A 133,198-nucleotide genomic window follows, 5' to 3' on the forward strand; every position below is an offset into this window, starting at 1 on the left:
GCCTAAGCTGGCAAGCCGAGGGGAAAAGCGGTCCACACCATAGTGAGGTCTCCCGTCACCTCAGAGCTCAGCTCAGAGCGGAGACTGGCGGCCACTCGCTGTCGCGCTCCCTCAATCCTCTGGGTCAGGCGGCTCGGACCGCAGGTTCCAACTTCCAACCCAACAGAAGTAGTGCCCCCGCCAACCGCCAGCCTCACGCGGCATGCTCCTCTCCTTTTTTACCCGGTCCTCCCCCGGTTCGTGCCGCCGCTGCTGAAGTGCCGAGAGCTAGAAGAAGCTTCTGTCCGCTCTGGGTCTCTGGGAACGTCGTCTCTGGTCTCTGCGACCAGGGCTCCTCCGCTCAGGTCGTTTACGCGTGCAGCTGAATGTAGCGCAGTTCTAGAACGGTACGGTAAGGCGGCATACTGTGTGCTTGATGGACTGAGGCTACGAGGAAGCGTGTAAGCACGGTCGGTAGCCGGTTTTGGGAAGATGTCCAGTGTCTTTTTTTCTGAAGGAAGGAAGATGTTCAGTGTCCCTGCCAAGATCATCTGCTGATTAGCATTTTATTTTATTTTATTTCTGTCGCAGCGGAAGGAGCTCGCTTACTTATGATGAAATTTAAAACAGGAAGGGTAACGACCGCCAAGAAATCAGATATGGTGCCTCATGGAGCCATGAGCACCCCTGCAAACTACATGGAACTTTTTGCACGAGTATGGGCTGCCAGCCTGCCATAATAAACTTGCTGATGTGCCACATAATTTTGTCCAGTGTGGAATGACTCCATCAAAAGGCAAAATAGACCATATTGTTCTCTCTGAGTGTCAACTTCATCCCTCAACTTTCAAATTGGCCAATATAATCCCTCAACTTTTATTTTTATTTAAACTTGTCCTAATGTTAATATTATACTCTATAATAACATAATTATACTTCATAATAATATGAGATTTATGAAAAAGTTCTCTTTATCTTTAGCTCCTTCTCCTTTAAATTCTTCAACAGTTTATTTTTACTAAAAAAATATTTAACCAATGCAAGTCACATAGTGTGGTGGCATATATGCATTTCGAAGCTGAACATTACAAGTGTTTAATTTGGAACATAGAAGTTTACTTACCCATGCATCGTATTTTATTGCAGACGCATATCTACTATTATCACTAAAGCAATCAGTGATTCCTTAGTCCGTCAATCAGAATACTAATTGGAACCTGGACAGATCAATCGGAATCCTAATCTTCTACTATTTCTAAAGCAAGCAATGATTTCTTAGTCCGTCAATCGAAATCATAATCAGAACCCGAACAAATCAATCGGAATACAGATAATTCAATTGGAATTCCAATCGGAATCCGAACAATCAATACCTTATGTAGGTCCAGGTAAAATTCATATTATCCATAGCAACGCACGGGCACCGTGCTAGTAGAGAGTAAAATTAGACCTATTTGTTTGCATAACTGTACCAGCATATAAAATATTTTTTCATGCATCGTATTGTATTGCGGACATATAAACCTACTTGTTGCATAATTGTACCATCACATAAAATATTGTGGAATGTTGAGCTAACGTGGTACAAATATTGGAAAATGAGGAGGGGGAGAATGAGCCAAGGGTAAAATAGACCTTTTATATTTATCTCATGTTATTGTGGAGTATAATATCAGTACAAGGACGAGTACAAGGATAAGTTTGATCTAAAACGCAAGTTGAGGGACTATATTGGCCAATTTCAATTTAAAGTTGAGGGACGAAGTTGACCCTCAGATCAAAGTTGAGGACCAAAATGCCTGTTTTACCAAGTACAAAATGATGATCAAGAATGCCCTCTTATTTTTTTTCATACGAAAATAATGATGTCTTGTACTATATATTTTATTTTCCACACGTTTCATCACATATATACACTGGCCTGTTGATATGGTGATCCTTCTCAGCCTTCCCAATCGAATTCGAGTACTATGGTCGATCTAGGTGCACGCCGATCTCCTGTGATTGCCAGAGGTCTTGGCTAATCTTTACAAGAAATAAACTCACGCGTGTATCTGCGGTGTTGCGGCTATGGAGATGGTGGCATTCAGATAAGCAATGCACTCGGTCGGCAGGCCGAGAAATGTGTTCATGAAGAGGTCATCGATTGGGTCGACGACGGCCACCCCAACCAGCTTGCATCTCCCTTCATCGTCCATTCTTTCTCCAGTGCCGGATCTTATGGCTCCCCTTGACTCCTCGGAGGTCAGCGTTGTGTCGACAAACAAAGGCGGCGCTTTGTAGATGCTCCCGACCGAGAAACAGAACCTCGACCTGAACTTGAGGTCAACCTGCAAAAGGAAGATGAGTACAGTGCTCGTGAACACCGTTTTTTTTTTCTCGGAGAACATTTCTGCGCGTCATATCCCAAGCATCTAAAGAAATTAGCCATAGCTGACTTCTGATCTTGTTCATCACATATTCTGATTACCGGAACTAAACAACGGGATTGCTCTTGGAATAGCAGAGAGCTGTCTGCGCTCGAATAACTGACAGAAAACTACAGGTGGGTGGATGCAGAGAACGATGGTGTCTGAAGTGTCGTACCTGACCACTGGCTCGGTCGATGCTTCCGCCCAGGGCCTCTGGCAAGATGTCAATCTTGAGGAACGGCGGCAGCGGCAGCCCGAGGAACCTGGTCGTCGCGCCGGACATGGGCGGGATGTACAGGCTCGCCACGTCGAAGTCGACGAGCACCGTGCCGCCCTCCGCGCTCCCGGCGCCGCGCCCCGCTCCCGCGCCGCGGCCGCCCTGCGCGTCGTACGCAAAGTCCGGGTACCTGGCGATGCCGAGCCGGCACCCCTCCCGCGTCCGGAACTCGACGCTAAGCGCGTCGGTGCCAGGCCGCGCCTGCGCCGCCGCGACGACGGGGGAGGATTGCTGCTCGCCTCCGCGGGCGCATGCTACGGCCACGGCTCCGCGCCTGATCGACGGCAGCCGTTGGAATCTCGGAAGCGCAGCGGAACAGGCGCGTGGTTTTCTGGGACCCGCGAGCTTTTGCAGGGTTGGGAGGTCCGGTGAGGAGGTTTTGACGCTGCCGGGTGCCATTGGGCGCGCGCGCAAGGTGGCAGTGGCACTGCAGCGGCGGTGAAAAGCAGCTGACGATGCTGCTCTCCGTGTATGAGGTAGCAATGGCCTTCGACGGCCATGGCCTTATCTCTTCGAACTGCTGCCACTGCTTTTGCCATCCTATTTCCCAAGGCCTGGAATTTGCCACGAACTGTCAGTTTCAAGCCTTGCTGGCTTCTGTATAACTTCCGGATATCTATAAAGCTTAGATTTAAATTAAATTCAACATTTTCTGAAAAATAGTTCAACATTTAAAAAAAAGCTTCAACATTTTCTAGAAACACAGTGCAACAATTTTTGAAAAAAATGCTACATTCAACATTTTTTACGAGCTATTTCAACATCTTGACGTAATAGATTCAACATTTATTAAAACCTACATCAACATTTTCTAAAAAATGGAGGCACCTTCTTCTCCAACAACCGGGGGCCCGGGGCAGCTGCCGCGGCGGAGCGCGCGGGAGGCACTAGGATCCGGGGGCGGCGGCGGCGGCGCACGCGGGGGGGCATCGTGAGCAGCCGCGGCGGCGGCAGGCACGACAAGGCCGGCAGGGGCTGCGGCGGAGCACGCCCGCGAGGGCAGGTGCACGGGGGCCGGCGGCAATGCGGTGAGACCGCGGGGCCGGTGGTGACGCCGAGAGGCCGCCGTATGGTATAGGTAGGGGAGCCAGGCGAGGTTGTGTTAGGGTTTGGTGGAGATGATCCAACAAATGTAAACTTTCGCACGAATCTTAAACATTCGAAGATGTGGAAGAATTTTTTTTCAAAAGATGTATAGACCGGTATCACAGGGTAATTCAGATGAATATCATTCCCTTAAAAGATTTCTTTCCAAAGAAGGCTTTCAATGTAAATGCGTTTCACGTGGATTTGCCTAATGCATTTTTCTTCGACATGTAGTGGGCCGGGCTTTACTCCTTTGGGGTTCATAGTCGGGCTAGGCCCCATTCGGAAAATGGGCTAGGGCAAATATAAACGTGTTATCTTTTCTTTTAAAACTAATTTACCTAAATGGAATTAGCCAGTTTACGAAAAGGGAAAACAGTTGCTGAATTCCATAATTAAATAAATTTATTTCCCATTCGTGTCCAAAGAAATATAAGTTGCCCAAACCGTTCCAAGCGATCAAATGCGATTACAGCTTAAAGCTATGTAAGCAATGCTATATAAGAAAAAGATGGCACTTAACAAAGTTTGGGAAAAACGAGGTTGAGAGTCTAGTGCTCGACTATTTCTCAATGATAATATAGAACATATCATAGCCTCTATGTTTACAACACTCATGGATGCATATATCCGTAACGCTCGACTATCAAGTGTATCATACATAGCAAATTCTAGTAATCATATTTGGAGAAAAAAAAAAGGATTTATAGCTTCTTGATTGGTCTACTGGTTAATGATTAGCTCGTTATTAGTATATGCTTATGCGCTAGCTAATTGTTCGAACCCATTCTTCTTCTCGAAGTGTCTAGAAGTTGAAGCTGGCTCACTTTCCATTTTTTATTCCTTAATTTATTTATTAGAAATAGAAATGAGAAATGAACCCATCCGGCCGTCCGTCGGCGGCGTCAGCTGCCACCTACGGTCTACGGGCCGCGTGCGGAAAACACAATCAATAGCCGGAGTGGGGCCCTCGTTCCGCCCGCGACCGCGCGAGCTAGACCCGACCCAGCAATCGGGCCACCGCCCCTTTCCTCTCCGATCCGGATCTCCCCACCCGCTCCGGCGAGCCGTCGCCGCGTCGCCTCCACGCGACCGACTACCTCATATATCTATCTAGCCGACTTCCCCGCCGCCGTGCGCGCCCAATCCTAGGCTGCGCCCCCCCACCCCCATTTACCCTGTTTGCTTTACCTGCTCCCGAGCCCAGCAAACCCTAGTCGCCGCCGCTCATGGACATAGAGACCGACGGGCGATTCGGCAACAAGCGCGTGCACAATCGCCTCGGCCCGGGCTCCGGCGGCGCTCCGTCATCTACCACTGGGAAGGTCTGCAACTTCTGGCGCGCTGGGCGGTGCAATCGCTTCCCGTGCCCCTACCTCCACAGCGAGCTCCCCGAGGCGGCGGCGCCGCCCAAGCGCCCCGCCGGACCCGGGGGGAACGTCTGGCGCAACCCCAACTCGGGAGGACGAGGAGGCGGCGGTCACAATAGATGGGGGAGGGGCCCTGGAGGCGGCAGCGGGGCTGCGAGCCACAGGCCGCCGGACAGGCCCTGCAAGTTCTTCCTCGCCGGTACCGATTGCAGCTACGGCGAGAGGTGCCGCTATCCCCACAGCTACTGCATAAGCGATAGTATCACGATGCTCACCCTGCTCAAGGGCCACGAGAAGGTATGCTCAATCCCAGTTGACAATTAGCCTGTCTGGTAAAACATGAGAAGTTACTAACTGAAATGATCTTGATGCGTTCAGGGTGTTACCGGCATTGCACTGCCCACTGGGTCGGACAAGCTGTATTCTGGGAGTAAGGATGGAACTGTTCGCATGTGGGATTGTCAAACCGGGCAGGTAGCTGAGGCATCATTAGATTGAATCTTCGAGAGTTTTGTATGTTCCTTATGAAAAAAAAAAGAATTCAGTACTTCTTTGCTGTTGGTGGTCTGTTAGTGTGCCGGTGTCATCACTATGGGTCGCGAGGTTGGGTGTATGATCAGCGAAGGTCCGTGGTTATTTGTTGGAATACCTGATGCAGTGAAGGTAAGTAATACTTCAACTTTGTGTATTACTCACTGTTTCTGAAGTCCCTCCAAGCCGTACATACGACTTTCATCGAATACGGCTTTCCACAGAATTCTATAGGGATCTATGAGATTTGGGGCCACCTAGCCCATCATATGATAGGCTCTTTGCTTGACTCTCCTGCTTAGCATTTAATTGCCTGTGTAGCTCACATGATCAGTAATTGGACACTAAGCACCACTGCTGCTCTGCTAGCTCTTTTTTTTTATTCTGAAATTTATCACCATTGGTGTTCTGCATGCGTGTGAATACATAGTCTATTCCTTCAGGTTTGGAATATGCAAACAGCAGCGGAAATGAATCTTACTGGACCAACTGGGCAAGTCTATGCACTTGCTGTTGCCAGTGAGTTACTCTTTGCTGCAACACAGGTAAGCTTTCATCTTTTGGGTTATCTTTGTTTTGTCTTGATTGTTTTTTAGAACAGTTTTTGTCTCGAAACTTCTGATTCTTCATTTGCTGAATTCTCTTTTGGTGTGCTTGGTGCAGGATGGGAGGATTTTGGCATGGAGATTTAGCGCCGCAACTAACTGCTTCGAGCCAGCTGCTTCTCTTGATGGCCATAAGCTTGCTGTTGTTTCATTAATAGTAGGAGGCATGAGACTTTATTCGGCTTCAATGGATAAAACGATCAGAGTATGCCAAACTCGTTCACACCTACTGATGCTCATTCTTAAGATAGATTCAGTTTATGTGGGAGTATATGTTGCATTTGAGATTTTAAGTTCTTGTTGATGTTTGACTGTTCCCTGGCTTTATACCATCCTTCACATGATGCCATTCTGTTTCTCGTGTTTGAAGTTTTGGGTGCATGTTCAATTTTATTCCCTTGTACTCTATGCAGTTATGGGTTTCTCTAGTATTTAAGTGGCAGATACTGCCATTTGACTTCTAATAACAATCATATATACAAAGGGTGATGACTACAATCAGCACATGAATGTCTGTTAATATTCAGTTGAATTCGAATTTATTCTCAATGCAATGATTGCATGGCTTGTCAACTGAATCCATTGTTAGTTATAGTTATAAGATGTTATTTTATTGCATCTTACATTTTCCTATCAAGAGAACAAAAGTATCCTTATCTATTTTGTTCACTTCATTTTACAAATAATAATAATAATAACAAAATGTGTGGATTTCAGGTGTGGGATTTGGCAACATTGCAGTGCATACAGACTCTTTCTGATCATACCGATGTTGTTATGTCTGTGCTGTGCTGGGATCAGTTTCTATTATCGTGCTCTTTAGATCAAACAATAAAAGTTAGTTCCTAACTTCCCATCCTTCATTTTGTTGAGTAATTTTGTAAATCCATCTATCCACATTTCAGATGTTGCCCTTCTCAATACTGGTCATGGTTCTAATATTTATTTTGTGCAGGTTTGGGCAGCTACAGAGAGTGGAAACTTAGAAGTAACATATACACACAAAGAGGAGCAGGTACAAGACCCTACACTAGTACAGTCTTAATTGCACCCAGTTTTTTGTTGTGCCATAACCTGTACTGTACCCACCAGTGTTAACCATTGAGATATAGTTATTATCTTGTGGAAACATAATGATGATTGAACCTGTGTAATTGTGGTCTGGCCTGCTATAAAAGGACTAGACCAGCAGTTCGATAATGTTAGCATATAATAGTTTAGTTTTTATTTGTAATTTGTGCTCACTGTTATTTAGCTAACGTATAGATTAGTACCTTATGGCAGAGTAGCTGGATACTGAACAGACAAGCCTAATCTAAATGGTTTCTACTTCGTGATGGTTGTGCGCTAAAAGGATCACAACAGGCCTTTATTCCAGTCACATTTATTGTCACCTGAAAACTACCACCCCTAACAGGTAGAAATGAACCATCAACCTGGCAAAGATATTATAAGACTCCCTACAACTTCCAATACAAGGGGTTTAGCCTGCAGACAGAAGGTTCTTTGAGGTTATATTTCCCATACCCACCAGGCACCAAGCACTTAAAAATCCTTAATCTTTCTAAGGGGTAATGGAGAATAGTATTTTTAATCATCAACACCTCTAAATTGTGCTGTTAAATTCTGGAGTTAGTTAATGTATTGAACCCTAAAAACTAAAAACAACAGAACAACGGCTGTTCTTTTTTCTGAACTTTTGAATTGAGAACTACTACCTCTGTCTGTACTCATTACTGTGCATGAGAATCCGTTCATTTTGTCAGCACTTAACATTTTTTTCAACAGTGTTCATGATTATCCTTCCTATTTTCTTTGAACATGCAATGCTATGTTGTCTGTTCTTATGTTTTACCCTTTTAATGCTAATGGTTTCCTTACATCTTCAGGGTGCACTTGCCCTCAGTGGTATGCCTGATGCACAGTCAAAACCTGTGCTACTGTGTTCGTTAAATGACAATACTGCCCGCCTATATGATCTGCCATCGTAAGCAAGCTGTCATACTAAGATGTTTTCCATGAATTTTATTTTTAATATTAGTATCAGGAGTGACTCTTGCTTGTTTTATAGGTTCAGTGATAGGGGCAGAATATTCTCCAAACAAGAAATTAGGGCAATACAAATGGGTCCTGGTGGTTTATTTTTTACGGGGGATGGAACTGGTGAGCTGAAGGTTTGGCAATGGGTAGAGGCAGCCCAAACCTAATGAACATAGTGTGCTAGATTAGTTTTGCTCATGTGTTTTATGAGGGAGTGCTCACAAATACGCATAATGAGTTGAGGTTGTGGTTGGCGGCCGGTTCTTTTTTTGTGACATGCCCTACATTTATTCGCAAAGGATACAAGATTCAATCGATGTGGCTGGCAGTTCACGTTGGCACAAGCAGTCTGTGTTATGGACTGTAGTTTTGTCCTGGCATGAATTTCAAGACGTGAGAATAATTGCTTGTAATTTGTAAAGCACTGGAACCAGCAAGTATCTGATCATTTGCTTGGAGGTGCTGACAGTTTCAAAAGGATAGCTAATATAAAGGGTTTGTTGAGCTGCATTTGTATACGAGGAACTTGGTTGCTTTTCTCACAGCAGTGTCATTTTTCATTGTTTGAGGACTATGGGCATCTTTCCCTTCTGAGAACTGTTGAGTAATTTGATTCGGCCCACTGAACTAGCATTTTTTGCCAATCGGATCAGCTTCAGTTCTTGTGAGTTGATTTGGCCCAGTGAGTGGCAGCTAGAGCAGCACAAGTATTCGGAAGCTCCAGGCAAAGCTTGTACCAGTATTTGTCTAGATTTATGTTTGGATAGTAGGTGGTTCTCTCTTGATGTTATTGTTTCTATTTGACGCTGAATCATGAGGATAAATGGTGAAAGCAATTGGAAATGTGGACTACGTGGTGCTGTATTGACTTGTTTACATTCTTCTTTGGATCAGAAATGGGAGCAACGGTAAAATCTGTGTGTTTTTCGTTTTTCAGTTCACATTTAATTTTGGAGCATAAAAAGTTACCTTTACTGACCCAGAGCTGGCACGCTACCATATTTCTTTTGATGGCAATATTTGATTCACTTTATTCCATTCACTGACCCGTTGCTGGACTAAAAGTTGCGTTAGACCCTTCGTGCTCGTGCTGTGTTCCTTATATGGCTGTTGCTGGAACCATTGTTGTTTTGAGGTATGTTATTTTGGTCTCGTCAACCGGTCAACATGAACGTAGATAAGCAGATCAGGCGTCTCGGTGACTCTTGGGCCCATTTGGGTCGCTGGAACTAGAAAGAAGGTGAAAACTTTCATGACGTCTATAACGTGTAACGAACCATAACGGCAGCACCGGTTTGTTAATAATGATCGTGAGCCATGACAGATTCTAGAAGGGCCACGGCATGGGCTTCTCGCTGGTTCCTCACCAGTGTTCTCAAATCACAAGTGGAAAGCTTTGCGATGAGAGGTTGGACAGGAACGATACCGAACCGGAGACGAAAAGGCGACGCCTGCCGATCATTGGGCAATGATATCCTGATACGCGCCTGGTCATTCGCGCAGCACCCCCCGCGGCCCCATTGCAGAAATTAGCGGGTCGTGGCAGGCCCCACTGCAGTCCCTAGTACACGAGGGACTGGAAGCGTCACCGCCCAACGCAGATTGATGTGTAGCGTGGATGGGACATGAACGGTGGTGACACTGCTGACTCCTGGGATCCCATCGACCTATTCGTGTTGGAGCCCACATCAACGCTGAGACGATCGATGCTGCCACTATCATTGACGGGGATTTTTGCCGCACGACACTCTGCAATATTGTTTTTTTCATAGGATATCACCCAATCTTATTTTTGCTGCTGGACATCTTTTAAACGTGAAACTTTGCAAATGGACACTGCAGTGAGTATAGTATTCATTTTAAGAAAAATGAACGGAGAAAAGTTCCTAAGTACCCAGAGTACGCCCGTGCCACCCCATCCCCTGCGCGCGGGCGCCCCACCCCACCCCCCCCCCCCCCCCCCCCCCCCCCGGCGGCGGCCAGCAGCTGCCCAGCAGGCAGGCGCACACCCCTGCAGACGCCAGGTCGGTGCCGAAGGGGACCTCCACCCTCTCCTTCACGACGCAGTGAGCCCTGCCGTCCTCGAGCACCATCACTTTACCTGGGGGGCAGCGGCGAGCGCCCTGCTCCTCTTTGCCCGTCGCCGCTTTACCGAACAGCCCCCGCGATGTCCAGCTTGATGCTGTTCATCCCGATCACCGGCTCGTAGCCGGCAGCCTTCATGATGGACACGGCGCCGGCGGCCATGACCGCCGTTTTTGCCATCCACCCGATGAAGGACCCGACTCCCGCTAGCAGACCGCGGTTCGGCGTGCCCGTGTTTCTATCCTCTGTCCTATTCGTTCTTGTACCGTCTTGTGCCGCTCCGACAGGATCCAGTCCGTTATGCAAGCGCTTGGGCTTGGAGACGTACTTCAGAGGGTACAGGTCGTCGAGCACGAAGGAATTGGTGACACGGTTTGAGTAAGGAGGCAGGATGAGGCCATCATCATGCTCGATTTTCTCACCAGCAGCCTCGTGGATTACCTCATGGTCCTGCCCCTTGTATTCTTTGAGCTTGCTAAGCAGGGATCTCTGACTGCGGTCGATCTGGCTCAGTATAGTTTCCCGTTCATATCTTTGCTGGTGCTGGAGGTCCTGGCAGTGGCATTTAAGATGTTAAGATGGTAGTAGGTCCTAATTTAGAAACAATCTATCAAGATGTTAAGATGGGGGGGTGGGGCGGGGCCCGCTGCTGGGGGGGTGGGGGGGGGGGGGAGGGCGGCTGCTGCCGGCGCGGGGGATGGGGTGGCACAGGTTTCGTTAGAGTATCAACAAGGGGTACTTTGGGTATTTACAAATTTTTCTCCCTTCATTTTTCTTAAAATGAATATTATACTCGCTGCAGTGTCTATTTGCAAAGTTGCACGCTTAAAAGGTGTCCAGCAGCAAAGGCAAGATTAAGTGATGTCTTGTGGCAAAAAATGACATTGTAGAGTGTCCTGCGGCAAAAATCCCCTTCATCATTGATGCAGTGCTCCCTCCGTGCCAGTAGGAACGCAACTCTCTCATTTTAAGAAATTAAATAATTTTCAATTTGATCAAATTAATATTTATGTTATAAAATAAGTATTATTAGATTAATTATGTAATATATTTTTATACTAAATTTATTTGGATATATATAAATGTTAGTAATTTTTTATATAAATTTGATCAAACTTAAAATTATTTGATTTCTAGTTGTATTTTTTTTGAGGATGGTGTAGTTGGTTGCGGGGAAATAATGCATCGGGATTCTCAACCGACGTGTGATTGTAACGTAACCATGACGCTGATGAGCGTGCTGATTCTTCTGGTGGCTCCCGCCATCCACACCACGACGACGACCTCGAGACAACGCTCTCTTTCCTTCGTAAAGCTGGCCTGAGGAGAGGGAATATCCGTTGGCACATTCCTTACAGCCCTGTAGAAAGCCAGTGCTGTAATATCTAGGCAGCCGTCTGTTTAGAGTAGGCCAGTATTTGCCCCATGTGCACCGATAGCACGAGAACACGGCTACGTGGAAGTCGCCCGGAGAGGAGCCTCCTGCAGAAAAGAAGGCGACACGGGGAGTTTGGTTTATTAATTCATTATCGTACACCGACAGGTGTTTGAGCATACGTATTGCACCCCACCCCGTGACAAATATATGATACTTTTGACTAAAATCTGGTCAATATTTTTGAGATAGCTTCTAAAATGTTTAGTTTGAAAACATACGAGCAGTTATATCGGTAAATTTGTCTTGAAATTAAAAGACTTTCGTAATCCCGTACCTATTAGACATTGTAACTATATTCTATTAGAAAAGTTATCAAAGTTAAAACTCCAAAGTATCTGGACATAGGATGAGTTTTATTTGTCAACAAAAAAAAATACAATGTGTTCTCCCATATCCATATGGTGGAATAACATGCAATGCTAAGTTTTGGCATAAATTCATTTTGTCAAGTTATTTGGCACAGACATGGGATATGCTGAAAGACAAGACATGATCGATGCGCCACATCCACCACATTAGTTACGGACAAAGTATTGTCTCCTCCAGGACAAAATGTGAAGATAGGCAATGTCACTTGTCTTCTTTGAACCATGGAATGGATGTCCACTTGTCATATGTACAGAACTTGATTGAATAATATTTTACATATAGTGGTGAATTACTTTATGCTTTATTCACCTCATTATCACTAGAGATAACAATGCTTGTTTGGACAAAATAAGCAACAACCATTTTAAAAGTCGTCGATGCGCACTTCACCCTCAGAGTTTTCAATCTGTTGGTGCCAAAAAAATCGTCCGAACTCTCTAAGAATCTTTTCAAATTTTGGTGTCAACACAATCATAGATAGGTATCTATCTTTTGTGCAAATGTAGTAAAATTATAGAACATTTATACCTAATCAAACGTCTGCTACCGTCGTGCTAGTTTATATATCCGCGAAGCACGTACCTGTCATATATATGCCAAAATAACACTACTTTGTACCAACCATTATTCAACTAACACGTGCACGAAAAATTGTTCTTTCTTCTGAAACTTTATGTTAACACAAAGTGGGAAGCACATGTTCATTTGGACTGAACAAAGTTCACGCTTAACTGGCTCTGGCTTATCGAGATCACGCACAATGATTGCATGTATCACTTCCCATCCATAGCAAATGCACTAAAGATATTTCACACGCCATGTCGACCAATAGCTACTGTAGCATGTTCACCACAGCTTTGGAGATTCTCCGACGAAAATCGCCCCAACTTTTTGCTAGAGGATGAGAAGCTAGTGACTGGGATTGAAAAAAAAAAGGGGTGGCTGGCCTCTAGGGACTCGTTCTTATTCTACATCGCCCGGAAGACGACGACGTTTTGGGTAGGTATCTTTGAATATTCTCGGGTTTATTCCCTGAGGAACTGACTGAGTGACCGTCTGCATCTGAACTTTACATCGGTGTTCCATCAGAAAGTGCATAGCACACAAACTGAGCAGATATTGGATTCTGGATGCAGACAACGGCAGTGATGGGGAACAAGCGTGGTCACACGATTCGTGGAGCGGCCTCCGATCCTCCGTTGGCCTTTGCATTCAGGAGAATTTAAAATTGATCTTAATTTATCTCATTAATCAGATTGAAACGCGGCCTGTTAAGAAGATTTGCTACGTTAGATACTTAATACTCATGGATGTGTTAGCCGACATTTTTCAGGTCCCATATCATACCACAGAGCCCTTACAACTACAAGTCTTCGATTGAAGGAAAAAAAAAGCTCTTCATTTATCTTCTTTGCATGGATAGACCACCTTTTGCTTGAGTGTAGTATTGGGACCAACGATGGACCGTTTCCGGTCGTCCCGCACGATTGCTACTTGCTGGTGCACTTATCATTTTTTGAAAAAAAAAAGTTCACTTATCATTAGTATAGTGGTTTTACTGGACTCAGTGTCTTATGGATTAATATTAATATACGTGGGCCCTACTTTATGAATCTCACATATTAGTATCTTTTTTATTGTTGAAGGAACATGGTAGATCAAATAAGAAGCATAGAGCCAACTGAGTGTAACTAAGATGTTAAGGTTTCTTGTGGTGAAACCTGTCCATCTAGGTTCGAATACTCAACTCGGCACGGGTGCTTGCATTTTTCTGAATTTATTCCATGATTTAACCGGCGCTATTTTTTCAGTGGTAGCCGACGCGCCCCACGACAGCGACGAGGCGCCCGTGGTAACTTCCTCAATCTCGAGGATTTGCCGTCCCAGTCTCTCGAAGATGCTCATAGGGGTGAGTGTGCCTGCGTATGTGAGTGTCTGCATCTGTACTATGTGTTAAAAAAAATACAAAGACTAGGTATAACAAATCATTAATCTCATAGCAATTAAATGGTGACCTTACACATGCATAAGTTAGTTTTTTGGGTCCTTAAAACTTTTCTAGATTATAACCTAGTTCCATAACCTATGGAGGTAAGCATTTGGGTCCTCAAACTCTTCAAGTGGTTCCACTAGGTTCAGTTATGGACATGAATCCTTATTTTGGATGAACTACTTAAAAGTTTAATGACTTAGATGCTCGTCTTGAGAGTACATAGATCTATATAAGAATCTAAAAAGAATCCTTAAAAAGTTCTCTTGACGTACTTTACTCTTTTATCATTTACGAGCACGATGCACATATGCACTTCACTTTGTCCTTACTTTTAACCTTACGGTCAGTAACCACATTAATAAATTACCGATAAACTAAGATCCGACACATTTAACTACTTGCACTCATAGAGGCATGATAAATAAAACCATCTTTATGCCAATTCTGAGCACCAAGATTTGAGACCTGGTAATGTTGTTTTCTTGAAAGGGATAATTAAGTGATTTTCAGGTGAGACACCCGGTAGACGCTAGTACGTTTTGCGGTGCGGTTTCATTGAACAGTAAGCTAATTGCGCCCGACTCCACCAAAGCCTCGCCCAAACCCAACCCCAACCATCTGGATGGATCCATCGGGAAGGGGAGGAGCAAGGGAACAAGAGCAGAGGTAGCGGGTGGCGAGGCATTTTCGGCCACAGCCACGGCGCTTCCAAAAGGCGTCGTCCCGATCGAATTCGCCACGTCCGCATCGGCGACCCGACAGCGATACGGCCCCGCAGGCAGAGCGCTGTCTCTCCGCCACAACCCCGGCGAGGCGAGACGGCCGCGCACCTCCGTCCCCGCGCGTCGCCGCTATAAATACCTTCCCCGGCCTCCACCTTCCCCTCCCACGCACCTCCCGTGCCAGACGCATACTGACAGCCAAACCCATTGCGTTCGTCCGCCATTGCAGCGAAGCCCCTCGCTCGGATTGATTCCTCGCCGCGGCGCCCGTCCTGCTGGATCGATCGATCGATCGGTCCCCATGGGCGCATGAATTCGGTTCTTCCTCCTGGCTCTGTTGCCTCCCCTAGGGCTCGCGCTCTCTCTGCTTTATTGATCTGATGGTGCCCAGCTGGAGCGGATAATAAGCTGCTCCCATCTGCCGGTTCTGCGCGCGCGCGATCGAGCTTTGTTGATGGTCATCTAGCCACAAGCGAGAGAGGATCGATCGCTCCGCGAGATCGCTGAACCAAAGAACGCGCCCCACGGTGAGCCATCAGTTATGTTCTGTTATTCCCGTGTTTAAACCTGAAATAAGATTTTTGCGTTAAAACAAAAACCTGAAATAAGATTTATCTTCTCGTCATGTTGCATGTACGGAATATCTCGCATTTTTGTCTGTAACTCTGAACATTTTGCCCATTTTGTTTGTTGCGCTTGGAACGTATATGTTGTTCATTTTTTTCTTCTTTTTCCAATGGTGGTCCTCCTATATGTTAGCTTTTCATCGCTCTAGCTATCTAAACAAAAAGTGATGGCGAATGAACAGAGAGAGAGAGGTACCAAAACATTACATGTCTTGTTTTAGGCAATCGTTGCGCATTCCTGCCCTTTTTGTTGCGCAACCATCGAAGGATCACACTGATGCAAAGTTCAGAGGCTGCACCAGTTTGTATGTTCTGATGAAGCAAAACATCTTCACTTGAAAATCATTTCTTCATGGGATAATGACATAATTTACCTTGGATATGTGTTCTCAAGAGACAGACATGGTGAATTTGGCCCCCTAGCGCATCCTTATTTCTTCAGAATAAACATCATCAGCTTAATAGCTCCTTTCTTGACCAATTCTCTGCTTGCATAACGATTTGCTAGTAGTCTAGTACCAACTACATGCCAAACCTGACAAAAGTGTTTATTTCTTTTTTTTTAATAAAAAACATAGCATGCATTGCATTTCTCTTTCCAGGCCCAGTAAGGCTTCAGTATCTGATATGCTCAACCCTTCGCACGGGTAGCATGTGCAAGAAGAGCGTAATGATGTCGTCATAAGATGCTGCTTAGCTCTTGGGAGCCCCTAGAGCCGTTTGTGTTAGTGTTACTGCATATCCTGGACAGTGATGGAGCATCATAAATTGGCTTCATCCGACAGTGTCACTAGATGATTCTGTGTCACGTTGCTTGCCACGTGCCCTGCGCTTTTGGATCTATCTGGATTTTTTTTGCTTTAGCCAGAAATGTTAATGTTATCTTAGGTTCACGATAAAGTGTCTTTTTGTCCGTCTACCACTGACACGTCGGGCTTTCAGAAAACATTGCCTTTATTCTTGATGGAATTGGCCTGCACTTAACAATTACGATGTGTCTTATGTCAACAGTATCAATTTTCCTTGTCTCAGTACGTGAGACTAGACTGAAAAATGCTCTTCAGTAAGAACAGTAGAATAGCCGACCAGTGAACTTTCTAACTGGTATTGTAAACTGATCTACACCTACACTGAGTGGTGATTTTCTGCAGTGTTAAGCTAACTAACTATTCTTTTCAGTTACAGTTTCAGGTACTGAAACGCCAAAATGGTTAATTTCGGTAAGAGATTGATGGCAGACCAATTGGAGGAGTGGAGAGAGTAAGTTTCTTTGCTACTCTGTAAGTTAAGCAGGGTGCCATTGATCAGAATAGTTAGATCTTCAATCCAGTCGGCTATGAGCTTCTTATTTGTGGTAAAATAAAACAGGCAAAACATGTAATTATTATTCTTTTGTTTTGTCATTGCCAGATACTATATTAACTACAAGATGATGAAGAAAAAGGTAAAACAGTATGTCCAGCAGACCCAAACTGGTGGAAAAAACCGCGAACAAGTTCTGAAGGAGTTTTCAAGGGTGCTCGATGACCAGGTACAAATAAACTATATATTATTTTCTGATTGGTTCCTTTTAGCTTGAATTGTCGAAGCCTAAATGTCCATTCTTCAGTGCAAGTTGACACCTTACCAAAAACCTTCATTTAAGCTTCTTTCTTGCAGATTGAAAAGATTGTTCTCTTTCTTCTGCAACAACAAGGTCATCTTGCTAGCAGGATCGAGAATTTGGGAGAACAGCATGCCGCGCTTATGGAACAGTCTGATTTATCCCAGATTTGTCAGCTACGAGAGGCTTACAGGGAAGTTGGATATGATCTTGTGAAGCTCCTTAGGTTTCTTGATATCAATGCTACTGGCATCCGGAAGATACTTAAGAAGTTTGATAAGCGCTTTGGCTATAAGTTTACGGATTATTACGTCTCTACTCGGGCAAATCATCCTTATTCTCAGCTTCAGCAGATCTTCAAGCAAGTGGTAAATTCTCACGCTTATACCTCCTTTTTATCGGATAAGGATCAAATTTCCTCCTATGATGCATTGGCGAATGCAGGGCGTCGTGGCCGTAGTTGGCGCTTTGTCACGCAACCTTGCATATCTGCAGGATAATCGAGAAAGTTTTCCATCCATCTATGATCATCCATCAATAACTATCAAGGTATCTAATTATTTTTTTCTGTTCTAACCACATTGATGCATTCCCATATGGTCTGAATTTTAATATGGAACATGTGCACCTTTTAATCTCATATGCAGGACCCCGTCATAGAACAAATAAATCATTCAGTACAGAAACTCACGCACTCCACAAACTTCATGCAATTCTTAGGACAACACGCACTCATCGTTGCGGAGGATATGCATAGTGGCTCCGATCTTGTTGACGACCAAAGCTACCACTTCCTGTCACTACTGCTCAACTTAGTGAATACATTTCTGTATATGGTGAACACATATATCATCGTGCCAACTGCAGATGACTATTCAGTAAGCCTCGGCGCAGCAGCGACTGTCTGTGGTGTCATTATCGGATCGATGGCAGTTGCTCAAATCTTCTCCTCAGTATATTTCAGTGCCTGGTCGAATAAGTCATACTTCAGACCCCTCGTATTCAGCAGCATCATGTTATTTCTGGGGAACCTGCTGTATGCTTTGGCGTATGATCTGAATTCCCTAACTGCTCTTATTGTTGGCCGGCTGCTGTGTGGGTTAGTTACTCCTCTCTTGGTCTATTTATGTCCAAATCAAATTTGATTTTTTTGCTTTTCTTTAAGTTGCTGAATATTACAGTGTTTGTGCTAGTTTAGGTATTGTAATATCAAACTGTTCTTTGATCAAATTGGCAATATCATGTGCAGCTTGGGTTCTGCCAGAGCTGTGAACCGTCGATACATCAGCGACTGCGTACCTCTGAAAACCAGGCTGCAGGCATCTGCAGGGTTTGTCAGTGCTAGCGCTCTTGGAATGGCATGCGGTCCTGCTCTTGCCGGTTTGCTACAGACAAAATTTAGAATCTATGGGCTCACATTCAATCAGAACACCTTACCTGGGTGGGTCATGTGCCTTGCTTGGCTTGCGTATTTGGTCTGGTTGTGGATTTCATTCAAGGAGCCGGGTCACATTGCTACAGAGAATTCTGGCAACACGCAGTCATCTGATTCTGGTAAACTTTTTACTCTGCCTTCTTCATTAAAGAAAAAATAGGGGATAGTTTGGATAGCTAAATAGACAAGTATGCTCATGAGTGTCAACACACAGTCATCTGATACTGGTAAACTATTTCCACTGCGTTCTTCATTAAAGAAAAAGTAGGTGCATAGTTTAGATAGATATAAATAGACAAGCATGGTCATGATCAGAAAGCATATCCTCTGAACATCAGTTAAAGATAACTTGTCAGTCGAATTCTCTGCCAAAATAGCTGGATCGTTTTTGTTTCCCTGAAATGAAAACGCGGGGGATCCCCCTTTCATCTAAAAAAGAAGATAACTTATCAGTCGAATTCTCTGCCAAAATAGCTCATCGAGTAAGTGGAAATTTGGAGGATGGCCTGGGACAGCCTTTGCTCCTGGATGCAAAGGAGAGAAACGATGAAGATGTTGAGGACAATGACGACAACGAAGAAGATCCTGAAGAATCTCATAAGCCCGCAACATCGCTTGCTGCAGCATACAGATTGCTAACGCCATCTGTGAAGGTTTCCATTATCTACCTTCTTCAGACGTTGCACTTGTATTGTCCTTACAATCATGGATGCACAACACCACCCTGTTGGTCGGATTACCAACTTCCCTGCGTTTCTTCTGTATTAGCTTATATTCGATGTTTGCAACTTATCAGGTTCAGTTACTGATCTACTTCATGCTCAAGTTTGCCATGGAAATTCTACTCTCGGAGTCAAGTGTTGTCACCACATTCTACTTCAACTGGACAACTAGTACCGTGGCAATCTTTTTAGCGGTTCTTGGACTGACCGTTCTTCCAGTTAATGTCATCGTGGGAAGCTATGTCACCAACTTGTTTCAGGACAGGTATTTGTTACTCCCCAATCTGGAGAAGCCACTGGCCATTGCGTTGTTATTTCTAGAAAGAGTATTCATGTTTACACTGATAGTTAAGTATTCATGTTTACACTGATAGTTATTCTAATTATTTCCACATATTTTTCCTGCTCAACTACTACTGAAGGCAAATTCTTGTGGCCTCTGAAATCATGGTGTTGATCGGCATAGTCATGAGCTTCAGTTTCACCCCACACTACTCCGTTCCACAATACGTCACGTCGGCTCTCATCACGTTCGTATTCGCTGAGGTGCTCGAAGGTAAGTAGTGACTGCAGCAAGCCAACGCACAATCTAATCTGAGTTCTGAAGCTGCACCATTCCACGCATTTCTGACCTCATGTGAGCAACGCGATGCAGGGGTCAACCTGTCGCTCCTCTCCCGCGTGATGTCGTCGAGGCTCTCCCGCGGGACCTACAACGGCGGGCTGCTCTCGACGGAGGCCGGCACGCTGGCCCGCGTCGCCGCGGACATGACGATCACCGCGGCCGGTAATCTGGGGCAGAGTCGCCTGCTGAATGCCACCCTGCTGCCCTCCTTGGTGATCTGCGTGTCCTCCATCGTCGCGACGTTTTGCACTTACAACTCACTCTACTGATGGCCGATGAACCGCTCTCGTTTTGGTGAGCTGTGGAGCTGCTGGATTGCGTCTTGCAATGACGCTGTAAATTTCAGGCTGCTGCTGCGGTTGCTGCTACTATAAGCTGCAAATGGTCCATGTGCACTGAAGTCTGCAGTGAGCCTGCAGCGTTGCATACTTGCAACAGTTGTAACATGACATGGACTAGTTAAATAAATTGGCCTAACGATCTAATGCTTCTAACACGAGAGATTATATTCGCTGCAAGTTTGGATTAAACGCAGCAAGTTCAGAATTTCTGTCAGAGATGTCCATCTAAAAAAAAATCTGTCAGAGATCTGACGTTCATTTGCCAAATTCCTTGAATGGTATGCAAGTTGCAGGGAAGAAAGATAGCACAATAACAGCATATGTTGATGCGAGACGGGAAGAAAAGGTTGCTGCTGCGTGATGCAACCAAGTGAAAGCCCACTGGTAGTTTTGCCGTTTGGTGGTTGAGGCCTGCCTTTCGTCACACTCATGGCATGCTCACGCGGTCAAGCATGTACAAATCAAAGATTTATTTTGCAGGCCGGCAAAGTAGAGCATGCATCTGTTACTGAAACGCAGTTTTTTCCCCCCCCTTTGCAATCCTGTTGAACTGAACTGATCTGATTGCTATGGTCCAAAGGAATCATATGTTTCTCTGAGTCACCCCTCATTTGCCTAGCAAGTAGCAGACAACTACGGAGCAGAGCCAATTATCTTATCCGAATCTGTCGAACAGTTTCAGGTGACACAAAGGCTGCGGACCAGGGACCACGGCGATCAAAGAGCCCGGTGCGTCAACTCAAACTGCACCAGAACTAACTACCAAACCCATCCAAGAACAGCTTCTTCAGCAACCTCCGACTGCATGCCAGCTGCCAGTATATAAGGGCACCAAACTCTCTGAGTTGCCATCATCAAACTCAAGTGCAACAGCTTCCAGGCGGTCCAATGGCTTCTGACCTGAACTCAGCACAAGCAATGGCCGTCTTCACTGTCGCAAGCTTCTTCGCGCTCCTGTGCATGGCTCAACAAGGTGATTTCTCCTCCTCCTCCTCCTTCTTCTGCTTCTTCTTCTTCTTCTCCTCCTCCTGGAGGTACACGTGGCTGAATCCGAATCTGAATCTTTTTAGCGAAATCAGATGTCAAATTCTGAATCTGTTGTGTACGTTGTGGCTGATTCATGTGATCGTGGGGGTACACGTGTGTGGCAGCACGAGCTGTGAACTACACCTTCATGAGGGAGGCGGTGGACGCGCCGCCGGTGGCCTACTACGACTACATCATCATCGGCGGCGGCACGGCGGGTTGCCCGCTTGCCGCGACGCTGTCGCAGCGCTCGCGCGTGCTCCTCCTGGAGCGCGGCGGCTCGCCCTACGAGGACGGGCGCGTCCTGAGCATGCTCCACTTCTCGGACGTGCTGGCGGACACGTCGGCGTCGTCCCCATCGCAGCGGTTCGTGTCCGAGGACGGCGTGATCAACTCCCGCCCGCGCGTGCTGGGCGGCGGCAGCTGCATCAACGCCGGGTTCTTCACGCGCGCCGGCGCCGGGTACGTCAGGGCCGTCGGGTGGGACCCCAGGGAGGTCCTGGCGGCGTACCGGTGGGTGGAGGACGTCGTGGCGTTCCAGCCGGCGCTGGGCCCGTGGCAGGCCGCCGTGCGGAGGGGCCTCCTGGAGACCGGCGTGCTGCCGGACAGCGGGTTCACGTACGACCACATCCCCGGGACCAAGGTCGGCGGGTCCATCTTCGACGCCGACGGCCGACGCCACACGGCGGCGGATCTGCTCCGGTACTCGAACCCCGACGGGATCGACCTGTTTCTCCGGGCCAGAGTGGCCAGGATCTTGTTCGGCTACAAAGGTGAGTGCGCATCGAGCATAACTGAATGTCGAAGCCGGTAAGCTTGTTATTCTGCAGGAAGAACAATTTGCAGCGAGGCTGGTAGGTGTAACGGTATTACCAGTCGCTTCTTTGTCGGCGTCACGCGCATGGGTCGATTTGGGCGTCACGCTGGAGAACTAGGCGAGGAAATTTGTGGGGTGCCAACGGCGCTGCAATTCTTTTTCTTTGCAGGGACCAAGCCGGTGGCGCGAGGCGTGGTGTTCCGCGACGCGCAGGGCGGCGCTCACGTGGCGTACCTGAACCGCGGCGCGGCCAACGAGGTGATCCTCTCGGCGGGGGCGCTGGGCAGCCCGCAGCAGCTGATGCTCAGCGGCATCGGCCCGGCCGACCACCTCCGGTCGCTCAGCATCGACGTCATCCTGGACCTGCCGGGCGTCGGGCAGGGCATGTCCGACAACCCCATGAATGCCATCTACGTGCCGTCGCCGTCGCCGGTGGAGGTGTCGCTGATCCAGGTGGTCGGCATCACCCGGTTCGGCAGCTACATCGAGGGCGCCAGCGGCGCCAACTGGAACAGCCACCCCTCCGGCACGCAGCCTCCTCCTCGGAACTTCGGCATGTTCTCTCCGCAGGTAACGCGAGTTCTCTTTTCGTGTCTCTACCCATTTACGGACGTGCCCGCGGACGCGTAAGGCTTGCATTGTCGCAGACGGGGCAGCTCGCGACGGTGCCGCCGGCGCAGCGGACGCCGGAGGCCATCGCGCGCGCCGTGGAGGCCATGAGCCAGGTCCCCGACGCGGCGCTCCGGGGCGGGTTCATCCTGGAGAAGGTGCTGGGCCCGCAGTCGACGGGCAGCCTCGCGCTCCGCAACCTGGACCCCGACGACAACCCCTCCGTGCGGTTCAACTACTTCGCGCACCCCGACGACCTCCGGCGCTGCGTCGCCGGCATCTCGGCCATCGAGCGGGTGATCCGGTCCAGGGCCTTCTCCCGGTTCACGTACCCCAACTTCGCGTTCCCGGCCGCGCTCAACGTCACGGCCGACTTCCCCGTGAACACGCTGCACGGCGGCCGGCGCGTCGGCGGCGACCCCAGGGCGCTGGAGCAGTTCTGCAGGGACACCGTGATGACCATCTGGCACTACCACGGCGGCTGCCAGGTCGGCCGCGTCGTGGATCGCGACTACAAGGTGCTCGGCGTCGAGGCCCTCCGCGTCATCGACGGCTCCACGTTCAACGCCTCGCCGGGCACCAACCCGCAGGCCACCGTCATGATGCTCGGCAGGTACAGAAATCACCTCTCACGCCCCCGTTCTTGCCCGCGATTCAGGGGGTCAATCTCGCCGACGTGCGCTCGTGCTCTTTGGTCTGACAGGTACATGGGGGTGAAGCTCCTGAAGGAGAGGATGCTCGTCGAAGGGCCAGGCGCCAGATGATCGCTGCACGTCGTGCCGTTCAGCTGCTAACCTTCCGGGTTCTTTTAGCGATGATGATGATCCTACAAGTTATTGGAGAAACCGATTGTAATAGATGGAAATTCCGTGCCAATTAGTAGGCAATTAAATTGCACGAATTGTGGAAATATATGGCATTTGCAGCGTTCATTTGATGTTTTTCATTAACACTATCTAATGAGTACTAAACATTTCGGGTCCAGTATTATCAGACACGCATTTTTCTAACGAACATTTTTGCAAAAAACGTGGCAGCTTGTCAGTGAGGCTAACACTAACAGGCAGCCTTGTTCTTGAATCTTGAGTGAGAGGCGGAGAAACATGGGCAGCTTCCACAGTACACTTTTTTTTTTGGAAAGCTACAGTTACTCTACTGGTACTGTGTTTATGAGAGACTCGATCTGATCCGTGCTTGTCGGCACGAAGCCATACCAAGTAGCATTCGCTTTCGCAGCTGACGGCGATGGGTCCAAAAGGGTACGAAATTTTTGTACTGCGCTGTATACTATAGGGTAACAGGCAGTGCCCTAATTTCTGTGGTACATCAGCTAATCTGAAAGGCATGTTATGTTGTTGTAGTACTTTGTTTGCTAATGACGGTGCATTAAGATCTCCGGAAGTGCAAGGTAATCCTTCAACTTTCGACACGGTTTCCCTGTCTTTTCTGAACCAGGATTCTAGGTGTCGTGTCGCTTTCTGTCGTTTCGGAGGCCGGCCATGTTTTACGTTCTGGTCCCAAGTTGAAGCTGATGCTTCAGAGGAAGCTATATAGTGCCTGATTGCAGGCCGTTCAGGCTTGGTTAGTAAATCCCTGTGAGCACTTACTCGTGGAACTGTGATATCCTAGCCTTGTTGGCAAACTTAGCATGAAGCACGAGCTCTACTGATGACATCGTTTTCTTCAAAACCCGACCTAATTGTTCGGAGACTTGTAAAGATCGTGGCTCAAGTGTTCCGAGACTCAAGGCGCTTGATCGCAGGGCAGTTGGAAGGCTCCTTCATGCTTCGGATAACACTGACCTGATCAGCAAAGTATTATTAGTGTACAACTTAAGAGTGCAGTCAAGGTCTGCAAAACTATGCGAGCCTGATCTTAAAAAAAAAATATCTAAGGGTCCGTTCGTTTCCCTATCTAATGGGGCGAAACCTCTAAACTTTAGAGGCCCGGAAACGAACGGCCCACTATTTCCGTTGCACAGTAACTTTTAGACCTCCAGAAATTTTAGAGGCCGCGAGGGCTCTAACGCCTCTAATCCGCTCGGCTCGTCTCCCCACGCCCCCCCCCCCCCGCCCGCGTGCTCCTCCCCCCGCCGCCGCCCCCGTGCTCCTCCCGCCGCCGCCCCCTGTGCTCCTCCCGCCGCCGCCCCTGCTCTCCCCGCCGCCGCCCCTGCTCTCCTCCCGCCGCCGCCCCTGCTCCTCCCGCCGCCGCCCCTGCTCTCCTCCCCGCCGCCCCCGTGCTCCTCCCGCCGCCGCCCCTGCTCTCCTCCCCGCCGCCCCCCGTGCTCCTCCCGCCGCCGCCCCTGCTCTCCTCCCCGCCGCCGCCCCGTGCTCCTCCCGCCGCCGCCCCTGCTCTCCTCCCCGCCGCCCCCCGTGCTCTCCCCGCCGCCACCCCGTGCTCCTCCCGCCGCCGCCCCTGCTCTCCTCCCCGCCGCCCCCCGTGCTCCTCCCGCCGCCGCCCCTGCTCTCCTCCCCGCCGCCCCCCGTGCTCCTCCCGCCGCCGCCCCTGCTCTCCCCGCCGCCGCCCCCCGTGCTCCTCCCGCCGCCCCTGCTCTCCCCGCCGCCGCCCCCCGTGCTCCCCCGCCGCCGCGCGCCGCCGCCCCGCCCCCTGCTCCTCCCCCCGCGCGCCGCCGCCGCCGCCCCTGCTCCTCCCCCCGCGCGCCGCCGCCCCGCCCCCTGCTCCTCCCCCCGCGCGCCGCCGCCCCGCCCCCTGCTCCTCCCCGCAAGCCGCGCCGCCGCCCCTGCTCCCGCCCGCGTGCTCCTCCCCCCGCGTGCGCGCGTTAGGCGCTCCGGCCGTGCCGTGGTTTTAGAGGCCGTAACGAACACCCCTCTAATATACCTCTAAAATGTTTATACCTCTAATTTATAGATGTATATTTTAGACCCTCTGATGCGAAACGAACACACCCTAAGAGAACAAGAACATGGCCGAAACACACTGCACGCCGTGTACGTTAACATGCCCGACTACCCACGAACGCCCAAAGATCCGATCGCGCATGTGATGATGAGCGGCGCACATGACTGCGAATGTCTCGCTGTCCTGTGGGTCCGTTGTTCTGCCGGACCCAGTTGCTAGTACAAGGGACCCCAGACCAATCGCCGCCCCGTCTCCGGCCACGAGGGTCACGTGGCCACGCTCGGTTCCCCCCGTTCCCGGGCTTCCAGATAACGCAGATCTTGGAAGTAAACGGGCAAATCCCCACCGCGTCCTCGCTAATTCCGCCCGTTAAACCAAGCACCGCAAGCTCTCTCGCGCTGCCTCGTACCGAGAAGTCTTGCAGCAGCTGAGCAGCTATGAAGCGAAAATTTGAAATTTTGATTTGAATCACTTTGTCAAGGTGTAAGTTCGCAAGTGGCATCGCTCTCTGTCAGAGTTTTGTGTCGTGCAGTGACTGTTCTGCACCTGTCGGTGGGATGCCGTTCTCTTCTGTCCGACTGTCCGAGAGATCATGCGAGCATGAAACACGATCTGCCCCGCGCCAGCCGACGAGGGATCGCGCACGGTGGCGGTGGACCAGGCTGTGCTGCCGCGTCACCCACCGTCGGTGATCGCGTCCCATGCCTCCCACCCAGAGCCCCAATCGCCCCGGGACCGACAGCATCAGCTCACCTCAGTATTAAAATCCCAGTCTCCCTCTGATCCCCCACACCCTGGCCCCCAGCCCGCTCAGCTCAGCTCACCCTCGCTCGCCACCACTCCGCCGCCGCTCCCCTCGCCCGGATCTCGCCATGGGCGTCGCCACCAACGGCTCGGCGGCGGAGCAGGCGCCGGCGCCGGCGCTCAAATTCCTCATCTACGGCCGCACGGGCTGGATCGGGGGCCTGCTGGGCGGCCTCTGTGCGGCGCGCGGGATCCCCTTCGCCTACGGCGCCGGCCGGCTCGAGAACCGCGCGCAGCTGGAGGCCGACATCGACGCCGCGGCGCCCACGCACGTGTTCAACGCCGCGGGCGTCACGGGCCGCCCCAACGTCGACTGGTGCGAGACGCACCGCGCCGAGACCGTCCGCGCCAACGTCGTGGGCACGCTCACGCTGGCCGACGTCTGCCGCGCCCGAGGGCTCGTGCTCATCAACTACGCCACCGGGTGCATCTTCGAGTACGACGACGCGCACCCGCTCGGCTCCGGGGTCGGCTTCAAGGAGGAAGACACGCCCAACTTCGTCGGATCATTCTACTCCAAAACCAAGGCCATGGTATGCATTGCTCCCTCACCTCTTCTAGCTTTATGGTACCTTTACATTCTCAAGCTTCTCTCCAAATGGCGAAGTTACAAATAGATCGGTTCCGTTCTTATCTTAACCAAAATCTGTGATGGTCCTCGTGATGATCATAGTAAGAAGGAAAATGGGGCCGTCACTTGTTGAGTTTTCAGTGTTGGTTGCAGTTCAATTAGTGTGCACTTATGCTTGAGGTTCCTGTCACTTGGATCTGGCGTAGTCTGTACTAGAACATACATTTTTTTTCGAAAAGGGAAATTTTATTAATATCAAGTAGGGTTACATCAAGGTGATACAACAATGCTTGAATAAATTCCCTTCAGCTTTGGTAGTACTAGAACATACATGCATGGTATTGTACATCTTGGTGAGCGTAAGTGAGTGTAATAGCTGACTGTGTTTCCCTTTCAGCTTTGGTTGACTTTAGGAAAACGATAATTCATTTTTGAGTGCAGCCTGCGAATATGTTTGGATCAGTCTGCGAATATGTGCTTTAGCATCCGTTTTGACTTCACAGATCAGTCTGATCCAGTATTCACCATCAATCCTAACTAGCTAAATATTTGGATCCTTCCATGGTGCTCTATATTTGTGTTTGCATACTATCATTGGTGGAGTATATGGCAAAGGAGAAATTTTGTTTCGTTTTCATCAAATAGACTTATGGGGGATTCATTAATTTAAATGATGCTCACCTCAAGATATACTACCATGTTATAATAATTCAAATATTTGTCAGGTTGACCTTGACTCTGGAGGAAAACTCTATAACTTGAATTGAGACAGCAACCAGAAACTGAAAGAGATCTGTATAGGCTGAACAAGTAAGCATCTTAGGTGCAGCATTAGTAATTGACATTTTGTTTGTTCGAAACATCAGTAATTGGAGACATCTTTGCTACATTTTTGTTTGCATTGGACATGGTGCGTTTCTCTGCAAGCTACACCTAGTCTTAATTTAGGATGATTCCTTTTGTTTTTCTCAAACTGTAATTTCTTGCCAAACAGTGGCTTGTCTAATGGTTTGGCACCTGCATCTTGTGCCTAACATCCACGGCTTGCCACTAAGAAGCAGTTTGCTGGGTTTGGAGTGGAGTTTACATGATACAATCTTATCAGTTCCTGCTGAATTTTAGGGACATTCTGGAGACTGTTGATTTTAATAAATTAACTTTCTCAAGCGCGTTTTGAGTGCTGACAACCAAAGCTAATGCAATGTGATAGTATTCTGATAATAATCTTACTGGATAATGGTAGTATATGTCACCCCAAGCAGATAGTTAAAAGTGAAAGTTTGAAATGCTATAGGTTGGAAATTACGATCATAAATAAACACAGTGAATATTTTTGTAGGATGAAATTGTCTAAAATTGTATTAAGAGAAGTACTGATGTGATACTGTGAAACACAAGGATTATTATCCAAAACTTTGTTATTTTACATTTTGCTTCAGACTTAGATGATCAAATAAGCACTGAAGTGTGCTTAATTTTACAAGGGTATGCATTTTGTTGACCAATACATCTGTTTGGTGTCATCTGAACAGTCTAATGCCGTGAGAATCTTGGAAAACAGTTGCTTATTCGCAAAGCAGAAGGTGTCTATGTTAGCTGGGCCCTTGTGTACTATGTTTCTTTATACTTTAGTGTAATAACACATAAAAGTACAAGCATAAGCATTGGAACGTGGAAGTGCAAGTGTTTTTCACTTGATGATAGAACTTTTAGACAGATATAGAATACTGGGTGGTATGTAACTAGTGCTCCCGAAACTTATCCTTGTTCAGCACACTTTACCCATTTGATGTTTTGAGTGAGAAACTAGACCTCTGATTGATTTTGTAATAATGCTAGCATGTTACCATGCTATTTTTACATTATTGTATTTCATGTTAGTTCCTATTTCTGATTAGATTGATAGAGAAGTTATTCCATCCATGGTGAACCTAACATTTATTTTCATAGGTTGAGGAACTGCTCAAGAACTATGAGAATGTATGCACCCTTCGTGTAAGGATGCCTATTTCATCGGATCTCTCCAATCCTCGCAATTTCATTACCAAAATCACCAGATACGAGAAGGTTGTCAACATCCCGAATTCAATGACAATACTGGATGAACTTCTTCCCATCTCGATCGAAATGGCGAAGAGAAACCTGACTGGAATATGGAATTTCACAAATCCTGGTGTGGTGAGCCACAACGAGATACTAGAGATGTACAGAGACTACATCGACCCAAGCTTCTCTTGGAAAAACTTCAATCTGGAAGAGCAAGCAAAGGTCATAGTTGCACCGAGGAGCAACAATGAGCTCGATCAAACTAAGTTGAAGAATGAGTTCCCAGAGCTTCTGTCCATCAAGGAGTCGCTGATCAAATACGTTTTCGAGCCAAATCGGAAGACATCCAAGGCTTGAGAAATGGAGCTATACTCGACTGTATGTTGGTGCTATTTATTCCATCCGAATTGACATTTTTCTCTATGGCGATCATCAATAAGCACGCCCCCTGTTTCGTGTTCATTGTATTTGAAGCGGATAGGTTTCTCATAGGATGCCACGCCATACTCCTTGTTACGGTCAGATCATTATACGGAGAAAGACAAGGTGTAATCTAGCTCAACTTTCCTCCTGGGGTATTATCAATACGATGGGAATGAACCGAGGAGCTTCCTCTGTTGTGCCAAAATGGAGCTTCCTCAATTGCAAAGCCTGCTGGCATGTGCGCGTGAGTTTTTTTTTTTTGAGAGGGTGCATCGTTCGACTGCACAACTGCATTTCCTCATGATCGCTTCTGAGGCATTGGCCCGTTGAGCCGGTCAGAGATTCAGAGGTGTGCTTTCACCTGCAGTTGTTGCAGTGAAGTTTTTTCTAGGGTATCTTGTCAGTTGAAACTGCTGGAGCTCACAGCTTTTTACACTGCTGCGCCGCATGCCTGCAAGCCTCCTCCCATGGACTCTTGAACGACGATGGCCTCGCACTCCATTGAGCTGCAAGCTTGCAAGTTGCAACGAGCCAACGACAGTTGGTCCCCGTCCGCGCCGGGCTCGACCTCGTCGTCACCGGGCAGCTGGCGGGGCAAGGCGGCAAACAGAACAAGGCCGCCGAGCTGGGTACAGCTCCGCGCCGTACGCGGCGGCGATCGGCCTCGTTTTCCCGCCCCCGCGAGGGCCGGATCGCTGCCCAATCATGCCGCGATAACACGGCCAAGCAAGACCGGTGGACCGCTGCGGCTGCCGGCGCGGGGAACGACACGCCGTGCCCTTGCCCCAGCATCCGTAGCACGCGCCCGCCCCGGGGCACCCCGACGGGGACCCCAGCCCTCGGCGGAGGCACGACCCTGCTGCCGCCCGCCTGGCTGCTGCACGCGCTCGGCGCCAGCGGACAGCGGTAGGGGCCGGGCGGAGCAGGGGTGTTCGAGCAGATCACTCCCAGCCTCTCGGTCTCCCATCCCGTCCCACCACAAAAAGTTTTTTTTTCTTTTGCTCGCCGCGGCGCGGAGAGGTCTCGGCAGGCTCTGCCCCCGTCAGCGGCGACTGCATCAGCGTTCGCCGCTCGTCTGGCCAGCCTCACTGCTCCGGCGCAGTGCGCGAACTCAGAGCCGCGCCCAAAGTTTTCGGTGTTTTCTTTTCTGAAAAGATTTACAATAAAAAAGGGACGTCCTTTTATCGGAGGAAAGGAAAGGGGTACAGGCGAGTTTTTTGGTCAGTCTTTCCTCCTCTCGAAGCGGCTCAGTCACGGCATGGCGCCATGGCGGAAATAATTAAGAACGCCGAACGAAACAAAAGGCTGACACCGTGTCAGAAGTCAGAGCGGGAGCCTGATCTTCACGTGATATGGCGAGTAGATCCACGCGGACTTTTTTCCCTCGCAGCATTTTTCACCGGTTTTCCGGTTTTTTCCACATATTCGGAACACTTCCATCAAACATTTATCACTATGTATATATACACTTTTTTAAGCAAATGATTTACTTCCTGGTATAAGTAAGCCCTGCGGTAAAAAAAAATGGCCACACCTTTCGAGCACCTGCACTCCCACGTCGCCGGCGACGGCGGCCATCGCAGACGAGATAAAGCGGCAGTCGAACTCAACCCAACACCGTCCAAAACCACGAAAAGGCCAAAAGATTTCCATGCGTGTCACCTGCAGCTGCCATGCCAGGATGCCACGGCCACCTCCACGCCACCGCGAACAGCACAGCTTTTACTACGACGACCACAGTTGCCGAGCTGGGGACGGGGCCTGAGACAGAAGTTCACCGAGCGACCAGACGCCGGGAGCCGTCACGCATAAATATATCCACCGTTTCACACTTCCTCTGACGCCACCACTGTCGCTTCTTCCATCCTCTCGAGAACCTGCCCGCGCTCCGTCCCCCTCCATATAGTTCGAACCGGAACCGCCGCGGGAGCCGCCGCACCGGAGTCCCCAAATGGCCGACGACAAGGAGACCGACTCAGCGCAGCCGCCGGCCAAGCTGCCCCGCCTCTCCGGCGCCGACACGAGCGCCGGTAAGTACGTGCGGGCCTTGCGTTCTGGCCGGGGTTCGCTGGAGGAGTTGATCACTGGTGCGTCGTTTGCAGGGGAGGTGACCATGGCGGCCTCGTCGCCGCTGGTTCTCGGGCTGGGGCTGGGGCTCGGCGCGGGCGGCGGCGAGCGCGACGCGGAGGCGTCGGCCGCGACGGCGGCGCCCAAGAGGGCGTCGGCGCTGACGTTCATGCAGCAGCAGGAGCTGGAGCACCAGGTGCTCATCTACCGCTACTTCGCTGCGGGCGCGCCCGTGCCGGTGCACCTCGTGCTTCCCATCTGGAAGAGCGTCGTCGCCTCCTCCTTCGGCCCGCAGCGCTTCCCCTCCCGTAAGTGCCGGCGAAGCTTCATCCTCTCTAATCCTTGTCACTGTCGTTATGCCGTGGCTGTTGCGAGCGAAAAATAAAGTAGTCGTTTTGAAATGGCCCGCAGTGATGGGCCTGGGGAGCCTGTGCTTCGACTACCGCAGCAGCATGGAGCCGGAGCCCGGGCGGTGCCGGCGCACGGACGGCAAGAAGTGGCGGTGCTCCCGCGACGTGGTGCCGGGCCACAAGTACTGCGAGCGGCACGTCCACCGCGGCCGCGGCCGTTCAAGAAAGCCTGTGGAAGCCGCCTCCGCAGCCGCCCCGACGACGGCCGCGGCCGCCGTCAGCAGCAGCCGCAGCGGCGCCCCAGTCCACCACCACGGCGGCGCGGGCGTGGCCCCGCACGGGCTCGGCTTCTCCCCCACCAGCGTCCTCCTCGCCCACAGCGCCGCGCGTGCCACGTGAGCGCGCGAGCGAACGCCCCCCACCACGCTCGGTCCCCGTCCCCAACACCGCCACCGTTACGCCCGTGTCTTGGGCCTGGGCCTTGGGCCACCGGATGTCGTCGTGTGTGCTGTAATTTCCCCTTTTTTTTTCTCTCGCAACCTGTCAAACCAGTTTGCACCGTTCGATGCCATGCGTTGCTTCTCGTGTTACGTGTGCTGGTTACTCCCCTTGTGCTGTGCGTGAGCCTGTGGCGTTGCGTGGCCTGTGACACCTGTACCAGGGCAGGGGATCATTTTCTTTTGTTGGGTTGTGAGGAGCGCGCCTCGGTGGTGTGCAGGGGGTGTGGGGCTGGCCGGCTGGGGGGCCTGGCTTGTGGTTCCACCTGGGGACGCGCGGAGGGGGAGGGACGGTGTGCCCTGTGTGCAGTGCGGAGTGCTGGGCGGTCTGACCCTGTCAGAAGGCTCGGGCAGCGTGAGGCGTTGGATGCTGCACTCTGTCTGCGCATGGCGCAGGCGGCGGGCCGTTCGGTGTGGCCCCGCCAGCGCAAACTCTCGTCTGAGAACTGACTCACGTCTCAGGCGTCTCAGCAGCCAGCGCTTCCGCTTGAAGGGGCCTTCACGCGCGGGTATGGCGATTGGCGAGTCAATGGAAGTATGGAACGGATCCCATGCGACCGGTAAACCTGAAGATCGCGGTGCTGCTGGCTTCACACTGTATATTACTTGTCCGCTCTCGTGGCGTCAAGCAAGAAGTTTCCCGTCTGCAGGGCACGGTGCTAGACTGTTCTTTTTTGACACCTCTCATCTGGGCACGGTGCTTGACTGGTTGCGGCATCAGCAGAGGAACTGAGCTTTCAGATTTTTGCTGGCACCGGACTGAGTACGGTGAAAAAGGGCTGCTGCCTGCTGGGCTGCTCCTCACTCCGCTTCTGCTGCGACTCGAACCGTGCGAGAGCCTGGCCCGGCGCAGCACCTGCCGGGTGCGCTTAACCTAATCTTGAGCCCAACTCAGGTGGACATTCAAACGGCTAGAACGGTGTTCATCAGCTCCTGCTAAGGAGCTAGGTAGAGGTGCAAACTGACATCGAATCCCAAACCCTCGTCTCGTGTTTGTCCATGATACACATCCTTTATGATCAGCTGATCGTGTACTTTTTCTTCCTCCTACAGTCCTACTCTGCAAACCGCGCTCGTGGATGCGTGGCAAAAGGATCTTTCGATTTCTAGGCACACTATTCCCATGGGCCAAGGGCTCCTTGACCTGCCAGCCAACATACTGTAGGCCGTAGCCCTGTACGCAATAATGCCGGCATCACGAGATGATTACTACTAGTTCCCGTGGACCGTGGGCAGAGTAATAGCGGCAGCACACTGCCCCGGCCGGCACAGGACTATGCTACCTCACTGCTATGTCTGTGTTGCGAACAGGTTCAATCTATAGGCTAAGCAGGCCTTGGCCTGCCGCCACGCATGTGGACCTCTTTACTTCTTGAGGCCGGATGGCCGACGGGCTCGAGCTTGCCTGCTACTTTCTGCTCCCAATGTTCAAGGTCTTGCAAGGTTCGGTCAACAAAGGATGTGCCCATGGAAAACATAGCATAAATAGTCTCACCCAATATGAATAGAAGGTTTTACAAGGTTTTACCTAGTTGCAAGTCGTATATTTTGGCCTAAGCCAACTAGGCAACTTCTCCTATGTTATGTTTGCTTCTGAATGCTTAGCAGCAGCCGAAAGCCCAAAATGAACAGCAAAATGCATCTACTCCATTGGACCTATGGGTTCCGTTGAAGAATGGTAGCTGGCAGTTTACTTCAGAAATTATAGGTTGGTTCATTCGTTAACTTGAGATGACCGATCGGTAAAACGCCAGGTTGTGTGCCAAATGCACACGGTGCATCACAATTGAATGCCGTGGCACGTATCTTGTTCTGCGACTTGCATTAATACTGTTGGGATTGGATGTCGGATACTGATTACTTAATAGTATCTCATGTTACAAACTGGATGCTAGTGAGTGAGAGTAGGCACCAGAGCCCCTGATTCCTACAAAATCCAATAGTAGATTTGGGGATTTATGATGTGTGGGTTGGCAACTGTAGTGCACATCAGACTACATCACTAGCTACAGAAACTACCATTGAACAAGGCCTAGACCTGGGCACTAGCATAAGCCAAATCCCAACATCAAAGAAAACTATGAGGAAAACATCAAAGTTCAAGCATCCTGAATGGAGAGCCTACCTTATTGATGTTCGTCAGCAAGTTGATCCACACTAGTCATCAGAATGGTTCGCGGTATATTTGCTACATACACACCACCCAACAAACCTGAAAAAGAAAGAACTGTTGAAAAATTGAAACATGCAAAACACAGTATTCTCATCTGCCAGATGATAGCAATCCACCCATAATATGTTAGCACATACCAACAGTGCGACTCCACACAGCATATCCACAAACAGAAGTCATTTAAAATTTTAATCAATACAAATCCTAGTGTAAGTGTCAATATAGGAAAGTATACTTCCAGTAATTCTTGTGTACTTCCTCCGTGTTTTCAAATATGTAGTGTTTAGAACAAGCTAACGAGTCCATTGTTCTAAACGTCATATATTTAAAAATCTTTTCTGCAAGCATTAAACAATAGAATAACAAACTTCTTGCAGCAACTGACGACTAATAGAGTTCTATAATAATATCACCATGTGCTTGGCATCTATATTCTATTTTTGAAACCTAAAATGAGTTTTGCCTGTAATTGGCATAAAGCATGAACAAACATTTTTCTTCCTGACAGGTTAGTAAGACACTTGCAGCATCATACTATCCCAGACTCCTAGTATGACTAGGTCACATTACCACAAGACAGTATAAACAATCTGCACATCTTGGCACTTTAAACCTTTCGCAAAGCTATTTAAAGAACCTCCAAAGTCACCTCAAACAGAAGTTATGAATGAAAAGTTACTTTCTGGATACACAGAATCAATTGGGCAAATTTGCGGATAAAGTTCACAATATATACTTACAATGAAGTCTCAGTTCCAAAATGAGAGAGATCAATAATCTTGGGATCATGGGACAGCAGGGAGTATTAATTGACTGGGTACTCCAGTGTTGCACCTTGATTCTGATCTTCGGTAGTCTGTACCCAGGTTGAAAAATGAAGAAAATGTTGAATGCATATAGCATTCAAGAAACCAAATGCTAATTACAATCTTATTTCTCGTCGCAAGCGTGCATATTTCTCCTGCATCCTCAAGAGCTTCCTTGAAAGCTCTTGATTCCCAGTCAGCATTAATCCATTCAGTACACGATTGAACATAAACCTTCTAGGCAGGTAGCCTCTATCAACCATATCCACCACCATCGTCGCAGCCACTGCCATGTCCTCTGCCCTCTTACGCACAAACATTGCACTTATTATAATATTATATGTATCTTGGTTGGGCAAGCACTCCATACCCTTGCTCATTCTCTCAAACAAATCCAAAGCCTTCTCGATTTCCCCGTCCTCAAACGAATACCCTATAAGGACATTATATGTCTGAACATTAGGCTCGCAACCTTCGCTCTTCATCCTCTCCAAAAGCTTTATAGCTCGATCAATCTTCCCGGCATGGCAGAGGCCTCGGATCAAGACGGTGTATGTAACCACATTTGGAACATAACCTTTTCCAATCATATCATCAAAGACTGCCACAGCATCCTCCACATTGCCCTTCTTACAGATTACCTGAATTAAAGCATTATAAGTCGCCGTTGAAGGTAAGCATCCTTCTTTAGACATTTCGTCGAACACTTTGCGAGCTTTGTCCAGCTGCCCGGATACACCCAACCCATGGAGTACGGTGGTGTACGACACGACGTCAGGCTTACAGTTCTCGTCGGTGATGCCTCTCTTCTTCATCTGGAGGAAGAAGTCCCATGCATGCTGCAATTGTCCAGAACGGAAGAAGCCTTTGAGGATAATGTTATATGTGGCTTTCGTTGGGGCAATCCCTGACTCAACCATCAGCCGCAGAATGTCGAGCGCACGGGAGGTGTCCTTGACGCGGCACCATCCGTCGGCGAGGATGTTGTACGTGACCGCGTCAGGGGGGAACCGCCGCTCGAGGGCACGGACGAGGGAGGCGGCCTTGCCGGCGTGCCGCGACTTTACGAGAGCGTCGAGGAGGGAGTTGAACAGCGGAAGGTCCTGCGCGACGCCGTGGGAGCGGTGGAGCGAGAGGAAGAGCCGGACGGCGAGGTCGGGGCGGCGCTGCGACAGCGCAAACCGCTCGAACAGGATCGGGAACGTGCGCGGGGTGAAGGCGAGCCCGTGGCGCGGGAAGAGCGCGAGGACGGAGCTGGTGAGCTGGCGCGGGTGGCGCAGGCGCGCGGCGAGGTCGAGCGCGAGGTCGACGGTGCACGGGGAGAGCTCGCGCGCGCCCGGGGGCAGGCGGAGCAGGGCGTGGAAGAAGAGCAGTGCGCGGGGAGCGTGGTGCCACAGGAGCTTGAGCACGGCGTTGGCCACGGGGGCCGGGATCGGGAGCGCGGGCGCGGGCGCGGCGGCGAGGAGGGACGCCGAGAGGGAGCGCGCCGACGCGGCGTTCAGCGTGGAGGACGGGTGGTTCAGGACTAGCGCGGCGATGTGGCGCGGGCACAGGGGTGGTTTGGTTGGGGGTGCTGGCGGGGTGGGTGCGGCGGAGGTTGGGGAAGGCGGCGGTGGCGGCGGCATCGGGCAATTTCGCGGGGAGGAGGTTTTTTTTTTACGTTTTCTTCTGTGATGATGGAAATGGAGTTGCTGATTTTACATGTGAGTATGGGCCGTTGGCCACTTCCATACACAGTTATCGATGTCGGACCTTGGGCTGATGACGGCCCAGTAGTGAGTGGATCTTGCTTCCAACTGGCCCAGACAAAACTAGACAGCTCAAAATGCCGCCTTCACTTCACAATCTCAACATAACAAGGCTGCCAGTTTCAACCCCCCCACCCCCCCCCCCCCCAAAAAAAAATACATGACAAAGCTGCCACACAAAGGCGAGAACTTGACTGCTGAAGTACTGAGCGATACCGCATCTTCTCCCGACGGGCTACGGCGCCGCAGCGGCAGCGAACAGCGAGTACGTGTGGTCCGAAACAATGACGCAAAACGCCATGCCCGTGATGGGTCAAGTGATGGACGACTATTCCATCCATAGTTCCACACCCAACACATGAGCACAATGACACCCCTAGGGACGGAGAAACGGACATTCGGACAATGTGCAGTGTAGGTCATTGGGTTGTTCGGAGTCGAGAGTGGTGAGGACGGATGCAGAGGATCATGATCTTAATACTTTTTTTATAATTTAATTTAACTTGATCCTTATATATATTTAGTTGAAAATTAGAATACGGTCCTTAGATTATTTTGATTAAAATTTAGAACCATTTACCATTTACCACCCCTATGTGAGATAGTGAGGCTTATGGGCAGTGCCCAGAGGGTATCTGTGCTTTATCCCTTCAAGTGGCTCTCTCGGACAGGAGCACGGACAACAAATTATACAAAGGTGCCGCCGCCCCCACAGAAAGGACAGAACGTCGGAATCGAGCTCGCATGCTTTAAGCACAAGTATCCCGGCGCCTCATCATGTCGTCACGGAAGGAACAATCGACGCGCGACCAATCGATCCACGACACGGCAGTAACACAGGAGCTCGTACCGGGCACGAGCATCCCGGAAAGGTGATCTAGTACAGTTTTAACAAAAAGAAAAGGGAATTGACGTGATCATGCCGTGATCTGAAAATTAGATGCTAAAAAGAGAATTGACGTGCTAGAGCAACCTCGGAGAAAAAGGACTAGGATGACGAAGCGGCCCAGGGAGTGAGCTCATCGAGGCAGCTATACGCGAGAGAGCGTACTATACTGATACATGTACGGCTTTTAACGCGGTGAAAGTCAGCAGGTATAGATGATCACTGCATGGTCCTCCCCGACTCCTGTAGTACTGTACTGAGCAACTTTTAGCAGGTAGCTCACCATGGCATCACGATTCAGTCTGGATCCAACTGTGCGAGGGACCGAAACCTAATTGGACGCCCGTTTAGCGCCTCTACCATCAGCGTACGCTCAATCCCGGCACCGGCACCCGTTTTCGTTGGCGCCCGCAACCAGGAGTGAGATAGTTACTGGATACAGCTAATCATTGGCCGTACGGTAGCTCGGGGCATTATTGGTACGGATCTGCGGATAGAGAGCATTGCGCGCCATCATAGTCTAGTGCTAACAACGCAATGAGAACGGTCAATCTAGTAATATAATAGTAGTCACTCAGAATGGTGCTTTTCAAATTTGTCATTTCATAGTTCACATAGCATTAATATCAAAACTACTCCAAAATTAATATTACCATAGGATGCTCTTTTCCAAATAAATTATCATATAATCTCTCCAATATGGCCAGATCTCTCTCTCCTTTTCTCTTGGTTCTCATGGGCGAGGTGGTTTATTGCATTAAAAATGGCTTTATTTTCTCTCATTCTTAACTCTACTACCACATCATCACTTTATTTATATGGCGATATGTCATTCTTATTAATGCTATAAGACCATTCAAAACGCGATATTTCCTCTATTTTGTTTGTCATAGCGTACAGTAGCACAGAAGGGTGACTTTAGGACCTAATAAATTCCTAGTAAGAATTAGTGGGAAACATAAAATAAACCTTAAAACTTGCCTACATAAATCTTTCTATCCCAAGCATCCATTAATCAGTTAATAAAATTCCTCCCATCCCAATAAAAAAAATAATTCCTGTCTTCTCTTTGCTTGTCTCTTAATGACGTAGATTCTTGAAGAAGCCCTAGTCGCCGGCAGGAAGGCAGCTGCCTTTCGCAACACCACCAGCGTCATTAAGTATCATAATCCTACGGCCCCTCTCCCTTAACCTAGCATTCTTGGGTTTAATTAAGCTAAACTATAGTCTACTAAGATGGAGTCAAAAGCTCAAGCCGGACGGAAACAAGCAGCGGCTGATCCAACGAGGCATGAGGCGGACAGGGGAAGGAATAAACCGCTGTCTGTTTTATATAAACATGCAGTTAAAACGAACCAGCCAGCGTCCAGCGAGGCTTTAGCCCTGCGAAACAACACACAGCACAGCACGCCGCCGCCGCTCGCCGCCCACTTCTCTCCTACCTCCCCTCCCCTCTTTGCTTCTCGCGTAGGGGTTGGAATCCCATGGCGCTGTCGTCCGAGATCCGCTTCGGCCACCAGATCCCTCTCCCCCACTCCAGCACCGACTGCTACGAGGAGGAGGAGGAGGAGGAGGAGGAAGAGGAAGAGGAAGAGGAAGAGGAGTTCGAGGGGGAGGAGGAGATGGATGACGTGACGTTCTCGTCGCCGCTGATGCTGCCGGCGACGGCGGCGAGGGGAGGGGTGTCCGTGGTGGAGATGGTGGCGGGGGCGCTGCGGAGGTCGCTCATGCTGTGCAGCAGCAGCGGCACCGGCGTGCGCGAGGCGGCGCCGGAGGAGGACGGGCCGGCGGCCGCGGGGATGCAGATAGGGGGACCAACGGACGTGCGCCACGTCTCGCACGTCACCTTCGACCGCTTCGTCGGCTTCCTCGGCCTCCCCGCCGACCTCGAGCCCGACGTGCCCCGCCCCGTGCCGAGCGCCAGGTCAGTGTTCCGACTCCGCACTTCCCCTTCAGTTGATCTGGTTCTGTACGTAGTTTCGTGCCCCTGGATTTGCAGACGATTTTGTGGGTAAACCTTGCAACTGCGATTCCGCCCCGGAAATTTGGAATTTGGCGCTTGGCCAAACTGAATTTTGCGTTGTTCTGACGTTATGCTCAGTTGTACAACAATGCCACCTAACTGCAGACATGTGACGGGTAGTAGGTATTAGTCTGTTGAGCTTTCGGGTTTACATAGGCTGAGCCAATAGGTCTGTTTGCTTTGTGTTTGTGATCTCATTTCCAGAACAGCTGCGGCTTCCATGGCTGACATAATCAAGTTCAACTACTCAGGAGTCAGGAATCTCCTAAAGTGCTTTTTCCTGTGGGCAATAGGTCTGTTTGTACTTGCCAGGGAGTGGGATATTGTGATGCCCTGTTCTTTTCAGTTTTCTATTCATTTCCAGAGAGGCAAAGATACTTCGAGTTTATTATTCGTTTTGTTTGGTTAGAGCAGTTACCTGTTCAGTTGTCCTGGTATTCTTGTATCTCATCCATAGTCTTTCAGTTGCACGAACACTGTAACTTAGTCTCATTGTTGAAGTCTAATGTCATTTATGTTTACCAAATTGTCTATTTCTGCATTCAGTGTAAGTGTATTTGGAGTTTCTCCAACTTCCATGCAATGCTCGTATGATAGAAGAGGAAACAGCGTGCCAACAATACTTTTGACCATGCAAAGGAAGTTATATTCACTTGGGGGTCTTCAGGTAAGGAATGGTAAAATTTTGTAATCAGAGTGGCAGCGCCCATGGTTCTGAAATTATTTTTTGCTTATTCTACTAGGCTGAAGGGATATTCAGGATAAATGCAGACAATAGCCAGGAACTATATGTGAGGGATCAACTAAACAGGGGAGTTGTTCCAGATGGTATTGACATGCACTGCCTTGCCGGACTGATAAAGGTGTGTTCAATTGCTTTCCCTTTTTCTTTTATTTTGAATTGCCTTTGTTTTGTTAACATGGCAAACTCTTGTGTACATAGGCTAGCACTGTCATTTTTTGTAATTTTAATATGTACAGAGCCTTTAAATGCTCTATATCAGACATACCCAAGAATCAATACACCCAACAATATGCTGCACGTACTATAGCTCAGTAAATTAATATTCCTTTTCATTTAGCTTATCTTCTACATCAGCTATGATTAATGTTGGGTGCTAATTATAGGCATGGTTTCGGGAACTTCCAAGTGGAGTTCTGGACTCGTTAACTCCAGAACAAGTGATGCACTGCAACACTGAAGAAGAATGTGGCCACCTTGTGAGTACACTACCTCCTGTGGAAGCAGCACTACTTGAATGGGCCATCAATCTGATGGCAGATGTTGTGGAAAATGAAAGGTTCAACAAGATGAATGCTCGCAACATCGCTATGGTTTTTGCACCAAATATGACCAAGGTTACTGGCAAGCATATTTAGTGGTCTCTACCTACAGATATTCAAATTTTCGAGTCTAACCGCAGGACATTGGTTTCTTTCAGATGGCGGACCCCTTGACGGCTTTGATACATGCAGTCCAAGTGATGAATTTCCTGAAGACATTGATCTTGAAGACTGTAAATGAAAGGGAGGAGGCAGCCACAGTAGCCAGGGCATTCCCGTCTAGCTCTGGTTCCCCAAGTGACAAAGATGAACCTCAAACTTTAGAGCATTTGGACATGCCCTCCATCTGTTCAAGCCAGCGAAATGCTGATTCCCCTATAATTGATGCAGCTAAGCTTGATCAGTTCCTTTTTAGAGTGGAAGAAGCTCTTCATCATGAGACGCAAGATAGCACAGGTGGAGCCAAGAATCATGGTGGTAGTAGGGGCAATGACAAAAGCAATGGTGAAATGTCTCCCTTGGACACTGATTTGAGCAGCCAAAACGAGTTCAATAACAACAATGAGGAAGGTCTCTTTGACAGATTTAAATTTAGGAAAGGAGTAGGGAGGCTCTGCAGACACCCTGTATTTCAGTTCAGTAGGTCCATGAAAAAGGCCGATGAAGCAGAGCAAGCTTGTGTATGATATGTAGAGTGTGCCTGTGTAGTTGATAACGCCGCTATTTTCCGCAGCTTGTTTACTGTGTAGATCGTCAGCTATTCTCGTAGATGGTGTGCCAAGAAGCTATTAGCCCATTTATTAGTACTGATGTGGAGCTCTTTGGGTGTATATGTCAGTTGTTCACTTCTCACCGTCCTAATTGTATTAAGCCATAGTGCCCTGTGGTTCTACTCTAAATCTAGTGGTTATTGATTTGCCAGATATAATCCTTGTAAGATTTTGGTTTTGAGGGTTTTACCACGATTAACTACTTAGTACTCGATGCTCCCAAATGACTAGGCACGTTAAACAATCTGTGACCTTGTTTTGTGGTGTTCAGCAAGGATCCTCAGGATGATGAAATTAGGGATTCCAGGTTACCAGGCTGACTGCATCCGTGCAATCTGCAGCTTCTATTCATCTCCTGCTAATACCAGCACTAAGCTAACTATCTAGACAGCTAGCACCAGGGGGTGGCAACGCTGCTACTGTACTTAATCTGACAAGGGAGCAACGTGCTTTAGGCTCACTGGGAAGTGGGAACCGTTAAGAACGGAACCAGCAAGTTGCTATTGTGCTGCCATTTTCCTTCTAGAAGAAATCAGTTGGCCAATGTTGACCGCCCCTGATTTCCCCGGAATATTTTCCCGCTGGTGTTTTCCTTTTTATCCCCTCAAGCCAACGTCGAAGGCAAGCTAAACGCCTGTCGATTATCACATCACAGCGGTGTTGCAGCGGATATCATGCGTGCTTTGGCGGGAACTGCCCATGGCTATGGGCTGCCGCGGCTCTCCCTGTCCGTTCATCAGACACTGCATCGTTTCAGAGTGTAAGGCACACGAATTTCTAACCCTTCACCATCACAAAGAAATATTCGAATAAGGTAACAGTTCCGGACGCGTAAACATAAAAAAAAATTTGCAAAAGAATCTTACCAATTTGAAGTACTAAATAAAGTCTATTTACAAAACTTTTTGCATAGATGGGTTGTAAATCGCGAGACGAATCTAATGATGCTAATTAATCCATGGTTAAGCAATAATTAGCGGATGGTTACTGTAGCATCACTGTTGCAAATCATGGATTAAGTAGGCTCATTAGATTCGTCTCGCGATTTACACCCTATCCATACAAAAAGTTTTATAAATAGACTTCATTTAGTACTTCAAATTAGTAAAATTCTTTTAAAAATTTTGCGTTTACGGTTTTTTTGCGTGCCCAAGACTCACGCCGGCGTGTAGCTCCATTGGACGAGAGGCTTCATGATCTTCCATATGACAATATGCAAATATAATATACTGCCGCGTGCCGAATTTGATTACCTTTGTGACCAAAAAAGAAAGAAACAAAAACAAGAATGACCGGATGCACGGAATGTATGCTGTACCGCGGATTCGTGGAAGAGTGCAGCCGAGGCGCGAGTATACATACATAGGCGTGCAGGGAGGCCGGAGCCGTGCAGGTGCAGCGCGGGTCTCCGCCATGGAGCCTGCCGCCGCCGAGCCCCGCAAGCTGCCGCCTCCGACGACGACGACCCCAAAGAACGTGGAGACGACGGGAGCCCCAACCGCGGCCGCGAAGAGGCCGCCCCCCGCCGCGGCGGCGGTGACCACGATCAGCTTGCTGGCCGCCGCGGCGGGGCTCGGCGGGGCGGCGCTGCTGGCGTGGTGGGCGGTCTCGTTCCGCCGCGCCGGCTTGATGCTCTGGATGGTGCCCGCGGGGCTCGTCCTCGTCGGCACCCCGCTCCTCGCGTGGCTCTCCGTTGTCGCCTCCGGCCCGGAGCCGCAGCAGCCGCCGCCGCCGCCCTGCTGATTCGAGGCGCGGCGCTTTTAGCTAGCTTTAGCTTAGCTGCACAGCTGCGCTAACTTACAGCACGGTTGGGCTTGTCTGCTAACCATGGCGCACGATGGATCCTGGACTTCGCGGGTGTTCAACTCGTTGATTTCATTTTCTCCGTCCATAGCTCAAACTCCCATTAAATTACTCGGCTGTGTGACGTGGAGCATGGCCAGACTCCAGATGAATATGAAGAAGCCTTGTCGTTGTCGGCCCAAATCCAAATTGCCTCGTCCGGGTCGTGTGTGTAGCCGGGTGGTGCCTCACGCGGCTGGGCCGTGCACGTCCAGCGGCGCGGCGCTAGCCGGGCTGGAATGCTTTGGGCCTCTACTGTTTGTATCGAAATCTTGGTTGCAAATTGCAATACCCCCCTCGCTCGTCGCTCCTTCGTCCTTCCTGCCTTCCTGGTCCTACCCATGGTCCCACCGACCTAAACATTCCATGATGAGCCTGCTGGAGTGAACATCAAACTTCAGCTCTCCCGTCGCTCGCCGTATGTACGTATCCGTATAGGTCGAGCTGAGCTCTCACGATCAATACAGTATTTCAGGGGGGCAGAATCCAGCTGTCCCGTATGATTGTCCGCACGGACAGTACAGGGCCACACGGGACACGGCCAGAGCATGCTTCCGCCCTGGCGCCCTGCCCAACGCTGATCTAACCTCCCGAGCTGCACGCTCCCGCTACCCCCGACCCCGAGCGAGGTTGTCCGCGCGCCTCCGGTACGGTCTATGGTCGCCCAGACCGTTCACCGCCGTCGGAAATACGACCACGGAGTCCACGTGGCTCGACTACAGGACTGCGAGCTTCCATCCACCGTGTCATGAGAGCTGTCGAGCTGAGTCAGTTGGTGTGTGTAACCTTTTTTTTTAATCGTGGTCAGTTGATGTGTTGGAACAGTAGATACCTAGAATTTCAGGGACGTAATTAAATCGTAGACAGCGATACTGACTGAACAATAATACTACGTATCTCAATCCAAAGAGCCAATGAACTGAGCCATTACACAAAAAGTCATGGCATGTGCGTTGTGGGGAGACGATTCGGACCTCTCCCCGGCACCGGTAGCATCCGCTTTGCGTCCATCGCCTGACGTGACCGGCTCGGCTTGTAACGACCCCCAGTGCGAGAACCGCCCAATTTAACACCATTTTAGACGAGTCGCCGGTCGTTATAATTAAGAGGAGAGCTAACACGTGCTCGCGCTTCGGCGTGCCACGTGTTAACCCACATCTAAATCGCGACGACCAACACGACGTTCACCCAAAATGAGGCTAAATCCGGTAGTCCCAGTATGTGCTCCACCATATGCCCAAGATCATGCATATACACATACCGTTCACAATCTAGTATTTCGCCATTGTACCACAAAGAGCAATTTTAAGCAGCAAGTTCAAATTGAAATTACGGTTCAACACGAGTTACAAGCCTTGGGCTCACAATCCAAAATAAAAGGGACATAGATCATGAAGTTTAGTGTGACAAGATAATTTCCCAAAAGACGAGTACGCAGCGGAAAAATAAAACGCGCAACGAGACGGAGTCTTGCTCAAGGACGCCGTCGACACCACAAGGACCTACTCCTCGCCCGCACCGGGATCGGCGGGGTAGAAGTGGCCAAAAACAATTTCCGGCTCACCTGCAACTTAGTTAAGAAATATAGCAACATGAGTACAAAGGTACTCGCAAGACTTACGCGAATAAATAAACAAGGAGTATGCAAATGAGGGCTCACAAGAAAGCTTTAGGGTTAAGTTGTTAGCATAAGCATGATCTTCCTAACCAAAACCTATTCTAGCAATCCTAGCATTTTTATTATCTTGCCCAACCCACCATAAAATTTTAGTTAAACATTGACCAACCATAAGAGGTGACATAAGCATCATAAACCACATGCGACCAAGATCGATACAACTACGAAGAATTCGTCGAAACTTGAGCTTGCTCATAACCGAGAGCGCGGCAATTCGAATTGATTCATTAACCTTGCAAGGGTGTACAACTTTACCCACACGACACAAGGACCATGCGACTTGCCCAACCGATCACGTTGGGTGAGGGGGTACTCGCATCAACCATTCCCGACGAGTTATAACCGTTGAACATCACGCCTAACTTGCGCGGAGAGTAACCTAGGTCCACCGGGGACACCCCTAAGCCTCTCTACAAAGCCCCACGGCCACGCATCTAGGACCGTGCATCAACGATTAGAACTAGAGAGTATTCGGCTTATCCACCCCATGAATGGATATGTGGTAGTACGATAAGTGCTCAATTTCCAAGGTCATCCACGGACGGTCCTTAATCGGTTCGAGCGGACTAAGCCTCCGAGACTCCTTTCTCTAGGCCCTACCTTCCGCTCGAACCCAAAACCACACTTCCCACTAGACCGATCCGACCCAACATTCCGACACCGGACAACACGTTTAAGATAACACAAAGTGGGTGAAACAAGTGATCCTATTCCAATTTTTCCTACAAGATATCTACCAACCCTAGACACGACTAAGCATTTAGTTAAATGAGTTGCAAGTGACTACGTGTGCCAAGGGTATGGATAAACAAATCAAGAGCGGGCATTGCATGAAAATAGGGATAACAATGCATTAGATAAATATTTAACATAAGCATAGATACCCAAGTGAAATAACTAAATTTAAGCAAATTGAAATAGGTCAAGGAATCATGCTTAGCTGCTTGCCTTGGTTCTCTTCTTCCTCAACCACACACTCAGCTCCCGGCTCGGTCTCAACAAACTCGGCGGGCTCAACGGGTGCGTCCTCCGGCGTCTCGGTCACTAAAATGCATGAATGAAATGTATGCATTAGGATGATGCCAATGATGTGAAAATGAGATGATATGCAATGATATAATAATAGAAGAGAAAAGTCACATCAACGCGAAAGTAATACCATCATGGCACTACAAGCTCGATTACTAAATTAAATTTTTAAGCCCGACGGCAAACTTGCTCATGCAACAAAATAGCAAGAATAAATCATGATTTAATTTCTGCACCCAGAGGATCTCAAAATAAACTCATGAAAGTTGAGTTTGCATCAAAAACATATTTGTAGAATTACTTATGATATTTACAATTTTCAGTAGCTAAACTCAAAATAAATCTTACAAACCATGCAAAACATTTTCAAAAATCCTAATAAAATTACCAGAGGTACGAGACATGATAAAAAGGATAACAGAAGTGGTTTTACCATTTTATCAATTTTCTATCAAAAGATATTCATTTTATAAGGTTGCAGGCAGCAAAACTAAAAACACATTAACAACCTATCAAACAGTACTGGAACATGTACGCCACTTGCACTATGAGAAAAAGCATTTGACAGGGAATATAATAAACTTTAGTTTGACATTTTTAGAGCTCCACAAAATAAGATTAATGATTAACTTGGTTTAACAAGAATAAATTACAACTTAAAATACAGGACTCTAACATGCATGAACTTAATTTATCTAAGCAGATCTACTATAGAGGATTCAAACAAAACAAACTTCACAATTTTTGGAGGCCTACAACATTTCCTATGCATTTCCTATGCTCCTGGGCACCGACGGGTGGGCCCAGGCTGCCAGCCCCCGGGCCGGGCGGAGTCAAGGCCGGGGAGCGGCCTTGACTCGCCACGGCGCGGCCGGGGCGCGCCCACGGCGCAGCCCGCGCGCGAACGCACGCGCGCGCGGCGTGGCGTCGCGGCGGCCGACCGGCGGCAACGCGGCAGGGGCACGAATGGGGGTGGGGCGCACGCGCACCAGCCGCGCGGCACGGCAAGGATGCTTGGCCGCGGCACGGGCGAGCGGGACGGGGCGGCAGGCGACGGCGCGGCGGAGGGCGGTGGCGGCGGGAGGGGGCGAGCGCCGGGGGAAGGCTACGGCCGGAGAGAGAGGCGGCGGGCGGCCGAAATCAAACAAGGGGGAGGAGAAGAAGGTGTGGGCGCGGGCAATCGGGGCGGAGCTCACCGACGACGGCAGGTGGCGGCGAGCGGCGGAAAGGGGAAGCGGCAGCGGCGGGAGGGAGAGGAAGAGACAGGGGCGGCGGGTTCAAATGGGGAGCGGGAGAGCAAGGCGAAGAGGCGGGGAAGGGAGACGAGCGGGCGGCACGGGAGACGAGGGGGCGGCGTCACGCTGGACGGGCCAATGGCCGCCGGCGTGCGCCGCCACGCGGGCGTCCAATGGACGGGCGCGGAGGGCCGGGGAACGCGGAGGGGGAGGCTGACGCGCGGGCCCGGGCGCGCGGGAGAGAGAGGAGGCCGACAGGTGGGGCCGGAAGGAGGGGAAAAAAGGAAAAGGCAACGGTTCAACTTGCAAATTCAAAAACGTGCACTTTCCGGGCTCCAAAAATCACCAAATTTTTACTGAAGCTAGATTAAATCATCAAGAACACAATGCAACAAAAAGATCATAAAAATCTAATATGGATTGCTCACAAAAAATCAAACAACATTGCAGTTTTCAGATTTTCTAAGAATTTTATGGCTCGGGTTAGGCATCCAAAAATTGCACAAAAATATCTACAAATCATCATTTGAAATCTAGTATTTGATTAAAATATTTGGGGGCACAGACACATAGCAAAATTTAAACTTACTTCACAACTTGCACATAATTCACACAAGAAAATGGATGAGCATTATGTAATTAAGTGCATATGATGCCCCATAATGCTTGGATGATGCTCATGATGATGTTGCTTAATTTTTTTTTAATCTCGTGCTTTTAAATTTTGGGTCGTGACACCCTAAAATCAGCAAAATAAAATGAAGAGCAATCCTCTAAAATTAATCTGAAAAACGGCGCTTCAACAGTTCAGTAATCTATGCGGATTGCACGGTCCTTCAACAGTTGACCGTCGGTAATCTGACTCTTGATTATAAACTAAACAACCAGAAAAGCAACGGCACGATTCCGGCAGGATGCGGCAGCAGCGGGTCGTCGGCGAAGGGACGAAACGTGTCCCCGGGAGGCATCATCGCCCCGTCGTCAACGGCAACGGCGCGCGCGCCACCGAGCATTACGCCCAGCTTGACCGCGCGCGCGGACATCTCCAGCAGCGCCAACAACAAGCCGCAAGCAACCCTGTGGGCCATCTCGGGCCCTGCGGGCGGGGCGTAGCCGCGTAGGACGGCACATGCGCGAGGGCACCTAGTTAACACCGCTACTGCGTACCATCTGCAAATAGTTAAAAACTGTGCGAGCTCATTCATCAGTAGCGCTCTGGGCTGTTCCACTCTCCCAACTTCACAAGGTGGGGAATCATTGGACGGATCGAATCGTTGGGCGCCGTGGAGCCTGTCGGTCCGTTGGATTCGAGATCCGACGGCTGCGAGACGCCCCTCCTCCACGGTCGCGCAAAACGCCGATGCCATAAGCCCAACACCAATGGATGGTTGGCAAGTTGGGTCCGGCGCGCACATTCGCACGGGAGCGCCGGGCTCGTCGCTCCGCCGCTTTTATAAGCCGTTAGTCGCCGAGCCATTCCAGCCTAGCTACGCGAAACCCAGACCCACACCAGTGTCCTCTGTCCAAGGTCTCCTCCTCTCGAGCTACCCGGCCCGCCGGTGAGCTAGAAGCGGCGAGAGCAGGAGGCCATGAAGAGCCCCGCCGTTCCGGCTAAGAGGCGCCACGGCGGCGGCGCGGGGTTCGCGCTCGGGTGCGGCTGCAAGGACGCCAAGAGCGTGTCGGTGACGGTGTCCGCGTCCGCGTCGCCGTCCGCGACGACGGGGACGTCCGCGACCGCGACGGCGGCGACGACGGGTCGCAGGAGCGCCGGGGCGAACCCGTGGGCGTCCACGACGACGGACACCCTGACGACCCTGACGTCCGCGGCGTCGTCGTCGTCCCTCTGGGAGGACGCCGTGGCGGAGCTCGGGTACAAGGACGGCAGCTGCGGGATGCTGCCGGAGAGCACCGTCGCCACGCCGAGCTTCTCCGGCCTGCTGCGCGAGCTCAGCGAGCTGGAGCGGAGCGTCGCGTCGTGGGGCGCGCGGAAGGGCCACCGCCGCGAGGAGAAGCTCTCGCCTCCGCCGCCGCCGCTGCCGTCGCGGCATGAGCAGAGGAAAGCCAAGGGCGACGGCAAGGTGGGCGACCTGAGGGCGGCCAAAGAGGGCCGCTTCGGCGACGCGGACGGCGACGGCGGCAAGGGGCTCGAGGGCAGCGTGGCGGTGGTGAAGCAGTCGGACGACCCGCTCGCCGACTTCCGCCGGTCGATGCTGCAGATGATCGTGGAGAACGGGATCGTCTCCGGCGAGGACCTGCGCGAGATGCTCCGGCGCTTCCTCACCCTCAACGCGCCGCACCACCACGACGCCATCCTCCGGGCCTTCGCCGAGATCTGGGACGACGTGTTCGTCGCCGCCTCCCTCGACTGCGCCACCCCGGGCCGGGCCTCCTCCGTCCCCCGCCGCGAACCGGGCAGGCCGCCCGTGCCCATGACGCCGCCGCGCCACCGCCGCTCGCCACCGGCGTGGCGCGTGTAATGCGTACCTGCCGTATACGTGCACTGTCTTTTGTTACCCCGGCAATGTACGTCACTTGGAGCCAAGATAAGTTCATTCCGTTCCATTTTCCGCGTGAAAAAAAATGCAAGAAAAATCTGCAGTACCTTCTCTCTCTGTAGTATTTGTACGGTGAGCATGCTAGATCGTAAGATCGCAATCATGGCGCTCCTGGTGAAAAAGGGAAAGGACGTGAAAAGGCGTTGCTTTCTTCGTAGTTCTGGGAATCTGGATCGATGACGACGGACGCCGTGGACAGGAACGTAACGGAGGCCGCCGGGCCCGTCCTCGCACGCGCGTGCCCGTGCGCGCATGGAGTTCAGCAGCGGGGCGCGCGGTGGTTGGCGCCAGCCGGTGGCAACAGAGCTAGCGCGGCCGCTGCCACTGCCATGCCGCGCCCGCATCCCGGCCGGGGGCGCGCGACCGGCGCCATGATCAGCACGGCAACGTCAGAGCGTGTCCCTTTCTGCCACCACGGCATTCTTTTCCCCTGTCGCCCCCGCGCTCCCACGGGCCCCTGGCTCCCTCCTCGCTGTGCCAAAAACTTGTGCTGTCGCCGACACTGGCCCAGCTCGTGCGAAGCCACGGTCATACGCGCCGAGCATCGCTAGGCTTCAGATTACATCGCTACCAAAGTACCAACTTGTATTTGCTGTGCTCACAGAAATGACAATAGAATAAACAAGCCCATCGACTGTGCGTCTGTGCCGGATCGGCGAGCCAAATCCGGATCAATCATCGCACCCCTGATGAGCCTGAAGGATGTGAAGTTTCTGGGCCTACTCCGGTCGTCCACCGCGGGCATCGTATCGGCATCGTATCCGGCGCCGAGCGGCGAGCGAAACTGGACGCACTCGACGCAATGATGCAGGGCTGCATACGGTGTATGAATGCGGCAACAGCGAAGGAATCCGGGCCAGCCGGGACAGCTACCAAACATGCCGGCATGTAAGGTGCACCTAATTTCTTCCCGAGGCGGGCACGCAGGCACGGGCACTGGCGCCTCCTTGTTGTTTCGCGCGGACGCGATCGGGGCACGGACGCGGACGCGACAAACCCCGGCGTACGGGCCACGGGAAGAGACGAGAGGGGCGCGCCTCGCGGCCTTGGCTCGCAAGCGCAGCGCTTGTCCTCGCCCCCGCCTCCGGCATCCTCCTTGCGTCAGACAGCGCTGCCGATCGACGCGTGCGCCGGTCGTTCTGATCATCTGATGGTCTCCGAGAAATGCTTCCCCGGCGAGAGAAAGGCAGGCAGTCCCGCAGGCTTGACCGGCACCGGACACCGGTGGTGGGCGTCAGCGTCGCGTCGCATGGAATCCGATTCGTTCCCGTGAGCCATGAGTAGGCAAGAACAGTTTGCTTCTCCAGTGTTCTTTGCTCAGCTTGGTAGAAATAAGAAAATATATGTCAATATATCTGCATAAGATACGGCCATAGGACGGTACGTGCATCTAGGTACTAGGCTTTGGGGGGGTACTTGAGCACCTGCGGCCTTTTTGAATCGGAGCAAGTTGAACGAACTGGCGGCCGGAGCACCGGCAAGATGCAGATGCGGCTGCTGCGTCCTGCAGGCCATCAGTGTACGAGAACGTGTGCTCGTCAGAGGAGAGCCCAAGACCTACGGGGCTAGCGGCGGTGACGACAACTCTACGCCACACTCTTGTCTTACTGATGCGTCCTAGCTTTGGCCCCGCTCGATCACTGCTCACTCGGCTACAGATCCGGCCAGTTTATTTAGAGCTTGACAACAGCGGTGACGACGGCTATACGCCACATTTGTTCTCATTGATGCCCCGTAGCCCTGTCGCTAGGTGCTCACTCGCACACTATATATTAACCAGTTAGTCCAGGTAACACTAGTAAACAATACGTAACAGGTAACACTAGCTTGTCCGTGGCAAGGCGTCTAGGGGTATCAAACTCCTTTGTTTTTTTTGAAAGTAAGGTGTCACACACACAGCGAAAATTACGAAGCAGTAAACGCGGGAGGAGTCACAGGACTGCTTCCTTTTACTGCTTGACTGCAGCCTGCGGGTACTTTTATCAGTGGGCAATGGCCGCTGGGGCGATGGAGGCTACCCACACGGCCACACATGGCCACCGTCCGCCATTGCTTTTTTGCAGGTGTGCGAGGTTCAGGCTTGTTCCCGACGATTGCTGGCAGCCAAGTCCCGGTTACACGGCACGCGAGATCAGCCCAACTGTTGATTTCCTCGACACCCCGGCAGCTCCATCCAGTGATTCAGTACCACGCAATCTGCTAGCCGTTCCTCGAGCAGCCGCTGCACTGACGTCTGATGATTTGATCGGAGATGGGTGCGAGTCTGTCATTAGACACCTACGCGCTCTGGGCTGTTCACCCGCCAGCCAATAGGCCCTGATGGGTCCAGTCCAGCTAGCGATTTTTAGATGCATGGGCCCATTTTGGCCCACCTGTGACAGCGGTACGCTGTGGGTGGGCTAGCTAGCTTTGTAGCCGCGGCAAAATGGGTTCTGTACGTGATGCAGGCCCAATACTAATACTTCATCGAGGTACGGAACGGCCCATACGGCCCCGCGGCCCGCGCCATCATCCCTCCTCGTGCTGCGCACGATTCGTGCAGTGGAAGGAGCCGACGCCCAGAGCCAAGCCGCAAGCAGAGCCTTCAACGCGGCAAAGCTTCCCTGCGAAGCCGCGGTCTTCAGCCGGATCCCAGCTCCGGCATGAGCGCAGCCTCCAGGAAGCCGCCCGTATTTATACCTTGTTATACCTTCCTTTCTTCCCCAGCTCCGAGCAGCGGAATCGAGCAAAGCAACCGTACCCGCACTGCGTCACGCTTCCCCGCTTCATAATACTCGCTCCTCCCGCCCCCGATCCCTCGCCCCAGGTTCAGTCTCTCGGTTTCCGAAGCATCCCCGCCGCTCCGGCCTCCACCTCCCCCGGCTCCAATGGCGCTGCCCTACCTGGAGGCCGTGCTGTGTAAGTCTCCGCGCTCTACTGTCGTGGTGTAGCAGTCGCTCGCTCGATCCTTTTGGTGTCTCGGGTTTGGGTGAGATGAGACGCGGGATCCGCTGTTAAACCCTAGGGTTTGTGGGGGGCGGAGTGGGGGCGCTTCTTCGCGGCTGGATTTGACCGTGCCTGGGAGGCGATTTAGCGCCGCAGACGCCTGATGGGTGCTTTGGTTCCCGTGAATCTAGTGACCGTAACGTGGTGTGGGCGGGATGAGCTCATGAAGCTTGGGAGAGTGATGCGCCTACGATGGTGCTATTAAGTGATTGAATGCTTTCTGGTGTTATCGAGGAGATGATTCAATGTTCTATATGCAGCTTGCCTTTTTTGATTTTGGGTCAGTGTCCATCTTTAGGTACTTGATCTGGGAAATAAACAAGTCAGAACACAAGGCCTGAGAGTCTGAACTTTATTTATTAGTGCAGTGAAGAGCGTCCATAATTTCGATTAGTGTAGCTAGTGAACGGATGCCTATGAGCTTCTAACTTACTATTCGTTGACTAAGATTATTGTAGTCAAGTGACTTTGCAAACTTGTATTTGTGATTCGAAGCTCTGTTCTTCTCTGTCACTATGCAATATCTCAGACTTGATGATGTTTTAATCAGTGTATATGATGGTCCCTAGCAATATAATTTTTGGGTCTTTTCAAAATTCTGTCATTATCATTTTCTGCTACCAAGTATGGGGTTGAGTCAATTTAAAGTTTGTCAGCAGTTAATATGGATGAAACCAACAAATTAGATCTTATTCCTTGGTTAGATGATATGTTTACTTTCATTGTTATTTACTTTGTATGTCTGATGCTTTTCTCAACTTGTATCCCTGTGCAGGCTTTATGATTCTCATGTACATATTTGAGACATATCTTGACATCCGTCAGCATAGAGCCCTCAAGTTGCCAACTTTGCCAAAACCCCTGGTGGGAGTGATTAGTGATGAAAAGTTCAAACGTTCCAGAGATTATAGCCTCGACAAAAGGTTCATACAGTGCTGCTGTACCTTTTCGTAACCTTCATTTTGAAATAATTTCTGACGCCCAAATTCATTAGCTGACTTATCTATCTAGATTGCTGATTCTGAAGTTTCTGTTTCATCTGACAGCTACTTCCATTTTGTTCATGAGGCTGTGACTATATTAATGGATACCACAATACTGTACTATAAAGTTCTTCCCTGGTTTTGGAAGGTAAAAACAAATCCCTTGCTTCCATCAATATCCTTAAGCAAGTATTTTGGCTGATCATTTCATTCTACAGAGATCTGGAGAATTAGTTACAAAGGTTGGTTTAAATGCTGAGAATGAAATAATACACACCCTTGCATTCTTAGCTGGTGCTATGGTTTGGTCACAGGTACTAATAAACCTCCCTAGACATAACCTATGTCAATTCAGTTATGTTTTCCCCCCCTATCTATATTGCACTCTGATTAGCTTTAATAGTCTTTCAGCACTAAAATGGAGTATGTATGAAGTGAGACATTTGCTTTCTTTTGTTGAACCGATAGCTATATTGTGCTCTCACTTCAGATGCTGCCATGCTGGATCATCTATGGGTATGATGTTAATAGTTGTTATGACTTAGGAGTCAGGACTGGCAGGTGGCGCATTGTAAATTGTGGTATCTATAAACCCCTTGTTGCACATGATTCCCTTCTGTGCTCTGGTCCAAAAATGTTCTGTTTATTGAGCTAATATATTTTCTTGTTTTTTTTGGAAATTTTCTGTTTATTGTAAAACTAAAGAAGAAGAAAAAGAAGACGCTATTTGTCTATTATCATATTACTTCCCCATGTCTATTTAACATTTCGCTAAATGCTTAGATTTTGTTTAAAAAGAAGGTGCAAGGTGCATTTATCTACTTTGAATTTGCATGGATCAAGGTTTTGAGTTCTTTTGGGTTCAGTAGTCAGGCTTTTCTGTTGATTGCTTCAGTGACTAACCATTAATTTTGAACCTGGACCTATGTTCATATCTGATAGCTGTGCCCACAATCAGCCCTAACTGTGCCATGTTGTTCTTTTATGGAGAAACAACTTCTGCTTGGAGCACATTGCATTGGTTGTCAAATCCACTACTTGATTTGAAACACTAATGCGTACTTAATGAAATGCAGATTATAGACTTGCCATTCTCTCTTTATTCAACTTTTGTCATAGAGGCTCGTCATGGTTTTAACAAGGTGTGTTCACATTTTCCAAATTTTCCTTTTATTTGTTACTATCTAGGAATATCTGTTTGAAAATTTGCAACTTTCAGTGATTGATTAGTACTCCCTCTGTTCCAAATTGTAGGTCATTTTGGCAAATCTAGATACATAGATTTTAAGTGCATGAGAAAAACTATGTATTTAGATTTGCCAAAACGACCTACAAGTTGGAACGGAGGGAGTGCTAAAGTAAGTTACTGGTCATTTTCCTGATATATTTGATTATCTATACTGAGATTTCTCTTGCTTTGTACCTTGTAGCAAACTATATGGCTCTTCATTAGGGATATGGTCAAAGGAATTTTACTATCCATGATATTGGGGCCACCAATCGTGGCTGCTATCATCTACATAGTACAGGTCACTTCTCTTGTTCTGTTGTTTAAACATTAATTAATGAATTATATGTACAACACATGTTTTTTCCTTTGTCCTGTTTTTGTTCGTTGGTTTTCTAAGGTCCACAGAATCAAAATCACATACTACGTATAGTAGTGTCATCTAAGTGCGTCAACTGATTCATTCAATCTTTCCTGTATTGTTTCAGATTGGAGGACCTTACCTGGCCATATATCTCTGGGGTTTTATGTTTGTATTAGCTCTCCTGATGATGACAATATATCCCATCGTGATAGCTCCTCTGTTCAACAAGTTCACACCTGTGAGTACTGTTTTACTTGTTTCTACTAAATTGGCATGATCTTATCTTATTAGTGCAAAGATATTCTGAGTTGAGCTTGAATTTTGTGGTTGCACTGGCATCAACAGCTTCCTGAAGGAGTACTCAGGGAGAAAATAGAGAAGTTGGCAGCTTCCCTCAAGTTTCCTTTGAAAAAGCTTTTTGTGGTAGATGGGTCTACCAGATCAAGCCACAGTAATGTATGTTAATTACTCTACTTCCAGAGTCGGGGTTCATTTCTATCTAGTAAACGGTAATTTAATGCTGCTATTTAAACTGACAATTCTATTTCAGGCTTACATGTACGGGTTTTTCAAGAACAAACGCATAGTACTGTATGACACGTTAATTCAGCAGGTTCTAATGCATCAGAAAATCTTGCTTTTGCCACTTATTTTGTTTCATAAACAATGATAGCATGTATGCGCAAAGTTACCCTGTTTCTTTTTGTTGGTTTCAGTGCAGTAATGAGGATGAGATAGTTTCTGTTATTGCACATGAACTTGGGCACTGGAAACTCAATCATACTGTCTATTCCTTTATAGCTGTCCAGGTATTCTCTCATTAAAATAACAAATTATGACCTTTTATGTTTTCAATCATCTGGTCCGTACATTAGTTGCTGGAAGAAAATGTGAGTGAAATTTGTGTTGTGAGTGGTCGGTCATACCGTTCTTGAGTGTTGTGAGTGAAATTTGTGCATGATGTACCATAAATCATCTGGTCCGTACATTAGTTGCTGGAAGAAAATGAGAGACTGTTATTTTTCTACCTTTTTTGGCTGTTGAATTTTTTTTTCATTTTCATTCCATCATTGCTTTTTGCGCAGCTGCTTATGTTTCTGCAATTTGGAGGATATACTCTAGTAAGGAACTCCAAAGATCTGTTTGAGAGTTTTGGTTTCGAGGATCAGCCAATAATAATTGGATTGATCATTTTCCAGGTATGTTATGAACGTATTTTCAACAAGCTTTTATTATATTCCTTCTCGAAATTTTTGGTGCCAGCTACCAAATGCTGGCTAACAAGACAAATCTGTTTGAAATGGATCTAATTGTAGGAACTTTTCATTTAAACTAGTCTTGAAAATTGAGATGCATTGTTCTATGAATTTCCAGCATTTTTGTCGTTGTTGCTCAATTGACGCATGTGTCGCTTTGATTGCAGCACACCATAATACCTCTCCAACACCTTCTGAGCTTTTGCCTGAACCTTGTCAGCAGAGCATTTGAATTCCAGGTTCATTCCTCTTATCTGCCTCCCAAGTTTCCTGCTATTGACAGCTTTAAACCTTTTGGTTGCACTCACTTTAATCCAATTTCTAGGCCGACGCCTTTGCCAAGAACCTTGGATATGCCCCTCAGCTCCGAGCGGCCCTTGTTAAACTACAGGTAATTATCTCGATCCATTTTAATTGAATCTGTGTTTCTTTTAGTTGGCAATGGCATTACTGCATTATTTTTGTAAAGGACACCTGAACTGCAAGGTGATCATACACATGGCATGCTTTCACTCCGTCTACAATCGAGCAACTTCATTTTTTACTAGCATCCCTTGTTTTACTCATTAGTTTGTTGGTTAGCATACTGTTAAACTGCCACAATATTTGCATTAAGTAACCTGAAGCATGCTCTAAATTTCAGGAGGAGAACTTGTCTGCAATGAACACCGATCCATGGTATTCTGCATATCACTACTCCCACCCACCTCTTGTGGAAAGGCTGCAGGCTCTGGAAGATGCTGACAGCAAAAAAGAAGACTAATCAGAACCCGTCAGAGCTGATATTGTTCTTGCAGAGCAAAACCCTGATCCGTGCGTGAGGTTTCCATATGGATTTCCGTGCCACGCACAAGGCACCGATTCAGTGTTTGGACGTTGAGGGGCTTGATACAGGAGAGTATGGTCCAAGTTCTGTAAGCATTCAGCACAAGCGTGCTGCGTGCATACAGGGTATCAGGGGCACATAGAGGTGTTGCTGTTCATCAATCGACTTCCTAGATGCAGTGATGTATTAGTGTTTCGAATATTGAGAAATATAAGCAAATCAGCTATTCAAACACTGACCAGCATCTGAAGTTCTTGCATCCGGCTTAGTAATAACACGTCTTTCACCTGGGGACAGCACGCACCTACTAATCCAAGCGAGGATGCGATGAGTTGATGACTCCAGCCTCCGATACGAGAACACGCTGCCGCCGCGCGCCCATCAGGCTGCTGCGATGCTCTCACTCGCGACCCCTTCGTCGCCACAGCTTACGCAGGGCGGCAGCACCGCCTCTTCCGTCGCCCTCCTCCGCGGGGCCGCGGCTCGGCGCGACGCGAAGCTCACCTCCGCGGTCCACGCGGCCCTCCTAAAGTCCGGCGCGCTCCACCCCGCACGGCCCCTCTCCGCGTCAAACTCCCTGCTGCACGCCTACTTCCAATGCGGCCTCCTCTCCCGCGCGCTCCGCCTGCTCGACGAAACGCCCCGCCGCGACGCGGCCACCTACGCCTCCCTCATCTCCGCGCACTGCCGCCGCGGCGCGCCCATGGACGCCCTCCGCGCCTTCCTGGACATGCTGGAATGGGGCGCCGGCGGTGCCGCCGACCAGGCAGAGGACGACGACACCGTCCGCCCCAACGAGTTCACGGCGGCCGCGGTCCTGCAGGCCTGCGGGCTCGCCAGGGACGGGAGACTGGGGAGGATGGTGCACGGCTACCTCGTGGCAGGTGGGTTCTGCGGTGACCCGTTCGTGGTTGGCTCCTTGGTCAACATGTACGCCAAGGTTGGGGATGCGGCGAGCGCGCGGAGGCTGGTCCTTGGGTTGCCTTGCAGAGATGTTGTCTCTTGGACGGCCATCATATCAGGGTGCGTGCTCAATGGTATGCTCGAAGAGGCCCTCGGGGTGTTCGTCATGATGCTGGAAGATGGTGTCCTCCCGAACAATGTCACGATGCTGAGCGTCATTCAGGCATGCTCTTTGATGGGCGCCTCGGAATTGTTCGGGCCGGTGCACGCTCTTGTTGTTCTGTTGGAGCTCGAGGACGATGCCTCAGTGGTGAATTCTCTCATCATGATGTATGCAAAGAATGGATTTGTTGAAGAAGCTATGCGGCTTTTTAATGGTGCGTACCTGAAGAGTGGGAATTTATGTTCTAATGAGGATGTTCTTGCGGCAATCCTGTACGGTTGCACCATTTCAGGATACCAGAAGAATGGAGAGGGAATCCATGCTCACCTGATTAAAATGGATGCTTTCCCGAGCATCGGCATTGAGAACTCCCTCATGGGCATGTATGCTAGATTTGAGCAAGTTGATGCAGTTCATTTGGTGTTCAGTGGCATGGAAGCTAAGGACATTGTCTCATGGAACACCATTATCTCGTGCCTTGCCAAGAGTGATCATGTGAATGAAGCCATGGAGCTTTTCAGCGTTCTTCATGCTGGTGGCGGTGGGCTTGCACCTGACTTTGTCACGATCTTGAGCATTGTGCAGGCTTGCTCCAATGCAGGATTACTGCATCAAGGGCAGATGCTCCACGGATGCATCATGAAATCTGGTTTCATTTATGATGTTTCAATATGCAATGCTCTCATAAGTATGTATGCTAAGTTAGGAAGGATTGATTTTGCCAAGATGATTTTTGAGAGGATGGATACCAAGGACCTTGTTTCCTGGAATTCAATGATCACTGCTTATGGGATGCATGGAGATGGTCGTTCAGCTCTAAGGATTTTCAACCAGCTGAAAGACGCTGGAACTCCTGTGCCAAATGCCATCACGTTTGTGAGTGTGATATCGGCTTGCAGCCATGCTGGTTTGATTTCAGAAGGCTACAAGTGCTTCGAAAGCATGAGAATGGAACATGGCATCGAACCTAGCATGGACCATTATGCCTGTGTAGTTGATCTGCTTGGAAGATCTGGGAGGTTTGCTGAAGCAGAAGAATTCATCAGGGATATGCCTGTACCTCCCAACTCATCCATCTGGGGGCCTCTTCTAGCTGCTTGCCAGCTTCATGGGAATGTTGATCTTGCAGAAAAGGCTGCTAACGAATTGTCAGCCTTGGAGCCTGAGAGTGACATCTGGAGAGTCTCCTTGGCAAATACATACGCCTTGGCTGGGAGATGGAAAGATGCTGCAATGATTAGGACTGAAATGAGGAGAGCCGGTTTGAGAAAGGAGACAGGGTGGAGCTTCGTAGATGTTGGAGGGGTTGAGGGTTTTAAGTTTGTGTCAGCAGATACCAGGCATCAAGAAGCGGAAAAGATATATTCAGTATGGCACACTATGAACAAGCACATGGCAGACCTAGCTGCTGATGTGCATAAACCAGGTCCAATTAGCACAGTTTAGTTGATGTAGAGATGTTTAATAGGCGTGCATATTTGTTTTGGTTTGCTCAGAGTGATGAAACTAACCTTTATACTTTTTTTTATGAAAATCTATACTTTCAATTCATGAACCTAGAATTAAAATTACAATAGGGATATTGTTTCGAATGCTGAATATAGTAATGATAAGAAGTAAATAAATAGAACAAAATTGGAACTGTAGAAAGCTGCAGCGTATCACATTGCCGTTTGCTTTGATCTTATATCTGTTGCCTCCCTTCATGTTGAAACTGACCGTTCATGTTTGTTGTCAGCTTCGAGTTGTATGGCACGTCTAGTGTATTTTATTGTTAGCTCGAGTAATAGTTGTGAATTCATTTTAAATTATATCTGATTTCACTAGCAATTTTATGTGTATCTTGTGAACATTTGACAATTCTGGTTCCATTCTAGATTTCTGGTAAGCAAGGTTAAAGGAATATATTTGATATATATAAACTTTCCTGGATGCTCACTCAGACCTCCGGTTATCAATAATCAATATGAACCTCAATCGCAAGAAACTTCAGCATTAATACATGGTTGGAGCAGGTGGAAAAATCTGTGGAGCAAATAAACGAAACATAATCTAAATGCAGAAAACTTCTGATTGCATTCAGCTTTATTGTTTCTCAAACATGAAGATTCCCAGGTTACACAGGTATAACGTAACAGACTACAATTCAATCCCTGTAATAGGATACAATTCACTACTTGGATACAATTCACTACTTCCAGTTTTCTACTTCCTCATCAGGAGAACTACAGTATGGGCAGCTATGCTCCTGTTTTCCCCTAGACTGTCAACTTTCTCATGCGTCTTGGCCTTGAGATTGACGACAGATGGATCCGCCCCAAGTAGGTCACACAAGTTGGATCGGATTGTCTCCTTGAATGGACTGAGTTTTGGTTTTTGCAAGATCAGTGTAGCATCAAGGTTGCCCAGCTCATAGCCTGCTTCATGCATCAATTTCACCTGAATTTGCATGAGAACCCAAATATGTTAACAGGATAGTCGCATCAGTTTCATCAGCTTCTGTATTACAGACTACGGCGCTTTGATGTATAAAATATAGAACAGTTCTAGTATGAGAAGAGGAAACAATCATGCTCTGATTGGATAACATCATGCTCTAATAAAGTGTTATGCTAAATATTTTTCAACAAAGTAAGCTAAATAATTGGAACTAACCTAAATTCAACGGTCAAGTGGCTTATGTAGAAAAAGATTAGAGGATGATCCAAAATTCTAAGGCATGTGATAATTTCTGTTCAGCGGCGGGTCCAAAAGTACACAGAGCAAATGTGGAGTCAACGTTCTATGCACATGGCGCATGCCTTGTTCTCAAAATCTAAAACGTGGAATACTTTCTGCCTTTGAAGTGTCCAAAGGTCAAAGACCACACTTTGCAGTCAGCAACCCGTGTAAGGACTGCCAACTGCCAAAGCATCTTTTACAACAGGCTGTTGACATAATTAGGACTGCACATCTAATCTAATGGTTCGGGTGCTTAAAATACAGGAAAAATAGTCCAGTGGAACAGTGAAGCATGCAAGGAATAAACTGTGGTGTTTTCAAGGATGGATTTTAGTCTGTTCTCCATTCCAAATACCACAAGACACGCAGGGACCCTTACATTTTGTTCACAAAAAGCTACAAGTCTATAACAAATACGAGTAGAAAAACTAGTTCAGCAACACAGTATGATAGATGAAGTGAAATTACGAATTATGATATATGACACGCTTCATATCAATCGGTAGGGACTATCCAACTGTTTTCTCAAAATCCTACCATGCTTACAGAAACTCTACATTTCTTTACGATGAAGCATTCAACAAGCACTCATCACTAGAAGAAGAGAAACTTACAGCTTCCCTCATGAACACGGAAGAATCAGCACCCTTCCACCGTGGGTCGGAGTCTGGGAAGATCTGCCCGATGTCTGGCAGCCCCAGCGCGCCGAGAATCGCGTCCACGACGCAGTGCAGCAGCACGTCCCCTGCGCAAAAGGCAAAATTCCCCAACACGCGCGGTCACGAAAACCGGGGCACGAAACGGATACCAATCACGGACAGAGCAGCAAGCGTATGTGAAGACTACCGTCGGAGTGGGCCTCGCAGCCACGGTCGTGGGGGATGTTGATGCCGCCGATGATGAGCGGGAGGTTCGGTTCGAGGCGGTGGAGGTCAAACCCGTGTCCGACGCGGAACGGGAGCGCGGGCGGCTTCGGCGCGGCGGCCACGGCGGGCTGGTGCTCGGCCTGGACGGCGGCCGCGACGGCCGGGGACGGCCTCTGCCGGAGGCGCAGGGACGGCCGGGCGGAGGGAGGGCAGGACGCGGCGGGGCCGGTGCGGGTTCGTGGCGCGGTGGAGATGGGGGACGAGGCCAGGAAGAGGGAGGAGGCGGTGGCCATGGCGCCGCTGGTGGCCTGGTGGGCGAGATAGCGCAGTGGCCGAGCTTTTGTTGGGGGGGACTCGGGGAAGGGGAGGAGCGCGAGGAGGAACCGAAGAAATTCGTGTCCCGGAATTATTTGCGGCAAGGCGAGGTGGGCATCTGGCGCTGGAGATGCGATGGTGGCACCGCAGCTTGGAGGCTTTTGTTAAGTAGGCAGGTGCAGGTCGCAACCTTACATTTTGACCAAAATTAGCACGAGTGTTCCAGTCCAGAGGGGTTGCAAATTTAAAGTTTTGAAACCCTTAGCATTTCTCCAGTTGCGTTTGTGATCACGGTCGTTGGGCTCAAACAAGACACACAGGTAGCGCATAATTTAGTGTACTCTATGCGCCCATCAAAACAAATTTTGATTTGTAAATATGTTGATGGAACATTAGTTAAATTATATATTACCTCCTTTATTAAATATGACATCATTGACTACCTCTATTCTCAAATACATGACAAAATTGACTTTTTCTTCAGGTTTTGACCAAAAATTAGTTAAGTGCAGTAAAAAAGTACCACTAGATCTAGCATAAAATATACTGTAGGTTTAACTTGTATGTTTACGTATTTGCGTAATATTCATAGAAAAGATCAAAGTCAAATGAATGAAAAAAAAATCAATGATGTTATATATTTATGAACGGAGGCAGTACATGTTCCGCGCACAAAAGTTACAGCGATAGATTCAGATTCCATTTAATTTTACAAGAATGTTGATTTTGTGGCAATTAACGATATCCGTAATAGAATCCAAAGATCATATTCTACTTCTAAGGAACTTTTCGTTTCAAACTACGCCTTACATTATTTAAGGCTTTACAATTGTTTGGAAATTTTGGAGCTTCTTTTACAATTTTATGAGTAGCATTGCAAAAACAAAAAGTAAAACCAAAGCATTTGAAAAACACCACCTCAAATAATAAAATTAGGGGGTGTTTTGGTTTGAGGAATGGAGTGGTGCATGTACATCATCTTCTTACCTCCCTCTTTTTTGTTTGGTTTGTGGAATGGAATGGGTGGATCTATCATCACATCATTCCTCACAAGCTAATGATTAATATGAGCATGAGGGGTGGAGTCATCCCACCATAATTCATGAACTCATAATGGACCATCTCATCTCTAGAATGAGGTGATTCCTCAAACCAAACACCCTCTTACCCTTGGAAGTAACTCATTGCCGGAGTAACCATGCTGCTGATACAACGACCAAAAATGTGGAAAAGACATGTCGCTGGGTTGCCTTTACACATATAGAATTTAAATGGTAATGCTAGGGCACAAGTCTCCTTTACATTGTGATTTTTTTCCCCTTTTACACACGGGCAACACCTGATGCAAAATACATAATACATAGGAACAAGAAACATTTGAATGGGGAAGGTAAACCGCTTTACAGCACCATAATCACCTCAAGTGAAAGTTACAGACATGCTTGCTCAGGTGGAGATGGCCACAGGCGGCAGAAGCTCCATACCAGATGGCAGCCAGAAAACCAAACTGGTATCAGTAACAGAACTCAACGGAGGGAAAAGGGAGCAACCGGCATACTCAAAATTCCCATTGCTCTTTCCATTACTAAAGCAGCACTAACTGAAGCAGCATTCAGGAACCTATATGGCCGATCTTTTGGGGTAGCAATAGGATAGAAAGGGTACACGCTTCAGGGCAAAAATTATATGTACACATCAGGCCACAGACCAATCTCACCTTTCGGAAGCCTACTGTACACGGGTCATGGGTGCACCCTTACACAATCTTCAGCCGAAGCCCTGAAGCGCAGGCAGCACATAGGTGCAACCGTGCAAGCGCCTTCATTGCTCGTCGGTGCTATGGCAGAGCACCATCCTGACGGTCTGTCAAACTGAAATTATACGCCGAGAGACCTGGCAGCACTATTCGCCTATAATCCTGTAAATATTTGCGAACTTGTCAGTAAATTGTAGGAGAAAAGTGGAGGGGAACAACAAAAAGGTCACACCTTACAGGAAAGGTGTACTCGTCGCTAGAGCTGAACTCCTGGAACTCCCTAGATCAAGTCCATCCGAAGTGCTATATGAGGACAGCAACTTCCTCTGCATTAAAATGCATAGGATACAGCTCAGTTCCTTTTTCCAATTGAGAACAGTAGGAATCGCATCCTGGTTAGTGATGCAACTGTACAATTTGCCATAGTTTAGTAGCAGAGCAAATCGTTTTCCTTTGCAATGGTGCTTCGCTAACCTGATATGCTTAGCACAGATCAGTTCTTTACTGAAGACTAACTTTCTGAAGATTAATCTGTGTTAACCTTGTATGCTTAGCAGAGATTCATATTGTGTCTTCTCACTCATGCAATGTGGGTGCCCAGTGGCGAAGCCAATATGATTTTGACCCTGGTGCACTCTCCATTGCAAACAAGGAAGCTAGTATAATTTATATGGTAAAATTCAGTTAACTACTAGGAAAAATATTTTTCACCATGGTGCATGTGGGACGGCCCATGTAGCTTCGCCCCTGTGGGTGCCAGGGCATCAAAAGTTTGTGATATAGTAAGATAGTGGTCAAAATTTAAGGCCTGCTCTACTGAGTACTGGCAACACAATTGGCAAGCCCTGGTAGAAGCACCAGTTCCGATCATGAACATCAAAGGTCAAGAAGGCAAACTACACAAATCATGCATAGTTTATTTACATACTGACCGAATGGGATTGGCTACCTCTACTGTATATACACATCAAAAGAGGCATGGCATGATGGATGAGATAGTTCTGAACACAAATATCATAAAGAAATGATGCAAACAGCCAAACACTGCAACATGAAGCAGACAACTAAAGAAAACATAATAATTACTAGTAAGTCGAAATACAAAATCATCAACCAGTGGCAAACAATTTAACAGAGGCATCACCTAAAGACATGATGTTGAACTACTTACTTGATCTTCAAAATCAGGACTGGTCAAATTGATGGAGAGATTCCTCATCAACAACAATACCTAATGTGAAATAGACAAATACATCAATCAACAAACACAGGTAGAGAATACCAAACCATAATTTTTTTGGAAATGACGAGTTCAACATGCCACATATTGTTTTCAACAGAGATAACAAAAAATGATGACTATTGGATTTGTCCAATGCTTGAATGAGGAGAGATTAAATAATTGCCAGGCAACAGTAAATAATAAAGACTAGCAGCACAGTTTATCTTGTGTTGTTGTAACTAAGGATTTGACAGAAGGAATTATTTTGGAGGAGAAATGATGCAATACTACTGCAGATGAGTTAGGACTTGGGACATGTTCATGATTATGAAGAGGAAAGGAAAATAAGGCATATCCATGACTGACATACCGTTTCAACATCAATTGGATTCATCTCCTTAAGTTTCTGCAAATGACCACTTGTGCTTGGATCAAAAACACTACCTAAGAAGCTGTAAACTTGCGCAAAATCCGGCATAACTGTATCACATATTCGAAAGACAGTATTGAATTGTCAGCAATGCCAGTATGAATAATATAAGCTAATAATTAATTGAAGACAAAACTTCAATATAGGAAATAAAAAATTATTTGGAAAATAATAGTACAAAAAAATGGATTGCACTGTTTTGTGTTACACCATCTAAATTTGCGTATGCAAAGCATCATCAAGAGATTATTGGAAGTTCAGTTCATTCTAAAGTAGGGGCCAGCTGTTTCAAGATTGAATCTTACAAATTCACAAGAAAGTTACACAGGGAGGATGATCAAAACATGTCTTATAAATAGTAGAGGCGGACAGAATCTGATCAATTATTTTGCGCTGTAAGATAATCAGCAGAAATATCAAGAGGTACTGACGGCGAAGTGATGGAACTTGATTTATTTGATCATTTGCTTCACCAGGTTGGCATGTCCTTGGAGGGCCTTCGGTACTGCTTGAGCAAAAATTGTTTGGACCCAGTGTTCCAGGACCTAAATCTTCTGGGTGAAAGATAAGAATCAGCTGAGGAATATCCCAGCAAAACCTTTTTTTTGTGAGAAAACAAAACCTTTTGACAGAAGAAGCACATTGAAATACAAACCTTTCACCATCGACGAGGCAACGGCTGGTGGGATGGAACTAACAGCCCATGAAGAAACAGTCGCATTCATGCTAGAGTTCCTATGGACGGAAGATGAATCTGTCTTAAGTCCATAGTTTGGTTCTGCGAGTTAGGGGAGGACATTAAAGAACTATTTGATATACAAGGGGTGCTTCTAATTTTGATGCCCCCACAGCGCATGAGAGAGACAGATATGCTTGTTTGTTTAATCTTTCTGAGGATACGAAGTATCACCATTCTTGGAGGCCTTCTGAGGATATGGATGAGCAGCTTTTCGCTTTGGTCGTGGAGGTGGGACATGTTCGCTGGTTCCATTTTTCTGAACCTTCAAAAAGTACTTCTGTGCATGGCTCCTTATCTACAACACCAAACGGAAGTACCAAATGAAAATGGTTCGGCGATAGAGTCAATTGATAATGAACAGATAGGAGCTTATGCAACAATGAGAAAAAGGAGCGTCAGCAAATGAAGAGATCCAAGTCGACTGCATTTTTTTCAATGTTATTACACCGAGAAAAGATCACAACCATGGAAAAACCTTCAGTTATTTGTTAATCAGTATCTGTGTGAATTCATAATATGAATATTTGATGTATTAGTTCAATTGGTTTATTACAGGATAAGCTAAATATTTTGATTACTAAGGTTCTTAAACAGCTAAAGCAACTTCTAGTTCAATTTATAACTGAAGTACCTGAATGACAGTCTTCGAGCCAACAAAAGCCTCTATCTTCTTCCAGTCACGATCAAAGCTGAAAAGGAAAGAAACAAGGTTTACACATGAATATTGCATGCAAGATGCGGTCTTAATTCACTGACAATTCTTTGGACCAAGTATATGGATCAAAGCACAGTAAATGTTGTGCCCTTGGGGCAACCAGGCATGTTATGGACAGAACCATATGCAAAAGGTTGCCTTCATACACATTGAAAAGAATGCCATGCAGAAATAGTGGTAATGTGAAGACATGAGGCTATGGGAGCTGGGAACCAAGAGAATGGCATCATAAACTACAAATTATGATGCTAAAATATGTCCACAGATTCAGGTGTGTCCAATCAGGTCCAAGTCAATGCTTGCAATCAAAATACTATGAAGCAGAGAATAATTTTCTTTTGAAAGATTAGCAGAGAATAATTCTTTTGAAAGATTAGCAGAGAATAAGAGCACTCGGAATACTGTTAAGGACCCATGTTTGTGGGTGCATTTCAGAACGGCTATCTGCAAAGCATGTGCTGATAAAGATGCATGAGGCTTTTTCAGTTGGGCAGAGATGCATGATTTTTGGGTCCTGATTAACTTGTGTCGGTAGTGTAATTGCAAGAACACATGCTTTGCCGGCTTAGAGAATCTAGTGTGTGTGCCCTACGCCCCTACCCAGCCAAAATACACCACCAGTTGAGAGCACTAGAGGCTTCATCAGTTGTATAAGTTCCAACATCTGCAATTTGGATGCTGCCAACTTGTACTGCTTATTCTTTGTGTGAACCAAAGTAGGTCTATACATCTTATTTTCGTATGTTCCACATGAAAAAAAAGCTGATTTTTTTTCAAATACTGAAGTCCTAGGTTGAACCCAAAACAAAGATGTAAAAATAAAGGGAAAAAAAGAACCGCCAATTGTATAACACCAGCACCAGTTGTTTGAGCAGAGAGCACAGGTGCCTTTATCATTTCCAAGTTCCAAAATCTGAAAATGGATTTACATATTCTACATATGAACCACAGCAGCTGAATATACATCATTTTTCGCTATGTTCCACCTAAAAAGGACCGGGCAATCTTCAACCGACAAAGTTCTAGATTGAAATCCTAAACAAAGAAATTGGGTAACAGAAATGAAAGAAAAATCCCAAATAAGTAAGAAAAATTAGCACTACTGTTCCATGTCAAGTTTGTCAGAAAAATGCGCAAACAATAACATTCACCACGACACAATTAACGCATCAGAAAGGGCAGGAAACATCCAAAACTTTAGCCAAGAACAAAACCAACTGCAAAGCCCGACGCTTCAGGCGTGTGAACAGCCACCTACGCGCGCTGCAAAATCAATCAAACCGCGGCCTGCACATAGCTGCAAGTCACGGGTTGCGGTCTGCTTACAGCTGCAGGGCCTCGAGGAACTTGTCGTGCTCCTGCTCCGTCCAGCTCTCCCGCGACTTGGTGATGGTGTACGGCTTCCGCACCTTCTTGCTGGCGTCCTCCCCCGACCCGGCCGCGTCGGACGGCGGCGGCAGCGGCGGCGGCGTGCTGGCGGAGACCATCGCGTCGTGTTCTCGCTCGCGGGGAGGGGGAGGAGGAGAGGAGGAGGGTGGAGGCCCTGGCTGGCTGTGAGCAGCTGCCGCGCGGCTTGCGGTCCGCGTGGTGTGGCGTTGGCGTGGGGGCGTCGTGGCGCTGGGTGGGTGGGGGGCTGGGGCCTCCGGGGCTGTGATGATGTGGGTGGTGGCGCCGCGCCGCGCGCTCGTTTCAGCGCTTGGACGGCCCCGTTCTCCCGTGGTGTGCGCGACTGCGACTCTGCGAGCGCCGGGCGAGGCGAGGCGAGCGCTTGTGGCTGCGCGGGCGGCTGCCACTGCCGCCCACTTGCCCGCCGTCCCTGTCGCGCTCTCGCCTTCGCTCGCCAGGTATAGTTTATAGGCACGGGTTTGTGTGGCTGCGGTGCGCTCGCTCGCAGTCGCCGGACCAAGGGACAGAATTGACTCCGCTGTATCACGACCTGTCCGGCTCCTCCGTCTGATAAACCAGACATCAAATCCATGCACGCTTATAGTAGTATGCGTATGATTCCTAAAAATTAAGCATTATATATGAGCCGAAAAGAGGAGGATGATCATGCATACTGTACATTTTTATACTTTTTTAGGTTGCATACTGTACTTGCATACATGATTTCCAAGAGTTCACAAAAAAGAAAATTGTTTGCTGAGATTACTTGCGCTACATGTCTCTAGGGAAGCAGAGCACGCATCAAACAATCACTGTCAGCGTTTTGCCATTTTCGTTTTAAAAATCACTGTCAACATTCAATGACTAAAAAGTTTAGTGCATACAGTAGTACCTGTATTAGGTAGGCACTGATATCGATGAAAACCCATCAATCACTGTCAACCTTCAATTTACTAACAAGAACGAGTCTCCCTCTCCCATGACGGGCTCACTCGCATTTTTATCTAAGGCAGTACCAGGCCCGTTTGGTTGTTTTAGGGACTAAATTTATTAGTTTAAAGATTAAATTTAAGTTCCATTATGTTTGGTTGTAGAAACTAAAATTATTTAATGTGATTTTGATCATTTAATATGGGTGCGGAAGGAAGAGAAGTTGAGGCAGCAATAAATGAAAGGTATTCTTGTCAAAAGCACATTTTAGCTCTCATAGGCTACAATTTTGAGACTAATGGACCTTTAGTCCCAGTAAATCACCGTATTTGGCACTTTAAGGACTTATTGGAACTAAACTTAAGTCCCTAAATATAAGCAAGTGCAAACCAAACATGCTCTCAGTGCACAGTTTCATAGCACAATTACTAAGTTTTACGGTGATGAAACTCCTCTCACATCCCATAAAACTTTCTCTTTCTCTCTCCTCGCCTATCAGCAAAATTAATGATGTGGCATAGAATGTAATGCCCTAAAACTCTCGATGAAACTTCATTGAGACTGGTCTAATTGCAGAAATCGAGTGTGATGCTAAAGGAATTTGGAGAACTTTTATAGTTCATTTACTAGTATTTTCATTTTCATGTATTTTCATGTTGAATACATTCTACTATGATGTATTTTCACCTTCATAGTAGGTTGGTTTTTCTACCTGGGAGTCCGTGACTGCTTGGGCCGAGCCCTTTGCTGTAGTCATGCGGATGGAGTTGTTGACGAAGCCCCACCACAGCCAACGCCATCGCACGCCGCAACACTGGGCAGAGCTCGTGCCTAAGGTCGTGGGCATGGGAGTGAACCAGGAGCATCGTCGTGACCGAAGGCGGACGCCGGAGCCGCCCGTGTAAACCGTGATGGTTTGACGCCGCGTGGCTAGTCGGATACTCGAAACTCGAAAGGCAGATGTCGCCATCACCGCTAATGTCAGGAGTCACGCGCGCGTGTGGGATCCAACCGGTCGTAGAAGGCCCACCGGCGGCCCGCCGCCGCTACTCGCCGCGCCGCCGAGGCTGCCGAAGTTAGGTTCCGGGGCTGCCGGGGCTACTGTACTGCCGGACCTATAGAGGATCGCGGGTGTATGATCAGGGTATGATCAGGGCATCAGGCGCTGCGCTATGCTAAGGGATAGATGAACACGCACCGCCGCCTCATCCTGGATCAAACTCACGGGCTATCTTGATGCAGAACAGCACCCCGCCTACTTCAATGAGCACGATCCCAACCACGTCAAAGACGTCGACGACTCCGAAAACTACGAGGACGGACAGGCACCACCGTCATTTATGGCGCGCTTGATTTCTCCTTCCCCTGACAACGAACGAAGAGGCCGGAACGGAAGAGGGGGACAGAGAGAACGAGAGAGAGCTCACGGTTTCGCTGCCACCGCGGCGTCGGACGGGACAGCGGGACGCGCAGGTAGCAGGCGTAGCCGACGACCACCACTGCGTCGCCGCGGACCATCGAGAGCCGCCCCCCCTTCTTCAGCGCCGGCACCACCTGCGCCGGCTCGTTCAGGCACCGTGCGCACTCCGCCGCGGTGCGGTTGGCCGTGCACTGGGTCCCCAGCGCCGCGGTCGGCGCGTCGCCGTTGTCGTCGTAGAACCAGCCGCGGAACGCGTCCTCGCGGGCCGTGGGCCGGTTGGTGTCCGCGTACGACAGGAAGCAGCTGACGCGCCAGGCGCCCGCGCGACGGCTGGCGGCGCCGCACCCTGCGGCCACGTCCTCGGCGGCGGCGGACAGGCACGAGCGGCAGTCGTCGTGCGAGGAGGGGCCGTCCGGCGCGCCGAAGCCGAAGCAGACCCCGCGCGCGAAGGCGCGGTCGCGTCCGGCGCCGCCGGACCGCGTGGAGGCGGAGCCCGTGGGCTCGGCCTCGGAGGGGAGCGTGCCGAGGAGCGACAGCACGTTGGCGCGGAACGCGCTGTCGTTCCTGGAGGGCGCCGCCGCGGCCGCGGCCGGGTCGCAGTCGAGCAGAGGCAGGAAGTGTGTGCTCGTGCCGGTGGGCTCCAGCTTCAGGGCGACCCCTGATCCTGCGGCGGCCATCACGAGGACGAGGAGGAGCCCCGTGGGCTTCGGGCACGCCATCGGCGACGCCGCTGCAGCGGTGAGCACAGGAAGTACGCGGAGCAGTTACAGAACAGCTTGATCAAGCGAGCAACCGAGTGGCCGATGAAGCCAGGAACCTTCCTTGTTTTTTCGCATCTTGAAAACTTGGCGACGAAGGCGATCGCGCGTCGATTTGGGAAAAAAAGTTTTTTTAGGGCAAATCAGAGAGCTTTACTGCATCACAACATTACAATCCCTGTTGGCAGCCTCCCTTAACCAGTTTGGAAGATCACCAATCCAGGACAACGTCGGAGAAGACATCGATGGCATGCGCGCGCACAGATGCGCAGCCTCATTGCCTTCCCGGTTAACATGTGAACAAGTAAAAGAAATAAAAGACAAGCTAAGCTCTTTAACTTCATGCCAGATGCCAGCAATAGTGCTACGAAGACCTTCATCTGAGCTCAGGAGGGAGGTCACCGACGCATTATCCGTCTCCAGGATCACCTTCATCATTCCCTGCTCTACTGCTAACAGCACCCCATCCCTCGTCGCCAGCGCTTCCGCCATCAGCACATCTGCAATATTGAAATGAACTCGTGCTGCTGCTGCCAGGACGACGCCCTGGTCATTGCCTATCACCGCTCCGGAAGTCCCGGTTCCTTTATTCTTTGTGAATGCTGCATCAGTGTTGATCTTTGTCCATCCACTCGGCGGCTTTTGCCAGCAGCCGCGCACCCTGACAGAGGCCGGTGACACTCTATTTCCTGACCAAATGAGATCTTCGAGCATTGAGGATATATGTCTAGCCGCAGCTGCAGCATCCCAACTCTGATTGCCATGTTTTCTCGCATTTCTCCCTGACCAAAGTGACCAAGCTCCACAAATGATTAACTCAGCCGACTTTGCAGGGCAATGCTCACCTGTCAGCAGGTCCTTTGCCCATGTCGCTTGGTGTAGCCTTGGAACCTTGGTTCCAGTTAGCTTATTCACCTCGTCCCGAAAGCTTCTTGCCAGCGGGCACTCAAAAACCACATGGAACAGAGATTCTACTTCAGCTCCACAAGTAGAACATGTCGCTTCTCGATCCACGTCTTCGGCATAATTCCATCTTGGTAGGCAGGAAGTTTTGGATAACTCGCCACCAGAATATTCGAATTTTTGGTGGGATCTTCAGTTTCCATAGCTTCCTCCACACCCAGGTGCCATCGGAAGCACCTGCTTCGTTCACTTTACTTGCCTCCTCCTGAGCTTGTTCCGCTTTGAGTAATCGATATGCCGATCGGACAGAGTACATGCCAGATTTCTCATGGTTCCAGGCTAGAACATCCTCCTCCATCCGCACACCAGGTTTGATCTTCAATATGTCGTCTGCATCCAATGATGTAAAGGACTGACGCACAAGTTCCTCATTCCACCGTCTCGTTCCCTGGACAAAAAGCTCACTAACCTGCTGGACTGTTGCATTATCCAGGTGAATTAGCGGCTTCATCAATGTTGTCCCCGGAATCCAATTATCTCTCTAGATGTTAATGGACTCCCCCGGACCGACCCGTTTGATCAAACCTTTTTGGAGAACTTTCCTGCCGTGTAGAATCGCTCGCCAGGTTTCCGACGACCTTTTATTCCTAGTAGCTGAAAGAAATTCTCCATTAGGATAGTATTTCCCTTTAAGAACCCTAGCACATAGAGAGTTCGGCCTTGTGATCAGTCGCCACCCTTGCTTCCCCAACATGGCCTCATTGAACAGAGGGAGATCACGAAAGCCCATTCCACCATCTCCCTCCGGTGCAGTCAATTTAGACCATCTCTGCCAGTGGATCTTGTGATTATCTATGGAGCTACCCCACCAGTAGTTTGCAATGTAGGTTTTCATTCTCTTACACACAGGGGCTGGCGGTTTGAAACAGCTCATCGGGTATGTAGGTTATGAAGGGACCCCCTGGGCATTAGCCTTCAAGAGAACCTCCCGGCCAGCACAACTCAAGTTGTTCGCGCCCCAGCCATGCATAAAGCTCCTAATCCTATCTGCAGAGTAGTCAAAAGTAGCTCAGTAGCCCGGCCCACTGCAGTCGGCAAACCCAGGTACTTCTCCCCCAAAGCTTCCTTCTCAATCATAAGTGATGCCTGACAATCTGCTTCATCTCCATATCAGAGTTAGCACTGAAGAATACAGCAGCTTTTTGCTTGTTTACCATCTGTCCAGAACCGCTATGGTAGTCTTCCAAAATTCCAGCCAGCCTATCGGCGCTTCTTCTGTCAGCTTGCATGAAAATCGTATTATCATCAGCAAACAGCAGATGTGAAATCCATGGTGCATGGATGCCTGCCCGTACGCCTCTTGAGATATGTGCAGGGCCACAAGCCTTGAGCATAGAGGTGAGTCCTTCTGCACACAACAAGAACAAGTACGGCGATATCGGATCACCCTGTCTTAGGGCCTGTTTGGATCCAACGGAAAGAGAAAGAGAAAGTGCAAAATTTTTACTCTTTTGCACTTTTTTTACACTTTTGGATCCAAACACCCCAAAGTGCAAAAGAGCAAATGCTACCGTAATTTTGCTAATTATGGATTAATTAGGCTTAATAGATTCGTCTCGTCATTTAGTCCTCATCTATGTAATTAGTTTTTTAATTAAACTATATTTAATACTTCTAATTAGCGTCCAAACATCTGATGTGACAGGAGCAAAAATTTTGCCATTTGCCTTTTTGCTATTTGGGGGTGGATCCAAACAGGTCCTTATTCCCCGTGTCGGAGTAAAGGATGGGGAATGTGTGCCATTTACTCGTACCGAAAACGAAACTGTAGTAACAAACTTCATGACGAGCTCACACCATCCCACAGGGAAACCCAGGGCCAGCATGATCGCTCGTAAATATTCCCATTCCACCCTATCATAAGCCTTCGCCATATCAAGTGTCACTGCACATACACCTTTTTTGCCCTTCTTATTCCTCAAGTAGTGCACACATTCATAGGCAATGAGAACATTATCAGTGATAAGTCGCCCCGGCACGAACGCACTCCGTTCTTCAGAAATAATATCATCAAGAACTCTCCTCAGTCTGTTCGCCATGACCTTAGAGCAGATCTTGTAAAGCACATTGCATAATGCAACTGGCCGGAACTGTGTTAGCTCCTGTGGGTTCGCCACTTTTGGAATTAGAACTAGCACAGTTTGGTTAACAACATTGCTCATCTCACCACCATTGCGGAAGCCCAGTACGGCAGATGTAACCGAATCCTTCACCAGTGCCTAATGCCGCTGGAAAAAACCGGCAGTGAAACCATCCGGCCCTGGAGCTTTACTCGGTCCCATTTGAAACAGTGCCTTCTCAACATCCTCAGGCAGAAAGGCCTGCTCTAAGATTTCGCACATAGGGTCAGTAACCTTCCTGGGAACGTGTTGACACACTAACTCTGTCTCTAACCCAGCCTGCGCCGAGAATAAATCCTGGTAGAAATTATTTGCCAATTCCTCCAGCTGTTCCTGCTCATAGACTAGCACCCCCTCAGAATTTTTCAGACCCTGAATTCTATTCGAGCGCGCCCGCGCCTTGGCTTTCGCTTGGAAAAAATCCAGTATTCCGGTCTCCTTCCCGCAGCCAATCAACTCGAGATCTTTGGCGCTCCATAATTTCCTCCCGGGACAGGGCCTCCGACAGCTGATTCATCAGTTCTTTCTCACGCGCCGTCGGACCCCGGTACAGAGTACTCGCCCTCTCAGTTTCTATCTCTGCCTTTAACGTGGCAACCTTCTTTTTTACTGAACCAAAAACCTCTCTATCCCATGAGCTAAAAGAAGATTGCATTTTAGAGAGCGACATAGCCACCGAATTTAGGTCACCCGCTCCCCGGCCTGGGTCCCATGTCTCCTGCACAAAGCCTGCATATTCATCGTGGCGTTGCCACATGTTCTCATAACGAAACATTCGCCTCTTCCGCCGCCGCCTCCTGGAAGCCACCCGTTTGTGAAGCTCGATCACTAGCGCACAGTGATCTGATTCAACCAGCGGAACATGATTCGCTGATGAGTCAGGCAAAAGCTCTATGAATTTGTGATCGCCCAGAGCTCTGTCCAAGCGTACTTTCACATTCCTATCGCCCTCCTGTCGATTATCCCATGTCTAAGGCAAGCCATTAAAACCCAGATCAATTAGCCGACAGTCCTGGACCACTTCCTGGAACGCCGCAATCTGCCAGTGTTCCCTTTCGTTCACACCAATGTGTTCATCGGGGGCCAGCACCTCATTGAAGTCGCCCAAGCACAGCCATGGAGCATCAGACTGTGCCCTCAAGAAGCGAAGAAAATACCAGCTGTTCTTATGCAGCTCGCGTCTCGGTTCTCCGTAGAAGCCAGTGAGGCGCCATTCGCGAATTCCCAAATCCGCGCATGAAAGAACAACTTCGATGTGAGACCTCCACCAGGTGACGTATTTCTTGAACCGCCTCGGGTCGCCCACAACCCCGGCAGTTCATGCTTAAGCAATTCATTGTGCCCGGCGGGGGCTGCCGTCCGCAGCCGCCGCCGATCGTGCATCATTTGTAGTGGCCGTGCGCTTTTGTTTCTTGATCATTTCCTCCCGAACAACCTCGTTCCCATCTTGACGTCCCGCAAGCTGGATGACCCGAGAACTGACCAGCCCCGCAGGCACCAGGGCAGCCGCACTCACCGGTGGCATGTTGAGGTCCGGAGTCAGGGAAGAAGGCGTTGGCACTACCTTTGATTTCCTCCTCCTATCTGTCCTCTGCTGATCTCCTTTCTTGGACTGGAAGAGTTGTCGAGGAGCCAAAAAGTTGGGCGGACCCGTATTGCACCGATTTGGCTAGACGTGTGCGCGTGATGATCCCTACTGGAGCAGTTCCCTGCGGGCTACGGCTCACCGGTAACCTAGCCATTCGCGGCAACCGCAGGCGGCCCCTCCTGTAATTTCCCCTTGTCGCTTCATGCGTCTGGCCATGTTCCTTTCGGCGAAGGAGGTCGGCACGCGCTCCTTTCCCCCGTCTCGCGCATTCGGTTTGGGCGCCTCCTCGTGGCGGGCCCGAACGGACCGGCGTTGCGGGTAACGATCGCCGATCAGTTTTGTTCCTGGAGGGCTCCCCTGAAATCACTCTGCATCGTGCCAACTCCCCCTGCCCTGTGAAAAACGGGTTCCGGTCGAACAGAGCACGTGCAACCGCGGTGCCCCACGGGAGCGCGCGTGCTCGGAACGCAAACGAACGGTAGGTAACTGGTGGTTTTGTGCCGAGTTGCAGAGGCACATGGGCCTCAGCTACCTACAACAAGGCCCCACACAGCCCGCGCGCGTAAAACGTGGGCTGCGTCTTCCTTTGTTGGGCCAAACACAAGGATCCGCCCATGTCTGGGCTGCAGGCCCCGGTGCAAGCAGGCTTACTGGGCTCAAGTTCTCGTTTTGCTTCGCCGCCGCCGATGCCCACACCTTTCGTATGGGCTCTCGAGGAAACCCGTCACAATCACGGCCACAGGCCAGCGCAGCGCATGACGCCCTCCTCTCCCAGGCAGGTGTCGGAACTCGGAGCCTCGAGTAGCCGGGCAGGCGAAGCGCTCCACGCTTCCAGTTGCCGCGCGCCTCGGCCGAACCTTCTCGCGCATGCCTCTACAGCTTCCACCTCAGGTCTCGCTCCCCCGCAGCACACAATTTTACGCGATTTCTAGCGCTCGCTGTTAGCCCGCCATTGAGCGTTGGTTCCAGCGCAGCGCCGGGGGGATTTTCTAACTTGCTTCACTCCTAGTATTTCAGTTTGGATGCTGGAATGCAGATGCTGATAGGAGGTCACGCTATTCGGTTGCTTGCATCCGCACGGGACACGACGGGGTTGCGGTTATCTCCGTCGGGCGATCCGGTGAGCCATTTCGTCAAACACCTTGCGATCAAATACGAGCTTGATATGGGTTCATGTGATTCTACTTTGATTCTGAACCCCACCTCCCTCTGAATTGTTCTCTGGTTGTAGATATGTCTCCCTCCATGTTTCAGTGAAGCAATCGTAAGGGGATTGTTTGGAGATATTGTGGGATCACAGAGAACTATCAACGATTTGCACGTTAGGATTATTGGGGGCACAAGTAAATGTTACTATGTTAGCATATGAAGTTGCTGTCCAATTTTGTTAAGGGGTGTTTCTTACACGTATTTTGTTTTCATCCCTAGCTGTACAACCAATTTCGGAGCAGTTTTGAACACAATGGAATGCTCATCCTTGCTAACGGCCTATCATGTCGCTTTAGTGACAAGCTTGGCAACAATGACTCATGAAGGGCTCCGTTGTTAGATGTCAGTGAGTGGTGGCGAGGCACTCTAGGTTTCCGTCCAACTTGTTTCTTCTGTTGTCAGGAGCTTTTTGTATGTTTTTCTTTAATTAACCCTGGAGCTGTAAGTTTTTCAGGTTCAGTTTCCCTTATAAACTGCCTCAACTCTATTCTTCTATAGAAATTGCAGGAATTCCCTGCTCTTTCGTAGGTTCTTTGAAAAAAAAAACAGCCTACCACAAAGCTTTAATGGTGTAGTTTGCCGCATAGTCCAACTTGTTTCAGTGCTTGACTATGTGGAGATATTTATTTAAAGATGGGCATGAAAACATGTTGGAAGTAAGGGTTAATATGTTAGCATTGTGTATTTTAAGGCAATTGTTTAAACAGGCTTCACTTACTTCATTTAGCAGTTTTTTTGTCAGCCATTCACTTACTCTCTGTCAGGGCTTCATCTTTCCTCTTCCTTTTTAGTTTCCGCAGTGTTGTTGTCGCTATGTGTGAGAATTTGCGTTTCATCTGTGACTATCGTTAATTTGACATCGTAAATGCTGGATATCCATGTCAGCGCATGCACTTTTCTCGTAGCTGCCATGTCAAGTTAGATTTGGAAGGGTACAATGTCTAGGAGTGCCGCAATTTTGCGATGGTCATGCCAAGCAGCCACTAAGCACAGTCGCAGAGAGGGATCTCCTGAGCAATGTTCACGTTTTGGTGTTCCCTGGAGATGGTTCAGCTGTGCTGAGCTCACTAAAAGGCCAGGCACTTCCACACCAAACCAGATCAAGTCTGGAGATCAGTACTTCATTGTGCCAAAAAGCAGCACACCGCATAGTACAGCTTACCTAGAGAATTGTTGGTTGTTTACATCGAAGAACCACTACAACCAATCACTGGGATTCTCAGGCGTTCCAAGCCTTCGTCGCATGTGTTCCTCATATACTAGAACTAAACCAGAAGGTGCCCAAAATTCTGTCTCAAAAGTATCTTCTACAGGAACTTCTGAAGTTGGCACCGCAGTTGATGGTGGGAACACCTGGATTGATATGTCAGAAAATGCTCATTGTTCTGCTACCGATGGTAGCACCGCAGGCAAGAACTTGAAGGATCTGAATGATGCAATTACACTTCATGTCCAAGAGTTATTTAGTAATCATGCAGATCTAGAGAAGGTAGTTGTTCCACTTGGTGGTACACTGATTGGTACAGCAATGGCATGGTTTGTAATGCCTATTGTTCTACGGAAGCTCCACAAGTATGCATCAGAAGGTCCTCTCATGACAATCTGGGGAGTCTCTACTAAGAAAGAAATGTCTTATCAAACAAGCTTGTGGAGTGCCATGGAGGACCCTGCAAAATATATCATCACATTTATGGCATTTTCTCAGATGTGAGGACCTATTCACCTTCTGAGATAAACTTATTTTCTTAGTACCTTCTTTTTGTAAAATAGTAGTATTGGCAACATAGTAGATTTTTTAATCTACGTAAATGCTTTTCAGATTCACACCAGATTCCAGATTTTTCATGTTCCTTTCATATATTTCGCATATTTTCTCAAAGGAGACTTCCTATGATGTTCCTCTGCACTATACACATGCTAATTATGCCTATCTATGGTATTTTGCAATGTGCATACTGATGTTGGTAGCATGATATTGTTTTTTTTGAAAAGGATGATATTGTTTTTGTATTAGAAACCATACTACTATGATGCATATCATTTTCTGGTCAGATGTTAAAGAATCTTTCTGAGGTCTCTGGTGTTTCCTTCCTTCCTCAGGGCTGCAGTTATTGCACCAAACATTTCAGATTATCTTCCACAGGCATGGAAGGGGGCATTTGTCGTATCTTTTGTGTGGTTTCTTCACAGATGGAAAACTAACTTCATTGCCAATGCTATGGCCAAACAAGCTGCTATAGCAACTGACCGTGAAAGATTGTCAGCATTTGATAAGGTATCATCGTTAGGACTGATTGCACTTGGAGTTGTAGCTCTTGCTGAAGCCTGTGGTGTACCTGTGCAGTCAATATTAACCGTTGGTGGTGTTGGAGGTAATGTTTTAATATGCAGTGTTCATCTTCGCATGAGCATTTCTTGTACTTCATAAACTCAAGACTTTTTTGTTGTGTGGACTAAGTAGGCAAGCAGCAAGCCTACCTGAATCAGACCTTTATCACGTCAATAACTAATATATGCAATGCAAAAAGATGATCAATAATGTTTCCTTACATCTGACAAGGTAGCCTTTTATGTATGGATTTGTACCGAGAATTCTTTCACAATCCTGTTCTTGTTTATCTTCCCTGTTTCCACAAGAAAGGATATGTAGCTTGCACTAAATTGCTGCTAGTTTGAACTTTGGTTGGTTTCGCAAGTATTGTTTCTGGCTTTCTGCTCAACTTGTATTAGGTTTGATACATATAGGTAATAGTTTGTTTGCTTTCGATATCTTCAGCAATATACGTATGTCCAATAATGTACCTATACTTTCTCATAAGGAAGAGCTGGATCTTTTCTTTTTTCTTAACTAGTAATTACATATATGACTAACATTCTCTTTTGTATGCTGTTACAGGTGTCGCTACTGCATTTGCTGCTAGAGATATCCTTGGTAACATCCTGAGTGGATTCTCTTTACAATTTTCAAGGCCGTTCTCAGTTGGAGATTACATCAAGGTCCCTGGTTATTTATCTAACAAACCTTTTGTTGTGTCCATTTATTTTCTGAAACTACATGTACAATTGATAGGCTATTAGCCTGCTAATAATATGGGTAATTTTATTTATTTTTCATAGATCATAACCTTGCTGAAAAATTTAAATACATTCCCTAAGTTGAAAGTCAACTGTATGAGGATTAACTTACCTCATCAAATTAATAATGCAGCTAAACAATGAAAAATTACTGGACATCAGTGAGTTTCTCAAGTGCTGGATAAGATATGAAAAGAACCATGCTGCATGTAGGTTTAGAAGATGAAGTTCAACAAAGTGCTCTGCCTTCACTAATTCATACTTCCAATCATGCCTCTTTACATTTGATACCTAGCTCGAAATTTTTAATAAGAAGAGCACATTAATACTTGAAAATTTTAAGTCAGGGCTCAGCTTTCTTCCAACTAAAGCATTTCATAGCTTAGATAGCTGAAAATTTTATGTCGGGGCTCAAGTTTCTTCCAACAAAAGCATTTCATGAGGAGATGAAAACATCGAGCGGCTAAAAGTGCTTCCATGTTGCAGGCTGGGTCAATAGAAGGGCAAGTGGTTGAAATTGGACTGACTTCTACTTCGCTGATAAATACAGAAAAGCTCCCTGTTATAGTTCCTAATTCCCTATTCTCCAGCCAAGTAATGTCTAAAATGCTATTCTTTAGCTTATGTTTTAAAGTATTTTGCAAATGAATTGTGGCATATTGGATGTATTACTGTTTCATAGACAACTGCATTGATTTTTAGGATGTTTAATTGATTAAAATCCATGACGCATTAGTTAGAATATTCGTTAAATACTTAAATGTGTAGCTTGAATGCTTGATAGAGAGCAGACTCAGCTGAGTCACACTACCAAGAATGTCATTTGGTCCATATTGTGATTGCTGAACACCATCAGCTATATCTTTTGAAACCCTATCTGGTGCAAAACTAGTTGTTATGGATCACATGGACCTTGTACCATAATTGTTTACTCTGATAACCATGCTTAGCTTGTATGTACCAGCATGGTCACTGATATGAAACACGTAGCTTACCTTATCAACTGCAAAAACCTTTGAAAAGCTATAAACCTGTCAGTCATAATGTTCTAGCATGGTTAGGTTGCCAAAAATAAATTTGAGTTATTGACCTTAATGTCCATCAAACTGCAATCACATTATCAGTATTCCATATTGTATACATTCTTTGCAATACTCAAAGCCCGGTTCACCTTGATCATCTCAGAGCAATGAATTCTGAAGCTGCTTTCTTGTGCATTTAACCATTAGACAGGTCTCAGCTTGCTGATAGATTGATCCTTGTTCCTGTTCCATCTAGCTTGGTTACATAAATTTATGATGCAACAGGCTCACATTTCTAGGTTCTATGATTTAAGTACACAATTGAGATAGATTTGGCTTTTAGTTTTTGTTTCAAGAGATAGTGTTGAGAATTGCTTCCTTGCATTTCTTTATTTCTTTCTGCTGTAAGGTAGTATAATTCCAAGTGGGTTCCCTCAATATGATTCTTCTTCCCCAAAAAATCTGCAGATGATAGTGAACAAATCGAGGGCCCAGCGGCATGTTAGCGTGTCCAAACTTCCTTTAAGAACTGAAGATATTGAAAAGATTCCTACTATAACAGAGGAGATAAAAGAAATGTTGGTGTCCAACCCAAAAATTGATGTTCCTTACTGCTACCTCTCAAGATTAGAAGGTTCACGTGGAGAGCTTACAATTGGCTGCAACATCAAAAGCACGGTATGTTAACTGTGGTCCTCTTAAGAAACTTTTCTTTTCTCATGGTTCTGACATGTTTGAGGTTCCATTACTTTGGAACCACATTGTTAAATGACTGGTATATCATATGCATTTCTCTATTTGTTATGTTAATAAAGTGAGCATATGTTAATTTTATTTTGTGTGCAATTGCATATTTGCACTTTGCTCAAACAAACAGCCAACATACTGCTCTGTAGGGATCAACAAGCTAATTGCAACACGTCATCACTGTGGTAGGAAACAAGAATATATGACTTTGCAAACAACATTATGCTGCCAAAAATCATGCAGTAGTTCTCACACTTGGCATCTTGTGCGTGGATAGATTAGTTTGCAGAGTGCACTTGCATAACTTTGTTGGAGTTTAGCGGATATTGGCAATCTGTGTGATGGTTTTACGTTTATTCTCTGTATGTTGATGGCATTGAGGAAGCAGCTTGGCATCAAAGTTGAGCTGGGTTGAGCTGAGTTTTCAGATTGTTTCTTAACCGTTCTGGTTCAGCACATGTGATTTAGAGTAGCCAGTAACATGGTTGTCATTTCTCACCGTAAAGCACTGCAGGTTTAATATTCCAGAGTCCGATCTCCTGACTGACAATTGTTTTTCTATGACCGCAGAAAACAGAGGAGTGGTCCTCTGTAGAACAAGATATCCTCCTGAAAGCTGCCGGTATCTTGAAGCGACATCAACTCTGGACCGCCGTGTGAATCAACAGCATGTGTGATAGTTTCAGAAGATGAAAAATCTCTGGCAAGATCAGCTCATATGGGATAATGGGAGGGAGGACGTGTGTAAATATTCTTTCTTCTTTCATCTATCTTACCGTTACAGGAATAAGAGACAAAAGTAAGGGATGAATTACCTATACTGTTTGTCTATGTGATAATTACAGTTGGTTGACCTCCCAGTCCTCACATACACCCACGTCTATGGTCATCGTCTTGTTCCTGTCATCTCCTACCCCGGGAGACGACAGCACCCTGCAACAATTCCTCCTCGGAGACTGCAGCAGGTTTATGCAGAAACTAACCCGTCAGCATCGCTACACAAAGTACGTAGATGGTAGAAGTGAAATGTTCAAATCAAGATGATGAGAGCTCGGCGAAGATTACCCGTTCCCACAGTGCGGGGTCGGGCTTCTTGACCACGAGAACGCTGTCGAGAAGCGCGTCCGGGTCGGGGATCTTCCACCGGCACGCGGGGCGCACCTCGTTGCGCCGCCGCCACCGCTGGTACCTTGTCACGGTGGTCTCCCCTCCGCGCGCCACCGCCCGCCGCGCCGCCGCCAGGTAGTACAGCGCCGGCTGCTCGCACGGGTTGCGCGCCAGCGGCCGCGTGTTGAACGCGTGCGACTTGTAGTCGGCGCGCCGGTACCAGTTGAGGAACGTCCGCGCGGGCGTCTCCATCTCCCGCGGCGAGATCACGCCCCGCGCCACCATCACCACGAACCCCCACGCCACGGACACCGTCCACCGCTTGGCTTCGTCGTAGCAGATGGACTGCTGCATCACCCCCGCCGAGTCCAGCATCACGGGCCCCTCGAACAGCCTCCGCACCGCCGCCGGGCGGGACCGTGCGTTCGGGAACAGCGGCCGCACCACGTCGAGGTGGTGCAGCGACACGAGCGGCGCCACGGGGTGCGCGGCGAGGAGGCCCAGGAGGTCACCGTACACGTCGTACTGGTGGAACCCCGGGTGCCTCGTCAGCGGCACGCCCAGCTCCGCCATGCACGCCTGGATGCGGTCGTCGCTGCCGTACAGCGACGGGTACCGCCGGATGCACGCGTCCTGCATCCGCTCCAGCCGCGCCGCCAGCGGCTGGCTGATGGCGAAGCCGCCGCCGCCGAACGCCATGCCGTACGAGAAGTAGATGTTCTGCAGGTGGCTCTCGGAGGGGGAGCCGATGTAGTAGGGCTGCCGGTGGTCGAGCCTGCCGAGCACCGCGAGGAGGTTGTCCGGGAGGAAGACGGTGTCGTCGTCGCCCATGACGAACCACCGCACGTCGGGGAGGCCCAGGCGGAACGTCTCGGAGACGATGCGCGAGATGCGGATGGCGGAGCGGTGGCCGCGGCGGTGCGTGTAAGGGAAGTCGGAGGTGTCCGACGAGACCTTGACGGGTGGCAGGCCCTCCGGCACGCTGGAAGGCCGCACGCCGCGGTCCATCCACACGAACCCGCGCATGCCCCCGCCGGGGCGCCACCAGATCTTAATGTACTCCTTCCGCTTCTCCCACAGGCGCGCCGACGCCGCGATGCCGAACACCACGTGCTGCAGCGTCGTCGCCGCGGGCGCCGCGGGAGGAGGAGGGGGAGACGGCGGCGGTAATGGCATTGACGATTCAAGGCTATTGTTGCTGGTAAGGTGGGAGACGGGCAAGGCGGTGGCCATCATGCCCTTGGCTGTGACGAGGTCATCCGGCGGGCAGGCGGGGGTGGAGGAGAGAATGGCGTGGAGGGTGTAGAAGATGTAGAGGACGGTGAGCGGGAGCAGGAGCAGGAGGACGAAGCGGAGGAGGAAGGCCGCCGGGCTCTCCTTGCCGCCTCCTCCGGCGGCGGCCTTCATTGCCCGCGCCGTCTCCGGCCGTCGCTATGTCCCAACGGTTTCTGTTAAGTTCCTCCTCGCCGTCGGCTTCTTCGTGGACCGGCGGCAAAAGTTTCCGGTGGGAGCGACCAGCCAGATTCGTGCGGGGGGAGAGAGAGAAAGAGTGAGATTTTTACGGAGCGGACGGAGGGGGGGATCGGCGGGCTGCGCATTCTCCTCGCGCGTTGCTGGGAGCGGTTCAGGTTCAGCTCAGCGGCTCCGTTTGCTTCTCGCGCTTTCGGTTTCAGTTCTTCGTCTTGTTGAGTTGTTGTCGCGGGTGAAACGTGAAAGTGCTATGTTGAGTGGTTGTGGGCCCGAAACCCTTTCTATATGCGGGTCGTATAGAGCCCAATCATTAAGAACAAATGGTATTCGCATTGGAAGCCCGTAGTAACCGGGTTAATGGGCTTAAAGTTTCTATACTGTTTGCGCCGGAGGTCCATGGGCCTTTTTCAGCCCAAAGTAAAGCCAAAGGGCCCAGACCGCTAACGCAAACGGGAATCGTCCCGTACCTTGAGATCCTGTTGCCTCTGTCTTCTTCCCCGATGCAAACGGAGAAATCCAACAGTGAAACAGACAGATGTTAACAGGTGCAGAGTGCTGGTGATGTTTCCGTTGCAGCTAGGCAATTTTCTCCGTGCCGTGAGGGCGCAGCACTCTCTCTGAGCGTGTCCCTTTTGCTCACGTCTAATTGGGCGCTACTCTCGAGAGAATTCCTCACAGAGGGGAAGTTAGGCTAATATCCCTATTTCCAAAAATATCACGTCAGTTTGGTGGATGAATGAAACACTATGCCTCAATGGAGAGTTTCATTTCACTATTTTCAAAACTAACTAGTGTAATTAAATGCTAGTTGATCTATTGGCGCACGGGATCCCCCATGAAACAACGGCGGTCACAGTAGTCGTTTCACACTATTTCCAACATCTTGGAAACGAGTTAGCAAAGTGTCGTGGGAATGAAACTGGTTCATTCTCTTTTTTTATTAAATCAGTGCCACATCATCAAAAATGCTAATGTATCATGATAATTAATGTCATGAAATTCATCATGAAACCCCTATTATAATTAGCGTTACTGTTACCATATTGCTGCTCACCATCAGAGCGGTAGGTCATTGTTTACCATGTTGATCCTGTGCTGCTGAAGCGAGTACCAGCAAGGCAGCAATCACAATCGGACGTGCTGTGCTGAACTGGAGTGATGTTAGGAAGAGCTCGTCTCCGTCCTCGAAACAAGGCCTCTAGCCAGAGGATATTCGTCCCTTTCCCTGTGCAGCGAGAGGCACGACGGGGACGGAAATTACAAAACTCGTCAGGCCACCCGTTTTTCCGGCACGTCGGAAGCGTGCTGGGCCAAAAGCCCCACGCCCCCATGCATGGTGGCGCGCCCGTGGCCGTGGGGCCTATGCTCGCTTGTCCTTCTCGTCCATCGCCAATTATGGGTCGCGAGTCCATCCGCTGCAAGGAGCCGGAGACTGCCAGCAACGATCACTTCACTCTTTCGTACTGTACCCGTTGCTGCATGCTCACCGGAGATCTAACCAGGCCCACTTGCCACGTCCGGAACCTGCAAGTAGACAAGTAGTGCCGTCGGTTTTATTTAATCGCCGCAGAAGGTTCCCAGCTACAACGAGCCGGAGCTGAGCGTGCAGGAAGGACGGAGCTAGGTAGCTTCTAGAGCTCACTAGCTCCTCGCTTACTTTAGTGGCCTTGCTAATTACAATGGGGGGGCCAGGTGAATCGTATCGCCCGTGTGTTGCTTTCTCCGTTAACGAAAGGAATGTTCGCCGCAGCTACTTGGGGATGGAGTTACTGCATTAGAATAGTGCCCGCGCGCGCGGCTGCCGCCTGCCGGTAGTCGATCGGTCGCTGTCGAGCGCTACGGGTCGACCCGATCCGGCCGGTTGCGCCTTGCCTCTCGGGCAGGCCAGGTTATGAGGTTATTACGCCACGCCAGGCGGGTCAAGCACTCAGACGTGATCGGATCGTCGGTCAGCTTGTTAATCCCGGTCACTTAGATTGTTGTTAAATTAAGCAAGGTGGGAATCGTAGAGAAAGGACGAAGAATCGGGTTTGCTTTCCTCGTCAGGTTAGAATATTTCGAGTCGGATTTGGCGCCGGATATCTTCTTAGCTGGACACGGGCAAACGGGTGGGGGAAATGATTCGAAATTCGAATGATTTGGGTCGAAGAAGAAACGGCTCGAGTGGAGCGAGAACTGCACGAGATCCAGATTTCAGAGTTCATGTTCAACAAATTTCATTTCATCTGCAAAAAGATTCGCAACTCCACTGGCTTGGAAGACGGAATCGGCCTACTACACAGCAACCTACTTGGTTAATTAATTTCCTAATTTTTTTTCTTTTTTCACTCCTTTTCCTTTCCGGAGCCGCTGTAAAAACCGGGGCGGTCTCCTTTGCCGTTGCTTTCGACTTTCGCCGGCCGACATGCCGAGGCCGGCGAAGACGATGATGGCACGAGGCCAACCGTGCGCTACTGCAGCAGACTTGGGTGGTGGTTGAGCAGCTTTGGCGGCGGTCACCCGTCTGACCGACCGACCGGCCGGTGTGGGCCGCACATGACGACGCGGTTTGCCTCGCCACGGATCCGCGTGACCTGCCAGTCCGCCGGCCGCGCAGCGGCCGCGGCTCACTGGAAGCCGCCCAGGCCGCTGAGCAGCAGCTCGTGCGGCCGCAGCAGCGTCGGGGTGGGCACCATCAGCAGCGGCGTCGACGGCAGGGACGACGGGTAGGACATGTCGTGGTCGGCGGCGTCGGCCCACGGCGCGGCTGCGGCGGCGGCCCAGCTGGGGTCCCCCGCGGCGGCGGCCCCCGGCATGAGCGGCGCGCGGCAGAGCGGGCAGGTGCGCTGGTCGTGCGCCATCCAGCGGTCGAGGCAGCCGCGGTGGAAGGCGTGGCGGCAGTTGCTGAGCCGCCGCACCTCGTCGCCGGCGCCGATGCCGCTCAGGCACACCGCGCAGTCGCCGCCCCCGCACGCCGCGCCCGCCAGCTCCTCGAACCGCACCACGGGGAGCGCCTCCTCGACGAGCACCGCCGGTACGGGCCTGAACTCCGACCGCCGGTGCTGCAGCGTCGCGCTCGCGTCGCGCCCGGTTCGCTCTGCCAGCGCCGCGGAGGGCGGCGCGGGGTAATCGTTGCAGCCGAGGTCGATGAGGTCGCCGAGCCCCACGGCGTGGAAGGCCCAGAGGAGGAAGCGGTGGAGGTGCCCCAGGAGGAGGAGCACCTGCAGCAGCGCGCGCGGGAGCAGCATCTCCGAGTACCCCACGGGGAAGCCCATCGTCGCGTCGATCTTGGAGCCGCCGGTGGGCAGCGGAGCGGAGCTTAGTGGTGGCGGCGGGCGTGGAGGTGCTGGCGCGTTCGTGCTTGTGTGCGTGCGTGGGTGGAGGAGGACTGAGCCGGGGCAGCTCGTTTATAAAGCGGCGAGCGGAGCAGGGCTGCGGGGGCGTGCGGGGAGTAACGCGGAAACATCGGTGACGGCCGCGGGAAGAGAAGTGGTTGGTTGGTTTGCGTGTGCGGGCGCGTTGGTCTCCTCTCTCTTGGGATTGGCCGAGCGGTGGTCTGGTGGACTCGGACTCGTGCTGGCGCTCTGCTCGGCGACCCACTACAGCGGAGGGGGAGTTTTCTTTGGACCACCCGTCTCGACCTGCTATGTGATTTGTTATGTATCCTGTAGTCCTACACTAGTCGTCGGTGTGCTACTACTACTTGCCTGCTATGCAAAGATTATTCTTTTTTTAATAGAAATATAGTGCAAAGATTATTCCGGGGTGGCCCTGTAAGTAGGTACGCACTTGCCTCGACTGTCAGTGTCACCGCGTGATTTCGAGTTTGGATATTTGAAAATAATACCGGCAGAATCTTGTTCAAAATGTCACTTGTTTATGACCAGAGAGAGTAATTACTAGTTTTTCCGAAGGAACTGGTCGAAGTTTCCACGGTAACTCACGTTGTGCAACGCAATTGTTGGAGCTGCCATTTTTGTTGCGAAGCAGCGTTCTAGAATCCGCTCTCATCTCCAGATCGGGAGAGTTCAGGTTCAACTGTTCAAGGCGGCTGTGAGCTGGGGGCTGTCCTGTCGGGGTTTAAAAAGGGGTGGATGCTCGCAGGAAGGTTCTCCGTATTCTTTTGCTGCGCTTTGTTTGGGCGGGGACGGGAGGTTGGTCCCCGGTTTGTCTCGTCTCGTCTCTCGCAGTCGCAGCAGCAGGCTCCCAATCTCGTCGTCTGCTCCAACTTGGGCGGCTACTTCGTCTTGCCATTATTTGACCGGGAGGCGACTGGATCTAGAATTCCTTCCCTAGTTCCACACACACGACGGTTCTACGAGAAACAGAGCATTTGGTTTTGACTCGAATTCCTCTCGTCCAAGCACATCACAGTGAAGGCCGGCCGGTCCATTTTGAGCTTCGATTAGCTAGCTTGTCTGAATTGGAGTCATTCATGTAATCCTCCCGGACCTGTAATTTCTGTGAGTACTAGTAGTACTAACTAATATATGGACGATGAATTTCCTTGGTTGCCGGCGCCGATGACTACGGACTGCCGATACCCATGACCATGACTCCATGCGGTCCTTAACAAAGCGATGCCTAGATTAAACCCCACCAAGCCACTTTCGCAAAGAGACGTTGTTGGGTGCCGGCAGGAGACGACGATGGCATCTTCCCGGCGATCTGCTTGCAGCCCACCTCTTGGACCGGCTAACCAACCTTTGCTAATTTCTTTTGTCGGGCATTTGCAGAGTCCCAGCGTAAGTAGTAGTCCGTACTGCGTAGCAGGTGTGGTGTTTCATCCTCAAAGCCAGTCAAGATCCGTTCCACAAGTAACAGCTCGCACTGCTGATGAGTGATGACTCAACCATATCTGACATGCTTAACAAAACGGTAGTAAACTAGTAATATTTGAACCATGTGTTCGATTGTGCGAAGCCACCACGCAGAACTCCAATATAACAACTAGTAATATCTGACATGAGTGATGGAACGCTTCATTTCCAAAAGAAAGGGAAAAAAAAAAGAAGAGCTCAGCTGAATAGTAGCTAACAAACCTGCGGCAGTGCACGCAGACTTCACGCTAATGCAGATCCTAATCTGACCTGACGAAAAAACACCTTTATTTTGCCGTTCCCTAACGAACGAAAACCTTCTGTTTCTGGGGTGCGTGAGTAGTTTGCTGATCGCATCAACCAGCCCGAGCATCCTGAACAGATCGTCCGAGCAGGACAGGCAAGTAGGCAACGGATTAGTCTGGTGCCTCCGCGCGTACCGAAAGGGACGCCCACGATCAGCCACCCACCAGCAGCGGGCGCTAGTCCATCGACCGGTCGCGCGTGACTTTCCGGGTCTCCAGCTGTTGGCGAGAGACGCCACCGCACTGACGGCTGCCGGCATCACAGTACCCAGTTGCTCACTCGCGATGCGGCTGCAATGCAAAATTGCAAATTAAAGTGAGGATGGTACAATATAATGACGCGAGGGGGCCGGGATTATGTACGAGATTAATTTTGTTAATCTGTGATCGGTAGCGTGTTCTTTAGGTAACTCGCGCGCCAGGACAAAACGTACGAGATTTAACCTGACGGCAGACGATCCATGCTGTTAACATGATCCTTAATTTAAAAGTAATTAATGCAATGTTCATAAGCTCCTTAATTAGCTCGCATGCCACACACCTGTATATGTGAAACAGAATACTTTAGCTCCTTACCCTCAATATAGTTCATCTGGCATGCCAAAGTAGTGGTTCTTTAATCAGCTCATGTTTGTCAGTCAAACAAAAATAAGAACGGAAGCAGAAGCGGACGAACTATGAGGCGATTATAAGGCTGTATCGTCAATAATTAGTCTTCGAGCAGCGAGTGTATTGTTCATGCATGTCATGTGCGCACTATGTTAATCTTTTTTTTCATGATGAAGGCTTATTAATTCTGCTAGTAAACATGCAGTACCAACTAACAAAGTTGTTTATCATAAAAGACACGTATATATATGAGCTAAGGAGATGATTTGCACTTTAGATTTTATCCTTTTCATCACGAGGTCTCCACTTGACCGGCAAAAAGTTTAGCAGTCCTGTTAATGGCGATCCAACTGAGCCATGCCCTTTAGTTTTGCTCTCATCATCATTCTCAGACGATAAATCTAGCATATCCGAACCAAACGCCATGTGATCTTGTTCATTTATCTGATATATACGATACCGTAAAACCGCACGCTAGCGCGATCGCCACGAAAATGACACAAAGTGTAGCGAAAAGGAACGAAACGTAAAGCAAAACCATCGATATGATCTATCGATCAAGCTGGCTTTCCCCGCTCACGGATTGATCACTGATCGTCAGCTCATCATCACTGCCCTAGCAGTAGCTCGTGGTCCTTGCAGCTGCTTGGCGTTTCAGTAACATTTCGCTGTCAGTTTGGCAAGCAATCTGATGGCCTCACGTAACAACCAACCGCGTGGTTTAATACGTTATCAGATCCCGTCGCCTTTCGCCGTGGCGAAACATATCCATCCTTTTTTTTTTCCTACCCGCAGGGCTCGCACGCACGGCGCGTGCCAATCATCATCAGCTGCTTGACGCTCTCTGACGAAGCCAATCATCACGTGTCACTGTGCAGCGGCCAACAACTAAGCATCTGCTGCAGGTTGTAGCCCGGGTGAATTCGGCGGGAGCGGCTGCCTGGAGCTGGCCGGACCGGCCGCCGGGGCAGCAGCTTTGCTTTGCGGCGCCCTTTACGGCGCTTTCGGCTGCTGCTCTGCAGAGATGCGGCAGCGGAGGAGAGGATTTGGCTCGGTTTGGAACTGGGCGAATGGCCTTTCGCCTGCACTTGTTTGCTGTGACGCGACGCGACCCCGTGGAAGTGGCCGGATCTGGGGAAAAGGCAGGCGCAGCTCACTAACCATACCACCGGTCGCTCATTCACGTACGTACGTCCTACCCTACCCGATCTGTGGAATCTGTTGGTAGGTTTCTCGATCTATCGAGTCGATGATGTGGCCCTGTCCTAGATGACGATCGGTCACGCGCGCGCGCGGTGCACCGAACCTGAGCGCGCATGCTTTGCGGCATATTTCCAACGAGGGTTCAACCGTGTGTTCCTGGATGATTGGTTGCAACGTACGGCTGTGACCTGTGGGGGGTGTGCCTCGGGGCGGTCTCGCAGTTCGCGTGCATGCACCAGCGCCAACTCTTCCCACCGTTACAATAATGAGAGCTCGGAGTCAAGCTATATAGCTAGTAGCATAACTAGTCAGGTGAAGTGACTCAGAACCTTAAATTTTGGCCCTTTGTCACTGCCACATAGGAACCGAGGAGAGGAGGAGGTAGGCACGGGGAGAGACAGAGAGGCCCGGGGGGGGGGGGGGGGGGGGGGGGGGGGTGGAGCAAATAATTACTGCTTTGTGGGTTCCTCAAAACCCTCTGTGCTGAAAGTTTGATTGTTAGAAAAGTTGCCTCTTGAAAATTCGTGTTTGGATGGACTGAAATTGGAGGATTAAAAATTAGTCCGATGTAAGATAATTAGCCACTATCTATACAATTAATCTATGTTCAGTCATGATTAGGGCATGCCAAATTCAAGGATTAAAAAATAGTCATGGGATCCAAACAGGATCTAAATAGCGTGGAATGACTTAAAATAACCAACTTAAATTTTTGGGAGTGGTCTTACAATAGGCTATATGGAAAGTGTGTAAAAAAAATTTGTCCTACATAACGTGAGATTTCCTTCTCCACATTTGTAGCCCCACGTGAATAATGTTATCCATTTTTCCTCTCCCTCCATGTGGAAAAAAAGAACTGAAATCGATCTTTTATAGCTAGTTTAGATGGCGTTGCTGGAGGTGGCTAAGCTAATTTCAAACACACTTGAAAAAAAGGAGAAAAATAAAGAATTAAAAATAGACACTTAGGCATACATAGCGCAAACCCGTGCACGCTGACCTTTTCCATGTAACCTCAAAGCAGGCGCTTTTTTAAACAACCGTCACCTATTCGCTTTTCAGACGAAGAAATCTTTACTAATTACTAGGATCCCGTTAATAAGTAAAGCTACCCTCCTCCTCATCGAATCGACAGGGCAACCAAGTGCTAGTACTCCCAGGTGGATCGTGCGTGCGGGGGGCATCATCAACGACGACCGGTGGATATGCCCATCGTTCACAGATGAGGCACGAGGTGCACGAGTCCACGGCGTGTGGCTGTTGACTTGTTGTCATACGCGGCGACAGGATCTGACCGACGATCTGTTTTTCCCAAGTTCCAAGAATAATATTGAGACGTTGCCGTATCATCATCCGCAAGGCAAGATCGACGGGAGCTGGGCCGTCCCTCTCACCAGGGTGCGCTCGCAAGCAGGACTTGTGTGGACTGGATGGAACACCAGCGACGAACGGCGCAGACTCATGGAGCGCAGGCCGCAGATCGACGCGTCATGGATTTATTAACGGACACCGGATACACGTTTTGAGCTAGAGTGCTCTGAGAAATACATTTACGGCCTTTTTCTTTTTTAACAGGAACTCAGCGCTCAGCGCTCAGCGCTGGATGCGTCGTGGCCTAGTTTCTTTGACTGCTGCTGCCTGCTGGCAAAGCAGTGTTCCTTCCGTAAACACACCGCGTGGATGCCTGTACAGCACTGATCTGATCATTTGACCGTGCAGCCGTGATCAAATTCGAACGTCCAGGAGGCTTACGCTTCGGCGCTTCGCTCTTTTTCTGTAGAGGAAGCTTACGCTTCGCTCTTCGGCCTTCTTCACGCTGCTGCAAGTCTGGGCTCCCCAGGCCTGATTCAGCCCAGCTCAACAGACCCAGTAAGCCCACTTTGAGCTTCCTTCACGCTGCTTGCAAGTCCGACATTATTGGCAGGGTCCAGCCCAATATCGTGGGTCACGGATGCCCAATCCTGCCTCTGCCTCTGCCTCTGCCCTCTGGCTGAAGCCAACTACTTTGGGCCCATCATGAACTTCGAAATTAACCTAGCCCAGCTCCTCTCAGTGATTTAGGAGGGTCGAGCTCGCTTCAAATGATGTATCAAAATCTCACAGAATTGAATTTACCCTACTGGTCAGTAACATGGCTTTTGCAGCAATTGGAATCTCGGTTTTTGTTCCAGTGATGAATTGACGAAGGAACTGATCAAATTTGAATGGAGAATCAAGCCAAATCTAGAATAGCTTTTCCAGTACCTACCGTTCCAGAGACGCAGATTTCAAAACAGATGGCGTCAAACGAAGCCGATGATTGCGGTGTCTCCTGCGGAACTTCTCGATGTCGCGAACTTGACCCTTAGAATTTGTCACGGTGCCAGCTCCTCCTTTCACGTTAGCGTGACGCTGACACGGTCACACTCGCATCGCCCTCAACACCAGCACCAACCCAGCGCCGGATCTCTGGGTTTCGAGTTTTGACCGCGGAGCCACACGTGATACGCGTCAACATTTTACCAGAACCACCTGCCTGCCAACTGAAGCGGTAACACACGAGAGTTTCTTGTTCCTGGTTCTCACCAACGGACCAAGGAGACCGCACTTCTCCAGGTCCAGGATCCACGAGTCGACCTGGTAGGTGACAAGAGAGAGACATGGAAAATTTCCCGGGGCCGAGCCAATCTGTCGCTAGTCCAAGCGCGATTTTGAAAAGGAACTAGGCACCACGAGGATTAGTCGTCCACGATTGCGACCGCAGTGGGAGGAATTCCTCGCGCCCCGCCTACAGAAATGAAAAATATCCGCGCGGTCAAGGGCTCCAGCCGGGGAAAGGGTCCCGACGAACGCAAGCCGCCGCCCACGCTTGACGATTCCGCCGCTCGCGACAACAGCCGAGCACACACCCAGGTGACTAGTGCGGCGGCAGCGTCTCCCTCGCCGGCTCGCCGCTCGCGGATATATCAGTCTCCCCCAGCAAAACCAGCGCCAGCTTGCAACTTGCTTTAGCCACCACCACCAACCCGGCCCCGGTTCGCGCGTGCCGCGCCTATCAGCAGCGCGCTAGCCATGGCGAGGCCGCCGCGGCTGCTGCCTGCGCTGCTCCTCTTGCTGTGCCTGTGCGCGCTCCCCGCCCCCGCGCGGTCCCAGAACGCGACCGCGCCCGCGCCGGCGTCCGTCGAGGGGTTCAACTGCTCTGCGAGCCGGGCGTACCCGTGCCCGGCGTACGCGCTCTACCGCGCCGGCTTCGCGGGCGTGCCGCTCGACTTCGCGGCCATCGGCGACCTCTTCAGCGTCAGCCGCTTCATGGTCGCGCACGCCAACAACCTCTCCACCTCGATCGCGCCGGCGAGCGGCCAGCCGCTGCTCGTGCCGCTCCAGTGCGGCTGCCCCTCCCGGTCGCGCAACGCCTACGCGCCGACGCAGTACCAGATCATCCATGGGGACACTTACTGGATCATCTCCACCACCAAGCTGCAGAACCTCACGCAGTACCAGGCGGTGGAGCGCGTGAACCCGACGCTGGTGCCCACCAACCTCCCCGACGGCGTCATGGTCACGTTCCCCGTCTTCTGCCAGTGCCCGGCCGCCGCCGACAACGCCACCGCGCTCGTCACCTACGTCATGCAGCCGGGCGACACCTACGCGTCCGTCGCCGCCGCCTTCGCCGTCGACGCGCAGTCCCTCGTCTCACTCAACGGGCCCGAGTCGAGGGCGGGGCAGTTCGCGGAGATACTAGTGCCGCTCCGCCGGCAGGTGTCTGAAATTTTGCCCCCAATCGTGCGCGTAAACAACGCCTCGGCGACGCCAGCTTCCCCCAACATGACAGTCGTGAGCAAGGACCGGGACGGGGTGGTCACCGGGCTGGCCGTCGGGCTGGGCGTCGTCGGCGCGCTCTGGCTGCTGCAGATGCTGCTGCTGGCCTGCTTGTGTAGACGGCTCAAGGCGAAGGGACGACGAGGGGACGCGGTGGTGAGCGGCGACGGCGTCGAGGGCGGCAGGTTCGCCAAGAGCTCGTCCGGCGGGGGCGGCGGCGCCGGCGCCGGAGAGAGGTTCCTGGTCAGCGACATATCGGAGTGGCTGGACAAGTACAGGGTGTTCAAGGTCGAGGAGCTGGAGCGCGGCACGGGGGGATTCGACGACGCGCACCTCATCAACGGCAGCGTGTACAAGGCCAACATCGATGGCGAGGTGTTCGCCGTGAAGAGGATGAAGTGGGACGCCTGCGAGGAGCTCAAGATCCTGCAGAAGGTGCGGCCTCTTTCTTCCCCCAATTGAATTGCTCGCTCCAGTGCTGTCGAATTAAATTGCTTCTCACTAACAGAATAACCCAAAGTCGCGAAGGCTTGCTGATCTTGATCACTAATTTGGCTATTGGAAATTTCGTTTCTGACTGTGACAGTAAGGTTAATGAACGGTATGGAGTGTATATCTGTTTGTATTAAACAAAAGCACGCACTTCTATAATTCTACCCGTTCCAAATGAAATGATCGCAGTGATTAATTAAGCGGACTAGCAACAGCCAAAGGAACTAGTGGAGGTAGTGATGTAGCAGTATTTTATACTCACTTATGTTTGTGCCCGAGTTCCCTTTTTGCAAGGCCCTGGGGTCATTGGTTTGGAATCTTGCTACTGACATTGACATCAACTAGTGCGGGGCATCTCTATTGGTTGGTTCATCTCTCTTTCGCTTGATTGAAGCCATAAGCCAAATTGTTGATGCTAGTTTTATTTTACGGAGCAAGATGCTAGTGGGTCTATGAACTTCATTTTTAGATCTGTCGCTGTGTGAGACTGCCATCAGATGCCTTGAGACCGTTCAGCAGGGCAGCACTTGGCAGTTGCACCAGCCACCAAGGATGGCACGAGCCTTAGAAAGTAACAAGGATATCCAGCCATGGATCACGCAACCACTTGAGAGAGTACTTGTTTTAATCCCCTCCGCTTCTTATTGAGTGACCCAATTCTTGTGGTTATGAACTTGCCCTGGATCCTAATGAACCTGCGAAACATAGACGTATCGTGTAGGGTATGCCGCGTGAATCGGGATGATGCCGACTGCCAAGAGCGCGCATCTCGATCACCTCGGTGTTGCGAGGACGACGTAGCCAAGGCTACAGATTGCCCATCACCTCATAAAGTCACCAGGCTGGCAGCCACCCGCTAGGCCACTAGTATGACACTGGAATCTTGTGCATGCTAAGGACATGGTACTAGTCAAGTGCATTTCCGCTCGCCTTTGCTTGTTTCCGGCCCGATCACATGTGCAACTAACCGTGAACCGTGTGTTCGTTTTCTACCCTCTAAATTTTAAGCCCATTACATCAAAAAGAATCTTGTCATTTAGAAGTATTAAATAAAGTCTAATTATAAAATTTTTTGCACAGATGGATGCTAATTCACGAGACAAATTTAATAAGCCTAATTAATCCATAATTTACCACAGTGATGCTACAGTAATCATCCGCTAATTATGGACTAATATAACTCATTAGATTCGTCTCGCAAATTAGCCCTGTGGTTCTGCAATTAGTTTTGTAATTAGACTTTATTTAATACTTCTAAATGATAAAATTCTCTTTGATGTGACCTCTCTAAACTTTAGATCCCACGAAACGAACGCACCGTAAATGTTGCCACGTACCTACACGGCAACATCGTCACTGCACGAGTCTTCGCACCATGATGTATGAGGTTGAACTGCTCGCCATTTTTCTTCAAAGCCTGCTGTCCTGAGTCCGGACAGCTGACACGTAGGGAGGGCATTGACTAGGTCGTTGAATTTCTTCGCATCACCATCCCCAGTCAACCTACAACGGCTTGTGGCGAAAGGACGTTTGCGAAAGCATTGTGCGTTAGCTGCAGACAAGGCATGGTTTTGATTTTTGCAGCATTTGTAAATTGTGTACTTGGTGCGGCAGGTGAACCACAGCAACCTGGTGAAGCTGGAGGGGTTCTGCATCAACTCGGCGACGGGCGACTGCTTCCTGGTGTACGAGTACGTGGAGAACGGCTCGCTGGACCTGTGGCTGCTGGACCGCGACCGCGCGCGGCGCCTGGACTGGCGCGCGCGCCTCCACATCGCGCTGGACCTCGCCCACGGCCTGCAGTACATCCACGAGCACACCTGGCCCCGGGTGGTGCACAAGGACATCAAGAGCAGCAACGTCCTCCTGGACGCCCGCATGCGCGCCAAGATCGCCAACTTCGGCCTCGCCAAGACGGGCCACAACGCCGTCACTACCCACATCGTCGGCACGCAGGGGTACATCGCGCCCGAGTACCTCGCCGACGGCCTCGTCACCACCAAGATGGACGTGTTCGCCTACGGCGTGGTCCTGCTCGAGCTGGTGTCCGGGCGCGAGGCCGCGGACGAGACCGGCGAGCCGCTCTGGGCGGACGCCGAGGACAGGGTGTTCCGGGGCCGGGACGAGAGGCTGGAGGCCCGCGTGGCGGCGTGGATGGACCCGGCGCTCGCGGGGCAGACGTGCCCACCGGGGAGCGTGGCGAGCGTGGTCAGCGTCGCGAGGGCGTGCCTGCACAAGGACCCCTCCAAGCGCCCCAGCATGGTGGACGTCGCCTACACGCTGTCCAAGGCGGACGAGCACTTCGCCGACTACTCCGGCGAGAGCGTGTCCGTTGACGGCAGCGGCGAAATCGCCGCCCGGTGAACAAACCATCCTTGGTTTGGTAAGTGCAGAACTCTGTAGTAGTACTAGTTCTTAGCCAGTTCGCGTTGTAAATGTTAAGGTCTAGCGAGCGGATGATAAGTGAGCGCGTCGAGTAATAACGCCTTCATTAATGACGGCTGCGAGGTCCGTGAGATCGATCGGCTTGGGGTGTAAAATCTTGTTAAAGCTGTGCTATTACGCAGATGAGGATCAATCCGTGAGTGGCAAATGAAGTTTCAACTAGCAATTTGTGGCTTGGTGGATGGTCACAGATGATGTTTCTGAAGCGAATATTTTTTTGTTCGTGGGCTGTCTAGCCCATTTTTTTTTAGGGTCTGTCTAGCCCAGTTCGTTCAAAGAAGCTAACCCCACCCAGATCGCACAGCCCAATGAGTCCAGCAATGCGCTCGGCCCGTTAAGAAAGAGCCACGGCCGATGGACGGACATCATCCGGTAATGTTTTTGGTTATCTTTTTTTGGTATGTCACTAATTTGTTTATGTATGATTTTTATATTTCCTGGCATTCAACATCTTAAACGGCTTGATTATTTTGTGGCAAATAAAAGAGAGTTATTTATATATTACTCAGAACAAAATTTACATTCTAGAGCGATAATTTGCTCAACGCAAACTGAAAAATACCGTAAATTCGCATGCTTAGTTGGCTCCACCCGCTGTGCAAACTCGTGAGCGGCATAATTTGGATCTCTTCGTACGTTTGAACGGCTACCAGGCAGGCAAAGGCTAACGCCAGGCGGAGGCGACAGTGACCACGCGCCCCATCCACCCGACCCCGAGCCGGCCGCTCTCCAGCTTCACGTCGAACCCCGGGCTGGCGTGGCCGAGCCGCGCCTTGACGCGGTCGGCGACGCCCTGCCCGATCGCTAGCGGTCGCAGCCCCGCCATACCGAACCGGGCGCGCCACTTGCCGAACACCTCGCACCGCTCCAGCCGGTCAGGCCCCTCCCGCGCCACGGCGTTGGCCGCCTTGCCGGCCAGAGCCGCCTCCGCGCGGGCCCTCTGCGCGCTGTTGCAGGCCAGGGTCGCGTCGAGGGACTCCAGCACCGCGCCGTAGTGCGCGCACGCGTCGGCGAACCGCGCCGCTAGCGGCGCCGTGTTCGTGTTCAGCTCCTGCTCCGCCAGCGCCACCACGCGCGGGCCCAGCGCGCGCACGCGCCGGAGGAGCTCGTCGCGCGGGTTCGCCGGGGACACGCTCTCGTCGGGGACGCGCGCGAGCGCGAACGCGAGGTTCACGGCCACCGCCTCCCCGGGCTCGCACCCGAGCCTCGACGCGTCGACCTCGCCTGGACGGCAGCTAACCGCGTTGAACCGGAACTCCAGCCCGGCTTGCTGGGCGTGCCTCGTGAGCCGCTGGCCGGTGGCCGCGAGCGCCTGTGCCAGAGCCGGCGTGAACGGCGACGTTGGGTCCGCGACGGCCGTGACCTTGAGACAGGTGCCCGCCACGCGGTGGCTGGCGAGGGCGTGGATGAGGGCGATGTGCTGCGCGAGGCTGACGTCGAAGTCGATCAGGTGGATGACGCGCTGGCCGGCCACGGCATCGAGGATGGCGAGGTTGGCGCCGTGGAGGGCGAGGCCGAAGCAGGGGGAGACGTCGTGCAGGAGCTGGCACGCCGCGCGCTGCTCAGCGCCGCAAAGGTCCGCGAGCTGTTGAGACGAGGGTGGGTCGATGCGGGAGGACAGGGCGGCAGCCATCATGGCCACCAGCCTCTGCTCCGCGTCGCCGCGTGGGTTTGCGGCAACCTTCAGGACCGCGAGGTGAGCAGCGGCCGCGGCGCGGTCGCCGTCGGCGATGGCAGCGGCGGCCTCGGACAGCAGCTGCCGCGACGAGGCCGCCGAGGTCGGCGGCGAGCTGGACGCTGTGGACGAAGCCGTGGACGAAGAGGCAGAGTTCGCCGGCGACCTTGATACGGGCAGGGAGTTGTAGTTGCTCGTCGCGCTCGCCATGGGAAGAGACGGCAGCGGTGCTGCGGTGATGGAATTGAGCTCCTTCATCGTGCTTCCCCACGCGGAGCTGGTGACCGTGGAGCCGCACGCGCTCCCCTCCGCCTCCGTCTCGCCGGCGTCGTCGTCGCCCAGCAGCTGCTTCTCCAGCTCCTGCAGCAACACCATCTCCCTCGCCGTCGCGGGCCTCGCAGCCGGTCCCCCAGACACCGCCTGAGCAGCCTGCAGGGGCGCGGGCGGCGCGGGCACCACCTGCCGCTGCAACAGTTGCTGCATCGGCGGCGGCGGCGTAACCATGCGTGACGCGGTGGTGAGCGACGAGAGCGTCGACGACGGCTGCGGCGAGAGCCCGGCAAAGCCCCCCGACGGCGGCCCGGAGAAACCCGAGCCCCGCGAGGCGGCCCTCGCCAGCACGGCCCCGACGTCGATCGGCGGGTGCGCGGCCTGCGCCGCGACGCGCTGCCTCACCGCGCGCAGGTACAGCGCCTGCTGCCACCGCTCCACCTCGGCCAGGCTCCTCTTCAGCACCCCGCCGCTCGCCACGGCCGCCGCGTCCTGCCGCGGCTGCCGCCTCGCCGGCGGCCCCTGCGCGGCCGACCCGACGCCGCAGCCGTAGGCGTACCCCCGGCGAGGGTCGCACCTCGCGGGGTCCATGCCGCCGAGGACGCCCAGAGCACGCAAGAGCAGCAGAGACGCCGCACGGGAGCAGGCAGGCCCGGTGCGAGAGCGAATGACAGGTAGAGGGATGGGACGAGTCCACCACCTTGCAGGAGGAGGTGGAGAAAAAACAAGGAATCCCGTGGCGAGAAACCGGCCGTGCCCATTCAATTCCTTGCTCCGCTAATAAAGCGCCCGCCTTCCGCAGCCCGCCCGCCCGCCCCCGCCCTGACGGTGCGAGCCAGCGCGTAGTTTTTGCTTTGCTTTGCTTGGGATCCGACGCCAACGTCCGGTGCGGCAGCAGTGACGCTGACGGCGTGGCCGTGGCCGCGTGGGGCTGCGCCTGCGGTTGGGGGAATTGACCGATCGGTGGGTGCGGGGCTTTACATTTACCTGGCTGTCTGGGACGAGGAGGATGGATGGGAATGGGAATCCTCGTCGCGTCGAGGGGCCCGTGTCTGGAGCACAAATGTTTTTGGCTGCGAGAAGACGCGAGGGCTGCAGCTGTCGTACGCACGGAGCACGGTATGACCGGACGGTGTCGTGCGGTGATGGCGAGACCGCCGGGTGCAGCTTACGTGTCACGACGAGGTGCGGAGCGGGCAGGTGGTGAAGTGGGCTCGTGGAGGTGACGGCGACGGCCGACGGGGGCCGTGGTGGTGTGAAGGGATGGGAAAGCGGGGAGCGCGAGGGAGACGTCGCGTCGAGCCAGGCATGCTCCTCGCCAGGACGCCACCGTCTCCACGGGGCGCCCGCGCCAACGCCCGCCGGTGCTCCAGACGCGACGCCACCGGCTAAGATTGGTTGGTTACCGCTGTAATCACCTTGCTGCCTTCTTTTAAACGGATCACTTCCACTGCTAGCACGCTCATTGGCGCGGACGAGAAAACCTCGAAAGCCATGTGACGACCACGTGCAAGTGGGCAATGGCGCGCTACTGTACGTGATTAAGGGAGGTGGTAAAAGGATAAATTAGTCAATGCAAAATATAGTATTTTTGGCCGGGGAGGTAGTCTCTCAAGAGTTGCTTGTGCGTGGGATGCAACGAAGTTAGCTAGAAAGAGAACTTTCCACCCAACCACGCCTTTGAGTGTGGATGGATTTATACGACTGCCTCGCTAATTCCTCCCAAGAGTCTCGATTCCTACTGTATCCAGCTAGTTTCAGTATGAAATCACAATCTATCTCCACCTTCTTTCCTGTTGGTTCGTACGATACCACTGCGACTGGGTCCACTACTACTGTCTTGAAATTCCACAAGGCATACATATTTGTTCACTGCTGTGGATTTACAAAATAGCATCATGGCTTTAGGCATTCAGCTAAGATTTAAGCTAGATATCTTGGAGGAGGAGGAGGAGGAGACAGTATACTCGACAAATTGTATTTTCTACCGTCAGGTCATATTCAGAGAGCTCTAAGATATCAATTGATACGTCGTGAATGTCATTGTCCACGTGTTCTTTACGGCGGCGGCTAGTACACGGGCCATTGGATGCTAAGGTTCTCATCCCGGGCCCATGCTTTGGCACGCCACTAGCCCACTAGTGTTTAATATGCGCTAGATTTTTCTATAAAAAAATGGCATGATTCTTGGGTGTTATAACCGACTACTAGGCCACTGCTGCAGACCTCACAGCCAAAGCTACCCATGGAAAACAAAGCAGTTCCGCGAGGCCACAAGGGGCGGCATGTCGTTGCCCCTTTTTCTTCTCAACAGTTGGCCCAACCTTTTTTAGACTTCAGGATGGAAAGCACTACGTTTTGTTTTTTAGGGACAAAACCGCACGATTCGCATAAAAAAGATCCATACGTCCCGAGGCCAAACGACATCATACGAGCTTACGAAACGCCCAATGACACGTGGGCCCAGATGGTGCAGGACCATCGATCGACAGCGGAGTGTATTATACAGGTGAGCGGTCAACGCCTCCTTTTTAGGGGCACCGGCCCCGCTCGGGCCCCACCTGGAGCACTTCTGGGACCCCAGCCGGGTCCCAGCGCCCCCTAGCGGCTGCCGGCTGGCGTTTGTTGCTTGTTCGCTCTTCCCTCGTCGGATCACCGACGTGGCATCCTCTGAGTAAAAGTGCTCGCGCTCACGTGGCATCGATAGATGGCCACGAGTCGCCCGCGGATGGTTCCAACCGCATGCCAGCTCCTAGTTTTGGGCTTTTGGCCTCTCCTGCAAAATTTGAAGATCGCAGCTGCCGGTTTGGGTTTTCGCGGGGCTGCGGCGGCAGCGCTGCTTTCGTTCAGCTTCAGCCGTGGTTCGTCAGAAATTCAGAAGTCTGAAGACGGTGCGCGAACAGAGTGGTCGCCGGCAACGCTTTCTTTTCTACTGCTACCGTTACCGTGCATGTTCTCCACGCGTCGATGGCGATCCAGTCCGTTGGGCTAGTACTAGTCCCGTGAGGTCTGCGCTTGCTGCTGACTTTATGGCTTGCGCAAGACGCTCTTCTTGCAGCTCTTGCTTTGCTTGGGTCTGACGCCAACCGGTTGCCTGCGCGTATAAAGAATGCAACGATCTCCAATCAGTCAACTCGAGCTGGAGACGCAGGGCTTTGGTCCGGGAAATGGTTAGCACTAGTTCCCGATTCATACTGTACAGTGCAAACCTGTTCATTGTCAATGCATGTGAACACATAAAACCAGCAGTAATTGTATGTAATTCCGCGTTAGTACGGTGCTTTCTTGCCAAACCTGAAGGCCTGAGCTGTGCTCTTTTGGGGTCTTTCGGCGAATAACAGAGCAGAGCAGCCTTTTTCTGATCAGCGGACTCAGTTTGCAGCGAGCGTAGCCCTGCACTTTGAGAGACAGCACAGACAGCGTCGCATCCACCGTAAGTTGTTGGAGAAGCGAACAAGGAATCGCCCGCGTGGACCGCTTTAGCAGGGCGCACCCCCAAGGCCCCAAGTGTCGGATGCGAGTGCTCGCCGAGGCAACACACACCGGGTTCCAGCAAAGCGAGAGAATCCGATCTGAGCCAATCCAGATGCTCGTGCTGCTCGATCTGTTGGCTTAGGTGGCCGGGCACAGCTAGTTCGTGCCGGTCCGTCCTGATCTCGCGTTTGCAGGAACCCGTGGTCCAAGTGGCCAGCTCCTCCAAATTAAAACACACAGTCCAAACAGGAACCCGTGGACGATGGCGGATCACGGCGACAACGACAGGAACCGCTGGCGGCGGCCGGCTGGTGGCACGGCGCAGTGCCTAACTGCCTAGCGTGGTGGCATGACATGATCTGGGCGGCTGGGGCCTAGGCGCCGCTTATGATCCACGCCGATATGATGCTGCAGGATGCGCATCGATGTTCAGTGCCAAGGCACGAGTCGATCGCCACCACCCGTTCAGCGCTCTGCTCCCGGGTGCGGGAGTACAAGCCGGCCCGAGTAGCGCCCGAGCGCCGGAGACGGCGGCGGCTGGCACCACGGCGTGCCGGGAATTCAGTGGATTTTCCCCGATGGAGAGGTGGCCATGCATCCACCGGGAGGAAAAATCCTCTTCCGTTAGCCCGCGGGCACAGGTAAAGCGGCAGAAACGAAGGGAAAAGCGGACACGCACGGCGGCGGCGGCGGCGCGCGCGCACGCCGTGGCTTTCGAGTGATGGTGATAGCTGTTCTGTTCAACTTCAACTTGTGCTGCCTCGGCTCGGCGGCCATCGATGAGACCGCAGCCGGCAGCCTGCAGCATACGACGTGCGTGAGGCGTCTGAGTGACGGGCGAACTACGCAGCCACAGGCGAGGTCAAAGCCCGCGTTCATCCGGCTGTCGCTTCCACGGTCTGGTGCTGCTGCTTTGCAGAATCCGGCTCACGTGCCATCTCATAGATTAGGTAGCGTCATCTCTTTAAACGACGAGGCAAGCTGGGGACAGGCAAGACGCCAGAGACCATATCAGGTGGTCGGGATTCGCGATGGTTCAGTAGTGGTCAAACGCAGGCGCGCCATCATCAGCAGAGCTCAGCACGTCACGCAGCTCTACTCCTACTCCCCGACGCCTCACGTCACCCGTGATCCAAGCCTCCGGCGCCGCACGATTATTGCAGCGTCGCGCAGCGTGAGTCGGCGGCGGACCGAGCACCGTACCGCGACCAGGCGTTCGTCGTCCCCGCCGGCGACGCGATTCAGACAACTTCCCGGTTTTGGCCCAAACCCATCAAGCGGAGAAGCACCAGCGAGGCCCACTTTTTGTTCTGTTGGGCCTCGTAGAGCTGTACCCCGCCCGGTGTCCTACTTATTTTTACATTCGATGGTGGATATTTTAGCTCCCAAGGGCTAGCCCAGAACTCGCAACAAAAGCGAGCCCCTCCTCCCTCCTCTCCGATGAGAGAGACGAGCAGCTGCAGTGCTGGGCTCCATGGGCAAACAGGAGCCATGCCAACTCCGGCGAGGCACGACTTTTACTCCCGGAACAGTGCGGTCGACGCGACGCATTTCCTTCCGGCCGGCCACTGTGCTCCTGCAAAAAGGCGAGCGGCCGCGACGCGTGACCCAACAGGCGCCAACTATAGCCGAGGGGAGGGGAGGAGGGCGCGCACATGAGCAGCGATCGACCGCACCGAACTACTACCAACAGTGACGCATATAATTGGGCAGGCCGACGAACCCTCAGGGAAGTGCTGCTAAGAGCCGCCTGCGAAGTCTGCTCGTAACGTGCTAGCTTGTACTATGACGGGCCAGCCCATGGGAGGGCCGTCTGAAAAACAATGTTGCATTGCATGGTGCGTGCGTGCGTGTGTCCATGCTGCGTGTCTCTTGAGGCCACCAGGGCAGCACCAGGCCCAGGCCAATCTCTTGCTTGAGCTGGGGGCAAAATTCGAAAAGGGGAAAGCATGGTCCCGGATAAACAAACGGCCGTGTATGCTGCTGGCGTCTGAACATATATGGTGGGCTGATGAGGTATGCAGCGGGAGGGGGGGAAAAGGGTTGCTGTATGCTGTACGCGACGGAAATGTTCAGTTCTGCTTGTCAAGAATCGGTTACCTTTCTGCGGCACTCTCTCTTCCATCAAGCCATCGAGGAACAGCGAACTACACGCAGCATATCAAAATTGCTAAGAAAATCATCAAAATGCTAAAAAATGGCATGTGTTGTTGCTCAAGGAACATAGGCACGTTTCATTTGAAACGAAACAGGTATAGATTTGGACGGGCGATCGAAAGATTCTGTGTGCCTGCAGTAAATGAGTATGCATATGTTCCCGGTTTCCTGGGGTGGCCATGCCCCTTGCGAAGACCAGACCCACGCCTACGTGAAAGAATTAAACCAGGAAGCGTGTTCCACATACAGGAATACACTGCACAAAATCTAGGAGGGGTTCCGGATTCGGGCAGGAAAAATGGCGTCGCGTGTAGGCTGAAGCCCGTACAAGCATACACACCTACACAAATCGACACGCCTCGTCCCCCTGGACCTGACGTGCACTGCTACTGTACATCATATCTACTAGCAGTAGGTCATATCTATCGCGTATTCGCTGGCTCGCTTTCTTCCCGACCTCTCTCTCTCCATGCTTTATCTCATACCAGCAAGTCAGATCACGAGTAGTGATGGAGAGCGCGTAGCTCTGCTAGCCGGGCGGCAGTGATGTATATTCAACACAACGAAGGGCGTGTGCAAGCTAGGCGTGGTGCCTGCTGATATCTCGTGCCGCCTACTGGCGAGACGTCACAGAGGGTTCAGAAGCTAAGCATGCTATGCTATGCATGCGCGCGCTCGCCTGCCTGCCAGGTCGCGCGAATTCAGCCCAGGAAATGAGGGATTCGGCCCCCCCGTCACGCGCGCTTCTTCTCCTTTGTGGAGTTCCAGCCAGGAGGCACCCAGGCTGCAGGCTATGCCGGTAGAGCAGGAGGGGGACGGGCTTTAACCGATTGCCAGGCACAGATGGATTCCCGGCGGCCGGATCCCCGATTCTCGCTCGATCGCTCGGCAAGACTCCAACGCCTACCGGCCGGCCTCTACCCTGGAAATGGGCAAATGGCATACAGTACACATGCAATTCCTACAAAGTCGACTGTGTAGCAGCAGTAGCCCAGTACCGCTACGTGCGTACTACTAGTGCTTATCGTGTCACATCTTGGAGTTTGTTAGTTCGAAGTTGGATTAATGCATGCTTTACCAAAAGCAAAATGTTGATCGAGGGGCCTATTATTTAGATCAAGGCAGGAGATATTATTTGGAAGTCCCTTCCGTTTTCAGACATGTGACGTTTAGGACAACGTAATTGGCTGTGGGAGTAATAAAAAAAAATACTACCTCATGCCTTTCACACACTGGATCATACTATTTTCTATCTGTATTATCTCACTACCGGAAAAAAGATCTTTGCCGAGTGTCAAATATTTTGCCGAGTGTTTTTTTTCGGGCACTCGGCAAAGAGCTTCTTTGCCGAGTGTCTATAAAAGGCACTCGGCAAAGACCGACACTCGGCAAAGAAGCTCTTTCACACACTGGATCATATTTTGAAGTAGTAAATTAATTCAAATAAAAATATTTTCAACTACAAAGTTGTATAACTCATCAAGATGCACAATTCTTATTTTGGACATTTCTTTATTTGACAAAATAAATATACATTTATTCACAAAACATATATCTCTCTCGTAGTTTATGAAACTAGAAGAGAGATATATAAGATTTGTGAACAATATTAGAATTATCATGTCAGATGAAGAAATGATAAAACAACCAAAATAAACTTTGTAGATCTCAAAAAGTTATGAAAGTTTGTAGTTGACAACTTTTTGATTTGAAATCATTGTGTTATATTAAAATACGTTTGAAGTTTTCAAATTTAAAATTCAAATTTTGTAAACGATCTCGGATGAAAAAACTTCCAAAATAAAATTTGTAGATCTCAAAAAGTTATGAAAGTTTGTAGTTGACAACTTTTTGATTTGAAATCATTGTGTCATATTAAAATACGTTTGAAGTTTTCAAATTTGAAATTCAAATTTTGTAAACGATCTCGGATGAAGAAACTACCAAAATAAAAGTTGTATATCTCGAAAAGTTATGCCACTTTGTAGTTTACAACTTTTTTATTTGAATTTATTTACTATCTCAAACAAACAATTTACACTCGGTTAATTATAATATGTGGAGAATAAAAACGTAATGTTGACACATGTGGTCTAATGGTGCAGTGGTAGAGTGAGTTGTTTGTATGCAGGAGGTTGTGAGTTCGAAACCTATCATCGACAAATTATGAAAAATTGCTGAAAAAAATGTGCAACCCATTAGATGGGTCCCTAGCTGGATGTGCATGCCTCCCCCAATAAATTCTTTTTTTCCTATTTCATTTTTTGGATTTTTTTCGATTTCTTTTTTTCCTATTTCATTTTTTGGATTTTTTTCGATTTACATTTTGCCGAGTGCTTCTCTTTGCCGAGTGTTTTTTTGGCACTCGGCAAAGACGTCTTTGCCGACGAAATCGCTGCCGAGTGCCCTTTGCCGAGTGTTACACTCGGCAAAGGCTTTGCCGAGTGTAATAGTGGCTTTGCCGAGTGTCCCAGACACTCGGCAAAGCCTCTGATTCCGGTAGTGTCTATTATTAATAGCATTGAGCTAAATTTTTCGAACTACTGATTTGTTTCTTGTTGGTTCTATGTTCATTCAGAAAGATATAACAAAATGTTCTGCAAGTCATTTTGAGCCATCGAATACTTTACAGAATTTTACTAAAATTAATGTGTTTTTTTAATATTATTTTTAAAATTACTATCTATCGCAGACAGATCTCCAGGTACTATCTGCAAAGAAAAAAGAAGTCGCACTCCTACTAGAATTCCTTTGTAATTCTACTAGGACTCTATCCTCCAATTCTAGTAGGACTGCTACCTTGTAACCTGCCACTAGGATATATAAAAGGAGGGCGGGTACCTGCATCGGTAGAGTAGCCAACAGGCAACTTAAAACACAAGCGCAAGACATAATATACAATACTTCAAACAAGACGTAGGGTATTACGCTACTCTAGCGGCCCAAACCTGTCTAAATCTGTGTCCGGCGATCCCTTATCAAATAATCTCGTACCTTAGGGTATCCCTAGGTAGGCTGGCGGTAAAAAACCGACAGTTGGCACCCATCATGGGGCAAATCGTCGAGATCATCGGGCGAGCTTGAAGGACCTCTTCATCAAGATCAATCCGCACAACGTGGGGATTGCGACTCCGTACATACAAACATCCTATCGACTCATCGAGTTCGAGACCGAATCTTTGAGCGAACGACTACATCGATCTTGACTACACGGCTCAAATCCAACTCATACCGCATCGACGTTCTCGGCCACTCGGCTCGACTTGAACTTGCGCCGCAACATCGACGAGCTGTCGCTGGCCTCGACTACTCATTTTGACTAGAAACTAGTCGGAATCGATTCCGACTAGTTGGCTTAATTAACAAATCGTCCATAAATCAAGCTAAATAACTTGTATCTTTCTCCAACTTGTTCTCCACAAGATCGGCTATTTATATGTGTACATCTCTTAATGGGCATGAAACCCTCCATAGCTACACTTCGCCGTCTATTTTATGCGCAACACGTGTTCTCCTCGCCGAAGGGTTGAAAACCCTCGCCGACTACTTCAGCCAACGAGCATTCCCTTTGTCGCAACGATGACTACTTTTTTCTGCATCATTGTCTTCTCTTAACGGTCGCTAATCTACTCGGGTAGTATATGCCTTAATCCATGAAACATCAGCTCTTCTGTCACGCCTAACGTCTCTACGCGTACATGGGATAAAGATCTCATACACGCTATGAGCAACGACTAAAATAGGATCAGGTGTTTAAACGTAATAGGCGGACTATTCGGAAGATTTACATAGCCTAAACAAGAGCTCGACACATCAAGTTTACTTTTACACCGAATAAATTTTGATATTTTCGCACTATGCTACATGATGTATGCATTATCTTTTTTTAGATCGAGTTTCGGCAACAACTCTCCAGTTCGCTTGGTACATCTACGATGGCTTCGCTAGCTCCCAGGCTCGGGATCTGGGCACCAATAACTACTCGACGGGGCTTCTACGGCTCACCTAGCTCGTAAGCTTGGGGGCTGATGCCACAAAACCACTCGGATGATGACTTATGTGAAGACTGAAGGCGAAAAAGGTAACCCTAGATTACTGCGTGGTTAAATAACCAGTGGCGGCCTAAGAGTCCTTTAGGATAAGATTTGTTTTGAGCGGTATTTTAACCATCAATTCAGATTCTACAAAATTCTACAACGCCCATGCCATGTTCTTTTGATCCTTTTTCCAAAATCTACAAAATTTAGTCTCATTATCTGTCCTTTTGCTGAACGCTAACCCGTCATGTTGAGTTGCTCCTGTTGTGACCCTCCACACCTTGGTCAGTGGCACCCCCATTGCCTTGATGGTGACGCCCCCATCCATCCATCCTAAATCCCTAGTATGCTAAACAACGTAAATTCCATGACCCTAACCCGCTAGGAAAACCTAGTCTCACCGGAGATGCCGTCGAGATGGACGAGTAGAAAACACGACAGTTATCGACGCAGTCAAAGAGGATGATGAAGGATGAATGAGAAGAAAAAAAAGGTTCGGTGTCAAATGGAGGAGGAATACCGTGGCGCTACAGTTTAGCTTTCCCTTGCTCCCTAGATACATAAAATCTTGGAGAACTCAGAACCCTACGAGGCGCACTTGTGCTGACAGAAAAGTAATAGATGTAGATGCATCTACGCCCAGCAACGCCGTACCCGTCATCAAGTAGCTAGCTTTATTATTTTCGAGTCGACCCAGCTGTACTCGGCGAACGTACAGTACCAGTACGCATACACATCTGGCCATTGGCCGAAGTAGCTTTAGCCGGGCCCACGCTGACCGTGCACGAAAGGAACTGGAGTTAATTTCCGGCGACGCCGTACCCGTGTAACGCAAGCAGGAGAGAGATCAGGAGCGGAGGGGACGATGGCGAGGGGTTGTCGTTGTGGTAGTGGTAGGAAAAGGCACGCACGTCAGGGCCAATCCAACCCAGTCTCCTACCCGCCTAGCTACAGCCACTGCTCCTCTAGTGTCCTGTCCGTAGTTTTAGCCCCCATCAAATCTAAAGTCTTGGCACCCCTCATTGGATTTGGACCCGGGGCGCCGCTTTCTTTTTTCGGGACGCCAGGCAACCCACCCAGAAATGCCAACCCCGTTTCCTCTCCCGGCCGGGCGCATCGCCCCGGCAATGCGCCTCTCGCGACCCCTCCTTTGCTTTGCCGCTGGGTTGCAACAAATCTCTATGCGATCTAGCCTTTCCCCATTTGCTCGGCGCGCGCCCTTTCCTCGGCCTTCGGTGGACGACGAGGACTCCTCGCCGGGCTGGACGCCCCTGCAGCCAATCTTTTGCTTGGATTCGGTCCGCCCATTCAGGGCAGCGCGATTCAAAGCGCGCGGCCCGGCGGCGAGTGGAGATAACTGAAGCTGTGTGAGCGTGCCGCGCCAAGGAATATGGACGCTTTTGGGGGTGCAGGGAGAGGCGGGCGGCATGGGAACGAGCGTGTGGTGGCAACCCAAAGGCAAAGCGGCTGATGGCCTGGCAGGCAGGCGGAGGAGGACGATGCATGGCGCGCCATGCTTGCCACAACCTGTCGCTCTCGCGTTTCCCGTTATGGCCCGGATCGCGCGGAGGGTGTGCTTATTATTACCTTGCCTGTCCCGGCGGCGAGTACGTTGCGTGGAGCGGCGGCACACTGCGGCACTGCCGGTTGTTCGCGATCCGTGTTCGTGTGGCGTCATGCATGCACACAGGTGGGAGCTGCACATGCTGCGTGCTTCACGCCTCGCCCTCACAATTCTGATCATCGATGCGGCACAAGTTGTCTAGTAAAGAAATCAAAGCTCCGGCTCCAGATCAGTGCGTGTACCACGTACCGGCAATATAAACATGGTACAGGGCCTTAGATGCGTTCATGCGTACACACGCAGCTCATTCGATGCAAAGAACATCACTGTATCGGCATATATGCGTACTACGTGATACATTAGGGCACTGTGAGCGTTGTTGGTGCGAAAACGTTCAACGCCATGCATGGCCCGCCATGCCTCAGAGCTGGGGGCGCCGTACCCGGTAAACGCGCGTGTCAGCGAGGGCTAGCAATTGGGGTGGTGGTACCACGGAAGGGACAGCCAAGCCAATGCCGGCCAGCCAGCCGCGCCCGCGCATGCATCATCGATCAGCCTACGCGCTGTGGACATGAGCTCTCCCGTCTCCCGCGCCTAGCGGCAGACTAGCAGTACGAGCTAGCTAGAGCGCGCGGGTGCCAGCGAGAGTTCATGGCCGGAGCCGCGGCCTCGCGTCGGCTCGTCGCTGGCTTGCCGCCGCTCGCCGAGGAAAATCAGCGTTCGGCCGCCCGCGCATCCCGATGCCCGCCCCCCTCTGACAAGGCACGTTCAGGCGGCACCCACGTGCTTGCAATGGCTTTGGCTTGGCCCAGCGGCGGAGACGGTGGTTGGTTCCGGCGCGGTGGAGGCGGGAAGGGTGGCGGATCGGATCGAATCGGGCGAGGACAAGGATGGAAATGGACTGGTTTCATGACCCCCCGTGACAGGACGGCGCGCCAGTCCACAGCCGACACGTAGCGCAGCCTAGGGTGTCTCACCTACGATGTACTCCTACCCTCGCTCTCCTCTGTACTGTTTGATGTGGCCCTCTCTCTCTCTCTCTCTCCTCCCAACTCCCATGGTGTGTGACTACTAGATCCTTGAAGTATCAGAAAAGGTTGCTGTTGTGGCCAGTTTATTCAAACAAAGGAAGAACTTTGCTCACAGCCAGTAGTTTTTTTTTTCTGAAATAAAAGGTAGAAGCCAGTAGTGAACCTTAGAATCTTCACCCGGGGACGAACAAAACAAGGATGGCTACTAGAGTTCTGGGCAGAATAGTTTGGCTTTGGACACCTTGACATTCCCATCAGCAGCCATACCCAAACATGTACTACAAATAGTTGCACGCTTTTCTCCTTGCAAAATGAATAAACAAATATAAAAAGCTGTATACAAAGTGATTTTAAGATCAAATAATAATCGGCAACAAATTAAAAAGGAACAAAAACAATTAGTTCCCTCGAGGATCAAGAGAACTCTGCATGGCTGTTTACCAGATGCCACTAGATCATCTAGTAGTGGTATGAATTGAAATTGCCCATGCACCTTCAGGCTAGCTGTACTATTTTAAGAAGTTATCGCCCTGTTTAGGTGTATTCACCAGATTTTTGCTTGACAATTAATCGATCAATTACCAATTTCAATACTTTACATTTCGTTGACATGACCCAAACATATATATCAGTTGGATTTTCTCTTGCAATGAAACACACACACACACACACATATGACATATTCATTCAGTCTCTCGAGTAAATTATATTCAGTTTTTTCCAGAAATTTTTTGTTCAGAAATTGTCTTTCCTTGTTTGTTGGCTATCCTCTTTGACCTATGCAAGCTATTTTATCCTTATAAATAACATGGCAGGCACTGAATATGGGAAGCGTACATGTGTTGCCCCCATTTCTAAACAGGCGCGGCTTTTTTATACTTAAACTGCATACTATATACATACTTCCACAAGGCTGATTCTTTTACTATACTCGTGTAAGTGGCAGTACAGTTGCTTGTGTGCCGATACAAGGGTCTAAAGCAACCGTGCTGTGTCGTTTTCAGGGGGGAGCTCTTAATTAAGAATGCTTAATTTGGTTGAAGATTGAACTAGCTAGACGATGCAACCAAGAAGCCCAAGTGTACGGTCTTTAGCACTGTTTACTAACAAATCCAGTCCATCAGGAGTCACTAAGCGAGTACTAACTCCTGCCTAAGTTAGCATGCTGTCCTGAGATCAAACTGCCAGAAGTGCATGGACTAAAGCGACATCGAATTCGCTAATAATGCTCCTACGCTACTCATTTCGCTATATATATATATCCAAGTTTCCCATTTCATGTAATAACAATATATAGCAGCACGCATGGATCTCAATCATGTTCATATGGTGGATGCCGTCCCAGGCGTGCCAAAAGAAATTTCCACAGATTAAGCCAGCTAGCCGGAATACACAAGCAGGGAGTACGTTCACAAGTACTAGCATCCACCCAAGGGCCGGGCAAACTGCAGGCAACTGGGACTAGCTTATGGGGTGAAACAGGTCTTCCCACCCGGCTTAAGCCACTCCTCCCTGCCTCTATATTTTCGGGCAGCCTCCGTCCGGTCGGTCTCCGGTGGACGGAGGAGTTGGCCGCCGGGGTGGTGGTGGTGGTGGTCCAACGCCGAGGCCCGCAGGGACCCAGAAGCGGTGGCGACATGCACGGTTCGGGTTAGGCCTAGGAGGCTCTCTCTCCATGGGTAGCCCGCCCCCTCTGGCCGCCCTTCTCGTGTATGCGCGCATGCAGCCATGCACCGGGCCGTGCACATTTGTGGCGCGGGGGGCGCAGCATTGGAGCGCACCCGTTTCGGCACGGGCCTCCCAGTTAGGGTAAACCCCGCCGGCCGGGCAGTGGGGGTAACTGGGCAGGCAGCGCCCCTCCTCCTCCAAAGTTACCCTCCTTTAAAGCTGGGGGAGAGAGGGATGGATGGATGGATGGAGACGCGTGAAAAAGATGCGAGAGGAGAGACCGGCAGCGTGCTACAGGGCAGCCGCACAGTGACCCTGGCTTTTTTCCCGCCGGTCTCCACTAATATTCCGCTCCCGGCCGTCCTCTCCTCCCTCGCCGGCTCCTCATTATATCAGCGCGCACAATGCAGGCTTAGGTAGCCCTTGTTTGTTGGGTGTGGCCTAGCTGATCTGAGCTGGGGCGAGCTGATCGGCAGGCGGCAGAAAGCGAGAGCGAGAGCGAAGCTCGGAGGGGAGGAGGAGAGATCGTCATGGGGAGGGGACGAGTTGAGCTGAAGCGGATCGAGAACAAGATCAACCGTCAGGTGACCTTCTCCAAGCGCCGCAACGGCCTGCTCAAGAAGGCCTACGAGCTCTCGGTGCTCTGCGACGCCGAGGTCGCGCTCATCATCTTCTCCAGCCGCGGCAAGCTCTACGAGTTCGGCAGCGCCGGGTAGGCGATCGATCAAAGACGCGCGCGCGCACGGCCACTAATTTTCAGCCGCTGCAGCAAGCAGATCTGACGCTCTTTTTACTTTTTTTTTCTCCCTTTGCCGAAAAGATCTGGTGCTGATGCTTTGCTTCATTGCTCAACTTTCGTTTCCCTTTTATTTGCTGCTGCTGGCTTTGCTGCGCGTGGGTTTCTTCTCCGTGATTTCTTGCTTTTTCTTTTATGCAGCGAATAGCCGAGAGCTCTACTCCTGTAGTTCCAGTTCCAGACCTCACTGAGAGGCATGTTATTTTATTCCTGCCATCTGCGTGTGTATCTGTGCGCACGGTAGGGGCATGGCGGTGTTCATATAACCCGGGTCGTGGATCCCTAACTGGCATGAGACATCCCTTCGGCAGATCTACGAGACCTACCCCTTTGCCTCTTTCTTCCACCTTCTCCGGGCACTTGAAGTAGTCGCCCACTCACGCACCTCTTTCCTCCATCTTCTCCGGGTACTTGAAGTGGCCATCTTTTCGTGTGTTTTGGGGGCGTGCGTGTGTCAGAGAAACGGTTCGGTTGCTGAGATAACAGGGGATCCTTGGGGGGAAGGGGATGGAGTTAACACGATGAGGTCTGCGAGGGGAAAGGGAGGTATGTTCTTTCCGTTTTGATCCAGCGCCGTCCCTGCGGCTTGTATGAAAAATCCTGCTGCCCGCGCACTTGTCTTGGCACTTGTTTTTGCTCTGGCCACCTCGGCGCACAGCAAACCTCTTCATCTTGCCTGATCTATCGCATGCTGAACTGCTCGCCTTGTTCCTGTTTCTTTTCTCTGTTGCAATTTCATGTCAGTTTGCTCGGCAATGAAAAATTGAATCGATTTTATCACGTTTTTCCCCACACGAGATTTAGATCTATTTGATTTTCAGGAGGTCTCAGAACTTCTTAAGTTGAGAGCTCAAGGCTTGATGATGGTCTTTCTGTTTTGCCCCTTCTCTTTCATCCTATGCACCCTTGTTCCTCATTGTTCATAGTTCTGTTACTTTCATTTCCTAATGGTTTTCGATTTCTACATATAGATATTTTTGGTTTCCTCTTAAGGTATTTTGATCTTGGAAGATATGTGGAAGAATATTTCTTTTTGTTCCTTTTCTTGCTCTCATTTTATGCCTATATATGCATCTCAGTACTACTGAGACATGGATCACGCTTTCGACTTTATTGATCTTTATATGTTCCTTGCACTTCGTTCATGTATCTCACACGGTTTGTCAGTTAAAAAACCAATTTCTTGGTTTCATGTACTTCATTGACCCTGATGCTTGAATATTCTTTTACCTCCTTATTTCTGCTTATGACAGAGATCTAAACTGATATTTCAGTTAAAACAAAGTTATTTATCTGCTGAGTTAAATAAAGTTCATGAGAGGAAGCCTCCTTTTGTCCTTATCTTTGTACGTCAAAGATAATTTTGTCGCTGCACGCATGATCAATTTTTTCTAAGCACTAGTTTTCAGTTCGGTTGCAACTTGGATAATGGAATTATTGCTTTTCTCTGGATATTATAATAGCTAAAGTTCCAATTATACACTGCAGGGTTGTATAGGTTGTTCACAGTTGTAACTTCAACTAAACAATGCATTTTACAAATACTCAGTGACATTTGGGTGAGATCTCTTGTATTATGTGTCTTTGTGTGATGCATGTCGTTCGATCTATTTTATGACCAAAGTGTGAGAATTGTATAGGAAAGTTAGGTTTCCTTGAATTTACACCCTTTGATTTTTTATTTGGTGAAAAATTTTAATTTAAAGAAGAAAGTGCTAAAATAGTTCGCCACTAATTTACTAAAATTTTGTTGCATCCTGGAACTAGCTAATCTGCTTTCTCAAGACTTTTTGCCTTGATTCCATAGAATTGTCAGTTCATGCTGGTGTTCTTGCTCCTTACCCTCACAATATTGTGCCAAGCAATACGTTAATATAATATTAAAATAATGGACTCTATCTGGGGTCTGAAAACTTACATCTTCATGTACCTTTATTTTTTCCCTATATGCATAACTTTATAGATTTGGGTGCTTTCTTCGAGTTCATGATAAAATCTGGATTAATAATCAGATGACATTTGTGAGGCAACGAATTCTTTGTTTAGGCATGTATAGAATTGAATTTTTCAGTGTATACGATTGTTCCTGTAATATGATATGTCATAGGAAATATAAAGATCTGGCTGTGGCACATAAAGAATTCTGGTAGCCATATAATGTAGCAAGACAGCAAGAGACATTTTTAGACATACATTAATTTACATAAAAATTGGTTGTTTTGAAGATGGATGCCCCCAAATAATGTTCGTCAAAGAGTTTATGTGCATCCTTCATGTTTCAAAAAAGCAACCACCTATTAGTGCGATTCACATGCAATCAGGCTTCCATAGACGAGAGAATATACTAATATTAGTAAATAGATACTATCATCAATGGGGGACCGTATGTACACAGTACACATGTGATACTTTTCTTATACAATATAGTATTAGTTTTCAGCTTGCTTTTAATGGCATCTAATTTGTTTTTCTCCAAATAACTTCCTGTGCAGAATAACTAAGACATTAGAAAGGTACCAACATTGCTGCTACAATGCTCAAGATTCCAATGGCGCCCTCTCTGAAACTCAGGTATATATCAATTGTTGCTCGTGATTAACGTCTACTTTAAAGTTCCATATTCGTCCAAAACTTAGATATGTTTTATTTGTCTTTGCTTTGTTTATCTATGTATTTTTTTAAATCCTACCATATATTGAATAAAACAAGAATTGGACCTACAATATTTCATTTGATCCACCATCCAGTTTTAATACCAAGGATAGCTACCATACAAAAATAAACATAAGGAAGGCAATGTACCCACAATCAATTTTGTGGTGGAGATATTAACTCCGATAATAAACATTAAGTTGAACTGCATAAATTGTTCTGGTGGTATCTGCAATGTTTAAATTACTTCCATTTTACAACAGTTTATAATTTATCAACAAAGGAAATTAAACATGGTGAAATGAAATGAATATATTGCATTGTTGTTACAACTACCACAAGTAAAACTAACAGAGAACTAGTTACTACTGTGAGAACTGAATTCATTTTTTCAGATTTAATTACCATACCCCAGTAGTAGCAACCTTCCAATCTAATAATTATTGCATGCCCTGTTCTTAGATTCCGAGGTGTCATTAAGCTGCTAGCCAATAAAGACCACTAAACAATTTTTTATCCGTTATACTAGTACACATAAACTGTGTGATGCATATTGTTTGTCTTTTGACTTGTATATTCAAGTTAGTTATTCTTCATTGCAAAAAACATCCTAATGCGAGCCTAGACATTATTTCTGGAATTTAGTAAATTGATACAACATAGACTTGCTTTTCCACCAGTATTTGACATTGTAAAATGGTTATTCCTGCTGTGTCTTTCAATTATAGCTGTGTGTATAGTGAATATGTCATAAACTCCCAATGAAAGCCCAGAAATTAATTGTAAATTTAGTGAAGTTTCTGCAAGACTTGATCTTTTCATGCGATGTTCTTAAAAGGTCATTCCTGCTGTTTTCCAATGCATTATTAAAACTTGCAGATACGGTTGACTTGGCAAATTAAATTGTCATGTAATTGAACTGATGAGGTTGACTGTGCCTTTTCTGTTTAGAGTTGGTACCAGGAAATGTCAAAACTGAGGGCAAAATTCGAGGCTTTGCAGCGCACTCAAAGGTTAGATTATCATATTTTTACATGTGATAACATAATGCCTCTACAGTGGAATTGTCATGTATGTATTTCCGTAATTTCATCAGGCACTTGCTTGGGGAGGACCTTGGCCCACTCAGCGTCAAGGAACTGCAACAGCTAGAGAAACAGCTTGAATGTGCTTTATCACAGGCGAGGCAGAGAAAGGTTCATATCTCAGTTTCCCCTTATGCTATAGAAAATAAAACGCTTATATATGATTCAGTGTAATCACAGAACGACTCGGGTCAAGGGATGGAATTGCAGTATGGCACCGTAATATAGTGAGCATTAGTAACGTCTTAATCTTGTGTAAGATAACATGTAATTGGGGTATTTGAACATTTATTGGGGCGAAGTTAATAATTGATTTATTGAAGAGCAATGCTTCTTTCACATATTTGAAGGAAACTGCACACAAGGATGATTAAACACTTTGCGTTATAAATGTGGGTCACTAATAATGAGCCATAAACATGATCTTATTTTATTAGCTTTAATGTTATTAGCACATGTAATGAAGTCGTAAAGCAGCATTCTGGTCTGCATCTGTTCTAATTACCAACATTAGCTTTGATAGGAAAATAATAATACAGTAGCCTATATCCACCCTATCCACGATAAAGCACGCAATTTATTTTCTTCATAAATAAATTACCACAGGGCCCACCATTCTGCAGCATCCAGCAGTTTGGTTGCATACATGCCTGTGAATAAATTAATTACCTTAGAAATATGCTCTCACGTGTATTTATCCTTCTACACCCCTTTTCCAGCAAAAAGGCAGTAAAAGAACTGAAAACAGCATAATCTATATCCAATTCATATACAGAAAGAGAAAACTGAAAAGTACTCTTTGGATGAAATTACTGGTGGAACTCTATAGTCCAATGTTGCAATGTATGCATCTAAATTTCAGTTGACATAGATTTGATCTGATACCTTTCGAATGGCAGAGCAAATGTCAGTGTTCCTCCCTCTCTTATATTCCACTCTGAATGCATGGGGCTACCATGCAAACAATCCCTTTTCAATATGAAAAACAAAAATCCCCAAAGAAATCTAACAGAAAAGAATAATTGGACTAACATGGAAACCAGCTTTTGCTGATGTATCAGTTTGTTTATAAATGGAAATGCGCATATTGTACGGCTAATTATTCCTCCAAAATTTTGCCAGACACAACTTATGATGGAGCAAGTGGAGGAGCTTCGCAGGAAGGTATTTTACATCAGACTTGTTTGTTCGCAAAACAAAATATCAGACTTGTTTACAACAGTAATAACTTGAGTAGTACAGTCGCATCGGCTTGTGGCTCCAGAAGTGCAAATATTCTACTACTGCCTATGACTTGCCATAGGTTGATACACTGTAGCCAGCTTGGGTATATCGTATGCACACTAGGGTAGATCCTATGTCCTTCAGTTAGAACAACCATAGAGTATGGGCTGTGCAGCTATAGATTGATGATATGCATAGGTGGCTTCCATATACTTTCTTGTACAAGAGATTCAGCTGCTGTTGGTCCTATGTCTAATTTACCACATCTATTATTTCCGATGGACTTCGCAGGAGCGTCACCTGGGAGAAATGAACAGGCAACTCAAGCACAAGGTCCTTATCTGTTTCCTAGTGGAACACCTATATACATTATTGGAGTTGCACTTACCGTGGACATCATTTCTTTGTTACGATGCTATATATATGTTGTTTGATTTTACAGCTCGAAGCTGAAGGATGCAGCAACTACAGAACCTTGCAGCATGCCGCCGCCTGGCCAGCTCCCGGCGGCACCATCGTGGAGCATGACGGCGCCACATATCATGTGCATCCGCCTGCTCACTCAGCTGCCATGGATTGTGAACCCACTCTGCAGATCGGGTACGATTTCTAGCCGATTATATTGCAATTCAAGAAACAAACATGCAGCTGCTAGTTGGTGATCACAAGGCTGATCATTGCAGTGTGCTAACAAAACAAAGCTATCTCCGTTGCTAGGTATCCTCAGCATCAGTTTCTGCCTTCTGAGGCAGCCAATAATATTCCACGCAGCGCTCCCGGAGGCGAGAACAACTTCATGCTGGGATGGGTTCTTTGAGTTCCACTGCAGATCCATCCATCCATCCATCCATCAGATGAAAATTGCAACAAATAAAAGGCGTATTCGGCGCTATATGTGCATATCCATGCTCAAATGCTGGATCTAACGCCATCTTTTAAATTTGTGTGTAAGAACTAACTAAGAACTTCGCCTTTATTCCATGTGGTTGTGGTGTGGCACCTTCATATTTTCATTCGGACCATGAATCTTGTAAAAATACTTCTATGCTGCCGGTGCATGCACCACCATGCAATCCAAAATTATCTCTACATGCCGGTGCTTATTATATACTGGTGCATGATTCGATCATTGCCATTAATTACTTGTTTGCTGATACCAGCACAAAAAAAAATTACTTGTAGTTTGCTTTGTTTGTCTTTTCTGGCCCAGCTGGTGGCTGTCAAAGCAGACAGATATAATCAAAGCTGCCACAGGCAACCTGGACCGCACAATGCAACATATGCATGTGTAATTTGGATGCTCGGGTGATTTTGATTTTTGTGTTACATCCGCAACTTTCGCCAGAATCTCGATTCAAGTATAAACAGTTTAGTTGTTCAATGATGACAGTGACGTGCCAGAGGCTTAGCAACTGCTGGTTCGTGCAATGCAAGAGTGTATAGGGCTGGTGGGTTCAAATAATTGTCCGGTTTCGAATGATGGGATCTAATCTTTGCCAGAATTGATTGTCAATTAGAATGTCGTATGCACTCATTGGTGGATTTAAATATTTTTCTCTTCGAATTTGTGTAGATCATTGCTGAACTCGTACTGCTAATATTATATTGTCTTTTACAGGAGTGCGGCGTGGCTGGGCAGACATGCATGTCAGCATGCGCTTGCCCATCGTCCGGCCATATCACCAAGATTAGTTGTTGGTGGCTGATGCGCTGGCCACTTTAATTTGTTTGGTCCTCTGCACGACTAATATGGTGGGAACTTGGAGCAAAACACCGCCTGTGGTTTAGTATGCTTGTATTTAACTTGGAAAAAATTATATGTGTTTAACAACTCGTAAGGCATATTTGATCTCAAAATTATGTGGTACTCCACTGGGAATGGGAATGGCCTGATGATTACTCCCTAAGCTAGCAAATTTGGAAATGTATGTGTGATGGGGTCATTTCCTTCACACAGAAAATGATATCTGAATACTGTTGGGGTTGCAGGAAGCCTTTACGGAATCAGTCCATCTTTTTAGATACTTAAACAAAGATGTCTTGACCTTTCCACCTTTTGAGGATATTGTTTTGATGTTAATTTAATGCTGAATATCACAAGCAACTTCAACTTCAGAACCTTCCTCAAGCTAGCTTTAATTTATTGGGAACAGCAATCTGACGAAAGAACGACAAAAGGTCTGATAAAGGTGTTCCCAGCACGTTATGCCGACTCATGTGAGCAAACCGTTCCAACGAGGAGACGATCATCAAGTGTCCAAGTTGCTTGCTCAATCATTCGATTGCCGACCAGTTCCCCCAACTAGATAAGTACTGAGTTATACACAAAACTTGATGAACAAATTAAATAAAATTCGTGAAGTTTATAGTAGAAGGTAGAAAGAGAAGTTCGTGTACAATGAATATGGCTGATGGTATAGCACTATGAATGTACATCCTATAATGAGGATCAGTTGCCGGATAATCCTTCGACAGGTCGATTATCATTTAATATATCAACTGCCAGATGAATCGAGCTAATCAACTGGCAATTAAGCCCCCCATTGATGATTAATGGCTGGCTGATAGCAGAGCCGCCGTTATACCGCCTGGCGGCCTTGTCGCCGTCGCTAACCTGCCCGCGCCGCGCCATTCCGGCGGCTCCACCTAGAGATGGGCTATTGGGCTGCGACGGCGATCGAGGCCCGGCCGTCGAAATGACAAAACTGCCCTCCAAGAGGACCGACCGACGAACCACCCACCCCGCGGACGCGGGCCTCTCACCAAACGCGCGTGAGGAGGCTGGCGAGCCGGCCCAGCCGGGCCCGGGCCCGCGGGCGCGGCAGCAGGTCGGACCGGCACAGCGGGCACGTCGCCCGGCCGAGGTCGATCCACCGGTCGATGCAGCCGCGGTGGAAGGCGTGCGCGCAGTTGCCCAGCCGCCGCACCTCGTCGTCCGCCTCCACCCTCTCCAGGCACACGATGCACGTCGGCGAAGCGGCCTCCTCGCCGCGGGACGCCGCGTGCCCGCCGCCGCCCGGGGACGCCACCACCAGCCGCTCGGCCACGTGCTCCCCGTACTCCATGGCGGGGAGCTGGCTCTTCACCTCCTCGGGCTTCGGCCCGTCTGCCGGGCCGCGCGAGACGTCGTCGTACGGGAAGGGGCAGAGCCCCAGGACGGCGAGCATCAGCAGGAAGGCGTCCCTGATGACGCTGAGCACCTTGCAGAAGACGATGACCGGCTTCGGCACGGCGAGGCAGTAGCTCACCAGCGGGAACCCCATGATGATCAACCGAGCTGGAGCTGGACGGGACCAAAGCAGAGAGCTATGCTCCGAGGCGAAAGCAGGGTGCTCTCTGAAATCTGGGTAGAATTCTGGCGGGACCGGGAGGAACGAACGGCAAGGTTCGCGAGAGGATATGGTGGCCAAGTCAGAGCAAGCAGGAGGGAGTCCCGCTGGTTATATAGGGCGAGCCGGGGCGGCCGGGCGCCGGGGAGGATGGATGGGGGCGCGGCGGCCGCGGTTTGCGGGACGCGGGTTGCTTTCACGCCGTTTCTGGTGGGATGGCGCGGGGGGGCCGTCCGGCCGGTGAGGGAAGGTGCGTGCACCTGCCGCGCCCGCCACCCCTGGGGGGTTTGCCGGTTGGAATGGGTTCCCGCCAGCGCCCGCGGCTTGCGCGGCGTGACGACCTGGCAGGCTCGTTGACGAGGCGAGGCCGCTGGCACCGTACTGCCCCGCCGCGCGCTTGACCCCGGGCGCCGGCCGAGGTGGCGCACGACGCGTCCACGGGCGCGGTGGGAACGTGCGACCTGCAGCCCCGCGTCAGCAGATTGAGGACTCGGAATGTTCGCCGTGGCGGACTCGGCGTCCGCTGCGTCGCCGTCGGCCGGACGTGGCTCGCATTGTTTACCCCACAGCTCGGCCGCGGCGCGTTTTCTGCGTGAGAAACGCCTGGCGAAAGTAACGCCGAGGATGGCGCGCACGTTTTGCTCGGCTCCTAGTGGGGCGACGGCTCAGATAGCTGGAAAAAGGCTCAGGGCTTTGTGTCACGGCCACACACGTGCTGACGACGTTGTCCGTTTGTCGAGAGAGAGCTGCACGTGTTGTGACTTGTGATGTCGCATACCACGAGACGAGATCGTGAGGCCGACGCCGCAAGCCATTCTCCTCTGCTTTCGATTCCTCCTCCTCCGTTCCAAACAGCCTCAGTTTCTGCCAAACGCTCGAACCCCATCCCCACCATGTACGAAAAAATCAGCAATACTTTATCTACTGGATAATAACAATACAGGTCCCATGCCAAAAAGAAAACAAAAATAGTAGCTGGCAGTCGTGCCGCCGGTGATGATCGAGTCGCTCTGATTGTTCCCGGAGGCCCCGCCGCCGGCCGGGCGGCGGGCCACGGCGCACGTGTAGCGCCTGATCTTGGCGCGTACCGAGGGAGAGCCGATGGCCGGTGAGCCATCCGCCGTCGCGATTTTACTGTCTAAATTATCATTTGAAATTTTTTTCTTGTAAACATTAATTTCTACATATTTTTATATCATGTATATACTCTATAAATCTATTTTTATTATTTATCTTTATCTAGCGAGAAATACGGAATTTAGGATAACTATATTTAAATAACCACCGTCTAAATAAACTGTTAGAGGATCAAAATCTCTATTTCTAGCGGAGAGTCTCTTGGTGTTGTTGGCGTTGCTCTTAGGCGTGGCGCGCGCGGGCACATGGCCTCCGTCCGTTAGCTGGGAGGCCCCTGTCGCGGCGGGGGGCAGGCTGCGCGCCGGCGGCGTCAGCGGCAACCCCCTGCAACCAATCAGACCCGGCCGGTGGAACGCGTCATCCCTCATGCCTCGTGCGAGCGCGTGCTGCGTGCACGCTTCGGCTCGGCGGCTGCCTGCTGGCCAGTGCCCATGCCGGGGTTCCGTTTGGGTCTGCTCCGGCACATGGATTCCAGAGGAGTTTGGCAGCCGCGCCGCCCATGGAAGACCCACAGGGTTCAGAGCGTCAAGAGCAGCGATCCGCAATCAATGAGCTGAGAAATGGTGCCGAATCTCCCAGAATTGTAGTGTGGTCAAGCAATCGAGCCCCATGCTTATCCGTGGACGGCCGAAAAGGCAGAAACAAGATGGGAACTGCGACATGGAAAGGTCCCAACTCCCAAGTCGGATGGGAGATGGACGGCAGCTCAGAAAGACGTACTGCGACCCACGAGAACATTCAGGACTTCAGGCTATTCTTTCGTGTATTTTTTTTCTCGAACAAACTGCGGTGCTGCAATGTAAATGGAAGTAAATAGAGGGAATTTTAAGTCTTATAGGGCTAGAGTGCTGTCAGTTTGGCAGAGCCAAAATAGAGTGAATTTAACTCAGCTTGTTGTCTGAAAGTTCGACGGCCCATGGAAACAAGCCACGTTAAAAAATGCGGGAGTTTTCCATATGTAAAAGAATTCCACTGTCCTATGAACTTTCTTGTAAAATTCCACGACAATCTATATTCTGTGTGTGCACTTCTTCCCTTTGGCCGTGGATAAGTTAAGAACGTCTTCTATTTGCTCCCAGAATCCGATCACGTCACTACACTTCAGATCACAGCCTTAAAAGCCTCACAGGGTTTTCAAATTTCTAACAAATAACTTTCAACATCAAATTTCAGCTAGGCTCTTTCCTCAACATTTTTCTTCATAACCCCCTGTTCATTCTTCAACATAATTGGAAGGTATTATCACATACCTGAATAAGAATTAAAAATGCTGATAAACCCGATGAGAATGTGCGAATGGTTTTCTTTTCAAGGCCAACACGATGAGAATGTGCGAATGGTTTTCTAATCCATTTAGGAACCAGTGCGGCAATGCGTCAAAGCTAGCAGCTCTATATTTCTACATCGACAGGAAGTTCAGAGATAAATCCACTAATACATAGCTTTTGTTGAGGTTTAACACAGCGAGTTCATTCCTTGCTGGCCAAATAGGCGGCAGCCAAGAAAAGATACTATTATTTGGTTGCCGTAGCTTAGCAGAATGGCTGCTTCTGGTGTTAATGGCGTATCATATACGTCAAGAGGTCCGCCAACACAATATGCATATAAGCTGATGATTTCGAAAGTCCCATGGCTCCACCGAATCGAGCTTTCATCAGAACAATTCTGCATTATAAGAAGTGGGTTTTCATGTCAAATATATAAACGGATATCAATTAATAAATATATATTGGATATACATTAATAGGAACACCTTTGTTTTAGTGGATTGATAGGAACATTAAGGCAAAGGATAGCTCGAGATAAGTTCTTTAGAACAATAGTCAAAACTTAAACCACATGATCAACTTTCACAACAATGTTCAATCTTATGAAAGTTGATCCTACAATATATATACAGTCATTATTGATACCTGTTTACAGCAGAAAAACAGATTCTAATATCGCTAGCAACAGTTGCTAGTAGCAAAGACTGAGAACAGTATAATAACAGTATTCTGGTGGTAAAGAATTACCATGTAAATGCTACATATAAAAAATCAAAACGTGTTTTGCATCAGAAAATAGCAAGCTAGCCTAGGAACTAGTAAAAAACTGAGAAAAGGGCAAGACGGTTGAATTCTGTAAGAGAATAGATGATTAGTGTCAGTAGCTTTATAATCATAGCCTCAAATGGAAGTCCTTCGGAACAGAAGAATTACAAGCAAAATAGTTATTTTTGAAATTTTTTCACTCCCATCAGTCTCTTTATCATATATATAGTTTGTGTTTTAATGCCTGAATTATGATCTTGAGTAGTGTCGTTTATCTAATATGGTTATGAACAGATCCTGAAATTTCGAGTTAAGACTAACAATATAAATTTTCACCTGATCCTCTACAGTGTTAGGAAAGATGCATAGCATAGTGGCCCAGCTACAGGATGCAATGTAGAACAAGGCAGGTCTCCGCTGAAGCACTTGCACGCTAATTGACATTATGGTTCAGTTGTTGTCTGAACCATTTACCTTTGTTGACTTGAGCTCGTACAATACTAATTGAACTTGTCTTTGTATATAGGTGAACATTTTAAGTTTCAAAAAGTGGGCTCAATGAAACGGTATATTAGTATTGAGAACTGACAATGTAGATTGCTGATTTGTTACTGTCCAGTTGGCTATTCTAAGTTCCAGATGTAACCGTCACATAAAAATGAACTTGCTCCAAATCTTGACATTTTATCACCATACATATTCTAAATACTAGCAATCAGTAGCCAATCATTCACATAAAAAAAGAAGTAGCTCATGGATGATGCATCAGAAATTGCATGGATGCACAGAACAGCGACTTTGAAGCTTTATTAGAACCGATCGAATTAGGCTACTGTCAGTTTCAGATATTATGGTAACATCATTAGAATTAGCTCTGTATGATTCCTATCTATCAGATTGTACAATCCCAAGACCTCACACCAATGTGCACAATTGTCTTCAGTTAAATTTTAAGCACATCGACATAAATGGACAGAAAAAAATAGAAATGGAAATGTCAAACCACATATCACCATTGTACCAACCTTGTCAGACCCTGAGAAGCTGGACCTTGTTCTCAAATGCGATGGCCATCCAGTCTGGGTGGGCGGCCGCCCACTGAAGCTGGTTTATCTCGGCGCCTGCATCGTACACTAGCACAGGATCAATACCCTCTGCAGGCACAGCCGCCGCCGGTGCCGGCGCTGGCGCCGTCTCGGGCAGCTCCCAGATCAGTGCCTGCCCGTCGTCCCCAGCCGAACAGAGATGCCTACTGGCCTGCGGCGCCCACGCGACCGCGTTGGCGCAAGCCCGGTGCCGGTGCAGCTCGGCCACAGGCACCCCGGGCGCGCGTATGTCGAGCACGACGACGGCGTTGCTGTCCATAAGCAGCGCGGCCATGTAGCGGAGGTCAAATCGGTTCCACGCCAGTCTGAGGAGCGGCGTGTCGGGGCGTGGGCTCTCGTAGACGATGGTGGAGTGCTCCTTGTCCCGGAGGTCGAAGACGCGGACGGAGCCGTCGGCCGAAACAGAGGCGAAGACCCCGGCCTCGCCCCAGGCGATGTCGTGCACGGCCTTGTCGTGCGCGATGAGCTGCGTCTCGACGACGCCGCGGTCGATGTCCCAGACGGTGCAGGTGGTGTCGATGGAGGCGGTCCCGATGCGGCGGGGCTCGATCTCATTCCAGTCGAAGGAGGTGAGGGGCGCGGAGAACTCGGAGGAGGCCTTGCGGTTGTCGAGGACGGAGCGGAGCTCGGGCGGCGGTGCGGAGGCGGAGAGGTCGTCGAGCGGGGCGTGCCAGATGCGGAGCGTGTCGGCGGAGGATGCGAGGAGGGAGGGCGCGGCGGCGCGGGGGTTGAACTGGAGCTTGGTGGGCGGGTAGGGGTGGTCGAAGGAGAGGGCGGGGAGCGCGCGGAAGGAGGCGGCGGAGGGGCGGACGGGGTCGAAGGAGAGGAGGGAGACGCGGTTGTGGAGGTCCTCGAGGAAGCTGCCGGAGGCGAGGACGGGCGCGGTGGGGGAGAAGGCGAGCGCGTAGATCGAGTGCGGGAGCTCGCAGGTGAAGGCGTGCGGGTTCGGCGTCTCCGACCCCGCCGACGAGGCGGACGTGGACGGCGGCTTGGGGAGGTCCATGGAGGGGGAGTCGGGTGGATTGATCTGGTGGCGGAGCTGGAAGGGGACGATCGTGCTGGGACTCGGGGAGAGATGATGATAAGCTGGAAGGGGGTGGGGACGCGAACTCCCTCGGGAAGATGATGGTTCAACGCGCGCGTGCGAGCGACAGGTCTACGGCGGCCGGGGACCGGGGTTGAACGAGTACGGGCGGCGCCTGCTCGACGGCGCCACGGCGGGGCTGTGGCTGGTGGGATGGGGAGCCAGGGGCGAGACAGGTCAGCCGTCGTCTGGTCAAAAGTTTGTTGCGATGCTTGATAGGCTGCTTGCTAGCAGTAGCACACGCAGTCCACGGGTCTGCTGGTGGCGGACTGGAGGCACCGGGATGCGATGCGGTCGTCGCGTGCACGTCCGTCCTCTCTGGACGGAGTCGTCTCAACTCTCGAGTCTGCGTCCATGACGCGAGTGGAGCAACACCCTTCTCCACCGGCAGTGGAGGTCCGGGGATCAGCCGGCAGCTGGAAGTCCAAGCAGCTGACGCGCACACAATGTTATCACAATCATCTCTCTTTTTGCCCAAACGGCACCACTTACCACCAGTCATGGCGTCGAACAGACGTAGCCTCACATCGTCCAACAGCCCGAAGCCTACTCCAAGCTGATGATACTACCTAGCATTTCCTCACTCAATACAGCAAACAAGCATATGAAACATGCAGGTCAGAGAAACAAACCACAGGATGGGCATAACTAAACATCTGCGCCACTTGATAGAGCTTGTTCTACTAAAGCAGAAAGGCTTACAAGAACCGTGAGTCTTTAGAGGATTCGCTGCTTGAACAACCAAGCATCAATTGTTATTGTATCCTGGCAAGTCAAAAATCTCAAGGGTACACCGCTCTCACGAGCGATCTTTGAGATCACAATGTGGTCTTAGCGCTGGGAGCTGAACAATGCCCGGCTGACAATACCGGTGGCCTCAATGTAGCGATCAACACAACGTGATATGCAGCTGCTCTCGCTTCCGCTCAAGCTTGATCCTGGCTTGGTCACGCACTTTTCAAAGCACTTGTTCCCCACGGTCTGCAGAGACAATCAACATAACTCCATGAGTTTCAGAGAAGGAATTTAGCACCATGTGAAGCAGGCAATCAATTTCCTATATATCGTCTAGTCTTTTCATGTGTAATCTTTGCTTCCTTCAGTCTGTGGAGCCAGTCAACATCATTCTGAACTTAAGAAAATAGATGTCGCATCATGTGAAATAGACAAGCAATTTCCTAAATACATCGATTTGATCTTTTCTTTGTATCCTTGTTTCATATACAACAAATCAAGATCGGTGGGCACCATGTTTACACGGTTGTGAATGCTTCAAAGCAGAGAAATAGCTTTCAAATTCCTCTAATCAGTTGATGAGCATCAGAACTCATAGCATGACACAATGCGAAAAAAAAATAATAAAATGACACAGCAACAAGGTAGAAACTTCAGGCTTAGATACTTCTTGCCATGTCATCCTTTCAGACCAAAAGTACTGCCTGAATAAAAACTACATATACCCTATTTAAGTCAACAACTCAAAGAACAAGGCTAAAACAAGTTGAGACTATAATGGACAGAGGCAAACAGACTCAGAGATGCCTTTGGCTGCAAGGGTTTCCAAGTATCAGAAGTTGACTTGTGGAGCAATTGGCTACTAAACAAATTTGGGATCTCATAACGCTTGGGCTTCCTTTTGTTTATAGGTTTGCGTGCGCAGTTTGGAAGATGCAGAACAAAATGTCAATTGGAAAGAAAATTTCCTAACAAACCAATTGATGTTTTTTTCTACGGGAATTCGACAAGACAGGTGGAAGAGAACATCATGCCACAGCTACACTGGATGAATGATCTTGTGCCAACTGTGGGTAGATATATCGACTCTCTGAGACTGGAGATCAGTCATTTTAAGGTTAACTAGTTCTGGAAGATGTAGAAAGGTTGGTGGTTGTTAGTTTGTGTGGTTGATGTGAGGCCATCTGGCAAAACACGTCTTTGTTTTATGCTCATGGGGGACCTGTTCCATGTTCTCGTTAAAAATAGGCTGCCACAATGCTCGTAGGTTTGGTTGGTAACCCTGGGTGTAAAAAGAATGCTGTGAAACTCCTTAGTGCCTTTCAGTGTAAGCCGAGAAATTACCGTCTCTTATCTAAAAGATGGAAAACACAGAGACAAAGAAAGTAAGCAGCACATTTATGCAGAGCATGTATAGAAAACAAACAGAATACAGAACATCACCGTAGGCAAGGGAGGACAAGCATATGCGCATGCACATGAATGCAGCACTTGAATGTATGAAGCTCAAATCTGCAATCTAAATTAGTAAGCATATGAATTTCGTCAAGCAAAGCAACCCAGTTTACCGTATATCAATTGAGTGCAGTAATGTGTACTTCAACTCAGGTATATCAACATGTATAATACGGTATTATTTATCAATCCTACATTAGAAGATCGTTCAGCCACATCCTTCATGCATATTTGGACTAGATGCAAATCATATAAATAGATTGTCATCTTTATATGCTATAGAATAAGGTTCAGAACAGCAGTTATGACTGGAAACGTAAAATCCAGATGATGCAGCCCAAGCCAGGTTTTAAGCAGAGCTAAGCAGTTTGTGGGGTGTGCCTAGAGCCTAGATGGCAACTACGTGGACTAGGCAGCCTCCTAGGCGATTTAGATGATAGAAACTTAGACAGGACGGTGAACCCTTCCCTTGGCAGGCTAGGCAGCCATTTTTTAGGTGGCTCTAGGTCTGACCGTGAGTGCTACTTCCAGCTGAAAAATGAGAGGAAGCTGAAAAATCGACAGGGATTCAACCAGGAACCAGCTGCTACCTGTCTGATTACCAGCTCCCATAATAGTTCTGGCTACCAAAGGTGGTCGCTATAGAATAAGATTGCTTTACCATCTCCAGACTAATTTTCAAATCTACAGGTGCCTAAGACAAGGATAAACTGAGTTATATGAAACAAAATTAAGCTGTGTTACCCCATCAACTAGGTGTTCAATTCAATAAAATACAAGGATGAACCTGATTAATCTCTTAACTAGTAAACTTGAATGAGCTGCTGACTGCTCAAAACTTAAAGCTTCTATACTACTTTTTCCGTAACAATATTCAGTTTTCTGCTGCATTCATGACAGAGGCTTAAATGCAAGGATAAACCAACTTATTGGAAACAAAATTAAACTGTTTTGCCCATAAATTAGGTTTTCAATTAAATGAAATAACCCGCAATTAATCTCGTTATTAGTAATGAGCCGCTGACTGCCCAAATCATTTCCAAACCCTTTTTCCTTAACAATCTTCGGTTTTCTGCTTGCATTCATGATAGGACATGGATTCTGCATTTTCTGTGCAACCATTATAGCTAAACCACTCTCAAGGTCAATAATATATCGAATCTAACAACAAAGTCACCAGTCCACTCCTTATCAATTACTACAACAAAAGAGGCCCTAAACAAATATTTGTTCCCCCTCAGGATAATCCAGCAATTAGCAAGCAGAATCAAACCAATCATACATATTAGCTCCAACCATCAGCAAAGGGACAACAAGAGAAGGGAAGATTGCAGGGGATCTGACCTCTAGAAACTCCTGCGCGTATGCCTGGGCGAGCTGCGCCTTGATCTGCTCCATAACGGCCTCCGGGT

The 133,198-nt window shown here is 49.5% G+C and overlaps 23 protein-coding genes and 1 pseudogene across 31 annotated transcripts in view; 12 read left to right on the forward strand and 12 right to left on the reverse strand.

Annotated features, from left to right (window-relative positions):
• Window positions 1-1,801: 1,801 nt before the first annotated feature.
• Window positions 1,802-3,205, reverse strand: LOC112884887. The gene is made up of 2 exons (XM_025950513.1): window positions 2,566-3,205; window positions 1,802-2,309 (listed from the first exon to the last, which is right to left on the reverse strand). Exons 1-2 carry the CDS (start codon window positions 3,064-3,066, stop codon window positions 2,022-2,024), a joined length of 789 nt encoding a protein of 262 aa, XP_025806298.1. The 5' UTR covers window positions 3,067-3,205; the 3' UTR covers window positions 1,802-2,021.
• A 1,504-nt stretch (window positions 3,206-4,709) lies between these two features.
• On the forward strand, window positions 4,710-9,151 carry LOC112884879 (zinc finger CCCH domain-containing protein 17-like). Its single transcript, XM_025950504.1, has 9 exons — window positions 4,710-5,420; window positions 5,502-5,597; window positions 5,697-5,786; window positions 6,098-6,199; window positions 6,318-6,464; window positions 6,977-7,096; window positions 7,215-7,274; window positions 8,149-8,246; window positions 8,331-9,151. Exons 1-9 carry the CDS (start codon window positions 4,983-4,985, stop codon window positions 8,464-8,466), a joined length of 1,287 nt encoding a protein of 428 aa, XP_025806289.1. The 5' UTR covers window positions 4,710-4,982; the 3' UTR covers window positions 8,467-9,151.
• A 957-nt stretch (window positions 9,152-10,108) lies between these two features.
• LOC112898474 lies at window positions 10,109-11,650 on the reverse strand (annotated as a pseudogene).
• A 3,405-nt stretch (window positions 11,651-15,055) lies between these two features.
• LOC112888037 (SPX domain-containing membrane protein Os02g45520) lies at window positions 15,056-20,411 on the forward strand. Of its 3 annotated transcripts, none has more exons than XM_025954374.1 (11): window positions 15,056-15,433; window positions 16,712-16,792; window positions 16,943-17,063; window positions 17,192-17,503; window positions 17,580-17,684; window positions 17,783-18,234; window positions 18,385-18,689; window positions 19,045-19,223; window positions 19,367-19,557; window positions 19,715-19,848; window positions 19,948-20,186. In XM_025954374.1, exons 2-11 carry the CDS (start codon window positions 16,740-16,742, stop codon window positions 20,184-20,186), a joined length of 2,091 nt encoding a protein of 696 aa, XP_025810159.1. In that variant the 5' UTR covers window positions 15,056-15,433; window positions 16,712-16,739. The 3 variants fall into 3 exon arrangements, with proteins under 3 accessions (XP_025810159.1, XP_025810167.1, XP_025810172.1); XM_025954382.1 differs by having other exon boundaries at window positions 16,718-16,792; XM_025954387.1 differs by lacking the exon at window positions 15,056-15,433 and having other exon boundaries at window positions 16,740-16,792; window positions 19,948-20,411.
• Window positions 20,412-20,598: 187 nt separating this feature from the next.
• Window positions 20,599-23,647, forward strand: LOC112888057 (protein HOTHEAD-like). The gene is made up of 5 exons (XM_025954395.1): window positions 20,599-21,231; window positions 21,410-22,057; window positions 22,271-22,671; window positions 22,749-23,323; window positions 23,414-23,647. The coding sequence occupies exons 1-5, from the start codon at window positions 21,147-21,149 to the stop codon at window positions 23,472-23,474; spliced, it is 1,770 nt and encodes a 589-aa protein (XP_025810180.1). The 5' UTR covers window positions 20,599-21,146; the 3' UTR covers window positions 23,475-23,647.
• Window positions 23,648-26,170: 2,523 nt separating this feature from the next.
• Window positions 26,171-29,618, forward strand: LOC112893336 (bifunctional dTDP-4-dehydrorhamnose 3,5-epimerase/dTDP-4-dehydrorhamnose reductase). The gene is made up of 2 exons (XM_025960610.1): window positions 26,171-26,906; window positions 28,895-29,618. The coding sequence occupies exons 1-2, from the start codon at window positions 26,442-26,444 to the stop codon at window positions 29,345-29,347; spliced, it is 918 nt and encodes a 305-aa protein (XP_025816395.1). The 5' UTR covers window positions 26,171-26,441; the 3' UTR covers window positions 29,348-29,618.
• Window positions 29,619-31,270: 1,652 nt separating this feature from the next.
• On the forward strand, window positions 31,271-32,391 carry LOC112893342 (growth-regulating factor 10-like). 2 transcript variants are annotated; one of them, XM_025960631.1, is made up of 3 exons: window positions 31,271-31,443; window positions 31,516-31,788; window positions 31,892-32,391. In XM_025960631.1, the coding sequence occupies exons 1-3, from the start codon at window positions 31,365-31,367 to the stop codon at window positions 32,227-32,229; spliced, it is 690 nt and encodes a 229-aa protein (XP_025816416.1). In that variant the 5' UTR covers window positions 31,271-31,364; the 3' UTR covers window positions 32,230-32,391. The 2 variants fall into 2 exon arrangements, with proteins under 2 accessions (XP_025816416.1, XP_025816407.1); XM_025960622.1 differs by having other exon boundaries at window positions 31,271-31,788.
• Window positions 32,392-33,732: 1,341 nt separating this feature from the next.
• On the reverse strand, window positions 33,733-36,969 carry LOC112893325 (pentatricopeptide repeat-containing protein At1g74900, mitochondrial). 2 transcript variants are annotated; one of them, XM_025960597.1, is made up of 3 exons: window positions 35,241-36,969; window positions 34,453-34,539; window positions 33,733-34,254 (listed from the first exon to the last, which is right to left on the reverse strand). In XM_025960597.1, exon 1 carries the CDS (start codon window positions 36,929-36,931, stop codon window positions 35,423-35,425), a length of 1,509 nt encoding a protein of 502 aa, XP_025816382.1. In that variant the 5' UTR covers window positions 36,932-36,969; the 3' UTR covers window positions 33,733-34,254; window positions 34,453-34,539; window positions 35,241-35,422. The 2 variants fall into 2 exon arrangements, with proteins under 2 accessions (XP_025816382.1, XP_025816376.1); XM_025960591.1 differs by having other exon boundaries at window positions 34,167-34,539.
• A 2,334-nt stretch (window positions 36,970-39,303) lies between these two features.
• Window positions 39,304-42,162, forward strand: LOC112889954 (rho GTPase-activating protein 5-like). Its single transcript, XM_025956799.1, has 5 exons — window positions 39,304-39,864; window positions 40,510-40,630; window positions 40,707-40,826; window positions 41,092-41,322; window positions 41,406-42,162. Exons 1-5 carry the CDS (start codon window positions 39,425-39,427, stop codon window positions 41,931-41,933), a joined length of 1,440 nt encoding a protein of 479 aa, XP_025812584.1. The 5' UTR covers window positions 39,304-39,424; the 3' UTR covers window positions 41,934-42,162.
• A 7,074-nt stretch (window positions 42,163-49,236) lies between these two features.
• Window positions 49,237-50,520, forward strand: LOC112876508 (transcription repressor OFP8-like). The gene is made up of 2 exons (XM_025940640.1): window positions 49,237-50,324; window positions 50,419-50,520. The coding sequence occupies exon 1, from the start codon at window positions 49,391-49,393 to the stop codon at window positions 50,276-50,278; it is 888 nt and encodes a 295-aa protein (XP_025796425.1). The 5' UTR covers window positions 49,237-49,390; the 3' UTR covers window positions 50,279-50,324; window positions 50,419-50,520.
• A 2,397-nt stretch (window positions 50,521-52,917) lies between these two features.
• Window positions 52,918-58,232, forward strand: LOC112878908 (CAAX prenyl protease 1 homolog). The gene is made up of 14 exons (XM_025943172.1): window positions 52,918-53,254; window positions 54,117-54,264; window positions 54,388-54,472; window positions 54,543-54,638; window positions 55,401-55,466; window positions 55,755-55,853; window positions 56,041-56,154; window positions 56,262-56,372; window positions 56,467-56,529; window positions 56,633-56,725; window positions 57,002-57,115; window positions 57,340-57,411; window positions 57,498-57,563; window positions 57,816-58,232. The coding sequence occupies exons 1-14, from the start codon at window positions 53,224-53,226 to the stop codon at window positions 57,933-57,935; spliced, it is 1,278 nt and encodes a 425-aa protein (XP_025798957.1). The 5' UTR covers window positions 52,918-53,223; the 3' UTR covers window positions 57,936-58,232.
• A 160-nt stretch (window positions 58,233-58,392) lies between these two features.
• On the forward strand, window positions 58,393-60,510 carry LOC112898482 (pentatricopeptide repeat-containing protein At3g57430, chloroplastic-like). The gene has a single exon (XM_025966817.1). The coding sequence runs from the start codon at window positions 58,393-58,395 to the stop codon at window positions 60,508-60,510; it is 2,118 nt and encodes a 705-aa protein (XP_025822602.1).
• Window positions 60,511-61,112: 602 nt separating this feature from the next.
• Window positions 61,113-63,100, reverse strand: LOC112878911 (2-C-methyl-D-erythritol 2,4-cyclodiphosphate synthase, chloroplastic). The gene is made up of 3 exons (XM_025943179.1): window positions 62,632-63,100; window positions 62,400-62,530; window positions 61,113-61,503 (listed from the first exon to the last, which is right to left on the reverse strand). Exons 1-3 carry the CDS (start codon window positions 62,942-62,944, stop codon window positions 61,270-61,272), a joined length of 678 nt encoding a protein of 225 aa, XP_025798964.1. The 5' UTR covers window positions 62,945-63,100; the 3' UTR covers window positions 61,113-61,269.
• A 1,112-nt stretch (window positions 63,101-64,212) lies between these two features.
• Window positions 64,213-69,608, reverse strand: LOC112878909 (protein REVEILLE 6-like). 4 transcript variants are annotated; one of them, XM_025943175.1, is made up of 9 exons: window positions 69,155-69,608; window positions 67,745-67,802; window positions 67,285-67,408; window positions 67,030-67,152; window positions 66,806-66,925; window positions 66,315-66,424; window positions 65,894-65,953; window positions 64,960-65,048; window positions 64,213-64,884 (listed from the first exon to the last, which is right to left on the reverse strand). In XM_025943175.1, exons 1-9 carry the CDS (start codon window positions 69,313-69,315, stop codon window positions 64,869-64,871), a joined length of 861 nt encoding a protein of 286 aa, XP_025798960.1. In that variant the 5' UTR covers window positions 69,316-69,608; the 3' UTR covers window positions 64,213-64,868. The 4 variants fall into 4 exon arrangements, with proteins under 4 accessions (XP_025798960.1, XP_025798958.1, XP_025798962.1 ...); XM_025943173.1 differs by having other exon boundaries at window positions 66,806-66,928; XM_025943177.1 differs by having other exon boundaries at window positions 64,955-65,048; window positions 69,155-69,604.
• Window positions 69,609-71,087: 1,479 nt separating this feature from the next.
• LOC112878910 lies at window positions 71,088-72,557 on the reverse strand. Its single transcript, XM_025943178.1, has 3 exons — window positions 71,572-72,557; window positions 71,343-71,453; window positions 71,088-71,259 (listed from the first exon to the last, which is right to left on the reverse strand). Exons 1-2 carry the CDS (start codon window positions 72,281-72,283, stop codon window positions 71,350-71,352), a joined length of 816 nt encoding a protein of 271 aa, XP_025798963.1. The 5' UTR covers window positions 72,284-72,557; the 3' UTR covers window positions 71,088-71,259; window positions 71,343-71,349.
• A 5,142-nt stretch (window positions 72,558-77,699) lies between these two features.
• LOC112879698 (mechanosensitive ion channel protein 1, mitochondrial-like) lies at window positions 77,700-83,915 on the forward strand. 2 transcript variants are annotated; one of them, XM_025944070.1, is made up of 9 exons: window positions 77,860-77,884; window positions 78,011-78,113; window positions 79,088-79,425; window positions 79,516-79,909; window positions 80,303-80,574; window positions 81,099-81,199; window positions 81,764-81,871; window positions 82,768-82,977; window positions 83,617-83,915. In XM_025944070.1, exons 3-9 carry the CDS (start codon window positions 79,140-79,142, stop codon window positions 83,704-83,706), a joined length of 1,461 nt encoding a protein of 486 aa, XP_025799855.1. In that variant the 5' UTR covers window positions 77,860-77,884; window positions 78,011-78,113; window positions 79,088-79,139; the 3' UTR covers window positions 83,707-83,915. The 2 variants fall into 2 exon arrangements, with proteins under 2 accessions (XP_025799864.1, XP_025799855.1); XM_025944079.1 differs by lacking the exon at window positions 79,088-79,425 and having other exon boundaries at window positions 77,700-77,884.
• Window positions 83,886-85,560, reverse strand: LOC112879689. Its single transcript, XM_025944059.1, has 2 exons — window positions 84,112-85,560; window positions 83,886-84,002 (listed from the first exon to the last, which is right to left on the reverse strand). The coding sequence occupies exons 1-2, from the start codon at window positions 85,558-85,560 to the stop codon at window positions 83,886-83,888; spliced, it is 1,566 nt and encodes a 521-aa protein (XP_025799844.1).
• Window positions 85,561-87,814: 2,254 nt separating this feature from the next.
• Window positions 87,815-89,247, reverse strand: LOC112892742 (E3 ubiquitin-protein ligase RHA1B-like). Its single transcript, XM_025959868.1, has one exon. It carries the CDS (start codon window positions 88,875-88,877, stop codon window positions 88,230-88,232), a length of 648 nt encoding a protein of 215 aa, XP_025815653.1. The 5' UTR covers window positions 88,878-89,247; the 3' UTR covers window positions 87,815-88,229.
• Window positions 89,248-95,378: 6,131 nt separating this feature from the next.
• On the forward strand, window positions 95,379-99,449 carry LOC112889963 (serine/threonine receptor-like kinase NFP). The gene is made up of 2 exons (XM_025956777.1): window positions 95,379-96,772; window positions 98,444-99,449. Exons 1-2 carry the CDS (start codon window positions 95,591-95,593, stop codon window positions 99,191-99,193), a joined length of 1,932 nt encoding a protein of 643 aa, XP_025812562.1. The 5' UTR covers window positions 95,379-95,590; the 3' UTR covers window positions 99,194-99,449.
• A 290-nt stretch (window positions 99,450-99,739) lies between these two features.
• LOC112889971 (scarecrow-like protein 8) lies at window positions 99,740-102,853 on the reverse strand. The gene has a single exon (XM_025956789.1). It carries the CDS (start codon window positions 101,808-101,810, stop codon window positions 99,939-99,941), a length of 1,872 nt encoding a protein of 623 aa, XP_025812574.1. The 5' UTR covers window positions 101,811-102,853; the 3' UTR covers window positions 99,740-99,938.
• Window positions 102,854-115,540: 12,687 nt separating this feature from the next.
• LOC112872470 (MADS-box transcription factor 6) lies at window positions 115,541-121,801 on the forward strand. The gene is made up of 8 exons (XM_025935558.1): window positions 115,541-115,862; window positions 118,439-118,517; window positions 119,550-119,611; window positions 119,695-119,794; window positions 120,806-120,847; window positions 121,199-121,240; window positions 121,350-121,507; window positions 121,625-121,801. Exons 1-8 carry the CDS (start codon window positions 115,681-115,683, stop codon window positions 121,722-121,724), a joined length of 765 nt encoding a protein of 254 aa, XP_025791343.1. The 5' UTR covers window positions 115,541-115,680; the 3' UTR covers window positions 121,725-121,801.
• A 1,358-nt stretch (window positions 121,802-123,159) lies between these two features.
• On the reverse strand, window positions 123,160-124,448 carry LOC112872486 (probable E3 ubiquitin-protein ligase ATL45). The gene has a single exon (XM_025935559.1). It carries the CDS (start codon window positions 124,168-124,170, stop codon window positions 123,667-123,669), a length of 504 nt encoding a protein of 167 aa, XP_025791344.1. The 5' UTR covers window positions 124,171-124,448; the 3' UTR covers window positions 123,160-123,666.
• Window positions 124,449-126,658: 2,210 nt separating this feature from the next.
• On the reverse strand, window positions 126,659-129,654 carry LOC112896757 (protein TRANSPARENT TESTA GLABRA 1). Its single transcript, XM_025964888.1, has 2 exons — window positions 128,432-129,654; window positions 126,659-127,038 (listed from the first exon to the last, which is right to left on the reverse strand). The coding sequence occupies exon 1, from the start codon at window positions 129,513-129,515 to the stop codon at window positions 128,436-128,438; it is 1,080 nt and encodes a 359-aa protein (XP_025820673.1). The 5' UTR covers window positions 129,516-129,654; the 3' UTR covers window positions 126,659-127,038; window positions 128,432-128,435.
• A 560-nt stretch (window positions 129,655-130,214) lies between these two features.
• The window catches only part of LOC112896767 (mitochondrial import inner membrane translocase subunit Tim13), a 3,175-nt gene continuing 191 nt past the window's right edge, over window positions 130,215-133,198 (reverse strand). The window contains exons 1-2 of the mRNA XM_025964900.1: window positions 133,131-133,198; window positions 130,215-130,577 (exon numbers count right to left, since the gene is read on the reverse strand). The exon at window positions 133,131-133,198 is cut by the window's right edge and continues 191 nt beyond it. Of these exons, the coding sequence (XP_025820685.1) occupies window positions 130,428-130,577; window positions 133,131-133,198 (218 nt within the window). The 3' untranslated portion in view covers window positions 130,215-130,427. The remainder of the gene's footprint in view (window positions 130,578-133,130) is intronic.

The sequence above is a fragment of the Panicum hallii genome, chromosome 1 (genome assembly GCF_002211085.1).
Source record: "Panicum hallii strain FIL2 chromosome 1, PHallii_v3.1, whole genome shotgun sequence".
NCBI lineage: Eukaryota > Viridiplantae > Streptophyta > Magnoliopsida > Poales > Poaceae > Panicum > Panicum hallii.

Coding starts and splice junctions, on each gene's coding strand:
- LOC112884887 (XM_025950513.1), bottom strand. CDS start 3,066: ATGGCACCCGGCAGCGTCAAAACCTCCTCACCGGACCTCCCAACCCTG. Junction 2,310..2,565: donor TCGACCGAGCCAGTGGTCAG/GTACGACACTTC, acceptor TTCCTTTTGCAG/GTTGACCTCAAGTTCAGGTC.
- LOC112884879 (XM_025950504.1), top strand. CDS start 4,983: ATGGACATAGAGACCGACGGGCGATTCGGCAACAAGCGCGTGCACAAT. Junction 5,787..6,097: donor GAATACCTGATGCAGTGAAG/GTAAGTAATACT, acceptor CTATTCCTTCAG/GTTTGGAATATGCAAACAGC. Junction 8,247..8,330: donor CGCCTATATGATCTGCCATC/GTAAGCAAGCTG, acceptor CTTGTTTTATAG/GTTCAGTGATAGGGGCAGAA.
- LOC112888037 (XM_025954374.1), top strand. CDS start 16,740: ATGGTTAATTTCGGTAAGAGATTGATGGCAGACCAATTGGAGGAGTGG. Junction 18,235..18,384: donor GTTGGCCGGCTGCTGTGTGG/GTTAGTTACTCC, acceptor TATCATGTGCAG/CTTGGGTTCTGCCAGAGCTG. Junction 19,558..19,714: donor ACCAACTTGTTTCAGGACAG/GTATTTGTTACT, acceptor CTACTACTGAAG/GCAAATTCTTGTGGCCTCTG.
- LOC112888057 (XM_025954395.1), top strand. CDS start 21,147: ATGGCTTCTGACCTGAACTCAGCACAAGCAATGGCCGTCTTCACTGTC. Junction 21,232..21,409: donor CCTGTGCATGGCTCAACAAG/GTGATTTCTCCT, acceptor CGTGTGTGGCAG/CACGAGCTGTGAACTACACC. Junction 22,058..22,270: donor GATCTTGTTCGGCTACAAAG/GTGAGTGCGCAT, acceptor TTTTCTTTGCAG/GGACCAAGCCGGTGGCGCGA.
- LOC112893336 (XM_025960610.1), top strand. CDS start 26,442: ATGGGCGTCGCCACCAACGGCTCGGCGGCGGAGCAGGCGCCGGCGCCG. Junction 26,907..28,894: donor ACTCCAAAACCAAGGCCATG/GTATGCATTGCT, acceptor TTATTTTCATAG/GTTGAGGAACTGCTCAAGAA.
- LOC112893342 (XM_025960622.1), top strand. CDS start 31,365: ATGGCCGACGACAAGGAGACCGACTCAGCGCAGCCGCCGGCCAAGCTG. Junction 31,789..31,891: donor CCCGCAGCGCTTCCCCTCCC/GTAAGTGCCGGC, acceptor AATGGCCCGCAG/TGATGGGCCTGGGGAGCCTG.
- LOC112893325 (XM_025960597.1), bottom strand. CDS start 36,931: ATGCCGCCGCCACCGCCGCCTTCCCCAACCTCCGCCGCACCCACCCCG.
- LOC112889954 (XM_025956799.1), top strand. CDS start 39,425: ATGGCGCTGTCGTCCGAGATCCGCTTCGGCCACCAGATCCCTCTCCCC. Junction 39,865..40,509: donor CGCCCCGTGCCGAGCGCCAG/GTCAGTGTTCCG, acceptor TTCTGCATTCAG/TGTAAGTGTATTTGGAGTTT. Junction 40,827..41,091: donor GCCTTGCCGGACTGATAAAG/GTGTGTTCAATT, acceptor TGCTAATTATAG/GCATGGTTTCGGGAACTTCC.
- LOC112876508 (XM_025940640.1), top strand. CDS start 49,391: ATGAAGAGCCCCGCCGTTCCGGCTAAGAGGCGCCACGGCGGCGGCGCG.
- LOC112878908 (XM_025943172.1), top strand. CDS start 53,224: ATGGCGCTGCCCTACCTGGAGGCCGTGCTGT. Junction 56,373..56,466: donor CCAGATCAAGCCACAGTAAT/GTATGTTAATTA, acceptor ATTCTATTTCAG/GCTTACATGTACGGGTTTTT. Junction 57,564..57,815: donor CGGCCCTTGTTAAACTACAG/GTAATTATCTCG, acceptor TCTAAATTTCAG/GAGGAGAACTTGTCTGCAAT.
- LOC112898482 (XM_025966817.1), top strand. CDS start 58,393: ATGCTCTCACTCGCGACCCCTTCGTCGCCACAGCTTACGCAGGGCGGC.
- LOC112878911 (XM_025943179.1), bottom strand. CDS start 62,944: ATGGCCACCGCCTCCTCCCTCTTCCTGGCCTCGTCCCCCATCTCCACC. Junction 62,531..62,631: donor CTGCGAGGCCCACTCCGACG/GTAGTCTTCACA, acceptor CCTTTTGCGCAG/GGGACGTGCTGCTGCACTGC. Junction 61,504..62,399: donor CCGTGTTCATGAGGGAAGCT/GTAAGTTTCTCT, acceptor ATGCAAATTCAG/GTGAAATTGATGCATGAAGC.
- LOC112878909 (XM_025943173.1), bottom strand. CDS start 69,315: ATGGTCTCCGCCAGCACGCCGCCGCCGCTGCCGCCGCCGTCCGACGCG. Junction 67,153..67,284: donor TCAGAAGGCCTCCAAGAATG/GTGATACTTCGT, acceptor CCTAACTCGCAG/AACCAAACTATGGACTTAAG. Junction 66,425..66,805: donor TCAAGTTCCATCACTTCGCC/GTCAGTACCTCT, acceptor TATGTGATACAG/TTATGCCGGATTTTGCGCAA.
- LOC112878910 (XM_025943178.1), bottom strand. CDS start 72,283: ATGGCGTGCCCGAAGCCCACGGGGCTCCTCCTCGTCCTCGTGATGGCC. Junction 71,454..71,571: donor GCCGCGGTGGCAGCGAAACC/GTGAGCTCTCTC, acceptor CCGTCCTCGTAG/TTTTCGGAGTCGTCGACGTC.
- LOC112879698 (XM_025944070.1), top strand. CDS start 79,140: ATGTCTAGGAGTGCCGCAATTTTGCGATGGTCATGCCAAGCAGCCACT. Junction 81,872..82,767: donor ATTCCCTATTCTCCAGCCAA/GTAATGTCTAAA, acceptor AAAAATCTGCAG/ATGATAGTGAACAAATCGAG. Junction 82,978..83,616: donor GCTGCAACATCAAAAGCACG/GTATGTTAACTG, acceptor CTATGACCGCAG/AAAACAGAGGAGTGGTCCTC.
- LOC112879689 (XM_025944059.1), bottom strand. CDS start 85,560: ATGAAGGCCGCCGCCGGAGGAGGCGGCAAGGAGAGCCCGGCGGCCTTC. Junction 84,003..84,111: donor ACCCCGCACTGTGGGAACGG/GTAATCTTCGCC, acceptor AACCTGCTGCAG/TCTCCGAGGAGGAATTGTTG.
- LOC112892742 (XM_025959868.1), bottom strand. CDS start 88,877: ATGGGCTTCCCCGTGGGGTACTCGGAGATGCTGCTCCCGCGCGCGCTG.
- LOC112889963 (XM_025956777.1), top strand. CDS start 95,591: ATGGCGAGGCCGCCGCGGCTGCTGCCTGCGCTGCTCCTCTTGCTGTGC. Junction 96,773..98,443: donor AGCTCAAGATCCTGCAGAAG/GTGCGGCCTCTT, acceptor TTGGTGCGGCAG/GTGAACCACAGCAACCTGGT.
- LOC112889971 (XM_025956789.1), bottom strand. CDS start 101,810: ATGGACCCCGCGAGGTGCGACCCTCGCCGGGGGTACGCCTACGGCTGC.
- LOC112872470 (XM_025935558.1), top strand. CDS start 115,681: ATGGGGAGGGGACGAGTTGAGCTGAAGCGGATCGAGAACAAGATCAAC. Junction 120,848..121,198: donor TGGAGGAGCTTCGCAGGAAG/GTATTTTACATC, acceptor TGGACTTCGCAG/GAGCGTCACCTGGGAGAAAT. Junction 121,508..121,624: donor GAACCCACTCTGCAGATCGG/GTACGATTTCTA, acceptor CTCCGTTGCTAG/GTATCCTCAGCATCAGTTTC.
- LOC112872486 (XM_025935559.1), bottom strand. CDS start 124,170: ATGGGGTTCCCGCTGGTGAGCTACTGCCTCGCCGTGCCGAAGCCGGTC.
- LOC112896757 (XM_025964888.1), bottom strand. CDS start 129,515: ATGGACCTCCCCAAGCCGCCGTCCACGTCCGCCTCGTCGGCGGGGTCG.